Source organism: Oncorhynchus masou, chromosome 15 (genome assembly GCF_036934945.1).
Source record: "Oncorhynchus masou masou isolate Uvic2021 chromosome 15, UVic_Omas_1.1, whole genome shotgun sequence".
Taxonomy (NCBI): domain Eukaryota; kingdom Metazoa; phylum Chordata; class Actinopteri; order Salmoniformes; family Salmonidae; genus Oncorhynchus; species Oncorhynchus masou.
The window spans coordinates 54,901,443-55,045,621 of NC_088226.1; the positions used below are offsets into that span (position 1 = coordinate 54,901,443).

The following is a 144,179-nucleotide window of genomic DNA, read 5'->3' on the forward strand; positions in this document are numbered from 1 at the left end:
ACTGCACCTGAGGCGTTATGAATTACAAACAGCCTGTTCCATGTGAGACAGATGGACATATATCCACTATGTTAAAGGACATACAGGAGAAAGTTTCACATTATGAAATGCATTCTCACAACTATTGAAAGCTAATATGTTAAACATCTGAGATCTCTTGTTTGCCTTGAGTCATTGGTGTGGTCACAGGGATGGATGTGGACTTCTATTTAGAAACCAGTACATAGTAGTCAGGTTTATAGTGTTGGTTTATAGTGCTACTGTACCTCACAAGGGGCTGGAGCGGAACACACACACACACAGTCTCTCTGTCTCACAGGGACACATGAGGTTATAATCAGCAGCTACTGTACAGCAGCACAGGGAGAGAGGAAAAAGTCCCAGTGGGCCTACTTCTCACAGCTAGCCAATCTCTCCCACTGAGAGAGAGAGAGAGATGGATGTTGCCCGTTAACCTCAGACAGGAATATGGGCAGGACAATGTTCTTTCCACTATGATGTAAGGGCCCAATAAAACCCTCCCTCCCCTTGTGAGTGTGCACTCATTAGGGTACAGCATGTTCTAGCAGTCTGGCTCAGAGAGGTTTAAGGCCCACTTTGCAGTGTGTTGCACACCTCACACATACACACACATAGTTCCTGAAGGTTTATCACCTGGAACTGTGTGTATGACCAATGTATGTGGACGTGGGACTACTGGTTCTGTGTGTGTGTGTCACAGTGGAAGTGAGTGATAGAGCAGTGCCTGGAGAGGGGAGGTGACCAGTGATGATTGACAGGCTCTAGCTCTGCCCTTATTGGCTGGTCTCTTTCTGGGAGAGACACTCTTTGCCAGCATGATTTCATGAAGCTATTAATGTTAACTCAATCCAGCAGCTTCTAGCTTTCTGCCTCTCTCTCCATCTCTCTCCTATTAGCCAGCTAATACACCCGCCAGGCAGCTCTTAGTACCTGGCTTTAGCTTCACTGCAGTAGCTGCCGCTCCAACTGTCTCCCTATTTCTATATACAGCCTTGAGATGCTGATCCATATGCACTGGATTACTCAGGCAGACAACCTTCAGATCAGAGGAGCCACAGCTATTGATACACTATAATGGATTGAAATACATTCATTGAGCGCCTCCAAGTGCTTTACATGAGAATTCAGAGAACTCCAGGATGTAGCCATAGCATTCTACTGGGAATAGTGCCTGTCACATACTGCATCTACTTCACATGATAAGGGAGGGAGCAGTAACATCTGGTTGGTTACAGTACATGTAGGCCCAACTGTATGTATCACAGGTTGGTGGCACCTTAAATGGGGAGAACAGGCTCGTGGTATTGACTGGAGCGGAATCAGTGGAATGGTATCAAACATATGGTTTCCATGTGTTTGATGCCGTTGCATTTGCTTCGTTCTGGACGTGAGCCGTTCTCCCCTCAGCAGCCTCCACTGGTATGTAGGCTGTGAGAGGAGAGGAGGCTGTACGTGACTGACTACTTACTTGTGTCTAAGACACTCTCTCCTCTACCTTCTGACCCCATGGAGTGTTTTGTTCCCCCATCTGTGGCTGAAAGCCCTGGAAGAATTAAAGGATGGGACCTCAGACCCCCCCCCCCCATCCACCCCGACTTCCTCCGTCTCTCCCTCTCTGAGTGTGTTGGCCACAGTGAGGGCTCCTTCTGCTGGGCAACCTGCTCCAGAAATGTTTAATAAAACACACTTTTGGAAGCAGCAAACAGAGAGAAGACATATTGTTTCTGTAGCCATATTTTTCCATCAAGCTTGTGAGCAAATGTTGGGTGTGCATAATTCCTCTCCCCGGGTGCTCTACTGGGTTCCACAGCAGTGTTTCCAAACTCCAGTTCTCCAGTACCCCCAACAGCACACATTTTTGTTGTAGCCCGGGACATGCATACCTCATTCAACTCATTTAGGGCTTGATGATTTGTTGACAATTTGGGACCAATACATTTACTTGAGGACCATTACATTTTCAAATACGAGGATCTACCCTACTATTTTGAATGGCTCTAAAATTGTGGATCTATGCAGTTAGGGAATGTGTTGGATGACAGTTTAGAACAGCATAAACTTGGCAGTAGTCATCATAAAGCATGTAGTACTGGTGATTTAGAAATGTTTCCCTTCCAGACAAAATGGAACCGTGCATTTATCCCAAACAGAAGTGGAATATCAGCCGTTCATTGAGTTCTTCATTACACAAAGGTTGAAAAGGACAATGGACTGCATGTGAAGTACAATACCAACCAACATTTTGGACACAGCTACTCATTCAAGGGTTTTTCTTTATGTTTACTATTTTCTACATTGTAGAATAATAGTGAAGACATCAAAACTATGAAATAACACGTGGAATCATGTAGTAACCAGAAAAGGGTTAAACCAATCAAAATATATTTTAGATTCTTCAAAGTAGCCACCCTTTGCCTTGATGACAGCTTTGCACACTCTTGGCATTCTCTCAACCAGCTTCACATGGAATGCTTTTCAAACCATCTTGAAGGATTTCCCACATATGCTGAGGACTTGGCTGATTTTCCTTCACTCTATGGTCCAACTCATCCCAAACCATCTCAATTGGGTTGATGTTGGGTGATTGTGGAGGCCAGGTCATCTGATGGCCCACTCCATCACTCTCCTTATTGGTAAAATAGCCCTTACACAGCCTGCAGGTGTGATGGGTCATTGTCCTGTTGAAAAACAAATGATAGTCCCACTAAGCGCAAACCAGATGGGATGGCGTATCGCTGTAGAATGATGTGGTAGCCATGCTGGTTAAGTGTGCCTTGAATTCTAAATAAATTACTGACAGTGTCATCAGCAAAGCACCACCACACCTTCACCTCCATGCTTAACGGTTGGAACCACACATGCAGAGATCATCCGTTCACCAACTCTGCGTCTCACAAAGACTGAACCTAAATTATCATATTTGGACTCATCAGACCAAAGGTCTAGTGTCAATTGCGCGTGTTTCTTGGCCCAAGCAAGTCTCATCTTCTTATTGGTGTCCTTTAGTAGTGTTTTTGGTTGTTGCAGCAATTCGACCCTGAAGGCCTGGTTCACACAGTCTCCTCTGAAGAGTTGATGTTGAGATGTCTGTTACTTGAACTCTGTGAAGCATTTATTTGGGCTGCAATTTCTGAGGCTGGTAACTCTAATGAACTTATCCTCTGCATCAGAGGTAACTTGGGTTTTCCTTTCCTGTGGTGGTCCTTATGAGAGCCAGTTTCATCATAGTGCTTGATGGATTTTACGACTGCACTTGAAACTTTCCAAGTTCTTGACATTTTCCGCATTGACTGACCTTCATGTCTTAAGCAATGATGGACTGTCATTTCTCTTTCCTTATCCTGTTCTTGCCATAATATGGACTTGGTCTTTTACCAAATAGGGCTATCTTCTGTATACCACCCCTACCTTGTCACAACACAACTGATTGGCTCAAATGCATTTTAGAAGGAAAGAAATTCCACAAATTCACTTTTAACAAAGCCCACCGGTTAATTGAAATGCATTCCAGGTGACTACCTCATGAAGCTGGTTGAGAGAATGCAAAGAGTGTGCAAAGTTGTCATCAAGGCAACGGTAGCTACTTTAAAGAATCTCAAATATAACATATTTTGATTTGTTTTAACACTTTTTTGGTTACTACATGATTCCATACGTGTTATGTCATAGTTTTGATGTCTTCACTATTATTCTACAATGTAGAAAGTAGTAAAAATAAAGAAAAAAAACGTTGAATGAGTAGATGTGTCCAAACTTTTGACTGGTACTGTATGTAGCGACAATTGTAAAGCAAAGGCTTTGGGATAAAACGGAGAACATACAAAACATTTCAGAGTAGGAGGTATACAGACATCGCAAGGAAAAACTGTCTGCATTGTATGAAAGTGCAAGACACAATTGTATCAAAATGTAACTAAGGGCATATCACAAAACAACATACTGTAAGTCTGGTTCTGGAAATCTGAATTGAGGAACATTGACTACTATTGACTAATGTTGTCTTCAGACTACAAAATCAAGTCAAGCCAGGAAATAAATGAATACATGGTGTGGCTTACATTCTCAGGCCCATCTTTCGGATTATTACTTCAAAAAGCTTCATAATCATTACTGATTAAAGGAACGTTGATGGATTCCAACTGCCGCTACTTTATTGGGACACTAGGGGGAGCTAATTGGATTTATTGGACCCTGCTTCAACACAATGGACAGATAGACATGTCGACTTAGTGCTCCTGTCCAGACATCTCTCATCAGGAACATCCATCCAACTACAGGGTTAAGGGTAATGAACACTCATTAGACCATTTCAATCAAGAATGGAAACATCAACAGGTGCCGTCACTATTGGGTAAATAAACAGTGTCTGTCCTTCTGCCTGTCCGTCATCTGTCTGCAGCTGGGACTGATGTCACTCATGGTACTCTGAGAACCCTGCTGCTGCAGCTGCACCACCCAAGAAACAGTCAGTCAGAGAGTAGGGGAAAAAGAAAGGGGAAATACAGAGAGAATAAGGAAGTGGGGAAAGGAGGCATGCAGACAGGGGATAGTGAAAAGGAAGGATGTACTTACCATACGTGTAAGGAAAGGAGGAGAGTTACTTAAACAGCAGTGCGAAGGAGTACAATGTAGCCATGTCCAAGCAGTCAAACCACATGCTGTTAAAAATCATCTGACTTTACAACCACAAACAACCTATGTTAGTCACACTAGAATAGCATACCGTTTATACAATGCACATGCATAGACTTGAACTGACAAATGCAGCAGTTGTGTCTAGGCTATCAGTTCTACAGCGCAGTAAAGTGCTGGATTTGAGTAAGAACTGTTATGTGTTACTTACTGAAATTAAGTTATTCTTGGACATGTGCACATTTGTCACAGATTCCCTGCTCTGTACTCAGCCCATGTAATGTCCATGTATTCTCCCATAGAGAGAGCGAGAGAGAGGGGGAATTGGGAAAGCTGTACGAACGCTATAGGAAAGTTTGGGGGAGGAGGTAGACTCGAGAGGTAACCCCTCTCCCTCCGTCATACACTCCATCCCCTCCCCCTTCCTACCTTATTTTCTCACTCCCACCATCGCTAACGCTCACTCTCATATTCAGTCGCGGCGGAGCTCAGGTCGGAATAACGGTGCGGGCGAATGATGCTGGGAATGATGCCTGCGGTTGGAGCCGTGGGAGTCGGGCTGTTCTGCGCTCTACTTGTCGCCTTCATGCCCGGTGGCATGTCAGACATAGCGACTCTGGTGCAGGACCCGGTCCGACCCGAATCGTCCCTGCTGAAGCCAAAAATCATGATCGCCATTCTGGCTCGCAACGCGGCGCACAGCCTGCCGCACTACCTGGGCTGCATCGACAGGCTAGACTACCCGAAGGAGCGGATCGCTATATGGTGAGAAACGCAACTAACTTTCTAATAACTTTCTTTTGGCCAAATTATCTTCAATACAGCACCAAATGACGTATAGATCCGCGCACCCGCCACTATTCTGGATTTGCACTTTATTAGGCTACAAAAAGTAGCCCAACATAAAGCTGTTTTTGCTGTAGGGTAATATAATAAGAACCTCATGTTCACGTAGTGAACGTGACCTGTTGCTGTGTTTTACAACGCGCTCTCCATGCGTGTCTCCCGGGTTCCTAATTTCATGTTAGGATCAGATGAAAGGGTAGAGGATGTTAATGATGGTGCTATTTTTCTTTACGCACACACTGCGGAAATCAGGGGTCCTAAAACAGCTTCCGGGGATGGGGGCCCCTACATTTTCCATTGGCAGTTAAAGTTTAAGGATCGTGATTGCAGTAATAAGGCCTGGCCAGCAGGCAGCCTGGCCAGCAGGCAGCCTGCCTGGAGACGCGAGAGAGTACGTGAACACCAGACACTGAGCGGCTCTGACAGCGGCACAGAAGGTGGGAGCTCAGCTAGCACACCAAGGAATTCATGCGTAAGTGCAGTGGAGAGAATCACGGGAGAAATGGAGCGATCTGGATGACTAGTCTACAGGGACAAAACAAGTCAGTACAGAAGCATGTGGAGACTGCCCAGATACCTCTTCTGTTGCACATGACAACGACACTTTTTGAGAGACTTGATATTGTATTAATGCATTTTCTCTGTTTCTGCCAGAATTGCTGTCATGCCCTTGTGGGGTGCTTTTGTATTTTGTGTTCCACTCATCCTTTCAAACACTTGCTGTTGTTTGCAGCTTTATGTCTTTCTGCTTCTCAATGAGACCATGCACCTCCCAACACACACACACACACACACACACACACACACACACACACACACACACACACACACACACACACACACACACACACACACACACACACACACACACACACACACACACACACACACACACACGAGGTCTCAACCCACTAGGACCTCTTCCGCAAGAGTAAACGACCAAATGACTGAGCCAACATTTTTATGTGGAGCCCTTTAACTAACAAAGAAAGGGGCCTAGACCCATCAATCCCACTTGTGGCATCCAGCACACAGCCACACACTGGATAGAGACAGTAGAATCAGACACTATGGAGCCTGTGGTTCTGTTTGGAGCAGGGCTCTGCTCAGTTGAGCCTGAAATGTGGTCTTATGCATCTGCCCCAGATTGAATCCTATAGAGGCATTTTGATTTTCCACAGGAAAGTAAAGTTCGGATTCAGTACGTTTTACTGATAGTGTACTGTACCTGACTTATAAACATCCACAGTGAAGTTCATCTGACTTTACATCTTCCATGACCTCATAAAGCAGATTCTCCCATATTTGCCACTGTACACCCTCTTTTCTACCTCTCTCTTTATCTCTCTTCTCCCCTCCATAGCCTTCCTGAGAGTCAAAACAGTTTGTGTTTGACTGAGCACTAAGCAAAGTAATTTAGGGAGGGATGAAAAGTCCCAGTGTAGCCTGAGGGTTGAACCAGCTGTGGAACATAATGTCCACATAGCACAGCCAGATGTATAGAAGCAGCAGACCCTATAGCAGGGTTCCCCAACTGGCGGCTCGCAGGCTGAAATTGGTCAGAGATTGGTTTGATTTGGTCCCCCATGTCTTCTGAGCAAAACATTTCATTGTTGGACACAAAAGACTGTAAAAACACAAGGAAACCAGCTCCAAGTGATTTTAATTTTGGAAATCTGTTCCCAAGGATTCAAACGCACAGTAGAGAGACTCGTGATCATTTACAAATGTAAGCAAGGTTTGAAATTTTTATGTTTTAGTCAAATATTATATCTGTTTGAGCTCCTTGCGGTCAATTTGCAGTCTACAAATTATTTCAAATGATGTTAATGCCGCCTGACGATCTACTCAAGACAAATCGTCTCGCGGCTGAATCTAGTTGATGATCCCTGCTGTATAGGATCTGTCTGCTGCGGCACTCTGTCTGTCTGGAAACGTCCTCTGAGTCAGAACCAATAAGGTCTCAGTACAGCTCTGCAAGCTCTCAATACTGACTGCCAATAAGAAGTGTTTGGCAAAGAGACATTTATTGGGTGGCTGAGCAGCCTAAAGTAGACGTTCAGTGTTGATAATGACTTTACCATAAAGAAGAGTTTTGTAAGTATGACAATCTGCCAGAGCTAGACTAGAAAATGAGTCCAAATGTTTCTCCCAAGCTTGCCTCAAATCTCACTGTTTCTAGGTGGTGTATTTTACTCGGTTCTTATATAAGAGAGGAAAATCCATGCTCACTGTTGCTGTGATCATTTAATTGTTTTGTAAGTGCATGAGCCAACAGCCTCCTCCCATCCTTTTATGGCAGTATTGTAAATGTCATACAACACACAACAAATGTCAAATGTTGTCATTCTGTTTTACAAACTAGTGGAACCAGGTCCCTATGAGAATGTGTTTTCAAATGTTGAAATACAAATGCATTGTATAAACAGCTGTCGTTATACAACTTCTATAAAGAGAGAGGTAGTGAAAAACAACAGAAGTGGTAGAGTTACGGTTTGTGGCCAGCAGATTAAATTCTGCTGGCCACAGACCTGGTGCCAGTGGCTGATTAATGTGTGTGCGTGCTTGCATATGTGCGTGTGTTTGTTCTGGGGCTGAAGGGTAGAGCTTGGACACTGCTCATCTTTCAATTCCCCCCTGCTCTCCCCTGGGACAAGGAGGCTGTCACTGTTCAAGTGAGAAATAAAATGGGGGAAAAGTGTGTGTTAGTGTGTGTGTATATTTAGGGGCACATGCAGGTTTCTTCTCTGTGATGGCTGGAGGAAGAGCAGTCTGTGTGTATGATAGAGAAAGAGTGGTTGGGATAACGCACTCTCCCCATAGAAGGCTTCAGTAGTCTGAAAATCAAATGGAGGTATCTGAGTCTGACAGAGATGACTAAGAGAGAGGTGAGAGAGTCTCTCACTGTGCTGCGAAAGAATTCAGGGAATTAGGGGGGAAAGGGAGACGGGGGGCGGGGACGCAGGGTGGTCGGTAGGCTTGTGTTGAGAATTACCCTGTGGCACTGAGCAGGTTAGTGAGTGAAGCCACATTCCAGCCATGCTCAAACAGTGTACCCTCCTCTCTCTCCCCCCACCTCCTTCCCCTGCCCTCAGGACAACACTAAGCTGGCCGCAGGCCAACGATTGGGCAAGGGCCAGAACCCAGGCTCGTGATTGGTTGATTTTTTTTATTTATCCCATAATTTTACCAGGTAAGTTGACTGAGAACACATTCTCATTTACAGCAATGACCTGGGGAATAGTTACAGGCTAGAGGAGGGTGATGAATGAGCCAATTGTAAACTGGGGATTATTAGGTGACCGTGATGGTTTGAGGGCCAGATTGGGAATTTAGCCAGGACACCTTGAGTTAACACCCCTACTCTTACGATAAGTGCCATGGGATCTCCAATGACCTCAGAGAGTCAGGACACCCGTTTAACGTCCCATCCGAAAGACGGCAAAGAGAATGTGACTCAGCCCTGTGATTGGTCCCCAGAGGTCATGACTCAATGTTGTGACTGGAGTAGAAGGTTGAGCTCATCATTGGGGCAGTGTTCAGGAGTAACTCCGTAGCCTGGAGCTGAGTCTGTGGGCTATTTATGGGAAGTGCTTTTCCAGGTGGTGAAAGTGAACTGAAGAGAGATTATTTGTTGCTGTGTTTTGACTGTGACAACAGAATCTGTTCTCTGAACTTTGTTTGTGTGAAAAAACCGAATAGATTCCATTGTCGTTTCTATACTCTCCATATTACATCTTTGATGATGATAATGTGATGCACAAACTATGAAGTCTGAACCACCAACAGTGTCGTGTCTTTGGCTATGCCGGATTAAGTGATATGACATGCTATTCTATAAAATAATTTATCCGTAATTACTATTACCTGATTGAGCTAATCATGTCAATTTAATTAACTAGGGAGTCGGGCATCACAAAATAATATTTATAGAGCTGTTATCTTCCGAATAAACTCTTAAAGACCTAGTAATATTTTACATCAATAGCAGTCAATATCAATCGTCACCTTAATTCAGTCTCATCTGAAAGTTGTAAGTTCTTAGTTATCTGTACAAACCCTGGCTAACAATTTGAATCAGCAATACAAAATTGGGTTTAATTATTTATTTACTAAATACCTAACTCATCACACAGAATTACATATACACATAATTAAATCGTAACTTGATTACAAATGACTTCATAAAGGAAAACATCCCTAGCGGGCGGAACAGATATGACAGCTTGTTACACAAAAGAAGAGGGGCTGGGTTGAGTGAAGGAGCGGGAAGACTGAGGAACAAAGGCGAAGCTGTGCTATCGTAAATACAGTATCTTATGCATTCTAAATTACCTCCCATTTGGAAAAGGACAATGCTATATTTATTTACTCTGAGCTGCGCTTCAGTAGGTTGGTGGTAGATGGAAGGCCGTTTTGCCAAACCGAGTCCTTTGTCCTTTGAAGAATGTCTCTGGTGGTCAATTGGATACGTTGTCATAACGTCGTTGTGTGGTAGACGGAATACTCTGTCTGTTCCTTCCTAACCTGCGTTTGCAGCTGCAGTTGCTAACTCAACGGCTAGGAGGTATCCCTTCTGTAGTGAATAAGAGTTCAAAGTTCGTTCTGTAGTTATTATCTGAACTCATACAACAGAGAGAGTACCACCTCCTAACTCACACAACAGAGAGAGTACCACCTCCTAACTCACACAACAGAGAGAGTACCACCTCCTAACTCACACAACAGAGAGAGTACCACCTCCTAACTCATACAACAGAGAGAGTACCACCTCCTAACTCATACAACAGAGAGAGTACCACCTCCTAACTCACACAACAGAGAGAGTACCACCTCCTAACTCACACAACAGAGAGAGTACCACCTCCTAACTCGTACAACAGAGAGAGTACCACCTCCTAACTCACACAACAGAGAGAGTACCACCTCCTAACTCACACAACAGAGAGAGTACCACCTCCTTACTCATACAACAGAGAGAGTACCACCTCCTAACTCACACAACAGAACACACACTTATGATTCATTCAACACATACCATTTTCACATGAGGAGTGTTAATACTCAGCCAGTGGTTTCTTCATAAAACCTGAGAGGAGATGGGACTATCCCCAGACCTGTGTCTGCCAGCAGAGAGAACAGCTCCATGTCCCCTGCCAGGAGTTGTGGCTGTACTCAGAACAGCCCTGGCCATGTGTCAGTGAATCCCCAGAGGAGAACTGAAACATATTACACATAGATCCTCACATAGATGGACCTGTTGGCATGGAAGTGATTGTCTCTTGACCAGTAGTTCCAGAGGTGGTGTTGGATAAAATTGTGAATTCTTCTCCCTGCTGCCCATCTATTCCAGCACATACTAGCAGGCCAACAATGGATCTGGCTAATGCTGAAACAGAATGGCATCCAGACAGGCAAAGCATTCCATTTCTCTTCAGAAAGAAGAAAAGACTGAGAGAGAAAGAGAGGTGGGGAGGTGTGTTTCAGTTTACGTGTTTTAAGGGGTGTTTTGTGTGTGTGTGAGAGAGGGAGGTGGGGAAGCTGTGTAAACTGTTTTGAGGGATGTTACAAATTATTTATTCAGCAGTGGCCGGAAGGACTTCATGTTGTCACAGAGGAACTATACTTTTAGCCAAGTCAGTCTGTCTGTGTGTGTCATCACCCTGGCTTAACCACAGAGGCACTCTGTACTATCCCTGTTCACGTTCTCTTACTCTATATCCCTCCCTTTCTCCCGCTCTCTTTCCCTCCCTCGCCTTTCTCTGTCTTTCTCATTTTCCCTTACAAACTAAATGATTGTGATTGTATGTTTTTCTATCACTGCATTTATCTAGACATCACAGAGTAGGAAATATTTGTTTTGCTGTCTGTGTATTTCATGTGAGTGAAAATTATATGTGAATTTGAACGTGATTTGGAGGTAGCATAGTGGTTAAGAGCATTGCTGGTTAGAATCCCTGAGCCGCCGAGTTGAAAAATCTGTCAATGTGCCATTGAGCAAGGCTCTTAACCCTGGCACCTCCTGTAAGACACTCTGTATAAGAGCGTCTGCTAAATTACCAACATTTATATTTTTGTGAAGGATGTATGTGAGGTAGGACAGAGGGCAAAAACACATGGATTTTCTGACTGATTATATTTGGAAGTTGTGTGGCCTGATTGAGAGTGTGTATGGATAAGGTAGGTCATGGTGTGGGAGGATGAGGTAAGATGGGGTGTTATATAGGCTCTTGGGGGGAGGATCTACACCTGGCTCATTCTGCCCTGTGTTGACGGTGAATGTTCTGAGGAATACGGCTAGGAGTTCTCAATCACCCCCTCACCCCCCCTCCCCGACAGGCCAGCATGTAGACGTCCGCCTGGGGGGAGGGGAGTTACTGCAGAATGCACACACACATACAGTTGAAGTCGGAAGTTTACATACACCTTAGCCAAATACATTTAAATTCAGTTTTTCACCATTCCTGACATTTAATCCTAGTAAAAATGTCCTGTTTTAGGTCAGTAAGGATCATCACTTTATTTTAAGAATGTGAAATGTCAGAATAATAGTAGGGAGAATGATTTATTTCAGCTTTTATTTCTTTCGTCACATTCCCAGTGGGTCAGAAGTTTACATACACTCAATTAGTATTTGGTAGCATTGCCTTTAAATTTTTAACTTGGGTCAAATGTTTCGGGTAGCCTTCCACAAGCTTCCCACAATAAGTTGGTTGAATTTTGGCCCATTCCCCCTGACAGAGCTGGTGTAACTGAGTCAGGTTTGTAGGGCTCCTCCTCACAACATGATGCTGCCACCCCCACAACATGATGCTGCCATCCCCGTGCTTCACAGTTGGGATGGTATTCTTTGGCTTGCAAGCCTCCCCCTTTTTCCTCCAAACATAACAATGGTCGTTATGGCCAAACAGTTCTATTTTTGTTTCATCAGACAATAGGAAATTTCTCCAAGAATTATGATCTTTGTCCCCATGTGCAAACCTTAGTCTGGCTTTTTTTATGGTGATTTTAGAGCAGTTAATTTAACTAGGCAAGTCAGTTAAGAACAAATTCTTATTTTCAATGACGGCCTGGGAACAGTGGGTTACCTGCTTTGTCCAGGGGCAGAACAACAGACCTTGTCAGCTCGGGGATTCGATCTTGCAACCTTTTGGTTACTAGTCCAACACTCTAACCACAACACTCTAACTTGCCGCCCCAGGTCATGTTGATATAGGACTTGTTTTACTGTGAATATAGATACTTTTGTACCTGTTTCCTCCAGCATCTTCACAAGATCCTTTGCTGTTGTTCTGGGTTTGATTTGTACATTCATCTCTAGGAGACAGAACGCGTCTCCTTCCTGAGCGGTATGAGGGTTGCGTGGTCCCATGGTGTTAATATTTGCGTACTATTGCTTGTACATATGAACGTGTTACCTTCAGGTGTTTTGGAAATTGCTCCCAAGGATGAACCAGACTTGTGGAGGTTTATCATTTTTTTTCTGAGGTCTCGGCTGATTTAAAAAAAGCAAAGAGGCACTGAGTTTGACAGTAGGCCTTGAAATACATCCACAGGTACACCTCCAATTGACTCAAATGATGTCAATTAGCCTATCAGAAGCTTCTAAAGCCATGACACAATTTTCTGGAATTTTCCAAGCTGTTTAAAGGCACAGTCAACTTAGTGTATGTAAACTTCTGACCCACTGGAATTGTGATACAGTGAATTAAAAGTGAAATAATCTGTGTGTAAACAATTGTTGGAAAAATTACTTGTGTCATGCACAAGGTAGATGTCCTAACCAACTTTCCAAAACTATAGTTTGTTAACAAGAAATTTGTGGAGTGGTTGAAAAACAAGTTTTAATCCACCTTTAGTGTATGTAAACTTCCGACTTCAACTGTAGGTAAAGTGATTTAAGTCTGTTAACACTAGATACGGTAAAAGGGAATGTCCAATGCCGATACGATGGAAGGATTTTAGGCCTCGTAACTTTCACTTGAGTGTTTGTTCAGTGTTTTTGGGCCAGGTGTACCCCTTCTGACCCCTGACCCATCCCATTGATCTTGCTCAATGTCAGCTCATCACACCCTCTCCTCACTGATGAAAGGCATAGCCAGTCCAGGTGGGACTGATAGATCGAGGAGAGAGGGATAAAGAGAGAAAGAGATGGCAAGAGTGTGTAGGTGAAACCTAATAGCATGTGGTGTCCAGATGAGGATCATAAAGAGAGAAAGTAGAGCTGCAGCGCTCCAGGACTGAAAATAATAAGCCATAGAGTTACTGTAAACCTCAAAGAGGGCAGAGCGGAGGAACAAAGGGACGGATGAGGGAAAAGAGGGAGGGAGGAAGACTGGATAAGTGTTCAGTCTAACCCCCCAGAGCCTGGATTGTCAAACACCTTCAAAATGAGCTGACATTTTAACACGCTCTCTCACACATACAGAACACAAACACACATGAACAGAAGTGCTAAAACACACGTTCTGATGCTATGTACACTTATGTACAGATTTAAAAAATAAAATTATACAGTATCCCACAAGCACATTTTCCCATTCACACATCATTGGCATTGAATTTCAGGCTTGGCAGCAGTGCCTGTGAGTGTGGTTAGGGGGATGTGGGGGTGACCAGGGACTCAAGCTGCTGCTCTGTACCCTCCTTGGTTGATTCAGCCCTGGGGAGAGGAAATTGAGAAGCCTGGAAAGGATAGATCCTGCCGGAAACAGGAAATGCATGTGTGGAATAGGAGATGGAGAGAGGAGATGGAATGATGAAGAGTCACCTAAATAAATGAAAGAAGAGACACAAAGGTGAAAGATAGAACACCTGGCCTGTGTGCCAGCCTGTCCTCTGCCTGTACAGGCCCATAGAATCCACACACGTGCACACACACATCACACACCAACTGTTATCTTACATAAGGCAAAATGAGATGCTGCTTCCGTAATAGAAAATATCATAGTGTACTTCTAATACAGAGCTGTGTGTTATGGCTGAAAGGGGCTGATCTAGTGAAGAATGATGTACAGTCAGAAACCTTCAACTGCTAAAATGCTTGAATAGGCTCCTTCTGGAATTGTGGGCAGATTTGAAAACGTTAACATTTTAGTGGGGAATGTGGAAACCTAACCATATTGTCACCTGTTTGTTTTGTCTGTGTTCTAATGAGCATGGTGAGACATTTACTAAATAGGTTTTAGTTAGTATGAGATACAATCCATCTAACATATTTGTCTCTGTGACCTCACTGACTTGTATAAGGATGGCAAGGGAACAAAGGAATGAGATGCAAACGCATGCTCCTGCACACATACATGCACACACACGCATCCTCGTAGAACGTATAGAGATTCTTCTGTTTCTGAGCTATTTAAAAGATCCACCCTATTCAAATCCGAGCCCAGAGCTAAATTGAAAATGACAGGTACCAACACATTTATTTCCTCCAGCAATATGGAATTTCATGGTTGAAAAAGACATGTCAAAGAGAGTGTGCACATCCATTCATTACCTCCACTAAAGGTGTTTTACCCAGTGACAGAGACCAGTTGTCAGAAGAGGGACTCATCCTTTACAGCACATGTCAAACTCATTCCACAGAGGGCCGAGTGTCTGCGGGTTTTCGCTCCTCTCTTGTACTTGATTGATGAACTAAGGTCACTGATGAGCAAATAACTCCCCTCACCTGGTTGTCTAAGTCTTAAAGTTTAACACCCCTGCTTTACAGTTTATGTCCACAAACACACACACTCACTGTTTTAAACACACACACACACACACACACACACACACACACACACACACACACACACACACACACACACACACACACACACACACACACACACACACACACACACACACACACACACACACACACACACACACACACACACAGGGTTGTTATTAACCCCAGGATTACCCCTGTGGTCCTTCAGGCAGTAAGGCCAGCTGGACTGACTATGTCTGTCTGGAGATCTGTTAGTGTCTGGGTGTTAATACCAAGTCAACTGTCTGTCTGGAGATCTCTTAGTGTCTGGGTGTTAATACCAAGTCAACTGACTGTCTGGAGATCTCTTAGTGTCTGGGTGTTAATACCAAGTCAACTGTTTGTCTGGAGATCTGTTAGTGTCTGGGTGTTAATACCAAGCCAACTGTCTGTTAGTGTCTGGGTGTTAATACCAAGTCAACTGTCTGTCTGGAGATCTCTTAGTGTCTGGGTGTTAATACCAAGTCAACTGTCTGTCTGGAGATCTATTAGTGTCTGGGTGTTAATACCAAGTCAACTGTCTGTCTGGAGATCTGTTAGTGTCTGGGTGTTAATACCAAGTCAACTGTCTGTCTGGAGATCTGTTAGTGTCTGGGTGTTAATACCAAGTCAACTGTCTGTCTGGAGATCTGTTAGTGTCTGGGTGTTAATACCAAGTCAACTGTCTGTCTGGAGATCTGTTAGTGTCTGGGTGTTAATACCAAGTCAACTGTCTGTCTGGAGATCTGTTAGTGTCTGGGTGTTAATACCAAGTCAACTGTCTGTCTGGAGATCTGTTAGTGTCTGGGTGTTAATACCAAGTCAACTGTCTGTCTGGAGATCTGTTAGTGTCTGGGTGTTAATACCAAGTCAACTGTCTGTCTGGAGATCTGTTAGTGTCTGGGTGTTAATACCAAGTCAACTGTCTGTCTGGAGATCTGTTAGTGTCTGGGTGTTAATACCAAGTCAACTGTCTGTCTGGAGATCTGTTAGTGTCTGGGTGTTAATACCAAGTCAACTGTCTGTCTGGAGGTCTGTTAGTGTCTGGGTGTTAATACCAAGTCAACTGTCTGTCTGGAGGTCTGTTAGTGTCTGGGTGTTAATACCAAGTCAACTGTCTGTCTGGAGGTCTGTTAGTGTCTGGGTGTTAATACCAAGTCAACTGTCTGTCTGGAGATCTGTTAGTGTCTGGGTGTTAATACCAAGTCAACTGTCTGTCTGGAGGTCTGTTAGTGTCTGGGTGTTAATACCAAGTCAACTGTCTGTCTGGAGATCTGTTAGTGTCTGGGTGTTAATACCAAGTCAACTGTCTGTCTGGAGATCTGTTAGTGTCTGGGTGTTAATACCAAGCCAACTATCTGTTAGTGTCTGGGTGTTAATACCAAGTCAACTGTCTGTCTGGAGATCTGTTAGTGTCTGGGTGTTAATACCAAGTCAACTGTCTGTGCCGAAAGATCTCTCTCTGGACAGGGTTCCTGTGTGTTGTCAATATTGTTATCTCTGAGCTCAGTGTGTGTGATGAATTGTGTCTACAGTGTTATCTCATGGTGAACAGTTTTAGCAGCGGTTTTGTAAAATGGGTGTTTATACACTGCTATCTCTGGTTTGTCTGCACTCTAACGTAGGGTGAGAGTTTGTCTGGAGAGGTTACAGCCAGGAATATTACAGCAAGCAGTGGAAAACTCCAGTTTGTGTTTGTGTGTGCTTGCCATAAGTGACACAACATCCTCTCTACAGACACTGGCCTCTCTCTCTCTCTCTCTCTCTCTCTCTCTCTCTCTCTCTTTTCTCTCTCTATTGACCCTTTCCTCCATTAAGCACATATTAGATGCAGAGAGAGAGAGAGAGTACTGTAGTTATCATCTCAAGGCCTTAGGCTATTACTGTCACGCTACGACTCTGTAGAAGTGAGAGCGAGATAGCATAGGGTGAGTGTGTGACAGAGTTAGGGTAGGTGTGTGTGTGTGAGGACAGGGAACACGGTGTGCAGACAGTGGCAGCAGTGTGTGTGAGGACAGGATAGAGTTGTCCCAGCTGCGGTGCTGTACTGCTCTGGCCTATTTGTTGGTTGCTCCTTTTACTCTCCTGACTCACATAGGACACTGCGTGTCTGTGTGTGTTCATGTTTTGATCCTACACACACAGGATCAGCTGCAGCTATGTTTCCGTGTTGCTGTTGCCGTGTCGACACATTATCTTAATGCGTTATGTAGAAAGTTAGTGCTTAAATCTCTTGTTCCTGCATCGTCATGTGCGTTGTGTTGATATAGTGTCCCATGTCATATTGTGTCTCAGGGCAGCGACAGACCACAGTGTGGACAACAGCACAGCCATGCTGAGGGAGTGGCTGAAGCAGGCCCAGGACCAGTACCACTATGTGGAGTGGAGACCCATGGAGCAGCCCAAGTAAGTCTGACCACGCCCTCCAGTGTCTGACTCCGCGCCTGCCTCTGACCACCCCCCCAGTGTCTCACCTCATTAAGGCATGGTGAACATGAGGTACTGATCGTAAAGCTTTTTGTCCTGTCCTCAGGTCCTATACTGATGAGTGGGGGCCCAAGCACTGGCCTCCGTCCCGCTTCAACCATGTGATGAAGCTGAGGCAGGCTGCTCTGAAGGCAGCACGGGAACGCTGGGCAGATTATATACTGGTGAGACAGATAATATTATACCTGTGAGATTACGTGTGACTTTAGTTCATGGTATAATTGTCTGTGAATAATGATACCTGCTTTCTCTCCGTCTCCGGTTGTCTTAGATTGTATACTTGCAATACTACATGTTTGTTAAATTACTTTCTGTGAGATTATACATTATTCTGTTGTCTTTCTCTGTGTGTCTAGTTTGCAGACAGTGATAACCTGCTGACCAACCCCAGGATCCTGAACCTACTCATGGCTGAGAACCTGACTCTGGTGGCTCCCATGCTGGAGTCTCGCTCTCTCTACTCCAACTTCTGGTGTGGCATCACTCCCCAGGTAAATAACCTGCAACAGCCACGTAGCCCCACATAGACCTCACTCCTCTTTATGTGCCCACTCTCTCCATCAGCAAGCAAGCGAATGTTATGACCGTTTGGTCTCTGTTCTTCACAAAGTGATGCTCTAGAACTTTTGTATAATTTCAGCCAGTTGTTTTGAAAGTTGCTGCTCATGAGCTAAAACGGGTCCCCGTTTTTTGTGCACGATGTCATTTGTGTACTCCGTCATTCATATCGTGGGATATGTTACGTCCTGCAATTATTGTATTTTTTTTGCAATTCTTATGTTACGAATCTTATTTGTACAATATTTTACGAATTTGTTGTGCTTAAGATCCCGGACTGCATCTTTAAGACCAATTCTCCATCTATATTTCCCGTCCACCTCTCTCACCCGCTCTCCTTTCAACCCTGTCTCTCCATCTCTTTATCTCTATCTCCCAGGGTTACTATAAGCGTACTCCAGACTACCAGCCAATCAGGGAGTGGAAGCGTCTGGGTTGCTTCGCTGTACCCATGGTGCACTCTACCTTCCTGTTAGACCTGAGGCGTGACGCCAGTCGGGAGCTGGCCTTCTACCCCCCTCACCCTGACTACAGCTGGGCCTTCGATGACATCATGGTATTCTCTTTCTCCGCCCGACAGGCAGGTCAGAGTTTAACTCCCTCCCACCCCCCACCATGATCCTGTCCAGACACAACACCCTAGTTCATGTTGTTGTAAAAACATAGCCCTGAGTACAAGACACCCCACCCACATACCAACTGTGTATACAGTCATGTTCAGAAACAACCCCTAGTCCCAACCACACAGTGAAATCAAAGTCCTTATGGCTCCACCTAGCCTTCCATTCAGGCCCAGAGGGTCATTTATTTAGTCTTTATTTAACTAGAACATTAGGTTACATTAGAACATTAGGTTAACTGCCTTGTTCAGGGGCAGAACAACATATTTGTTTTCCTTGTCAGCTCGGGGATTTGATCCGGCAACCTTTCGGTTACTGGACCAACACTCTAACCACTAGGCTACCTGCCATCCCAAATGTAAGAATCTTATGCCATATTATTTTACACCTATCCGATTGCTTCAGATCTGCAAATACTAAAGGGAAAGGGGCTAGGGGAGAGCAAGGGTAGTTCTCTGTGTTTTAATAGTTCTGAGGGTACTTCTGTGTCTTGTGTTGAAGACATGTTTTACAATCGAACCCATAATGTGTTTAATGGAGAGAGACAAGGCAGGCTGGGTAATTGACACCAGATTTGTAACTTTCGGACTTCACTGATTGTGTGGGATTATTTGATGTGGCTTGATGTGGTAGGCCACAAACAGAACTAGTAAACACATAACTATTAAATACATAACACAAATTCACAAACACTTACATACACACAGCCATTTTTCTCAGCAATCTACACACAATACCTCATAATGACAAAGCAAAACAGGTTTTTAGATTTTTTTTTGCAATGTTATTAAAAATAAAAAACAGAAATACCTTATTTACATCGGTATTCAGACCCTTTGCTATGAGACTCAAAATTGAGCTCAGGTGCATCCTGTTTCCATTGATCATACTTGAGATGTTTTTACAACTTGATTGGAGTCCACCTGTGGTAAATTCAATTGATTGGACATGATTTGGAAAGGCACACACCTGTCTATACAAGGTCCCACAATTGACAGTGCATGTCATAGCAAAATCCAAGCCATGAGGTCGAAGGAATTGTCTGTAGAGCTCTGAGACAGGATTGTGTCAAGGCACAGATCTGGGGAAGGGTACCAAAAAATGTCTGCTGCATTGAAGGTCCACAAGAACACAGTGTCCTCCATCATTCTAAAATGGAAGAAGTTTGGAACTACCAAGACTCTTCCTAGACCTGGCCGTCCGACCAAACTGAGCAATCGGTGGAGAAGGGCCTTGGTCAGGGAGGTGACCAAGAACCCGAAGGTCACTCTGACAGAGCTCCATAGTTCCTCTGTGGAGAAGGGAGAATCTTCCAGAAGGACAATCATCTCTGCAGCACTCCACCAATCAGGCCTTTATGGTAGAGTGGCCAGACGGAAGCCAATCCTCAGTAAAAGGCACATGACAGCCTGTTTGGAGTTTGTCAAAAGGCACCTAAAGACTCTCAGACCATGAGAAACAAGGTTTTCTGGTCTGATGAAACCAAGATTGAACTATTTGACCTGAATGCCAGGCATCACGTCTGGAGGAAACCTGGCACCATCCATACAGTGAAGCATGGTGGTGGCATCATCATGCTGTGGGGATGTTTTACAGCGACAAGGACTGGGAGACTAGTCAGGATTGAGGCAAAGATGAATGTAGCAAAGTATAGAGAGATCCTTGATGAAAACCTGCTCCAGAGAGCTCAGGACCTCAGACTGGGGTGAAGGTTCACCTTCCAACAGGACAACGACCCTAAATACACAGCCAAGACAACGCAGGAGTGGCTTCTGGACAAGTTTCTGAATGTCCTTGAGTGACCCACTGCTGTGCAGTGACGCTCCCCATCCAACCTGACAGAGCTTGAGAAGATCTGCAGAGAAGAATGGGAGGAACTCCCCAAATACAGGTGTGCCAAGCTTGTAGCGTCATACCCAAGAAGACTCGAGACTGTTATCACTGCCAAAGGTGCTTCAACAAAGCACTTTACTGAGTAAAGGGATTGAATCCTTATGTAAATGGAATTGTTCAGTTTTTTATGTTTAATAAATTAGCAAAAATGTCTAAAAACCTGTTTTCACTTTGTCATTATGGAGTATTGTGTGTAGATTAATGAGGGAAAAAGTTAGAATAAGGTTGTAATGTAACAAAATGTGGAAAAAGTCAAGGGTTCTGAATACTTTCTGAAGGCACTGTACAATCGTGTTACAGGGTTTTTGGGTGTAGTAGTGTTTCTTTCCAGATATCCAGATGTGTCAGTGTGTTTTGGATTTACTCTGTGTGACTGTGTGTTGACAGATGTCCAGGTGTATGTGTGTATCAGTGTGTTTTAGATGTACTCTGTGTTACTGTGTGTTGACAGATGTCCAGATGTATGTGTGTAACAGAGAACACTATGGCTTCCTGCCGGTTCCTCTGAAGGCCTCACAGAATGTTGACGAGGAGAAGGAGAGCTTCACACACACTATTGCTGAGGCCATGAGTAAGCACATACATACATACATACATACATACATACATACATACATACATACATACATACATACACACACTACTTTCTAAATCAAAATAAATGCCTCTTTTACCTTGTCAGATTTCTACCTCTCCTTCAAAAGGATCCGTCATCTCTGTTTTCTCCCATTCCCATTCCCACTCTGACTCCTTTGTCTGTATTAACCCTGTATTATTCCAACTCTGACTCCTCTGTCTGCATTTACTCAGTATTAACCCTGTATTAACTCCAACTCTGACTCCTCTGTCTGTATTAACTCTGACTCCTCTGTATGTATTAACTCCAACTCTGACTCCTTTGTGTGTATTAACTCTAACTCTGACTCCTCTGTATGTATTAACTCCAACTCTGACTCCTTTGTCTGTATTAACTCTGACTCCTCTGTCTGTATTAACTCTGACTCCTCTGTCTGTATTAACCCCAACTCTGACTCCTCTGTCTGCATTTACTCAGTATTAACCCTGTATGAACTCCAACTCTGACTCCCCTGTCTGTATTAACTCTAACTCTGACTCCTCTGTCTGTATTAACCCTGTATTAATTCCAACTCTGACTCCTCTGTCTGTATTAACTCTGACTCCTCTGTCTGTATTAACCCTGTATTAATTCCAACTCTGACTCCTCTGTCTGTATTAACTCCAACTCTGACTCCTCTCTCTGCATTTACTCAGTATTAACCCTGTATTAACTCCAACTCTGACTCCTCTGTCTGTATTAACTCTGACTGTATGTATTAACTCCAACTCTGAATCCTCTGTCTGTATTAACTCCAACTCTGACTCCTCTGTCTGTATTAACTCTGACTCCTCTGTCTGTATTAACTCCAACCCTGACTCCTCTGTCTGCATTTACTCAGTATTAACCCTGTATTAACTCTAACTCTGACTCCTCTTAATGTGTTAACAGTTGACCACAACATAACGCCCTCAGAGTACTTGTACAATCCCCAGATGCCGCAGGACAAGATGGGCTTTGATGAGGTACAGTAAGACACTGGCCCAGACTGTTTATATTGTGAGTTTCTCCATCTTTCTTTGATGTGACATTCATTTCTTCCCCTCCCTTTCCTGCTCTTCCTTACATCTGTTTCCTTCCTCCACTACCCCATGTCTATCCCCCTACTTCCTACTCTGCCTTCCTACTGATTGCTCCCTCCCTCTCTCTGCCCCCCCCTCCCTCCGTCTCAGATCTTCCTGATCAATCTGAAACGTCGCCTGGACAGGAGACAGAGAATGTTGAGCACCATGACCTCTCTGGGTCTGCAGGCCACCCTTACTGACGCAGTGGATGGCAAGTAGGTCTCACCCATACACATACACAGGACTGCACAGCTGCATGGGACACTATGGTTTACATTAGTTCTCTGTTCATCGATCCCAATCCCTCACTTCCTCTCTCTCTCGCTCTCTCTCTCAGGGCTCTGAACACTTCTCAACTGCAGGCGTTGGGTATAGAGATGATTCCAGGTTATCAGGACCCATACTCTGGCCGTGTTCTAACCAGAGGAGAGATAGGCTGCTTCCTCAGCCACCACTCCACCTGGGTACAGGTGCGCTCAACTAACCTCACTAAATCAAATCAAATATTATTACTCACATACACAGTTTATAGCAGGTATAAAAGGTGTGCCAGCTCCCTCAACATTGTAGTACTATAATCATTATCCATAATAGACATATAAAAATTAACAAATAGTAGTAGCCTGATATGTACACAAGAGGATCTGCAGTGTAGATAATGAATGTGTCCAGAATGACTATCTACAAATAGAATGTGGGTAGTGTGTTGGTCGCGCAGTTGAACAAATGATATATAATAGAACAGTTGCATTATTTGTGTGTGTGTGTGGGAGTCTGTGTTCTTGTGTGTTTGTTTATGGTTGTTGTGTGTGTGCTTGTGTGTAAGGGTTGGATGTGTGGAGAGTCAGAGAAATGTTTTCTCTAAGGTGCAGGCCTATGCAGGAAGACAGCTACACTACCATTCAAAAGTTTTGGGTCACTTAGAAACTTCCTTGTTTCTAAGTGACCACGTGGAATAGCCTTCATTTCTCAGAACAAGAATACACTGACAAGTTGCAGAAGAAAGATCTTTGTTTCTTGACATTTTGAACCTGTAATCCAACCCACAAATGCTGATGCTCCAGATACTCAACTAGTCTAAAGAAGGCCAGTTTTACTTGGATTAGCTAACACAACGTGCCATTGGAACACAGGAGTGATGGTTGCTGATAATGGGCCTCTGTACGCCTATGTAGATAGATATTCCATAAAAATCTGCCGTTTCCAGCTACAATAGTCATTTACAACATTAACAATGTCTACACTGTATTTCTGATCATTTTGATGTTATTTCAATGGACAAAAAAAGTACTTTCTTTCAAAAACAAGGACGTTTCTGAATGACCTCAAACTTTTGAACTGTAGTATAGGTTTAGCTGTTCAGCAGTCTGATGGCCTGGTGGTACAATCTGTCTCGGAGCCTGTTGGACCGAGACCCAATGCTCTGATACTGCTTGCCAGATGATAACAGAGTGAACAGTCCATGGCTCAGGACTGGAGCCCATGACGATCTTATGAGCCTTCCTCAAACACTGCCTGGTGTAGATGTCCTGGAGGGCTGGGAGCCTGCCCCCAGTGATGTATTGGGCCGTCCGCACCACCCTCTGTAGAGCCTTGCGGTTGAAGGCAGTGCAGTTATCAATCCAGGCAGTGATGCAGCCGGTGAAGATGCTCTCGATGGTGCAGCTGTAGAACTTGAGAATTGAGGGCCCATGAGGCGCTGTTGCGCCCTCTTCACCACAGTATCGCTATGATTGGTCCATGTCAGGTCCTCTGTGAAGAGGCACTTGAAGCGTTTGACCCTATCCATTGCAGCCTGTCGATGCCAATAGTTGTTGTGTGCTATTGCATATTTGTGACTCCAGGCCTATTCTCTGTGCTGTTGTCAGTTGCTGGAGCGTGGTCTTTCCAAGGTGCTGGTGTTGGAGGATGATGTGAGGTTTGAGCCCAGATTTAAGAGGCGAATGATGACCATCATGGAGGAAGTAGAGAAGGCCCAGCTGGACTGGGATCTCATGTAAGAACGATGTCTACAAGTAGCATTGTTATGATGTGTTATTATTAATTGTGAGCTTATGTATAATGAACTGACTCACCCTCCCTCCCTCCCTCTGTCTCTCTCTCCCTCCCTCTGTTCTCATACAGCTATGTGGGGCGTAAGCGTATGCAAGTGCGTCAGCCGGAGCGTTCAGTGGAAGGGGTTAATAACCTGGTGGAGGCGGACTACTCGTATTGGACGCTGGGCTATGCTCTGTCAGCGCAGGGTGCCAGGAAGCTGCTGGCTGCTCAGGCCTTCAGCAAGATGCTACCTGTCGATGAGTTCCTCCCTGTCATGTTCAACAAACACCCCAAGTAAGGGACTGGCTGTCTGCACTGTGGCTGACACAGACAGGGCGACACACGGAGAGGAGAGAAAAATGTGCAGTTTTATTTTGCCTTAGGGTGGAGGCAAATGTTTGCCATTTTTAATATGATCAATGGGCCCCACCCCGGTCGGTAAATCAAACACACTTTCTACAAGTTTAGATAGTCTAGCAGCCAGCTAACTGACCAATCTTTTATTTTATTTTTTAAGTTAATTAAGTGACTGCTAACGCATAACCAAATTTAGAAATTGCACCATGTGTATTCTATTATTCTAACTCTCAACAGTAAGTTGAGACCTCGACTGAGTTTTTAATTTCTATGTTTGTATTTTTGGTCCATGGGTCCATACCTGATATAGGCTCTGTGGTATGGTGAGTGGTGTTCCTTATTGGTGTTTCAGAGTTACTTGTTTTAAAGATATTTTTTTTATTTAACCTTTATTTAACCAGGTAGGCCAGTTGAGAACAAGTTCTCATTTACAACTGCGACCTGTCCAAGATAAAGCAAAGCAGTGCAACACAAACAACAACACAGAGTTACACATAAACAAACGTACAGTCAATAACACAATAGAAAAATCTATGTACAGTGTGTGCAAATGTAGAAGATTAGAGAGGTAAGGCAATAAATAGACCATAGAGTTGAAATAATTACAACTTAGCATTAACACTGGAGTTATAGATGTGCAGATGATGATGTGCAAGTAGAGATATTGGGGGCAAAAGAGCAAGAAAATAAATAACAATATGGGGATGAGGTAGTTGGGTGTTGTATTTACAGATTGGCTATGTATAGGTACAATGATCGGTAAGCTGCTCTAACAGCTGATGCTTAAAGTTAGCGAGGGAGTTCTAGGTCTCCATTTTCAGTGATTTTTGCAATTCGTTCCAGTCATTGGCAGCAGAATACTGGAAGGAAAGGCGGCCAAAGAAAGTTTTGGCTTTGGGGATGACCAGTGAAATATACCTGCTGGAGTGCGTGCTACGGGTAGGTGTTGCTATGGTGACCAGTGAGCTGAGATAAGGCAGGGCTTTACCTAGCAAAGACTTATAGATGACCTGAAGCCAGTGGGTTTGGCGACGAATATAAACGAGAGCATACAGGTCGCAGTGGTGGGTAGTTTATGGGGCTTTGGTGACAAAAAGGATGGCACGGTGATAGACTACATCCAGTTTGCTGAGTAGAGTGTTGGAGGGTATTTTGAAAATTACATCACCGAAGGATCAGTAAGATAGTCAGTTTTACGAGGGCATGTTTGACAGCATGAGTGAAGGAGGCTTTGTTGCGAAATATGAAGCCGATTCTAGATTTAATTTTGTATTGGAGATGCTTAATGTGAGAGTTTACAGTCTAACCAGACACCTAGGTATTTGTAGTTGTCCACATATTCTAAGTCAGAACCGTCCAGAGTAGTGTTGCTAGTCGGGCGGGCGGATGCGGGCAACAATCGGTTGAAGAGCATGTATTTAGTTTTAAAAGTAGTTGGAGGCCACGGAAGCATTTAAAAGCAGTTGGAGACCACGGAAGGAGTGTTGTAGGACATTGAAGCTTGTTTGGAGGTTTGTTAACACAGTGTCCAAAGAAGGGCCAGATGTATACAGAATGATGTCGTCTGTGTAAAGGTGGATCTGAGAATTACCAGCAGCAAGAGCGACATCATTGATATATACAGAGAAAAGAGTCGGCCCGAGAATTGAACCCTGTGGCACCCCCATAGAGACTACCAGAGGTCCGGACAACAGGCCCTCCGATTTGACACACAACTCTATCTGAGAAGTAGTTGGTGAACCAGGCGAGGCAGTCATTTGAGAAACCAAGGCTATTGAGTCTGCCGATAAGAATGCAGTGATTGACAGAGGCGAAAGCCTTGGCCAGGTCGATGAAGACGGCTGCACAGTACTCTCTTTTATCGATGGCGGTTATGATATCGTTTAGGACCTAGAACGTGGCTGAGGTGCATCCATGACCAGTTCGGAAACCAGATTGCATAGTGGAGAGGGTACGGTGGGATTCGAAATGGTTGGTGATCTGTTTGTTAACTTTGCTTTCAAAGATTTTAGAAAGGCAGGGCAGGATAGATATAGGTCTATAACAGTTTGGGTCTAGAGTGTCTCCCCCTTTGTCTCCCCCTTTCTAATCTTTGGGGGATCTCAGACGATACGAAAGAGAGGTTGAACAGGCTAGTAATAGGGGTTGCAACAATTTTAGCGGATAATTTTAGAAAGAGAGGGTCCAGATTGTCTAGCCCAGCTCATTTGTAGAGATCCATATTTTGCAGCTCTTTCAGAACATCAGCTGTTTGGATTTGGGTGAAGGAGAAGCGGATGGGGCTTGGGCAAGTTGCTGCAGGGAGTGCAGAGCGGTTGGGCAGAGTAGGGGTAGCCACGTGGAGAACATGGCCAGCCGCAGAAAAATGCTTTTTGAAATGATTGATTATCATAGATTTATCGGTGGTGACAGTGTTCCCTAGCCTCAGTGCAGTGGGCAACTGAGAGGAGGTGATCTTATTCTCCATATACTTTACAGTGTCCCAAAACTTTTTGGAATTAGTACTACAGGATGCAAATTTCTGTTTGAAAAAACTAGCCTTAGCTTTCCTAACTGACTGCGTATATTGGTTCCTGACTTCCCTGAAAAGTTGCATATCGCGGGGGCTATTCGATGCTAATGTAGAACGCAACAGGATGTTTTTGTGCTGGTCAAGGGCAGTCACGTCTGGGGTGAACCAAGGGCTATATCTATTCTTAGTTCTACATTTTTGAATGGGGCATGCTTATTTAAGATGGTGAGCGAAGCACTTTTAAAGAGCAACCAGGCATCCTCTCCCTCACGCATTCTCTTCAACCCATTTCCCTCACTCCATCTCACTCTCTGGCACTCTTCTTTTCTCTCCCTCTCTTTTTCTCTTCACCTCTGTCTCCCCCTCTCTCTCTCCTGTACAGAGTGAGTCCCTGATACACAGGCCAGGGATTGTTCCCAGGGATAAATGGGTACTCTCTGTCTCTGCACCCTGCCCTCTGCCTCTCCTTGCTCCCCTGCCCATTTTCTCCCCCTCCCTCCCTTGCTTGCTTTCCCTCCCTTTCTCTCTCATCTCTCTCCCCTACCCCACTCTGCCCCCCCCACTCTCCCCTACCCCTCTTTGCCCTTTCCCCTCTGTCCTCCCTTCTCTCTTTCCCTCGCTCTGCCTCTCGGAGGAATGTGGGTCCGGAATGTCTCTTCCTGCTGCTGGTGAGAGGGACAGGATTCCCATTGATCCAGAGCTCAGTATGAGGGTGGGGTGTAGATGTGTGTGTATGGCTATATAAATACGCAGGAGTGAGTGTGTGTATTCGTGTGTGCGCATGCGTGCTTCTGTGTATTAGTTTGTATGCTTCAAAGTGCGTGTGTGCATGTCTGTGTGTGTGAGTATAAATCACTACAAAAATACAGGCGAAAGAGAGAGAGAAAGAGAGAGAGAGAGAGAGAGAGAGAGAGAGAGAGAGAGAGAGAGAGAGAGAGAGAGAGAGAGAGAGAGAGAGAGAGAGAGAGAGAGAGAGAGAGAGAGAGAGAGAGAGAGAGAGAGAGAGAGAAAAGGTTAGGGATGCCCTGCAGTCTCTCCTCTGCCAACTCTGAGAGGATCAAACCCTCAGACTAAGTCCTGCCTCTCAGGGTTCAATTCCCTGGGAAGTAATAAAGGCATCAGGTTACTCTCTTTGCGCGGGCACTGTCTAAACGGCTGCAGGGGGGCTGACCTTTACCAGCTGACCTCTGGCTGACGGGGCCTGACTGATTGAAGCTGATGTGTCTCGCTCCTCTTCCCTCTCTGCACCTCTCTACAACTCTCTGGCTCCGCCATAGTGGCAGGGTAGAGTGCTCTCTGATTGTGTGTTTCTGACCTCTCTTTGATGCAATTTCTTGCCATGCTTAACTTTGACCAGGTGGTGTGATTCTGCAGGGCTGAATTACCATACATGACCCTCTCCTTTCTGTACATCTCTATCATTTTGAATGGTGCATAAAATGCACTTTGATGACAGTTTACTATGTCCTCCTCTCTCTCTCCCTTAGTGTGTGATTCTCTTTGATGACATGTCATATAACCCTCTTCCCGCTCTCTCCATCAGTTCTGACTTCATGTCTCACTTTGAGTCTCGGGACCTGAAGGCCTTCTCCGTGGAACCCCTCCTCCTCTACCCCACCCACTACACGGGCGAGCCGGGCTACGTCAGCGACACAGAGACCTCCACCATCTGGGACGACGAGGCCACCGCCACCGACTGGGACCGCCAGCACCAGCATGCCAGGAAGACAGAACAGCAAGGCCGCATCCACACAGTGGCCCAGAACAGTGTGACGGGTGACTCACCTCCACCCGCTGCCCGCTCCACACGAGACGAACTCTGAGGAAGAAGAGATAGACTTGTTTACACACAGACATACACATAGATTTACACACACACACACACACCTGGACGGACACACACTGCACAGGCATGTGCACTGCACACACACACTCACACTCAAAGACCCAACCAACTGGATACACACTAAACTGCTCCGCTCAGTGCTCTTTCTCATTGGCTATCTGCTGGCTAATAGCATAACAGCAGGCTGAGATGCGAATCCCATTGGCTGCCTGGTGAGGGGCGGAGTGGTCTGTGCACTGAGGAATAGGAAGTGGGCTTCAGGCCCAGGACCCCAGCTTAATTTATTCCCCATCCACTCTACATGACACATACACACACACCTTGGAGAGATGCAGAGAGGGACTGGGGGGGGGGGGGACTGAAAAACCACACCATGCTGGGACTATATGAGAGAGACTGGGACAAACCGGGACTCTGCAACATGTGGAAGACAGATATTGCTGTTGGCAGTGCAGAGATACAATTCACAAATAAATCTTTTTTTATTGTTAAAAAGGATTAATATTGTAATTTAAAAATAACAGATGTGGTTTATGGTCAGGAATAAAGTTATCCTACAGCTGTCTGAAAACGTGTTATGTGTGTGTATGTGTGTGCATGCAGGCTGGAGACTGACATACTGTACCCAGGAGTACTGTCAATTCCAATGATGTCACTGTCACTCACAGACACACCACATGCATGTGTATGTCTGCAGAATGTGTATGTGGTGCAAAGCACACACACACACACACACACACACACACACACAGAGAGAGTCATAATCATTTGCAATCAGATTCTTTCCAAGAAGCAGGACAGGACAGGCATGATGGAGGACAGTGTTCCTCTTTGGCCTTATCGTAGTAGTTAGCAGGCTGGCCCTGTTACACATGGATCAGACTACACTCGTCTGCCTTTACACTTTGCTGAGCCTGGCCTTTCATCTAACTGGAGAGGTGGTGGGATAAAGTTCTCAGCTAATAAAACGTCTTGACCAAATGTGTGTTTTTTTTTCACTCTGCAGTTTGTTTGTGAGTAGGCCACAAGCACCTCAGTTATGGCTACAGTGTTTGAATAGACTATATAGACTAGCCTGTTTATTGCTGTTATTTTAATTGTATCACTAATCTAAACTTCTACACTTTTCCCACGACCTCAACCTCCCTCTGTGTAGCACAGACACATCTCCGGTCAATGTTAACATTTCAGTCTATAACACAGTTCATGTACTGTATGTCACATTGGGGCGGCAGGGTAGCCTAGTGGTTAGAGCGTTGGACTAGTAACCGGAAGGTTGCAAGTTCAAACCCCCGAGCTGACAAGGTACAAATCTGTCGTTCTGCCCCTGAACAGGCAGTTAACCCACTGTTCCCAGGCCGTCATTGAAAATAAGAATGTGTTCTTAACTGACTTGCCTGGTTAAATAAAGGTAAAATTAAAAAAAAAAAAATTTTTTAATTTAGCGTCACCTGGTCAGAAATAAATCCTTGTCATAGCCAAGTCAGGTACTGTATGTATGAACAGGTAGAAAAGATACTGAGGCATTCAGCTCACTATTCAGTACAGTACATCATCCCAGGGTGTGCACCATGCTCTGGTTATAGGAACGTATAGGAAATTCCTCTCTGGGTTTTACGGTTCCTGTCTGAAGAGCTATCAGTCAAGAAGGCTCAGGCCTGCAGCGGAAACAGAGCGAGAGAGAGAGAAGACGAGAAACTGTCCAGAACAGAGGATTATACAAGACACATGATTTTCATAAAGAGATGTTATTGAGAGAGAGTGGCGGTTATGATGTTTTGTGTATTTTTGTCACATCGGAATCCTTTTTTTAAAACAGCATAAATTGAAAGAAAGCATTAACATTCGCTTCTGAGCCCTGAAGACCATGTTGCTGGACGGGAGGAGGAGGACGAGGCCACAGTAGCCTACAGTACAGGACAGCATTACTGCCCAGTCTGACCATTCACAAACAGCAGCTAGCTATTATGAGGGCCCAGTGCGGTGTTTGTTTGCCTTAATGGTCTAACTAACTGCAAAAATACCTGTGAACATGTTATTCTGTCTGTGTTGACAGTGTCTGTCTCATTCATCAGAAGCAGAAAGAGAGGTCATGCAAAAAGAGAGGACTTCTGGTCATGAACAGTGGTTGAATTGGGAACTCAGAGGTGCAGGAGCCCTATTGGGGGGAGGGTTAGGATTAGGGTTTAGCCATGCTCACTGTCATCTGCCATGTCTCTCCACACTTTCATCATTTCCAATGTCCACACCCTGGCTAAACCCTAAACCCTAGCCATAACTCTAACCCAAGCTTCATGTCCACACCCTGGCTAAACCCTAAACCCTAGCCATAACTCTAACCCAAGCTTCATGTCCACACCCTGGCTAAACCCTAAACCCTAGCCATAACTCTAACCCTAGCTTCATGTCCACACCCTGGCTAAACCCTAAACCCTAGCCATAACTCTAACCCTAGCTTCATGTCCACACCCTGGCTCAACCTTAACACTGGCCATAACCCGAACACTTAACCGAGCTTCATGTCCACACCCTGGCTCAACCCCAACACTGGCCATAACCCGAACACTTAACCGAGCTTCATGTCCACACCCTGGCTCAACCCCAACACTGGCCATAACCCGAACACTTAACCTAGCTTCATGTCCACACCCTGGCTCAAACCTAACACTGGCCATAACCCGAACATTTAACCTAGCTTCATGTCCACACCCTGGCTCAACCCCAACACTGGCCATAACCCGAACATTTAACCTAGCTTCATGTCCACACCCTGGCTCAACCCCAACACTGGCCATAGTGCTGGTTTATTGTACCCTTTTCCTACTTTTCATGCCAAGGTGCAGGGGCCTGGCTCCAAGTAGCTCGGGCTCAATTTAACCACCGGTCATGAGTAATACTGCAAGTTATCATTGATTAGAGTTATTGCCTGAATGAGAAGGACAACTAGCCAGGGGATACTGACGGTACTGAAAGTCTGACTAAGGTCTAAATTCCATCAGATCAAGCATTAACCGGCGATAGCCGACACCCACATAGCTGATGTTTTGGCAGTGTTGGAGGTGTAATTGCATTGGAGCTGTCAAATCAGTGTGCAGCTGCTCTTCTGATCATTGTCACGAAGCCACACCTGCCCCTCTCACATTAGAAGTTCAGAACAAGAGAGAGAGAGTGTTGGCTGTATAGAAATAATGATGCTCAAATAAAAAATCATTCAACTCCATAATGAGGATTTCTAAGAGCCTAATCAAGGTATAGATTACATCTCACATTCCCGTGTGAAATTTTGTAAACAAGGCTGCATGGGATTTTTCTCACAGCCATATTCGCTTCAGGTATAGGGGAGAATGGGGTAAATTGAGCCAAAGGGGTAATCTGAGCCCCCCTTGTTTCTACGAAACCATACACACAATGTATCATTTGACCAAATATTTAGGAAGAGGTCACCATTTCCTGAAGTCTGTGAAGTAAGAAACCACATGGATAAAGTCCCAAAAATTGATTTCCACCAAGTCAAATGAATGTATTTTGTTAGAGGTTTTATGATGCTTGTATCTAAACCAAAGTATATTATTTTAAGATTGTTTTATTAATCGTTCGGTCTCTATAACCTATATGTGGTCCTAAACCTAGCATGAAAGTGCATTATTGTAGCTGTGTGGTCTAACATAGTCAAAATGATTGCCTTGGGGTAAGTTGAGCCAATTGCAATGGGTTAAGTTAAGCTAATTGAAGCACTGGGAAATGAGGTAACAACAAGGTCTGGTCTATGTTAAGAGTGTTTTAAAAAACATACAAAGTGTTTGTTAGGTGTTAAGCTTGTGCTAAAACATGCTTAAAATGAGTTTTAAAAGGAAGTGGTACAAAATGTGTCAACTTACGTCTCCCCTGATGCTAGGGCCCCTTGTGGATTTGACAGCTCTAATGCAGTTCCACCTATGACAAAACAAAACAACCTTTATGTGGTAGTCGGCTAACTCGGATCTGATCAAATCTAGCTCTAAATCAACAACGGCTTGGGTCACTTACCCTGAGTTCTCTGTGCATTCAACGACCATATAGTACAAGGTTGCATTCTGTTTATAAAAATACTTTGGTTCACTCTCAAGCTGTGGTTATAAAGTACTGGCAGGCAAAACACATTAAGATACTCACCCAAATAGGCATTTGCAGGCCTACAGAGCCGTGCACAAAGCTTTGAGGGGATATTTATTTTCTTTAACGACACAATCACTGATCATACATTGTAAGAAAGCTAGTGCCAGTGACTTCTAGGCCTACTAACAAGAGATTATTAAAATCAGGGGAAGTGTGGCTATCAGCTGATCAAGGAACCCACCAGGTACAACCCTAAATCTGTAAACAAGGGCACCCTCATAGACGTCATCCTGACCAACTGGCCCTCTAAATACACCTCCGCTGTCTTCAACCAGGATCTCAGTGATCACTGCCTCATTGCCTGTATCCGCTATGGATACGCAGTCAAACGACCACCCCTCATCACTGTCAATCGCTCCCTAAAACACTTCTGTGAGCAGGCCTTTCTAATCGACCTGGCCCGGGTATCCTGGAAGGACATTGACCTCATCCCGTCAGTTGAGGATGCCTGGTCATTCTTTAAAAGTAACTTCCTCACCATTTTAGATAATCATGCTCCGTTCAAAAAATGCAGAACTCAGAACAGATATAGCCCTTGGTTCACCCCAGACCTGACAGCCCTCGACCAGCACAAAAACATCCTGTGGCGGACTGCAATAGCATCGAATAGTCCCCGCAATATGCAACTGTTCAGGGAAGTCAGGAACCAATACACGCAGTCAGTCAGGAAAGCTAAGGCCAGCTTCTTCAGGCAGAAATTTGCATCCTGTAGCTCCAACTCCAAAACGTTCTGGGCCACTGTGAAGTCCATGGAGAACAAGAGCACCACCTCCCAGCTGCCCACTGCACTGAGGCTAGGTAACACGGTCACCACCGATAAATCCATGATTATCGAAAACTTCAACTCAATGGCTGGCCATGCCTTCCGCCTGGCTACTCCAACCTCGGCCAACAGCTCCGCCCCCCCCGCAGCTACTCGCCCAAGCCTCTCCAGGTTCTCCTTTACCCAAATCCAGATAGCAGATGTTCTGAAAGAGCTGCAAAACCTGGACCCGTACAAATCAGCTGGGCTTGACAATCTGGACCCTCTATTTCTGAAACTATCCGCCGCCATTGTCGCAACCCCTATTACCAGCCTGTTCAACCTCTCTTTTTTTTTTTTTTTACTCATGTAGCAAATAAGCCATAACATTTTTTGGTTGACCAAATTCGACACTCATTGATCTCTTCCATACAAAAACTCCTCACTTGGTGAGCTCTCATTGACCTCCATACAAAAACCCCTCGTTTGGTGAGCTCTCAATGCCACCTGCTGGAGAAGACAGATTTCTGACCGTTATCCCTCCCACTTAGCCTCTTCCTCTCTAGGAGAGGCCCGGCTTTGATGAATTCATGTCCACACCCTGGCTCAACCCCAACACTGGCCATAACCCGAAAACTCAACCTAGCATCATGTCCACACCCTGGCTCAACCCCAACACTGGCCATAACCCGAAAACTCAACCTAGCATCATGTCCACACCCTGGCTCAACCCCAACACTGGCCATAACCCGAAAACTCAACCTAGCATCATGTCCACACCCTGGCTCAACCCCAACACTGGCCATAACCCGAAAACTCAACCTAGCATCATGTCCACACCCTGGCTCAACCCCAACACTGGCCATAACCCGAACACTTAACCTAGCTTCATGTCCACACCCTGGCTCAACCCCAACACTGGCCATAACCCGAACATTTAACCTAGCTTCATGTCCACACCCTGGCTCAACCCCAACACTGGCCATAACCCGAACACTTAACCTAGCTTCATGTCCACACCCTGGCTCAAACCTAACACTGGCCATAACCCGAACATTTAACCTAGCTTCATGTCCACACCCTGGCTCAACCCCAACACTGGCCATAGTGCTGGTTTATTGTACCCTTTTCCTACTTTTCATGCCAAGGTGCAGGGGCCTGGCTCCAAGTAGCTCGGGCTCAATTTAACCACCGGTCATGAGTAATACTGCAAGTTATCATTGATTAGAGTTATTGCCTGAATGAGAAGGACAACTAGCCAGGGGATACTGACGGTACTGAAAGTCTGACTAAGGTCTAAATTCCATCAGATCAAGCATTAACCGGCGATAGCCGACACCCACATAGCTGATGTTTTGGCAGTGTTGGAGGTGTAATTGCATTGGAGCTGTCAAAACAGTGTGCAGCTGCTCTTCTGATCATTGTCACGAAGCCACACCTGACCCTCTCACATTAGAAGTTCAGAACAAGAGAGAGAGAGTGTTGGCTGTATAGAAATAATGATGCTCAAATAAAAAATCATTCAACTCCATAATGAGGATTTCTAAGAGCCTAATCAAGGTATAGATTAGAATTCAGCTCAGACATCGATTCGCCCAAGATCAATACAAGAAAATTATAATGATGCAACGCTTACCTTGTACCTACGCTTGTCCTCTAGTTGAGTGCCTTTCTTTGTTTGCTGAAATCCATACTTTTTCCATAAACATGATCAAATACAACCTGCTTTCTTGTTGAGATTCAAATGGCACACTCACATTTGCTCTGAGTTGCCATCAAAGAGCAACAGCAATCAGGGGCAGACTGGGACAAAAAATATCCTCTGGCATTTTAGCCACACCAGCCCAGCTCACCATGCACGTGACACACAACATAGGCAGTACACTGTACCAGTGACCAGTGAAAAACATAGCCCTCCACCTTTTTTAACCAGCTCATGTAAAAACACAGATACAACTCACCACTATAACGGTGCCTCTGTTACCTCCATGTTGTGCAGTCTGACTCTGTATCTTCTCTGCTGTCACTCAGTCTGTCACTCCTAAGTGTAAATTGCTATTACATATAAAGCCAACATATTAAGGAATTGGCAGTATATCCGCGTCTCTATGTTTTCTTCCTACCTTCACTCACCACTGAGCTGTCTCTGCTAAGGCAAGCATCCTTTCCCACGGCACTGGTACAAGAAGACCATGACACGCCCCCCCCCCCACCCAAAGGGTTAATTACTATTACATATATAGAGCCAAAATATTCAAACTGTCAAATATTCAAACTCTCACTCTGTTCTCCTGACCTCCACTCCACCTGACTACTGCAGCAGCAGCAGCTGAGCTGTCTGTGGTGCTAAGCCTAGCATCACTGGGACCAGAAGAACAGGGGGCCACACTGTCTGTGGTGCTAAGCCTAGCATCACTGGGACCAGAAGAACAGGGGGCCACACTGTCTGTGGTGCTAAGCCTTGCATCACTGGGACCAGAAGACCAGGGGGCCACACTGTCTGTGGTGCTAAGCCTAGCATCACTGGGACCAGAAGAACAGGGGGCCACACTGTCTGTGGTGCTAAGCCTTGCATCACTGGGACCAGAAGACCAGGGGGCCACACTGTCTGTGGTGCTAAGCCTAGCATCACTGGGACCAGAAGAACAGGGGGCCACACTGTCTGTGGTGCTAAGCCTTGCATCACTGGGACCAGAAGACCAGGGGGCCACACTGTCTGTGCTGGGCCCAGCTATCTCCAAGAGTAACACTTTATTTAAGGATCCGTAATAAACAGGCATTTATAAGGCATTTACAAACCGTTTGCTCATTATTTATTAATCATTACTCCTACATTTGTAAATGTTATTAAGCTGGTTATTCACACATCTACATATATTTCCTTAAGCAACCTGGTTTGTGTGCTTATTCTTTATCAGTTACTGAAGGAATGTCTACCAATGGCATGTCCATCTTTTTGTGCAAAGTTTCGCTGGTCACTCAAAACATTTATAAAGTATTAATAACATGTAAATAGCACTCACTTTAGGGAATGCAAAAAGAGTTTACTAATGAGTAGTAAATTATTTGTTAATGTGGGGGGTAATGATTACTAAATGGTGAACACACAATTTATAAATGCCTTATAAATGGTTTATTACAGACCCTTAAAATAAAGTGTTACACATCCTAGTTGTGAATGAATAAACACATATGTTAGACAAAGAAGAAAATCCCTGAATAAATGTTGTATATACACTGAACAAAAATATAAATGCAACATACAACAATGTTAAAGATTTTACTGAGTTACAGTTCATATAAGGAAATCAATCAATTGAAAGAAGCCCTGATCTATGGACTTCACATGACTGGACAGAAATACTCCTCAGCCCCCCCCCCCCCCCCCCTTCAGACGATCCCACAGGTGAAGAAGCCCTGATCTATGGATTTCACATGACTGGACAGAAATACTCCTCAGCCCCCCCCCCTCAGACGATCCCACAGGTGAAGAAGCCCTGATCTATGGATTTCACATGACTGGACAGAAATACTCCTCAGCATTTCCCCTCCCCCATCCCCCCTCAGACGATCCCACAGATGAAGAAGCCCTGATCTATGGATTTCACATGACTGGACAGAAATACTCCTCAGCATTTCCCCTCCCCATCCCCCTCAGACGATCCCACAGATGAAGAAGCCCTGATCTATGGATTTCACATGACTGGACAGAAATACTCCTCAGCCCCCCCCCCTCTCAGACGATCCCACAGGTGAAGAAGCCCTGATCTATGGATTTCACATGACTGGACAGAAATACTCCTCAGCCCCCCCTCAGACGATCCCACAGGTGAAGAAGCCCTGATCTATGGATTTCACATGACTGGACAGAAATACTCCTCAGCCCCCCCCCCTCAGACGATCCCACAGGTGAAGAAGCCCTGATCTATGGATTTCACATGACTGGACAGAAATACTCCTCAGCCCCCTCCCCCTCAGACGATCCCACAGGTGAAGAAGCCCTGATCTATGGATTTCACATGACTGGACAGAAATACTCCTCAGCATCCCCCCCCCTCCTCAGTCGATCCCACAGGTGAAGAAGCCCTGACCTATGGATTTCACATGACTGGACAGAAATACTCCTCAGCCCCCCCCCCCCCCCCCAGCCCCCTCAGACGATCCCACAGGTGAAGAAGCCCTGATCTATGGATTTCACATGACTGGACAGAAATACTCCTCAGCCCCCCCCTCTCAGACGATCCCACAGGTGAAGAAGCCCTGATCTATGGATTTCACATGACTGGACAGAAATACTCCTCAGCCCCCCCCCCCCCCTCAGACGATCCCACAGGTGAAGAAGCCCTGATCTATGGATTTCACATGACTGGACAGAAATACTCCTCAGCCCCCCCTCAGACGATCCCACAGGTGAAGAAGCCCTGATCTATGGATTTCACATGACTGGACAGAAATACTCCTCAGCCCCCCCCCCCCTCAGACGATCCCACAGGTGAAGAAGCCCTGATCTATGGATTTCACATGACTGGACAGAAATACTCCTCAGCCCCCCCCTCAGACGATCCCACAGGTGAAGAAGCCCTGATCTATGGATTTCACATGACTGGACAGAAATACTCCTCAGCCCCCCTCCCCCCTCAGACGATCCCACAGGTGAAGAAGCCCTGATCTATGGATTTCACATGACTGGACAGAAATACTCCTCAGCCCCCTCCCCCCTCAGACGATCCCACAGGTGAAGAAGCCCTGATCTATGGATTTCACATGACTGGACAGAAATACTCCTCAGCATCCCCCCCCCTCAGACGATCCCACAGGTGAAGAAGCCCTGACCTATGGATTTCACATGACTGGACAGAAATACTCCAGCCAGCCCCCCCCCCCCAGCCCCCTCAGACGATCCCACAGGTGAAGAAGCCCTGATCTATGGATTTCACATGACTGGACAGAAATACTCCTCAGCCCCCCCTCAGACGATCCCACAGGTGAAGAAGCCCTGATCTATGGATTTCACATGACTGGACAGAAATACTCCTCAGCCCCCCCCCCCCTCAGACGATCCCACAGGTGAAGAAGCCCTGATCTATGGATTTCACATGACTGGACAGAAATACTCCTCAGCCCCCCCTCAGACGATCCCACAGGTGAAGAAGCCCTGATCTATGGATTTCACATGACTGGACAGAAATACTCCTCAGCCCCCTCCCCCTCAGACGATCCCACAGGTGAAGAAGCCCTGATCTATGGATTTCACATGACTGGACAGAAATACTCCTCAGCATCCCCCCCCCTCCTCAGACGATCCCACAGGTGAAGAAGCCCTGACCTATGGATTTCACATGACTGGACAGAAATACTCCTCAGCCCCCCCCCCAGCCCCCTCAGACGATCCCACAGGTGAAGAAGCCCTGATCTATGGATTTCACATGACTGGACAGAAATACTCCTCAGCCCCCCCCCAGCCCCCTCAGACGATCCCACAGGTGAAGAAGCCCTGATCTATGGATTTCACATGACTGGACAGAAATACTCCTCAGCCCCCCCCCCAGCCCCCTCAGACGATCCCACAGGTGAAGAAGCCCTGATCTATGGATTTCACATGACTGGACAGAAATACTCCTCAGCCCCCCCCCCCCCCCCCCAGCCGATCCCACAGGTGAAGAAGCCCTGACCTATGGTTTTCACATGACTGGACAGAAATACTCCTCAGCCCCCCCCCCGTACCGCCAAATTCTCTAAAACGATATTGGAGGTGGCTTATTGTAGACAAATGAACAGTCAATTCTCTGGTGGACATTCATGCAGTCAGCATTCCAATTGCACATTCCTGCAAAACTTGAGATATCTGTGGCATTGTGTTGTGTGACAAAACTGCACATTTTAGAATGTCCTTTATTGTCCCCAGCACAAGGTGCTGTGTAATGATCCTGCTGTTTAATCAGTTTCTTGAAATGTGGTGGATGGATTATCTTGGCAAAAGAGAAAATACACATTGAATAATTATTATGCATTAATTCAGTGTTTTGTTGAAAAATATGATGACTTGCATTTAATAAAAAGCAGCCCGAAATGCCAGATGGTCTGGTCCATTTGTAGACCAGCGGGCCTGTCTAACTTGAGTTTTTTGCTCAAACTGATCATTATCTGGCTAATAATGGAGGCCTCAAGGAAAAGAATGGGCTGGTGTGTTAGAAATGCCAGGGTCGATTTTTGCACATTGGTGCAATGTGTGAGACATTGAGGAAGGTTGACATTGTTGGTTTATTGCACAAGTGATAGATTTTGTATTAGTTTGTCCTGTGCCATTTAAAAACTAGACATGAATTGTGAAGACAGTGAAAAGATTTTGGGATCTCCAGGATTTAAAACATTACAGGAAATATTGCATGATGTCTCCCTCTTTCATGCTCCTGAGGCTATGTAAAGATCTGAGTATACATTTGAATCCGACTGAAAGAGTACATTTTTGTGGAAAATTAGGAGTATGCTTTCCCCCTTCCCAGATTATTTATGATAAAATTGCAGTATTCACCCCATCCAGTAGGTGCCGGCATGCACATCTAACGTATGTTTCAGGGACCAACATAATCCCATAGAAGAGGAAATAGAAGATTCAACATCATGGCCGTTGCCGGGGTTATTGATGAGCATGGAAGATTTCAGCCTATGTTGGCTTTGCAGGATTATAGTAATTCTTCATTTGGAGGAACTGATACAGACATCAACATCTCATGCGGGGAAGGCAGCTACAACACGATGTCCGATTCCACCAATCCAACCCCAAATTCAACACCGACGCCTGTATCCATACTCGCGCGCATATCGCTCATACCAGGTGGTGAGCGACACGGATTATCGCACTCTCCAATTGTTAAAAATAAACGACATGTTTGTACGTTTGATGGCTGTGTCAGGGCCTACGGAAAATTGTCTCACCTGAAGTCGCATATAAGGACACATACAGGTATGTGCGAAGTTTAGCAGTACGTTTTCCTGCTGACCACACCGGCCTGGATGCGTGCGCGAGCTTCGCTAAATAAATGTACACATACATGTTATTCAATCATTTCATCCTAACTGTTCGTACGAGTCAAGGATCGTCTGTGTAGCCAAGCGCTAAAGTAGAACTTGGTTCTATTTTAAACGCTTGATGTGCTGCAAGTCCTGTCTCTCCCATCTCATTGTTTTTTTAGAAACATATACTCATGGGGTGATTGGAAGGTGAAGGTCCACACTTAGGGTTGCCAACTTTCTCACTACCAAGTAAGGGACAAACGGTGGCGTGCCAGTGCACGGTGCCACGGCGGTATGGATTTGGTGTTGTGTGAATGAATATATAGTGTATACTCAATTGGAAAGTAAAATCATTTTTATATTCCATTTAGTCTATAACTTTACTCAAACTGTATCATTATGTAAACGTGTGACTAAATGATCAAAGAAATCACAATTTGGACCTAACAGCAATTTCTTATTTTTTATTCAAATGGAAAGGAGGGTCCTGAGTCACACAGGTCTTTCATTGATATGTTTTTGCTGCTCTTGACTGATTCAAGCAGTCCTTTGTCATTTTGTATAGCCAGAGAGAACCCTTACATGACTAGTCACAGTTCACAGATATTTGAAGTTAATTTTTGATCAGCTCTGTGCTGCATCTGTTTCTTGAGTCTGATCATTTAGTGGTCATCAGAGAGAAAATCCTCTCTACAAAGACATCTGAGCCTGGCACACTGAGGACAAATGAGACAATCCTGAACATGCTGCTTTTGGAAAACTGCCACCTACTTCTCACTGGTGGATTTTGTGGCATCCTGTCTATTTCCTCCCGGCACAACACTCTTCATAGAGTTGGTCCATACTGACTGTCTGTCATTTGGAGGGCCACCACCACCTGCTCCAGGTCAGTGAAGGACAGCTCCTCATAGAGTTGGTCCATACTGACTGTCTGTCATTTGGAGGGCCACCACCACCTGCTCCAGGTCAGTGAAGGACAGCTCCTCATAGAGTTGGTCCATACTGACTGTCTGTCATTTGGAGGGCCACCACCACCTGCTCCAGGTCAGTGAAGGAGAGCTCCTCATAGAGTTGGTCCATACTGACTGTCTGTCATTTGGAGGGCCACCACCACCTGCTCCAGGTCAGTGAAGGAGAGCTCCTCATAGAGTTGGTCCATACTGACTGTCTGTCATTTGGAGGGCCACCACCACCTGCTCCAGGTCAGTGAAGGACAGCTCCTCATAGAGTTGGTCCATACTGACTGTCTGTCATTTGGAGGGCCACCACCACCTGCTCCAGGTCAGTGAAGGAGAGCTCCTCATAGAGTTGGTCCATACTGACTGTCTGTCATTTGGAGGGCCACCACCACCTGCTCCAGGTCAGTGAAGGAGAGCTCCTCATAGAGTTGGTCCATACTGACTGTCTGTCATTTGGAGGGCCACCACCACCTGCTCCAGGTCAGTGAAGGAGAGCTCTTCATAGAGTTGGTCCATACTGACTGTCTGTCATTTGGAGGGCCACCACCACCTGCTCCAAGTCAGTGAAGGACAGCTCCTCAGAGTTGGTCCATACTGACTGTCTGTCATTTGGAGGGCCACCACCACCTGCTCCAGGTCAGTGAAGGAGAGCTCCTCATAGAGTTGGTCCATACTGACTGTCTGTCATTTGGAGGGCCACCACCACCTGCTCCAGGTCAGTGAAGGAGAGCTCTTCATAGAGTTGGTCCATACTGACTGTCTGTCATTTGGAGGGCCACCACCACCTGCTCCAGGTCAGTGAAGGAGAGCTCCTCATAGAGTTGGTCCATACTGACTGTCTGTCATTTGGAGGGCCACCACCACCTGCTCCAGGTCAGTGAAGGAGAGCTCCTCATAGAGTTGGTCCATACTGACTGTCTGTCATTTGGAGGGCCACCACCACCTGCTCCAGGTCAGTGAAGGAGAGCTCTTCATAGAGTTGGTCCATACTGACTGTCTGTCATTTGGAGGGCCACCACCACCTGCTCCAAGTCAGTGAAGGACAGCTCCTCAGAGTTGGTCCATACTGACTGTCTGTCATTTGGAGGGCCACCACCACCTGCTCCAGGTCAGTGAAGGACAGCTCCTCATAGAGTTGGTCCATACTGACTGTCTGTCATTTGGAGGGCCACCACCACCTGCTCCAGGTCAGTGAAGGAGAGCTCCTCAGTGGCCAATTGGTTTCAGTTTCACCATTACATTTTCCGGTGAGAAGTCATACCACTCGTCAATGTATGTAATGACATTGTCATAGAACTTCAAAGTCCTGTTACTGCTTGGTCCTTTGTGCTGACAATCGTTTGTTCATCAGCTGCTTGTTCTGGTATCGAAAAAAGCTGTCCTGTTTCCGCTGAAGCATCTTCATTTTGGACTTCCTCGTAAACATCTGTGATGCAGAGTGTTGTTTCCTCCAGGTTTTTTACGAGTTGGTCAAAGACACACCCCACGTTATGTAAAAAGCACAGAAATCTCAGCAGCTTCTGTTTTTTTCTTCGTACTTAAAAATACTCTTCAGTGCCACAGGACAGGTCTCCAAGGGACATGAAGTAAGAGCTGGCCAGCTTTGCAGGAGACAATCGACAGCTGGATGAAGAGGGCCATCGTGTGCAAACATGTGGCAGAATTTCACGCCACTCAATGTCAACAAAGGCAAAAAATGCACGCAGTTCCTCTCTTCGGGAAGCAGATACTGAGAACTGGCAGTAGATCTTTAAAACAATTGTCTCAATATCCACTGACAGCTGATTGCAGGCATTATGAGCTATGTGAGTTGGGCAATTAGCTTTCAGAATGCGATTATTGGCACTGCTCAATAACTGGTAAACGGAGTGGTGTTTTTCAAAGTTGACATTATCTGCTGCATAGACTGGGATGTGTAATCTCCAGTTCATGCTTTTCCAGACATGTTTCTAAACGCACACTGGAAACATGTGTTTCTAAACGCACACTGGAAACATGTTTCTAAACGCACACTGGAAACATGTTTCTATTCCCTTGTTTGAGGCATCACTGGCAACTGAGAAATACACGGGCTCACCTTCGGTCGGTGACAGATCTTCCAAAATATCTGGTATATCCCGCATTAATTGGAATCATCTCAGCTTTCGTTCTTCCCAAGTGCATCATCTTCACAACATTTGAGTCGTGAAACAAAGCATCGTTGCGCTTAACAAGACAGTCGGTACTGTTGTAGCTGAGTCCATGTTTAACAGTATGATACACATACAAGGCCGTGATTTTTGTCATTTTCCGCAGTAGACGTCACGAAGAATGTGCCAATACTGCTAGCACGTTTAGCTAGCATGGCCTTGTGCATTTATGTGGATGCATGCTGAGTTAGGTCATTCCCCTCCATGACCAATTTGAGAATTCCCGATGGTATGAAGTACAGAAAGCTTTCGTCGAGTCACCACTTAACCCACATCTTTTTTTTTGCTTCCCATTGTTTGTTGTAACTCCAGTCTTCTTTTTTTCAGGTTTATCCATATGTCCTTGATGCCAAGGACCAAACAACAACAAATTACTTTGTAGGAATTGCCGTATTTACACTATACTGTGATTGGATGAATATACAGGACAAGGGAAGTCCTGTATGGGACAAACCAATTTAGCCCAATATAAGGGATTCCCGGCTAATACGGGACCGTTGGCAACCTTATCCACACTCCAGTCCAGTTGGTTGCCGATGGCCTTATAAAATCCACAGAAAACTAGAGATTACTAAAAACTGACTAAGCTTCCCCTTTTATCTGTTGATTAATTGTCAAAGTAGAGAACACAATTTTGTTTGACTCGAAGTTGGGCAAAATTCTATAAAGATCCAGCAAAAAAGAGGAAATTGTACAAGCTAGATAAATGTCCATGAATGCTTCATGTATTTTGACCTGTCCCCAAATTAATAGAGTTGGTTCAGAGTTAGTTCGCTATTTAAACCTGCGTGTCCTGATCACGTGGATGGACAGAATCAACATGCGCCTGGTGTAGTCAGCATGGTGGCCTCCATTGGTCATCTATTAGCCGACAGTCCAATGTAATGGATGACCGAGCAATCGAGGCTATGCTTACCATGTGTGTGCATCGCATACAGAGAAGCAAGTATGTTGGTTGTGAATACTAACTTTCTTCATCCCATCCCAGGTGAGAAGCCCTACAACTGCTCCTGGCCCGACTGTGACAAGAAGTTCTCGCGTTCTGATGAACAAATCCGCCACCTGCGGACTCACACCGGCGAGAAACAGTTCCAGTGCCCACTGTGTGCCATGCGCTTCATGCGAAGCGACCACCTGCTTAAGCATGCCCGCCGCCACCCTGGCTTCGAACCGTCCATGATCAGCCACAAGGGTAACCCAATAATGAACTAAAGGAGCCTAACAGTACTCCTTATAGTCCAAGGACATTACATGCTGTTTAAAGGCAAATTGGCTCTGGAAGCCAAAACAGCCAAATACTCAATCTAACGTGAATTGATTCTCAATTGCCGTACGGTTCTAGAAACATAAATCCCTTTATTTTCATTTCACATCAAAATCATTTCAAATACTCACTGTTTTAACTGATTTTAACAGTTGTAGCCGAGAGTGTTGTTTTTTTCAGTGACAACACGTTTGTGGTGTCCTTCCGTTTACACACAGGTAGGTGTTCGGAGACAGATTGCTAATTGGCAAAGGTAGTCCACTCGGTCTTCTGTCTTTTCTGTAAACAAGCACTAACATAAGGCTGTGTGGGAACCCTAACCCTATAAAGGTGCGTATCAATTGAACCATTTGTTTTTAGAAAATTATTGCTGATATGAAAAATAGGGTCATTATGCTTCTGAAACTGTACCGCAAGCGATGTGTTAATGTTTAGACCAAGCTTCGGCGCTCTTTCCCTCGTACAGAAGACGCCTTTTGTCCAATGACTCTTGTGTAATGTAATTGGACTGTGAGTCATGATCAAGGGCTACCATAAAGGGGGAGGTAGGGCCTGGGGTGTATTTAATAGAAAAATGTTTGGTATGTTGGTAAGTTTACTCCAAACAGAAAAAGTTTTGAAATTAAAACGAGTTTCTGTTGGACAAATTCAGGTAGGCCCCTCCCTATTTCGTTCTGTTTGGTTCCTAGAGTAAACGGTAACCGTTGTAAAACATTTTGCAACAGACCAAACGTTTTGCAATTGAATCCGACTAATGGATAGACCCCTAGTCAGACCAATGGATCTCCACTGGAAGCAGAGGTGCGGGATAGCAGAGGAAGAGGTTCTGTACCCATACCCTGGTCCCAGATCTGTCTTAAGACAACTCCTGGGACTATTGTCATGATACCCTACATTCATGTTTGGCTTGACAAGGACCACACGTGGCACAGCAGAGTTGGCTAAATCACACATACAGATGGGATCAGGCTACTGTAGCCTACTTCACTCAGCCTGTCTCAGATAACTCATCTTGTATTATTGATGATCAATACCCACTGGTTAGGTTTCGTTAATGCTAAGATAATAGGTCATGTTTGTATGTTTTATAGCTTTTGGTATAGTGGAGATAATAGTAAGATTACTGTGGATAGCAATTGTTTATGGAACAGTTGTTATATTTGGTCAACTTACTGCTGGTACTATAGATATGTTAAACCTTTGTGTTAAACTGAGCTCTGAGATCAATAATGGCACTAAGTGTTTTTATCATTTATTTTATCCCTTTGGTGCAATTTTCACAACACTTTGTACCAAACTCAAAACAGATCATCAAAAAGGCAGTTTCACAAGTCTCAGCACATTATTCGATTGACTAAGTACAACGCAATCATACAGTCTGTTTTTCAAACGTAATCAGTGTTTCATCTAGAAATACATGTTCATATGAAGTAATTGCCTTTCACAATGCAATGCTCACATTACTTTTGATAGGATTGTCTTCACATTTGTTTAAATACATTTCATTGACTTAATCAGACTGCTCTTAATTGATAATCACTTAACTATTTGGTAAACTTATATGGTTTTGAGAATAATGAATGTATGTTATACTGTAATGAAATATTATGAATGACTTTACTTCAGTAAGATACAATACATCTGATATTAATATCAGATTTATTTTATGTGATGTATCCCCTACACAGTAAACATGTATACAAAATTAAGTTGCTGGAGTCTTTGTGTGGTGTTTCAAACTGCTTTCGAATAGCATGTTACAGAAGCGAATTATGTCGATGAGAACCTATGGCCAAATGCTCAAGACAGACTTGATTCAAACTAGTGCCTGCTAAATGTCATGTTTCTTTCATTTGATAATTATATCTGAAACATTGATTTCTAAAATAAATGTATTGATCGTGAAAGATGTCTTCAATGATCACACACGGGATAGAACGATTCATTTAACATTGATAGTGCGAGTACTGCCAAATGTGAATTGTAATTTACTGTTCTGTAGAAGATTATTCAAAAGGGCAATTTGTACATTTACAGTGTACAGAATATTAGGAACACCTCTTTATGACTGGCTGGCCAAGTGAAAGCTATGAACCCTTATTGATTTCACTTGTTAAATCCACTTCAATCTGAATCCGTGTAGGGGAGGAGACATGTTAAAGAAGGGTTTTTAAGCCTTGAGACATGAACAGTGTGTGTGTGTGCCATTCAGGGGGTGCATGGGTAAGACCAGATTTAAGTGCCTTTGAATGTGGTATGGTAGCAGCACCGGTTTGAGTGCATCAAGAACTACAACGCTGCTGGGTTTCACACAACAGTTTCCCGTGTGTATCAAGCAACCCAGTATCAGATTGTGAAACACACAAATTGCTTATTGGAAATGTGGAAAAGTCTTTTTGTATACAGTGAATTACAATCACAGAGACAGTCGGTTAATTAAGACAGAAACGATAGCAGGGTGGTTGGTTGGGGAGAATGGGTGGGCGTTAACAAAGGTTGTGTGTTCGAATCGCATCATGATGAACTTCACAGGGTGGTGAAAGTGCAAGGTGATGAGCTTGATGTGACTTTCCAATAAATATTGAGGGTCTTATTCTGGTGACATGATCATCAATGCTGGGCTGCCATTTGACAAAACTACATCTCACTCTTTTGTCCATAATAATCTCATGTAGGCTATACTGCACCCTGCTGGCTATACTGCACCCTGCTGGCTAGAGTGCACATGCCAATACCCGAGTGGGCACATTTTTGGTGAGCACCATCAGTGGACTTGAATGTGATGGAAACCCATTTAATTTGTATTTTTTAAATGTTATTCGGTACATGGGAATTTAACCACAAAAAGTATTTATGTGCACTACATCACGCACAGCCTTTTATACGAAACAAGTCAATTTGATGGAATCAGATCTGGTGGGAAAATGCGCATTTTGTTTTTATGCAGATTTTTAGAATATTCACATGGAAACGTAGCTACTGTATCACTGATTTATGGTAAAGAAATGACCAAGTAGATGGTAATAACTCATTTATGATACTTGTTTGTACCAGAATAATAACTGGAAGTATTGTTCAACTCCGTAAATCTTATGTTGTTAAAGGGTCAAACAAATAAACGACATCATAGTAATGATCATTTATTTAGGTAGAGAATTTTGGCAGTGAAGACACACAAATTGAGTTCATGAGAGAAAATTCACAAGTGTTGCATGAGAATCGACCACAGTACATCTTGCCCAGCATTTAGTACTGAATGACCAATAACAGTCCAGTACACTGCTCAGTGAGATGGCCAGAATGTCAGTATTAGAGAATGAGCGTTATAGTAATAACCAGTGTGATGGAGAGAATAGATGAAACGTAGGAGTGTATATGGTAGGGACCGGTTTCACTGTGGGTTAGACAGGTGGGGTGGAGGTGTTAATGCTGGTTAGGCAGTGTGGGAGAGCCGGTATCTGTGGGATTCCGTTAAAAGGGGGGTGGGTGTCAGTGTGTAGAGGCCTCGGCACAGGAGGAACTGAATTAGTGTCAGTGTGGGTTAGTGTGAAAATGTAATTCATATCGTCTGTGACAAACTATTGGGGGTGAGTGTTTGGGTGAGGCTCGGTGCACAGGGAGCTGACTGTTCAGAATGTTGTAGATAGAAAAGTAATGTAAGAACGGGCATGCCTATTCTGAATGACAGTCTGTTCTGCACAGTACATTTCCAACTGAACATCCTGTAAGAGGTTCGGCACACATTACAGTTCCAGCAAATGGAGTACGAAGCAATACGTGAATGTCGTATTTTGTCACAAAATGATGTCTCTGTGTAGTATGTAGGCCTGTCTACACAGATGTTCTCCACTGAAAGTTTGAAACGGAACGTATTATTTCTTGCGCCACACTGGTTGAAATGGAACCAGAAACAGATTTTGTACCTATTTCTCTTTTGGCACTAAGTTCACAAAATAATTAACTTGACATCTATCAATTTAAACTGCTCTAAGAAATAAGCACCAGTGCTGCTATAAATCCGTGAAAACAAAAGTTATGAAAGTGGTGAAATGCTGTTTAGAAACTGCACATTCTCTAAGCTCTATGGAAGAATTTGTGACTAGAATTGTAAGAAATGTACTTTAAAATAGCAACATTCTCTCCGCTGCCAAGAAGGCTCTAGAATGTTCTTGCTCAGGGCCCCAGGCCAAAAGCGCCCACAGCCATGTCCACCGCCTAATGCCCCTTTTAAAATAGATTTAGAAAAAAAAGTAATACCCCCTTCTTCGATCTTGTCTCATCGCTGCAACTCCACAACTCTGCTGCAACTCCACTCATCGCCGCCTCTCCTCTCCACAGGCTCGGGAGAGGCGAAGGTGGAGTCATGAGTCCTCCGAAACATGACCCGCCTAACCTCTCTTTTACACCAGCCAGCTTAACCCGGAAGCCAGCCACACCAATGTGTCTCATGAAACACGGTTCAAATGGCGACGGGGTCAGCCTGCAGGCACGCCACAAGGAGCCCCTAGGGTGTGATGAGCCATGTAATGATGAGCCGAGATTGCTCTACTCTGTGTCATGGAGGCTCGCCGCACTGCCAACGCTGACTCTCTCAGTTCTCATCTTTCTAGATCAATTCGCTGCCTGAGACACCGTGAACCATCAGATCGTCCTCTCCACCATCTCAAGGCTACGCATCTCAGACTTTGCGCACTCTTGGATTGCATCCTACTTGGCAGGTCGCGGAGAGAATCTGTGTCTGCACAACTTGCTCTCACTACTGGTGTCCCCCAGGGCTCGGTTCTAGGCCCTCTCTTTTCCTTTTACACCAAGTCACTCAGCTCTGTCATATCCTCACATGGTCTCTCCTATCATTGCTATGCGGATGACACAACCATTTTTCTACTTCCCCCTTCTGACACTCATGTGGTGACACGCATCTCTGCGTGCCTGGCAGATATCTCAGCATGTATGTCAGACCACCACCTCAAGCTCAACAAGACAGAGCTGCTCCTCCTCCCAGAGAAGGCCTGCCTGCTCCAAGACCTCTCTATAACAGTTGACAACTTCACGGTGTCCCCCTCCCAAAGTGCAAAGAACCTTGGCGTGACCCTGGACAACACTCTGTCGTTCTCTGCAAACATCAAAACAGTGACTTGCGTGTGCAGGTTCAGGCTCTACAACATCCGTAGAGTACGACCCTACCTCAACCAGGAAGTGATGCAGGTCCTAATCCAGGCACTGGTCATGTCCCGTCAGAACTACTGCATCTTGCTGTTAGCTGGAATCTCTGCTTGTGCCATCAAACCCTGCAACTTATCCAGAATCCTGCAGCCTGCCTGGTGTTCCACCTTCCCATGTCTGCACGCTCCACTGGCTGCCAGTCAAAGCTCGCATCCACTACAAGACCATGACACTTGCCTACGGAGCAGCAAGAGGAACTACCCCTTCCTACCTTCAGGCTCTGCTCAAAACCTACACCCCAATCCAAGTACTCTGTTCTGCCACCTCTGGTCTCTTGGCTCTCCCACCCCTACAGGAGGGCAGCTCCTGCCCATTCCAGTCCAAGCTCTTCTCTGTCCCGTCACCACAATGTTTGAACCAGCTTCCTCCTGAAGCTAGGACAGCAGAATCCCTGCCCATCTTCCAAAAACATCTAAAACCCTACCTCTTCAAAGAGTATCTTAAATAATCCCCCTCAATATATTACCTTTTTTAAACTAAAATGTACTTACTATGATTGAGATATGTGGTTGTCCCACCTAGCTATCTTAAGATGAATGCAATAACTGTACATTTCTCTGGATAAGAGCGTCTGCTAAATGACTAAAGTGTAAATGTCACTCATTCCACCACTTCCCACCTCCGGACATCAACTAGCCTCTAACAAGTGCATCTCTATTAGGACTGCTAATCAATGCGTCAGGCAGCGCAATCCGGGCTTCACATAGAGCCCCATCCTATGTGTCACTACACCCTAAAAGGTGAGATAGGACAGCTAAACAATATCAAAAGGACAAAAACATTGTTAAAACCAAGTAGTAACCTATCAGAATGCCTCTATACTGGCATTCATCACACAGTTAACAATGAGAGGTGCAGTCCCGCGTGGTACACACAGTGCACACTATGAAATAATGGAAACAAAGAAGACATCACACAGCTCCTGTCAATCAATCACACAGATTAACACTGACACAGGGGCCGATCATTCATCACCGTTAATAAAGGCAACAGGACATCTCCGTCTCGCTCTCTGTCCAGGCTCCCATCTCCCTCTAATAGGAAACATACAGGCTCCATAGGAAAGAAGAGTCGATAAAAAAGCTGAATACTGATGGGGGCTGGAGTCACTCTTCCTACCTGTGCAAAACCTCTTCATGTGGAGAGGGGGGCTGTCTCGCTCTGCCACAGACATCTATAGGGCACCACTGTCCCACTACACATCCATCATAGTCCATAGGGGTTTGGGGGAAGTGCCAGAAAGGGAAGGCCACAGGCTGCTACTGGAAGGGATGCTGGGAGAGGGAGCACTAAGAGATGGGGGTCTGATTAGGGAAGGGGGATGTGGGAATAGAGAATTCAGAGTCTAAACTCATCGACTTCAGTTTGTTCCCCCATGTTTGGTCCTTTTCAGTCTCCCACCACCACTCCCAGCCCATCCAGTCGGGTGTCCGAAAATGTATGCACTCACTACTGTAAGTCACTCTGGATAACAATGTCTGCTAAATGACAAAAAAAATCAAATGTGTCCCTCCAGGCATAGTGCCCTTGTCCTGGGGGTCACAGGGTGACCTTGCTGAGGCGCAGCGACAGGCTGGAGCGCTGCTGGGCGCGGGGAAATGTGGAGGCGTAGTGACTCCTCAGTTGGACCGACCGCCCAGCAGTGCCTCGCACACGCAGTAGGAAGTCAAAGTTGGCTGAGGTGTTCATGGCGTAAAACACATTGGCGGTGTCTGGAATCACCAGCTCTGGAAAAGGAAGGATTTTTCCCACAATATCACAAGTCAGTAATTACAAATGAGAGTATGAAAGATATTTGATATTTGAGTGACAGGGAGAATATTTGTACCTCTTTCGTCAGAGATGACCTGCACCAGCTCGTATCCCTCCCCAGGCTCACTCTCCAGGTTGTGTTTGGCCACGGCTCTAGAGATCACTGCTGGAGTCTTATCCTGACTCGTCAACTGGGGAGGGAACAACACCATGTACCAATCAAAAACCACTAAAAGGGTTCCATACATTTATTCAAAATGTCTTGGCCATCTCAATCAAAGTACTAATCTCCTGCTGAGACGTACCATGATGCTCTTGTACAGGTTGCCATTGCCCTGCTCCAGGCTGACTCTGATGATGCAGGCGTCCTGAGCCTGGGTGTTGTAGGCAGGGGGCAGGGGAGAGGAGGGGGACATGGGCGTCAGGGATTCCAAGCGATGGTGCATGCAGGGTGGGCCAGGGAGGAAGGGTGAGGCCGGGGTCACAGGAATACTGGCTGAGGACAAGGTAATGTCCATGGAGTGGAGAGAAATGCAATAGCAAGACTCTGACACCTGGACACAAACAGATACATTAGTTAGCACACAATGCTGACATAATTATAACAACTACTTTATACCTAGAATTATTTACACATGATGGGGAAACAAAATGTGACAATACAGTACAAAGTAAATGTAAAACATGGAGTGTGTAAATCCCTCACCAACTTAGCTAGTAAAACATACTTGAAGTAATATAACAATAGGGGAGTGGGTGTTAGTGCTTTACCTTGTTCTGCTGTGCATCTGAAGTGTGTATAGGTGTCATGCCTAGGCCCTCGCTGTCTGAAGGGCTGGAGTCACTGGACGACACACTGACTGAGTCCACGCTCTCCCCTGAGCTGCCAGTAGGGGGAGACCGAGGTGTTTCCCTCACTGGGGAACAGTCTGCTGAGTCTGCACCTTGGAACAGTCTGGTGACAGAGGGGAAATGGTCAGGTTTAAAAAAAGAACAAATGGGTCAGATAGATCTAACATCACACTGATATAACTGTTTCCTGTTAAAACATAACAAATATTATGTCAAAGGCGAAGGTTCCAAATCTGATAGTCCTAGGAATTCTACAACAATACCAAGTCTATATTTCAGGGTAGATATCTTGTAAATCTAAATGTAAAGTACAGTATCCTTCATGTTTTAATTCCTCCAGTGTGTACTTACAGGCTGAGTCTCTTAACCAGGCTCTTGCGAAGTTTGGGTAAGGTTGGACTGCTGTCTCCGACTCCTTCAATGTCACAAGACATAGCATGGCTACAGGAGATGAACAGAGAATCATTATGACATCACTGCTACCAGCCTATTTAGCCTCAGCATAATGAATCAAACAATCAGAATGAAAGAGAGCAAAGCATAGAGAAAGAGCAAAACACCAGTCTCAACGTCAACAGTGAGGAGGCGACTCCGGGATGGTGGCCTTCTAGGCAAAGTTCCTCTGTCCAGTGTCTATGTTATTTTGCCCATCTTAATCTTTTCTTTTTAGCAGCCAGTCTAAGATAATACTTTTTCTTTGAGACTCTGCCTAGAAGGCCAGCATCTGGGAGTCACCTCTTCACTGTTAACGTTGAGACGGGACTGGTGCACTTCACAAAATAGATTGCATCATGAGGCTGGAAAATTATGTGGATATATTGAAGTAACATCTCAAGACATCAGTCAGGAAGTTAAAGCTTGGTCGCAAATGGGTCTTCCAAATGGACAATGACCCCAAGCATAGTTCCAAAGTTGTGGCAAAATGGCTTAAGGATAACAAAGCCAAGGTATTAGAGTGGCCATCACAAAGCCCTGATCGCAATCCCAAAGAAAAATTGTGGGTAGAACTGAAAAAGCGTGTGCGAGCAAGGAGGCCTACAAACCTAACTCAGTTACACCAGCTCTGTCAGGAGGAATGGGCCAAAATTCACCCAACGTATTGTGGGAAGCTTGTGGAAGGCTACCCGAAACGTTTGACCCAAATTTAAAAAAATGTATAGGCAATGTTACCACATACTAATTGAGTGTATGTAAACTTCTGACCCACTGGGAATGTGATGCAAGAAATAAAAGCTTAAATAAATAATTCTCTACTATTATTCTGACATTTCACATTCTTAAAATAAAGTGGTGATCCTAACTGGCCTAAGACAGGGAATTTTTACTAGGATTAAATGTCAGGAATTGTGAAACACACACACACACACGTGCCTTCAGAACGTATTCATACCCCTTGAGTAATTCCACACTGCTGTGTTACAGCCTGATTTTTTTTAAATACCCCAAAAGATGTTTTGTTTTATTTTAGCAAATTTATTTAAAATGAAATGCAGAAATATCTATTTCACATAAGTATTCACACCCCTGAGTCAATTATTTGTAGAAGCACCTTTGGCTGTGATTACAGCAGTCTTTCTGGGTAAGTCTCTAAGAGCTTTCCACACCTGGATTGTGCAATATTAGACTATTATTAGTTTCGAAGTTCTCCAAGCTCTGTCAAATTGGTTGTTGAACATTGCTAGACAACCATTTCCAAGGATTTTCAGGTAGATGTCATTTTTTTTAAACTAACGAGGCCACTCAGAAACATCCAGTGTAGATTTGGCCTTTTGTTTCAGGTTATTGTTATTGGATTTGGAGTATTTTGCAGTATTATTTTAGTGCCTTTTTGATCTTTGCGGTTGTATCTGTGTTTGACATTCACAGTTTGACTGAGGGACCTTACAGATAATTGTATTTTTGGTGGTACAGAGATGAGGTAGTCATTCAAAAATCATGTTAAACTCTACTATTGAACACAGAGTGAGTCCATGCAACTTATGTGACTTGTTAAGCAAATCTTTACTGCTGAACTTATTTGGGCTATCCATAACAAAGGGGTAGAATACTTATTGACTCAAGACACTAAAAGTTTTCATTTTTAATTCATTTCTAAAAACATAATTCTACATTGACATTACAGGGTATTGTGTGTAGGCCAGTGACCAATTTTTTGTGTGCAATTTAATCCATTTTAAATTCAGGCTGTAACAACAAAATGTAGAAAAAGTCAAGGGTTATTAACACTTTCTGAAGGCACTGTGTACATATAGCGTGAATGATTGATGATGTTGTTTGTACCTCTCCTCCTCGCTGTGTTGGGGCTGGTTCTTGAACCAGCGCAGGAAGGCATCATCAGCACTAAGACAGTAGCTGTTACACGCAGACTGCAGCAGCTTGATCTGAGCTATCACCTCAAACTCCTGAATAAGAGAGTCAGAGAGATCAAGGTCAGTCATATCAATAAAGCTGACTACTAACAATGACTTGTCTCTTTACCTAACTAGTGGTTTAGAACAGGTTAAAGATGAGACTCACCTTTCGCCTCTTCTCAAAGTTGATTAGCCCCCCCTGCAGACAACACAAACGCGACAGTGTGACAAACTGAACGCAGATACACCACAAAAGTATGTGGACACCCATTCAAATTTGTGGATTCCGCTAGTTCAGCCACACCCGTTGCTGACAAGTGTATAAAATCGAGAACACCGCCATGCAATCTCCATAGACAAACATTGACAAATTGAATGGCCCGTACTGAAGAGCTCAGTGACTTTCAACGGTCATAGGATGCCACCTTAACAACAAGTCAGTTTGTAAAATGTCTGCCCTGCTAGAGCTGCCCTGGTCAACTGTAGGTGCTGTTATTGTGAAGTGGAAACATCTAGGAGAAACAACGGCTCAACCGCAATGTGGAAGGCCACACAAGCTCACAGAACATGACTGCCGAGTGCTGAAGCGCATAGAGTGTAAAAATCGTCTGTTCTCGATTGCAACACTCAATAACGAGTTACAAACTGCTTCTGGAAGCAACGTCAGCACAAGAACTGATAATTGTGTAGTTTAGAGTGTGTAGACTTAGAGTGATTATCTTAATTTACCGAGGTTAGCTAGCCAGCTATTTGTCGTCCTTAACGTAGGAGATACTGCTAGCTAGCTAGCCAACAGCTAGCCAACGTCTACCGAATAGAACTTCATCAACCCGGTCAACATTCCGCTTCGCTCCACAGGTAGTATCACATTTTCATTTCACTTCATTACAGTACAACGGTTTGATTTGTTTGATCGTAGCTAGCTAGCTACATAGCCGTCTTTGTATCAAAGACAATTGTGTAGTCTAGAGCGATTTTCTAGGTTAGCTAGCCAGCTATTGTCGTTCTTTTAACGTAACGTAACGTAATCAACACTGCTAGCTAGCCCCTGAATAGCAGCACTGTAGAAACTATTACACTCAACGGAACGACTTGATTAGTGTAGTGTCAACAACGCAGCCACTGCCAGCTAGCCTACAAAGTCAACAACGCAGCCACTGCCAGCAAGCCTACTCCAGCAGTACTGTATCATTTCAATCATTTTAGTCAATAAGATTCTTGCTACGTAAGCTTAACTTTCTGAACATTCGAGACATGTAGTCCACTTGTCATTCCAATCTCCTTTGCATTAGCGTAGCCTCTTCTGTAGCCTGTCAACTATGTGTCTATCTATCCCTGTTCTCTCCTCTCTGCACAGACCATACAAACGCTCCACACCGCGTGGCCGCGGCCACCCTAATCTGGTGTTCCCAGCGCGCACGACCCACGTGGAGTTCCAGGTCTCCGGTAGCCTCTGGAACTGCCGATCTGCGGCCAACAAGGCAGAGTTCATCTCAGCCTATGCCTCCCTCCAGTCCCTCGACTTCTTGGCACTGACGGAAACATGGATCACCACAGATAACACTGCTACTCCTACTGCTCTCTCTTCGTCCGCCCACGTGTTCTCGCACACCCCGAGAGCTTCTGGTCAGCGGGGTGGTGGCACCGGGATCCTCATCTCTCCCAAGTGGTCATTCTCTCTTTCTCCCCTTACCCATCTGTCTATCGCCTCATTTGAATTCCATGCTGTCACAGTTACCAGCCCTTTCAAGCTTAACATCCTTATCATTTATCGCCCTCCAGGTTCCCTCGGAGAGTTCATCAATGAGCTTGATGCCTTGATAAGCTCCTTTCCTGAGGACGGCTCACCTCTCACAGTCCTGGGCGACTTTAACCTCCCCACGTCTACCTTTGACTCATTCCGCTCTGCCTCCTTCTTTCCACTCCTCTCCTCTTTTGACCTCACCCTCTCACCTTCCCCCCTACTCACAAGGCAAGCAATACGCTCGACCTCATCTTTACTAGATGCTGTTCTTCCACTAACCTCATTGCAACTCCCCTCCAAGTCTCTGACCACTACCTTGTATCCTTTTCACTCTCGCTCTCATCCAACACTTCCCACACTGCCCCTACTCGGATGGTATCGCGCCGTCCCAACCTTCGCTCTCTCTCCCCCGCTACTCTCTCCTCTTCCATCCTATCATCTCTTCCCTCTGCTCAAACCTTCTCCAACCTATCTCCTGATTCTGCCTCCTCAACCCTCCTCTCTTCCCTTTCTGCATCCTTTGACTCTCTATGTCCCCTATCCTCCAGGCCGGCTCGGTCCTCCCCTCCCGCTCCGTGGCTCGACGACTCATTGCGAGCTCACAGAACAGGGCTCCGGGCAGCCGAGCGGAAATGGAGGAAAACTCGCCTCCCTGCGGACCTGGCATCCTTTCACTCCCTCCTCTCTACATTTTCCTCCTCTGTCTCTGCTGCTAAAGCCACTTTCTACCACTCTAAATTCCAAGCATCTGCCTCTAACCCTAGGAAGCTCTTTGCCACCTTCTCCTCCCTCCTGAATCCTCCTCCCCCTCCCCCTCCTCCCTCTCTGCAGATGACTTCGTCAACCATTTTGAAAAGAAGGTCGACGACATCCGATCCTCGTTTGCTAAGTCAAACGACACCGCTGGTTCTGCTCACACTGCCCTACCCTGTGCTCTGACCTCTTTCTCCCCTCTCTCTCCAGATGAAATCTCGCTTCTTGTGACGGCCGGCCGCCCAACAACCTGCCCGCTTGACCCTATCCCCTCCTCTCTTCTCCAGACCATTTCCGGAGACCTTCTCCCTTACCTCACCTCGCTCATCAACTCATCCCTGACCGCTGGCTACGTCCCTTCCGTCTTCAAGAGAGCGAGAGTTGCACCCCTTCTGAAAAAACCTACACTCGATCCCTCCGATGTCAACAACTACAGACCAGTATCCCTTCTTTCTTTTCTCTCCAAAACTCTTGAACGTGCCGTCCTTGGCCAGCTCTCCCGCTATCTCTCTCAGAATGACCTTCTTGATCCAAATCAGTCAGGTTTCGAGACTAGTCATTCAACTGAGACTGCTCTTCTCTGTATCACGGAGGCGCTCCGCACTGCTAAAGCTAACTCTCTCCCTCTGCTCTCATCCTTCTAGACCTATCGGCTGCCTTCGATACTGTGAACCATCAGATCCTCCTCTCCACCCTCTCCGAGTTGGGCATCTCCGGCGCGGCCCACGCTTGGATTGCGTCCTACCTGACAGGTCGCTCCTACCAGGTGGCGTGGCGAGAATCTGTCTCCTCAACACGCGCTCTCACCACTGGTGTCCCCCAGGGCTCTGTTCTAGGCCCTCTCCTATTCTCGCTATACACCAAGTCACTTGGCTCTGTCATAACCTCACATGGTCTCTCCTATCATTGCTATGCAGACAACACACAATTAATCTTCTCCTTTCCCCCTTCTGATGACCAGGTGGCGAATCGCATCTCTGCATGTCTGGCAGACATATCAGTGTGGATGACGGATCACCACCTCAAGCTGAACCTCGGCAAGACGGAGCTGCTCTTCCTCCCGGGGAAGGACTGCCCGTTCCACGATCTCGCCATCACGGTTGACAACTCCATTGTGTCCTCCTCCCAGAGCGCTAAGAACCTTGGCGTGATCCTGGACAACACCCTGTCGTTCTCAACTAACATCAAGGCGGTGGCCCGTTCCTGTAGGTTCATGCTCTACAACATCCGCAGAGTACGACCCTGCCTCACACAGGAAGCGGCGCAGGTCCTAATCCAGGCACTTGTCATCTCCCGTCTGGATTACTGCAACTCGCTGTTGGCTGGGCTCCCTGCCTGTGCCATTAAACCCCTACAACTCATCCAGAACGCCGCAGCCCGTCTGGTGTTCAACCTTCCCAAGTTCTCTCACGTCACCCCGCTCCTCCGCTCTCTCCACTGGCTTCCAGTTGAAGCTCGCATCCGCTACAAGACCATGGTGCTTGCCTACGGAGCTGTGAGGGGAACGGCACCGCAGTACCTCCAGGCTCTGATCAGGCCCTACACCCAAACAAGGGCACTGCGTTCATCCACCTCTGGCCTGCTCGCCTCCCTACCACTGAGGAAGTACAGTTCCCGCTCAGCCCAGTCAAAACTGTTCGCTGCTCTGGCCCCCAATGGTGGAACAAACTCCCTCACGACGCCAGGACAGCGGAGTCAATCACCACCTTCCGGAGACACCTGAAACCCCACCTCTTTAAGGAATACCTAGGATAGGATAAAGTAATCCTTCTCACCCCCCCTTAAATGATTTAGATGCACTATTGTAAAGTGGCTGTTCCACTGGATGTCATAAGGTGAATTCACCAATTTGTAAGTCGCTCTGGATAAGAGCGTCTGCCAAATGACTTAAATGTAATGTAAATGTTCGTCGGTTGCTTTATGAAATGGGTTTCCATGGCCAAGCAGCCTCAACATAAGCCGAAGATAACTATGTGCAATGCCAAGCGTCTGCTGGAGTCATGTAAAGCTCGTCGCCATTGGACTCTGGCGCAGCAGAAACACGTTCTCTGGAGTGAGGAATCACACTTCAGCATCTGGCAGTCGACGGACGAATCTGGGTTTGGCCGATGCCAGGAGAACGCTACCTGCCCCAATGCATAGTGCCAACTGGAAACTTTGGTGGAGGAAGAATATTGGTCTGAGGCTGTTTTTCATGGTTCGAGCTAGGCCCCTTAGATCCAGTGAAGGAAAATCTTAACGCTACTGCATACAAAGACATTCTAGATGATTATGTGCTTCCAACTTGGTGGCAACAGGTTGGTGAAAGCCCTTTCCTGTTTCAGCATGACAATGCCCCCGTGCACAAAGTGAGGTCCATAAATAAATTGTTTGTTGAGATCGGTGTGGAAGAACTTGACTGGCCTGCACAGAGCCCTGACCTCAACCCCATCTAACACCTTTGGCCTGAATTGGAACGCTGACTACGAGCCAGGCCTAATCGCCCAACATCAGTGCCCGACCTCACTAATGCTCATGGTTGAATGGAAGCAAGTCCCAGTAGCAATGTTCCAACATCTAGTGGAAAGCCTTCCCCGAAGAGTGGAGGCTGTTATAGAAGCAAAGGGGCGAACAACTCCATATTAATAGCCATGATTTTGGAATGAGATGTTCAATGAGCCATGTAGTGTACCACAGTGTGCAGGCTAAACAAACAGTGTTGGTGTACTACTCTAAAAACTGCCAAACAAATACTAAATGCTAATGGAAACTCATGCTCTAGTTGCAAACAGAAGTACCAACACACCAGGGAAGGGCATTTGACATATTTTGACTGTTCGAGTACTGAGTTTCTATTTTTATTAAAAATCTATTTTTAAAACACAAGGGCAAGGTCCGCACTGGAAAAATGTGTGCATTTATGCATATGCGAACAGTGTACAACAATGCCTAATTTATCATAACCATTAGAGATAACTAATCCAAATTGCCTCATATATAGTGCATTCGGAAAGTATTCAGACCCTTTCACTTTTTCCACATTTTGTTCATCAATTCTCAAATCTATTGTCTGTTTTTTCCTCGTCAATACACACACACACACAATAATGTCAAAGCAAAAATAGATATTTAGAAATATTTGGAAAAAAATTCAAATGACTGAAATCTTACATTTACATAAGAATTCAGACCCTTTACTCATGACTTTGTTGCAGCATCTTTGGCAGCGATTACAGCCTCTAGTCTTCTTGGGTATGACGCTATAAGCTTGGCACACCTGAATTTTGAGAGTTTCTCCCATTCTTCTCTGCAGATCCTCTCAAGCTCAACCTCAAGGACATTCAGACTTGTCCCGATGCTACTCTTGCGTTGTCTTAGCTGTGCTATTACGGTCGTTGTCCTGTTGGAAGGTGAACCTTCGCCCCCAGTCGGAGGTCCTCAGCGCTCTGGAGCAGGTTTTCATCAAGGATCTCTGTACATTGCTCCATTTATCTTTCCCTCGATCCTGACTAGTCTCCCAGTCCCTGCCGCTGAAAAACATCCCCACAGCATGCTTCACCGTAGGGATGGTGTCAGGTTTCCTCCAGACATGGCGCTTGGTATTCAGGCCAAAGTGTTCAATCTTGGCTTCATCAGACCAGGAAATCTTGTTTCTCATGGTCTGAGAGTCCTTTAGGTGCCTTTTGGCAAACTCCAAGCGGGCTGTCATGTGCCTTTTACTGAGGAGTGGCATCCGTCTGGCCACTACCACAAAGGCCTGATTGGTGGAGTGCTGCAGAGATGTTTGTCCGTCTGGAAGGTTCTCCCTTCTCCACAGAGTAACTTCGGATCTCTGTCAGAGTGACCATCGGGTTCTCCCTGACCAAGACCCTTCTCCCCCGATTGGTCAGTTTGGCCAGATGGCTTGCTCTAGGAAGAGTCTTGGTGGTTCCAAACTTCTTCCATTTAAGAATGATGAGGCTAATGTGTTCTTGGGGACCTTCAATGCTGTAGACATGTTTTGGTACCCTTACCCAGATCTGTGCATCGACACAATCCTGTGTCGGAGATCTACAGACAATTATTTCGACCTCATGGCTTAGTTTTTGCTCTGATAACTGTGGGACCTTATATAGACAGATGAGTGCCTTTCCAAATCATGTCCAATCAATTGAATTTACCACAGATGGACTACAATGAAGTTGTAAACATCTCAAGGATGATCAATGGAAATAGGATACACCGGAGCTCAATTTCAAGTCTCATAGCAAAGTTAACACATTTTTAGTTTTAATATATTTCTAAAAACCTGTTTTCGCTTTGTCATTATGGGGTACTGTGTGTAGATTATTATTTTTTTTAATTTTACCCCTTTTCCTCCCCAATTTCCTGATGTCCAATTGTTTTTAGTATCTTGTCTCATCGCTACAACTCCCGTACGGGCTCGGGAGAGACGAAGGTTCCGATACACAACCCAACCAAGCCGCACTGCTTCTTAACACAGCGCACATCCAACCCGGAAGCCAGCCGCACCACTGTGTCGGAGGAAACACTGTGCACCTGGCAACCTTGGTTAGCGCACACTGTGACCGGCCCGGCCCACCACAGGAGTCGCTAGTGCGCGATGAGACAAGGACATCCCTACCGGCCAAGCCCTCCCTAACCCAGACAACGCTAGGCCAATTGTGCGTCGCCCCACGGACCTCCCGGTCGCGGCCATTTACGACAGAGCCTGGGCGCAAACCCAGAGTCTCTGATGGCACAGCTGGCGCTGCAGTACAGCGCCCTTAACCACTGCACCACCCGGGAGGCCCGCTGTGTGTAGATTTATGAGGGGAAATTCTATTATATTTTAGAATAAGAAGGTTTTAACTTAACAAAATGTGGAAAAAGTCAAGGGGCCTGAAAACTTTCCGAATGCACTGTATAGTGCAAAGTGATCTGAAACAGTTCTTCTCAAAGAGGGATCATTCGAAACAGGGCTTATTTTGGGGCATTGAAAGGAAAACAATGTAAGGGTTACAAACCAAAATCTGTCTAATTTTCTTCTATATAAGGGAAGCAGGTAGCCTAGTGGTTAGAGAGGGGGAGGCAGGTAGCCTAGTGGTTAGAGAGGAGGAGGCAGGTAGCCTAGTGGTTAGAGAGGGGGAGGCAGGTAGCCTAGTGGTTAGAGAGGGGGAGGCAGGTAGCCTAGTGGTTAGAGGGGGAGGCAGGTAGCCTAGTGGTTAGAGAGGGAGGCAGGTAGCCTAGTGGTTAGAGAGGGGGAAGCAGGTAGCCTAGTGGTTAGAGAGGGGGAAGCAGGTAGCCTAGTGGTTAGAGAGGGGAGGCAGGTAGCCTAGTGGTTAGAGAGGGGAGGCAGGTAGCCTAGTGGTTAGAGAGGGGGAGGCAGGTAGCCTAGTGGTTAGAGAGGGGGTGGCAGGTAGCCTAGTGGTTAGAGAGGGGGAGGCAGGTAGCCTAGTGGTTAGAGAGGGGGAGGCAGGTAGCCTAGTGGTTAGAGAGGGGGAAGCAGGTAGCCTAGTGGTTAGAGAGGGGGAGGCAGGTAGCCTAGTGGTTAGAGAGGGGGAGGCAGGTAGCCTAGTGGTTAGAGAGGGGGTGGCAGGTAGCCTAGTGGTTAGAGAGGGGGAGGCAGGTAGCCTAGTGGTTAGAGAGGGGGAGGCAGGTAGCCTAGTGGTTAGAGGGGGTGGCAGGTAGCCTAGTGGTTAGAGAGGGGGTGGCAGGTAGCCTAGTGGTTACAGAGGGGGTGGCAGGTAGCCTAGTGGTTACAGAGGGGGTGGCAGGTAGCCTAGTGGTTAGAGAGGGGGTGGCAGGTAGCCTAGTGGTTACAGAGGGGGTGGCAGGTAGCCTAGTGGTTAGAGAGGGGGAGGCAGGTAGCCTAGTGGTTAGAGAGGGGAGGCAGGTAGCCTAGTGGTTAGAGAGGGGAGGCAGGTAGCCTAGTGGTTAGAGAGGGGGAGGCAGGTAGCCTAGTGGTTAGAGAGGGGGAGGCAGGTAGCCTAGTGGTTACAGAGGGGGTGGCAGGTAGCCTATTGGTTACAGAGGGGGTGGCAGGTAGCCTATTGGTTACAGAGGGGGTGGCAGGTAGCCTATTGGTTACAGAGGGGGTGGCAGGTAGCCTATTGGTTACAGAGGGGGTGGCAGGTAGCCTAGTGGTTAGAGAGGGGGTGGCAGGTAGCCTAGTGGTTAGAGAGGGGGTGGCAGGTAGCCTAGTGGTTAGAGAGGGGGTGGCAGGTAGCCTAGTGGTTAGAGAGGGGGTGGCAGGTAGCCTAGTGGTTAGAGAGGGGGAGGCAGGTAGCCTAGTGGTTAGAGAGTGAGTGGCAGGTAGCCTATTGGTTTGAGAGAGGGTGGCAGGTAGCCTATTAGTTAGAGAGGGAGTGGCAGGTAGCCTATTGGTTAGAGAGGGAGTGGCAGGTAGCCTATTGGTTAGAGAGGGAGTGGCAGGTAGCCTAGTGGTTAGAGCTTTGGGCCAGTAACCGAAAGGTTTCTAGATCAAATCCCCAAGCTGACAAGGTATAAAATTGGTCGTTCTGCCCCTGAAAAAGGCAGTATACCCACTGTTACTAGGCCGTCATTGTAAATAAGAATTTGTTCTTAACCGACTTGCCTAGTTAAAAAGGTCAAATAAAAATAGGCCGATAGACATATCATTTAGTTTATTCTGACTGTTCTTTGGAATTTTCTAAACGGATGAACAATTCCAAATTGAACTCTGCATGGTGATGAATTACAGCCACAACATCCACTTCCTGAGTCGGCCTAGTTTGAATGATTCTGATGAAAATACGCTCTGTCTTTATCAAACAAATGTTTTTTTTTAGTATTTTCAGTGTGGAACCTATCTATGTTTAAGGAGGTTATGGCCTAGGCTAACCAATTCTAAAATGGCACTAGCAGTTCTCAAAGTAGAGGAAAATAGACGTGACACAATTATTCCAAAACAGCAGCTTATTGTTGTCCATTTTGAATTTGTGATAAAACTGTCATCATTTGGCAGGGATTGTAGCTTGTGTATCCCCACCATCCCACTGTTATTATAGGCATTTATTTCTGTAGGCCTAACAGGAGATTGTGTGGAAACTCAGCATGTGTGTGTATAGGGAGCGGTCTGAATGCAATTGAGGGAGTGAGACACTGAGGGGAATGGGAATTTAGGGAGAATAACTGTGTGATGCTTGCCTTGGTTTCTTTTTTGTTGTGCCCCACAAATGCACATGTACACATGGACACAAATCAAATTAAGACAAAATAGCATTTGTTTTTCTGGGACAGGCCAAAGCACATTCCACCAAATAGTTTTACAATATTTGAAGAAGAAAAAAAAAATCTCTAGTTAAAGATCGGGTTTTGAGTGCCAATCCCTACAACACACAGGAGAATTCTACATTCAAACAGAAGGAGTGAGTAGGATGATAGTAAGGTTCACCTCTACTAGGTCTGACCGGGCCGTATCTAACATGGTCAGGTCTGTCAGGAAGGTGCCCAGGTAAGGTATCGTCCCCTGCATGGCACCCTGGGAGGAGAGACAGAGCAATGGTTCAAAATCATACCGATACAGCAGCAGGCACAGCCAAGCTTATCTCACTTTGACTCCCCTCCTGAAACGGAAACAAGCTGGGCCTCAAACTGCCAGTGGCGCCATCTCTCACCATTTCCTTCTGCAGCTGGAGTCGTTTGTGAGTGCGTTTCTGGTGCTCCTTAGCACAGCCTTCCAGATTGGCAAATTTAGAGGTGCCCTCCTATAGGGGAAAAAGTAGATTGATTGTAGTAGTGATTTGACATTCACACAATCACTACGCCAAAAACCAAACCCTCTCATATGATGGTATTAACAGAGCAGAATCTCACCCTCATCAGCAGCTCTCGGCTAGTCAGGTAGTTGTTGTGATCTGAGAAGATGTCTGATAGCTCTTCAAACGTAGACATGCTGTCTCTGGGAGAATTACATAGAGAAAGGTTAGAACTGTGTGACTAGGGCTGTGGCATGAAATTTTGGTCCGCTGGTTATTGTCATGCAAAAGAGCTCCGGTCTCCAGGCCTCCATGCATACAAACCGCAAATGCATTCCTTTGAAACATCTACGTTTAAAAAAGTTGAATAAATAAATGTTATATAATCAATCCATTTATTTTACGCAGGTCTAAAGAAACATTATGACATGAATAGTTGATTTTTTTCAGAGGAACAGAATATGAGTTGGCCTACTGTATGTAATCTGGCTATGCACCATGATATAGGCTGTAGGCTTGTTCATTTAGCAGATACGATATGCTTATAAGTCCCGTGACATTATTTTATTATTATATTTCATTATTTTATCTATTATATGATTTTGTAGTAAGAAGAAGAATATTGAACGTAGCTGAATAAGAACAGAAAGGATGTTTGTACCACTCCGGCATGAATGCGCGTATGAAGTGACTATGTTGAGCATAAAAGTGATGATTTGAAACAGGTCGTATATGCTAGATTTAGAGATATTTGGCAACTTTAGTTCTTAATGATACAATCCTCAGAATGTCTTAAAAATCTAAACTTACATGGGCTGCATGAGGTGACTATAGGCTATTGATGATTTGAGAAAAAAGCAAAAAAAGCTTGTGCTCTGTTTTGTCTCAGGCTGGACATGCATTTTTCAAATCAAATTTTACATTTGTCACATGTGCCAAATACAACAGAATACAACAACACCTTACCGTGAAATGATTACTCACAAGCCCTTAACCAATAACGCAGTTCAAGAAATAGAGGTAAAGAAAATATTGATTAAACAAAATAAAAAAAATACAATTTAAAAAAGGAACAAGAAAATGACATAACAAAAAAGAAGCTATATACAGGGGGACCGATTCAATGTGCGGGGATACAGGTTAGTTAAGGTCATTTATAAAGTGACTATGCATAGATAATAAACAGCAATCACTTATCAAGTGATCATATTTTCTCTATTCTAACTTTAATCTTGTCTTTACTAATATGCTAAATTAGTTTTGATTTAGAATGGCCTATTATCAAATGGGCAGGAACAGGGACAGGGACAGGGACAGGGGCAGGAACATGGACAGGGGCAGGGACAGGAACAGGGACAGGGGCAGGGACAGGGACAAAAAGACATGTCATCCATATGCACTGAAATAATGAACGGAGGCCGTTTTCCCGCTGGTCTGTTTTTCAGGCTCCTCCGGTTATTCCACTCCAGGCATCAACCACTGTTTGAGGAGCATGCAGCCTCTTGCTGCGCGACAGGTGATAATTCTGCCCAAACTCTCCAACCCTGTTCCTGCATTTACCCAGTGCTTCATTTGGGAAACCTAGTGAAATCTGTTTCGAAACATCAATAGTCAAATGTTTTCACAACGAAACACATTTCATTAAACTGTTGACAGTCCCTATCTCTTCGCACTGGAGAAAGGAAGGAAGGAGAGGAGATGGAAACTCCCGATGGTGAGATATTCTGTCGCTAAAGGTAAATGTGTCAGCCTATTCATTATGAATGTATAAAATATGCACAATTACAAGGCAATGAATCAACAGCATCGCCTATGCCTATATGCCTGCAGCACACCACCCTGAATCCCACTTCCTCTGAAGCTAAGCAGGGTTGGTTCTGATCAGTCACTTTTTCCTCTGGTCTAAAAAAATTCTATATAATATCCCAGGGCAGTGAATGGGGACATTACCCTGTGTAGGGTGTGGGTTTCCAGGTGGGATGTTAAATGGGTGGCCTGACTCGGTGGTCACTAAAGATTCCATGACACTTATTGTAAAGGTAGGGGTGTTAACCCCAGTGTCCTGGCTAAATTCCATGGCCACCTAATCATCCCCAGCTTTGAATTGGTTCATTAATCCCCTGTAACAATTCTTTGCTGTAAATTAGATTACTGTGACTCAACGGTCACATGGAATTTTAATGCGGTCATGACTCATGACTGCCAGTAATAAAGTCACCGCAACATAATGACTAATCATTATGCACCCAGGTTGTGAAAGAAAGACTCACTTGGGCACCCAGGACCAGGCCCTCTTCAGTCTGTAGAGTGGGTTGGACTGCAGTGCAGACACAATGGCACGCAGCGAGGAGAAGTTCTTAAGCACGCGACACTCCTGAGCAATGTCTATCCAGCGCTTGATGACCTGTGCCCTGAGGAGCGGGCGGATCTGTTGTCGGTGCAGTATGGTGCTGACCACACACGCTGCCACAGCGTTGAACTGGGTGATGGTAGCACGGATGGTGGGAGCACTGTGCTTGTTCTGTTTCTTATCCCTCTGGGACCAGATGGAGCCCAGGCAGTGGTGAGGAATCACCTTCTTGAACAACAACTGGAAACAGACAAACAATGAGATGTTTAGTATTAAAACACATAACTTATATTTATCCTGCATTGTTTCAATCCAACCTGGCAACCCATACTCCCACACAGACTCTCTCCCTCAGCCTTTCTCTTACCGCATCCATATAGGTCAGCTGGTCGGCCACCAAGTCTGCATCAAATGACAGGAAGCCTTCCTGGACATCAATCTCTACTCCCTCATCCTCAGCCAAGCAGAATGAGCTGTTGCCGTGGAAACCACCAGAAAAACCTATCAGGAGTAGGAGTAATGATCAGATAAATGATGGACGGCCAAACAGAGATAAAGGTATTTAGAGAAGGAAAGGAAGGAAAGGAAGAGATGCACAAAGATAAAGACTAAACAATTGAGAGAGGATAGCAGAGGTGGGACCAAGTCATTGTTTTACAAGTCACAAGTAAGTCAAGTCTGAGCACTCAAGTCAAGACAGGCAGGGCCGAGTCAAGTATCAAGTCAAGACCAACAAGTATCAAGTCCTAAACAAGTCATAATGTGCTCTTCACCAAATGTAATACCATTTCATATTTTTAACAATACTAGTAGTTAGGATATTACATTTATGCCAATCATGAATGCTTTAAAAAATATATTATTTATTACTTTCCAAATAAATATTATATTTCCATTGGAATACAAGGGTAGCCATAAGAAAGACCCCCCCCCCCCAATAGTGATCGACTATCGAGGATCGCTATGGGGCGCATTTGGGCGATGTAGGCTTGTACACTATCGCCCAACCTTAACACACAAACTGTGTGTGGTTACAGTAGGCTAACATATGTCAATGGCTTTAGGAACAGCAGTAACCAGTTGTAGCGCAATCTTGGGTGCAATGATCACGTTCCCGCACTGACTGACTGTGTGGAGGCTCATTGATTTAATGTTACGTTAGCCTACATGCAAACACTGGCAAAGTTATGAATGATATAGCTGTCGGCTATATTAGCCACAACTTACCGTTCTTTGCACAGCTTCAAATGTCGAACACAGTTGGAAGTTGTTGCGCCTCCGTCTGCCCTTTTCTTCCCGCATGTTTTGCAAGTTGCAATCCATTTTGTTGTTGATACAGCGGAGTCTATATCCGAAAATAATAACTTTGGGTATCATCTTTCCAAAGGCTCCGTCTGAATTCACCCGCCAACGTTCCTCTGCACTGCCACATGCAACCGTTTCTCAACTGGCGCAACTTGATTGGCTGCTGTCCGATTCAAACTGTAATTCGTTAAATGTAGAGTTGATGCACTGCACACTTTTTTAATAGCATGATTTTTTATATTTGGGGTTTGGGGAGGGTATCAAGTCAGATCGAGTCAAAAGGCTCAAGTCCAAGTTAAGTCACGAGTCATTGGTGTTACATTTACATTTACATTTAAGTCATTTAGCAGACGCTCTTATCCAGAGCGACTTACAAATTGGTGAATTCACCTTCTGACATCCAGTGGAACAGCCACTTTACAATAGTGCATCTAAATCATTAAGGGGGGGGGTGAGAAGGATTACTTATCCTATCCTAGGTATTCCTTGAAGAGGTGGGGTTTCAGGTGTCTCCGGAAGGTGGTGATTGACTCCGCTGTCCTGGCGTCGTGAGGGAGTTTGTTCCACCATTGGGGGGCCAGAGCAGCGAACAGTTTTGACTGGGCTGAGCGGGAACTGTACTTCCTCAGTGGTAGGGAGGCGAGCAGGCCAGAGGTGGATGAACGCAGTGCCCTTGCTTGGGTGTAGGGCCTGATCAGAGCCTGGAGGTACTGCGGTGCCGTTCCCCTCACAGCTCCGTAGGCAAGCACCATGGTCTTGTAGCGGATGCGAGCTTCAATTGGAAGCCAGTGGAGAGAGCGGAGGAGCGGGGTGACGTGAGAGAACTTGGGAAGGTTGAACACCAGACGGGCTGCGGCGTTCTGGATGAGTTGTAGGGGTTTAATGGCACAGGCAGGGAGCCCAGCCAACAGCGAGTTGCAGTAATCCAGACGGGAGATGACAAGTGCCTGGATTAGGACCTGCGCCGCTTCCTGTGTGAGGCAGGGTCGTACTCTGCGGATGTTGTAGAGCATGAACCTACAGGAACGGGCCACCGCCATGATGTTGGTGTTAAAGTCAAAGTCGAGTTGCAAGTCATCATATTTGTGACTCGAGTCTGACTCAAGTCCAAGTCATGTGACTCGAGTCCACACCTCTGGAGGATAGAGTACTAATTAACTAGATATCTTACTGTTCACCCACCCTCTGAGTCTACATCCAGACTGGCCTCAGCCTTCAGCTGCTCCAGTAGACTCTGGGCTTTACGCATGGGCTCCGATCCAGGCAGGGCCCTCTGTAGGTAGGCCATCACCCTGTGGAGGCAGGGGTAGGATGGAGGCTCCTGGAAGTCCTCTGGACACTGGTCCAGCCAGACTCGCAGGATGGAGACCAGGGCACTGAGGGGGATGATGGGGGCAGAGTGTCAGGGAGGGTTGCTGGGAGCAAGCTGCTGCTGCTGACAGAGAGCATGGCAGACTGGGGAGCTACAAAGGAAGAATAACTGCGCTTGAATCCATATGGAAAGACAGACAAGACTAAGTAAAAAGCAAGAAGGAGACGTTGAGAAATCTTACGTTCGAACGGCTCCTTTGGTTTCAGAGGTTCTACATTGCTCAGTCTTTCCTTCACTATCCTCTGGAATTCCATACCTGAGAGAAAGACAAAACAAAAAAAGAATTCAGCACCACTATCTACCATCAGTCTAAAAGCAGTGAGACCAGTAACAATCTCATCAGCCTCTTCATATAGAGCAGAAGTGTTCTTCAACCATGGTTCAGGAGAGCCACAGTCTATACACACTTTGTCCCAGCTCAACACTTACACATACGTGACTTCATCAAAATCATGTTGATTATTGAACCAGGTGTTATAGCACTATGACTGGGACAAAAGCCTGCACACACTAGGTCCCACCAGGACCAGCTGTTGTCAGCTCCTGCTATACACTCTAGCCACCATGGGCCCCCAGCCCAGAACCAGACCTACTTGTCTAGCAGCAACTGCAGCACGGTGTGCGTGCTGGCAAAGGTGCGGTATGTGGACAGGAAGATGTTGGTGTAGGTGAGGTCATTGTCCCCAAATGCAGTCAGCAGGGTCTCCACCAGACGCTCCAGCGTTCCCGCCCGGATACTCCGGATCTTACAGGTTTCCAACTGGCTCACAGTGTGACCGGGAGGCAGCCGGTCCCCCTCCGCCTGCGATGCGACAAGATGGAAAGAACCAGGGATATTAGAATGATGGGGAGAGGGAGATGGAGGGACAGATGGAGAGGCTTTGAGACAAAGGGCACTCTATATTGAATTCCAAAGAAGTGTCCGAGTATGGTGTCTGTTGGGAAGAATGAGGGGAGTGAAGAGAGTGAAAGAGAAAAGGAAGGGAGAACTTGGTGCTGCTTGCATGCTACAACAGGAAACTCACCAATCTGTGCCCCTCCTCCACCCCGTCCACTGGCTCAATGAGGGAAGCAAAGAGGACAGCATTTAGTCAAACTCACTAGCTCTTTACTCTGTCAGCACTGCTCTCTGGCAAACATCTAGCCACTGGAAATGTACTGACTGCCGAGTAGCAAAAATATACATTCACACTATTTGCATTTGTATAACATTTCTTCTGATGGTACCCTATGGGCAAGGCCACAACAAACAAAGCACCAGTGTGGCTCACCGTTTACATTATCTTGCTTTCCCACTAAATAAATGAGGGGATTTACAATCAACAACCACAGAAAGACAACATCTTGCTTACTCATATGACTCATTTCAGAAAACTAGGTGTATGTCTTGTCACTACTTCACAGGAGAGGCATTTGAACGTAAACATTCATATTTTTAATCAAAATTGCTTTTCTGGGAAAAATGCTCTCTGGAACATGCAAGCTTTAATAACACACTTGTATGCCATCTGTAAATACAAATACAATGGTTAAATGATGAACCTAGTTGGTTTAGCCTTGAAATAAGACAGGAATCTTCCCACTAGCCATGATTGGCTGAGATAATGGATGGGCTGGACATGCCGAGAGGAGTTCAGATTGGTCTGCCATGTAGCAGGCTTCTGTCTTTAACATGAGCTGCTCATTATGTGTAGGTAATCCTTTATTTTTTCCTCCCCAATTTCATGGTATCCAATTGGTAGTTATAGTCTTGTTTCATTGCTGCAACTCTCGTACAGACTCGGGAGAGGCGAAGGCCAGAGAGCCGTGCGTCCTCCAAAACACACCCTAACCAAACCACGCTGCTTCTTGACAATGCCCGCTTAACCCAGAAGCCAGCCACACCAATGTGTCGGAGGAAACACCGTACACCTGGCGACCGTGTCAGCGTAAATGCACCCGGGCCCGCACAGGAGTCGCTAGAGCGCGATGGAACAAGGACATCCCTGCCGGCCATACCCTCCCCTCACCTGGATGACGCTGGGTAAATTGTGCGCCGCCCCATGGGTCACCCGGTCGCGGCCGGCTGCGACAGAGACGGGACTCGAAACAGGATATCTAGTGGCACAGCTAGCACTGTGATGCAGTGCCTTAGACCACTGCGTCACTCAAGAGACAGGTAATAGTTTCTATCGAGTCTTTTGTGAAAGATATTACAAAGAACTGTAAAAGTGTTGCTTATGCACTCCACTTTCTGGAGGACGATCGTGCCATGCCGACTCTCTTGGACTCTGAAAATGAATCAGACGATGAGGAAATCCAGATTTAGGTAAAAACATTTTAATTGAACCAGACATTGTAGAGTCTTCTGATGACAGTGATGGGGAAGAAACAGTGATCAACAGTGTTGTTGTCCCGGAACAAGATGAACGGAAGTTTTGAAATCAGTGGAATGCCCGGTGGAAGCGGAGTATAATAGCTAGCTGGCTACAGTGGGGAGAACAAGTATTTGATACACTGCCCGATTTTGCAGGTTTTCCTACTTACAAAGCATGTAAAGGTCTGTAATTGTTATCATAGGTACACTTCAACTGTGAGAGACGGAATCTAAAACAAAATCCAGAAAATTACATTGTATGATTTTTAAGTAATTAATTTGCATTTTATTGCATGACATAAGTATTTGATCACCTACCAACCAGTAAGAATTCCAGCTCTCACAGACCTGTTAGTTTTTCTTTAAGAAGCCCTCCTGTTCTCCACTCATTACCTGTATTAACTGCACCTGTTTGAACTCGTGACCTGTATAAAAAGACACCTGTCCACACACTCAATCAAACAGACTCCAACCTCTCCACAATGGCCAAGACCAGAGAGCTGTGTAAGGACATCAGGGATAAAATTGTAGACCTGCACAAGGCTGAGATGGGCTAACGGACAATAGGCAAGCAGCTTGGTGGAAGAATGTCATGCAGCCTGTCGTTTTTGTGTTTATAACAAGTTTGATGTTGGACGACAATAGAATGTTCATGATGTCACTGCAACAACTGTCCACAGACATGTGGATAAACGGAGTATAAACCAGCCTTAATCTTGAAATCTTTTGTTTGTTTAGTACACTACCGTACTGACTTTGTTAAACACGTGGCCTCACATGTGAATCCTTAAAGAAATGGGTGGGGCTCAGGCTTAAGAGGGTGTGAACGATGGTGAATGGGTGTAGACAAAAAAGAGCTCTCCAGAAGGTGTACCAAAACATTCAATAGCCATTTTCTCAGAAGTGGGGTTACAAGTTTATCAACTTTCAAAGCAGAATTACTTTCCCATTGTTCCTCATCTGTAGTGTATGATATACACTTTTCTAGCTCTGAGTCTATACTTTTATCCAATGTAAAAAAAAAAAAATGTTGCTACATAAGACTGAATCGAGCTGGTAGGTCACATGTACAGAACACCCACTTACTCCCACTCACGGCCTGGATAATGCTCCAGTACTCAGTACTGTCATGTGTTAATGTAGCATAGTTGTACTCCTCTATATGCCTTGCTTTTACAGGATGCAACATGCAGGGAAAGAAGAATTATGATGGCAGTTGGAACCGGCAAATCAGGAAATCCCATTTAGCTAAACAGTTGAGTAGGCTACTCATGAAACAGTTGTTTTTTGTATGGCCTGCGCAGGATGAGACACCCTGTGATTGCAAATTGGTATTACTGTATATCTTACAATGAAGCTGACAAGCTCTATCCACAAAACTATTGTCATACACTTTGCACAATGAATTAGCCTATAGACCTACAGTTGAAGTCGGAGGTTTACATGCACTTAAGTTTTAATGACTTCAACCTGTTTTTCAACCACTCCACAAATTTCTTGTTAACAAACTATAGTTTTGGCAAGTCGGTTAGGACATCTACTTTGTGCATGACACAAGTAATTCTTCCAATAATTGTTTACAGACAGATTATTTCTCTGTATCACAATTCCAGTAGGTCAGACGTTTACATACACACTAAGTTGACTGTGCCTTTAAACAGCTTGGAAAATTGCAGAAAATTGTGTCATGGCTTTAGAAGCTTCTGATAGGCTAATTGACATAATTTTAGTCAATTGGAGGTGTACCTGTGGATGTATTTCAAGGCCTACCTTCAAACTCAGTGCCTCTTTGCCTGACATCATGGGAAAATCAAAAGAAATCAGCCAAGACCTCAGAAAAACATTGTAGACCACCACAAGTCCGGTTCATCCTTGGAAGCAATTTCCAAAACGCCTGAAGGTACCACGTTAATCTGTACAAACAATAGTACGCAAGTATAAACACCATGTAACCACGCAGCCGTCATACAGCTCAGGAAGGAGACACGTTCTGTCTCCTAGAGATGAACGTACTTTGGTGCGAAAAGTGCAAATCAATCCCAGAACAACAACAAAGGACCTTGTGAAGATGCTGGAGGAAACAGGCACAAAAGCATCTATATCCACAGTAAAACGAGTCCTATATCAACATAACCTGAACGGCTGCTCAGCAAGGAAGAAGCCACTGCTCCAAAACCACCATAAAAAAAACAGACTACAGTTTGCAACTGCAAATTGGGACTAAGATCGTACTTTTTGGAGAAATGTCCTCTGGTCTGATGAAACAAAAATAGAACTGTTTAGCCATAATGACCATCATTATGTTTGGAGGATAAAGGGGAGGCTTGCAAGCCGAAGAACACCAACCCAATAGTGAAGCACGGGGATGGCAGCATCGTGCTGTGTGGGTGCTTTGCTGCAGGAGGGACTGGTGCACTTAACAAAATACATATCATCATGAGGAAAGAAAATGATATGGATATATTGAAGCAACATCAAGACATCAGTCAGGAAATTAAAACTTGGTCTAAAATGAGTCTTCCAGATGGACAATGACCCCAAGCATACTTCCAAAGTTGTGGCAAAATGGCTTAAGAACAACAAAGTCAAGGAATCGGAGTGGCCATCACAAAGCCTTGACCTCAAACCTAGAGAACATTTGTGGGCAAAACTGAAAAAGCATGTGCGAGCAAGGAGGCCTACAAACCTGACTCAATTACACCAGCTCTGTCAGGAGAAATGGGCCAAAATTCACCCAACATATTGTGGGAAGATGGTGGAAGGCTACCTGAAACATTTGACCCAAGTTAAACAATTTAAAGGCAATGCTACCAAATACTAATTGAGTGTATGTACACTTCTGACCTACTGGGAATGTGATGAAAGAAATAAAAGCTGAAATAAAATCTCTTTACTATTATTCTGACATTTCACATTCTTAAAATAAAGTGGTGATCCTAAATGTCAGGAATTGTGAAAAACTGAGTTTAAATGTATTTGGCTAAGGTGTATGTAAAGTTCCGACTTCAACTGTATATAACTCTGCAAATTAATACAATCTGTCCAAGATTAAATCTATCTATGGACATAATGCATTCAGCAGGGTTATTGTGTGAGCCTGACAAGGTCTCTCACAAGTTCGATTGCTTTCAACCAGTGTGTTGTAGTGAAAGAGCAGAGTGGTCCACTCACCCCCAGCCATCTTGCTCCCTTGTTGGCGGCCTGCTGGATCTGGCACCTCTTCAGTGTCACATTGTATATGGCCCCCTCCTCCACTTCCTCCCCCCGGTCCTGCACCAAGCTCTGTGGGAGAGCCATAATGAGCTGTTAACACAAAGACAAACCATCCTCTAGATTAGAACACAGGACCACAAATCAAAGTTTATTTGTCACGTACACAAATGCTATTGCAGGTGCTGCAAAATGCTTGTGTTTATAGCTACAACAGAGCAGTAATACCTAGAAAAACAATACACATATAATACAAAAAGAAGAAAAAAAATAAAGCTATATAAGTGTAAATACCAGTCAAAGGTTTGGACACACCTACTCATTCAAGTTTTTTTTTTAAATTTTAGAACTATTTTCTACATTGTAGAATAATAGTGAAGAAAAAAAACGATGAAATAACACATATGGAATTACGTAGTAAGCAAAAAAGGGTTAAACAAATCAAAATATTTTTTATATTTGAGATTCTTCAAAGAAGCCACCCTTTGCCTTGATGACAGCTTTGCACACTCTTGGCATTCTCTCAACCAGCATCATGAGCTAGACACCTGGAATGCATTTCAATTAACAGGTGCGCCTTATTAAAAGTTAATTTGTGGAATTTCTTTCCTTGTTATTGCGTTTGAGCCAATCAGTTGTGTTGTGACAAGGTAGAGTTGGTATACAAAAGATAGGGCTTTAAGTCCATATTATGACAAGAACAGCTCAAATAAGCAAAGAGAAACGACAGTCCATCATTAGTTTAAGACATGAAGGTCAGTCAATCCGGAAAATGTAATGAACTTTGAAAGATCTTGAAGTGCAGTCGCAAAATCCATCAAGCGCTATGAAACTGGCTCTCATGAGGACTTCCACAAGAAAGGAAGACCCAGAGTTAGCGCTGCTGCAGAGGATAAGTTCATTAGCCTTAAATGCACGTCAGATTGCAGCCCAAATAAATGCTTCACAGAGTTCCAGTAACAAACACATGTCAACATCAACTTTTCAGAGGAAACTGTGAAATCAGGCCTTCATGTTCAAATTGCTGTAAAGCAACCACTACTAAAGGACACCAATAATAAGAAGAGACTTGCTTGGTCCAAGAAACTCAAGCAATGGACATTAAATTGGTGGAAATCTGTTCTTTGGTCTGATGAGTCCAAATGTGCGGAGGGAGTTAACCACTGGATTGGTCGAAACTTAAAAATGTGTATTTTTCCATATATAGACATCTTATGTGTTGAAATCAACTATATGCACTTAGCTTGTCTGATGCTTTAAGCGCACTGTTTGATGAAATAATTAGGACACACAAATTACTAGAGGAAATCCAAACGCAATTGATTTGATTGTACTCAGACTTGCCGCATTGTGTTAAAAAATATGACAGCAAGTGACTGTGTGACGAGCACCCGTTGTCTAGCTCCCCTCCATGCTGCAGCAACCACTACAGAACTTCAGTGTTTATCACGATGTCCATGTTGCTGAAGCTGCAACATAATTACAGTCATTTCTGACTGAAAAGTTCTGTTACCAAAATCCCTCATTTGTTTAGGGAAAACATTCCCTTCCCCTTGCTCTCTTTGTAACACATCTATGCATCGCATGCACGTGACCAATAAGGCCTGACCTATAGCTTATCATAATCACACAAATAAAAATGGTGATAAAGTCCAAACACATGTGACAGCAAAATGGATGCAGAGGACATCACAAATCAACTTGAAACGGGGGAATGTTTACTGGTTGCTCATGAAGTTGAAAATCAAGAAAAATATGGTAAAGACCAAATGCTGTGAAACTGGTGCTGTTTGATTACAATATCATTTTGGTGATCGTTTGGAACAATGTAAACACTAAATAAATGAGAAGTGTACCAGAGTCTGTAATGTTTTTTGTTGTTGTAAAGCCTTCATGACAGCAAACATTAAAAACAGCAGCATTCTTTCGTGAATGCAATTTCCCGAAATGGAACGGTTTATTTATTGTTTACGCTAATTATTCAAGGGTCGCTTAATTTTATTTTAAAACAGAAATGCTTGATTGCATTTCAAATCATGAATGACTCAGATGGTATGTGATGACATGAATGAATGATTGATACAGCAGCCTATATAAGTATTGAAATATAGACATAAATGAGTTACTGTGTTAAGACTAAACAGGATGCACTCATTGGCCTACAGCTTGATGGTGGTTATACAAGGCTGCTAGACGAAGCCTACTAATGATAATGAAATGACTTATAATAAGAGATCAAGTTCGAGTTATTATTATAAATATAATTTGACAATTTGGAAGCTGTAAACACAAAATAAATAATAAATAAATAATAAATAATACCAGACCGGCTGTTCTAACAACAAAGCATTTATTACATCAAAGCAAAGATTAATAACAGCCGAATTTGTGAAATTGCTTATCCGACATGTGGTTGTGTGAGGCTTGGTGCTTACGGAATCAGTAGGTTATTAAACAAACACTCAAACAGGCAGAAGCAAGATCTGTCTTATTTCTGTAGATATATTGATAGTTTATAAAACCAGGCACATTTAACAGTTAGGCTATTGATTAAAGACCTAATTAAGTTGGGGTTTCCTCCTCACTTTTCTTAGACAATTAAGACAAGGTCTGTTCCCATCTCCTCATTCTGCTGCTGCCTCCGCGGCATTGTTCTCAACCCCAATATGCTGTTTAACTTTGTTATTATGCACATAGCAACATGGTCGTCCCTTCCGTCTTCAAGAGAGCGAGAGTTGCACCCCTTCTGAAGAAACCTACACTCGATCCCTCCGATGTCAACAACTACAGACCAGTATCCCTTCTTTCTTTTCTCTCCAAAACTCTTGAACGTGCCGTCCTTGGCCAGCTCTCCCTCTATCTCTCTCAGAATGACCTTCTTGATCCAAATCAGTCAGGTTTCAAGACTAGTCATTCAACTGAGACTGCTCTTCTCTGCATCACGGAGGCGCTCCGCACTGCTAAAGCTAACTCTCTCTCCTCTGCTCTCATCCTTCTAGACCTATCGGCTGCCTTCGATACTGTGAACCATCAGATCCTCCTCTCCACCCTCTCCGAGTTGGGCATCTCCGCGCGGCCCACGCTTGGATTGCGTCCTACCTGACAGGTCGCTCCTACCAGGTGGCGTGGCGAGAATCTGTCTCCTCGCCACGCGCTCTCACCACTGGTGTCCCCCAGGGCTCTGTTCTAGGCCCTCTCCTATTCTCGCTATACACCAAGTCACTTGGCTCTGTCATAACCTCACATGGTCTCTCCTATCATTGCTATGCAGACGACACACAATTAATCTTCTCCTTTCCCCTTCTGATGACCAGGTGGCGAATCGCATCTCTGCATGTCTGGCAGACATATCAGTGTGGATGACGGATCACCACCTCAAGCTGAACATCGGCAAGACGGAGCTGCTCTTCCTCCCGGGGAAGGACTGCCCGTTCCATGATCTCGCCATCACGGTTGACAACTCCATTGTGTCCTCCTCCCAGAGCGCTAAGAACCTTGGCGTGATCCTGGACAACACCCTGTCGTTCTCAACCAACATCATGGCGGTGGCCCGTTCCTGTAGGTTCATGCTCTACAACATCCGCAGAGTACGACCCTGCCTCACACAGGAAGCGGCGCAGGTCCTAATCCAGGCACTTGTCATCTCCGTCTGGATTACTGCAACTCGCTGTTGGCTGGGCTCCCTGCCTGTGCCATTAAACCCCTACAACTCATCCAGAACGCCGCAGCCCGTCTGGTGTTCAACCTTCCCAAGTTCTCTCACGTCACCCCGCTCCTCCGCTCTCTCCACTGGCTTCCAGTTGAAGCTCGCATCCGCTACAAGACCATGGTGCTTGCCTACGGAGCTGTGAGGGGAACGGCACCGCAGTACCTCCAGGCTCTGATCAGGCCCTACACCCAAGCAAGGGCACTGCGTTCATCCACCTCTGGCCTGCTCGCCTCCCTACCATTGAGGAAGTACAGTTCCCGCTCAGCCCAGTCAAAACTGTTCGCTGCTCTGGCCCCCCAATGGTGGAACAAAGTCAAAACTGTTCGCTGCTCTGGCCCCCCAATGGTGGAACAAACTCCCTCACGACGCCAGGACAGCGGAGTCAATCACCACCTTCCGGAGACACCTGAAACCCCACCTCTTCAAGGAATACCTAGGATAGGATAAGTAATCCTTCTCACCCCCCCCCCCTTAATGACTTAGATGCACTATTGTAAAGTGGCTGTTCCACTGGATGTCAGAAGGTGAATTCACCAATTTGTAAGTCGCTCTGGATAAGAGCGTCTGCTAAATGACTTAAATGTAAATGTAATGGTCTAGGAAAAAACACCAATTCAACAGTGCAGTGATGTTTCAGAAACGCAGACAGCGACCGCTATCCGACTAGTGAGAAAGCGCATTTGTTCTAAAATAAGATCATTTTGATTAGTGTTGCACCATCATTTCAGTAATATAACCATAGACAATTTCAGTAGCACCTCTTAGTGGTGATGGACTGTGCCTTGGACACCTGCTAGTCAAACATCTCATTCCAAAATCATGGGCATTAATGTGGAGTTGGTCCCCCTTTGCTGCCACAACAGCCTCCACTCTTCTGGGAGGGCTTTCCACTTGCTTCCATTCAGCCACAAGAGCATTAGTAAGGTCGGGTATTGATGTTGGGCGATCAGGCCTGGCTCGCAGTCGGCGTTCCAATTCATCCCAAAGGTGTTCAATAGGGTGTGTTGATAGTGGAAGGTGACTAGGGGAAGGTGACTAGGCATCAGGATATATGATAAACTGAGTTGCAGCAATGTAAATGGTGATTGTATGTGAGTGTGTTTGCGTAGTCAGTACAAATGTGTGCATGTTATGTGTGTGTTGGAGTGTCAGTGTGCGTGTAGAGTCCTGTGAGTGTGCATAGAGACAGTACACAAATAAAATGGTCAACTCAGTCTGTGCAGCCATTCCTTAAGCTATTTAGCAGTATTATGGCTTGGGGATATAAGCTGTTCAGGAGCCTGTTGGTGTCAGACTTGATACACCGGTGGTGCTTGCCGTGCAGAAGCAGAGAGAACAGTCTATGGCTTGGCTGGCTAGAATTTATAATGATTTTCATGGCCTTCCTACCACACTGCCTGATATAGAGGTCCTGGATGGCAGGGAGCTCAGCCCCAGTGATGTACTGGGCTGTCCGCACCACCCTCTGTAGCGCCATGCGATCGATGGCGGTGCAGTTGCCATACCAAGCAGTGATGCTGCCAGTCAAGTTGCTCTCAATGGTGCGGCTGTAAAATCTTTAACTTCCTGAGGGAGAAGAGGAGCTGTAGCGCATTTCTCACGACTGTGCACGTGAGTGGACCATTTTAAGTCCTTAGTGATTTGGACAACGAGGAAGTTAAAGCTCTCAACCCGTACCCCTCACTGTGCAGTCTCTACTCTCTGGCTCTGAATCCGTATTGGCGACACATCAGTTATGCAGAGCACACAGGCACAGAACAGCAGTTTACCCTCTCAAATTCAAAAATATGCCCAGTCAGGGACGAAGGCAGGCAACAGAGCCACATCCAGTGTGACGGCGACCAGGGCTCATTTTAAACCCATAAAGAGGAGCTGTTTAGATGACAGCACACTCCAGCCAAGTTCACACTCACTTTCCACCAGCATCACAACAGCAGGACAAAGTCCATTCTCTCCCCAAACAAAGTGGTGGCAGCTAGAGTTAAAGGTCACGGCTTGCTGTTAACAGGCTCAATGGCCAGCTCTGAAGGCCAATGGCACTTAGCCCGGGGCGGTTGCAGGTGGCTGTTTGGGTTCTATCAAAAACAAAGCACACAGTGCCAGGCAGGGAACCCACCCCAAACAATCAGCCAGACACTGATAAACAGTGTGTGATGGCAATGGGCTCTGGTGGAAAGAGAAATGGAGAGAGAGAGAGAGCAAGAAGGCCACAGAGGAGTAATTGAGTGCAGGAGATAAAAATGGCCCAGCATGTATGCATTTCCCATTAATTTCCCATACAGTGCTGCCTCTCTGTGAGTTAAATACTTAAGTCTGAGTTATGTAGTCTAGTCCACCCCAAAACAATATCAGGAGGTCCTTCTGCTCACTGGCCCAGCCTGCTGAGTCCACAGTATTTGCACAGAGACTGATTTTTTGTGTCAGGCAGAAATGTTTTTCAGACAGAGGTTTAAAAGTCTAGCTGCTTTGTAGACCAAGTTGGGGCACATGGTGTACCAAAGGCCCTGGGCTGAGTTGTAAAAAGAGAGATTAAACAAGTTATGTACAGTTACGTACAGGGTACATTTTAGCCTCTAAAAAGGACCCATCTAAAAAGGCCTATAATACAATTGCAAATCTGAGAAAGATACAGTTGTGAATTTAGTTACTACAAGGTGTAGTAAATGACCCCAAGATATAAACTCACATTTCAGACTTGCTGGACAGGCTCCAGTTTGGAAGGAAGTTGCATTCCAGCGGAGGTGGGATGCAGACTACAGAAGAGACTATTAAACTCGGGAAAATATAGGAGCAGTATGTATTCAACCCCCTACTGACATCACACACACTGGTTTAATTAACTATATGTGAAAAGAATACGCTCAAGGTAACAACAACGGTGTCAAGTCTTTGGACTTATGTTGGTGTTGGCTTTGTGCTCAGATTGCTCCAGACGCAACTAGGACCGGTAGAGAGATCGCCTCAGGGACGACTAGGACCGGTAGAGAGATCGCCTCAGGGACGACTAGGACCGGTAGAGAGATCGCCTCACTCTCGGCTCAGAGACAAGTGTTTTGTCTTCAGCGAAAAACGAACTGTCATATTAGGCCAAAGTAACATTTCCAGAGCGCGTCTTTACGCAAAACGTTTACGCGCAAGAGATTCATTATGACTATTTAAAGTTCACCACGATGGCGTCGAGGGTGAGAAAATAATTACAACTAAATGTTCAAATATATCCCTATCGCTATCCCCTCCTCCTTTCCTTTATGCACTACTTGCCCATGCCTAATACCCTCTCCCTTCCCAGCCTCTCTAAAAGCTGACTCTCAACCCGCAAAATCAACAAAAGTCTGCAGCACGGAAAACGGAGTAACTTTTTACCATTTTATCTTTCCAGGCGAATCTCATTGTCAGCGCTTCTCTCATCAAATGATGCTAACAGTCCATCCAGGCAAGAAATGTTTCCAGTTCCCAGCAACATACGGCGCGGTTCTGCTCTGTAAAATAGGCTCTCCTCCACCACACACACACACACACACACAATCAGTCACAGCTCTGTTTGTGTTGCCCCCCGCTTTCGAATCCTCCTCCTCCTCCTGTCTTTCAAAACATCCTCTTCCTTCGTCCCGCTGTTGATTAGCTGAGCTCCGCCTACTGCACACGCGGTCCTCCCCATAACCCCTCCTCATTCCCCTTTCCCCTTAAAATGTTTCATTTGACATACAATCTGACAAAATACAGAAAAATCATAAAATAATAATTTACCGACTACTGAGATTTTCATGGAAATTGCGCATAAATGCTTGTGATTAAATGCCCAACGAAGTAAAAAAAAAATGTGTTTGCCTGTGTTTTATATATATTTACACACTGAGTTTGGAATAATACTGTGAAATTGTTAAAATGATGATAATGCCCTTTTAGTGTAAAGCTGTTTGAAACGATCAACCTCAAATTTCAGCCTGTTTTTATGGAAGGGAGTTTTGGCCTGCCTGGTGACATCCCCAGGAGGTTAATTAGTTGTTATTTAACCTTTCCTTAACTAAGCAAATAAGAAAGGCAGTTCAAAACCAATAACAGCTAGCTTTCAGTTTTTTCCCTACCCCAGACAGTCCTAGCAAAATTCTTGCTTTAGAAATGTATCTTCGTTAAGAAGCTATTTTTGTTTATTTGACCATTTTCATTGAAAACAAATCACAGTACGGTTATTAATTGTTACCCAGAAATGATTTGATATTGAGATGAAAATGTCTGCATTGGACCTTTAAGCCAGATTGTCCGAGTTAGACTAGAGTGAGAAAATGCAAGGAAGGCTGGCCATGCAGTCACTACTGTGTATTGTTTATGTGAATAGTGTATGTGTGGGAGAATAGTGAACAACTGTTCCACTGTGTATGTGTTTGCACACGTAGTCAACCACTTGTGTGAGTCAGTGGAGAGATTGAAAGTAGGTGGTCAAATATTTGGAGAGTTTTATGAAGCTATTAGGATGATCGATAGTAGTATGTCTCTTGTAATAACTTCAGCCACACAATGCACTGAGTGAGCCATGTACTGTACTAATAGGACTAGGCTGCTAGAGGACAATGGGAGCCCTGTGAGGGGTTTCTCTCTGTGGGAGAGTAGGCTGGTCATGCCGTGGCCCATGTCCTCTGACTCTCATACACTGGCCCATGCAACACACGTCACACAGCATCACACACAACGTCACACAAAGTGTCAGTCGGTACCAGCCATGACGTTACTGGTCCCCAAACAGCCTAGTTCAGGGTGGCTGCAGGTGGGGCCAGGGCCCAAAGGCTGCCTGTCTGGAGGGTCAGGGGTCCAGGGAAGCCCTGTGTACCCTGTCTGGAGGCCAGTTCCCAGGCTGGCCTGACACACCATCCTCAGGTCTGGGAAGCATCGACAGGCAGTGGGAAAGGTTGTGACCTCTGGCTCTCCCCTGGAGACAGTTGTGACCCCTGGCCCTCCCCTGGGGACAGTTGTGTTGCTCTCAGAGGGGAATGATGTGATCCTTCTGCTCACAACACTCCTTCTGTCAAAGTGACAGACACGGCTCAGATCAACTGGACCAATGAGGACACATCTTCCATTTCACAAGGAGTTCAAATCGAAACAAATCAAATGTTATTTGTCACATACACATGGTTAGCAGATGTTAATGCGAGTGTAGCGAAATGCTTGTGCTTCTAGTTCTGACAGTGCAGTAATATCTAACAAGTAATCCAACAACAACTACCTAATACACACAAATCTAGAGGGATGGAATAAGAATATGTATATATAAATATATGGATGAGCGATGACCGAGCGGCATAGGCAAGATGCAATAGATGGTATAAAATACAGTATGATATGAGTAATGTAACATATGTAAGCATTATTAAAGTGACTAGTGATCCATTTAGTAAAGTGGCCAATGATTTTAAGCCTGTATGTAGGCAGCAGCCTCTCTGTGTTAGTAATGGCTGTTTAACAGTCTGATGGCCTTGAGGTAGAAGCTGTTTTTCAGACTCTCGGTCCCAGCTTTGATGCACCTGTACTGACCTCACCTTCTGGATGGTAGCGGGGTGAACAGGCAGTGGCTCGGGTGGTTGTTGTCCTTGATGATCTTTTTGGCCTTCATGTGACAACGGGTGCTGTAGGTGTTGTGGATGGCAGGTAGTTTGCCCCCGGTGACAGACACGGCTCAGATTAACTGGACCGATGAGGACACATCTTCCATTTCACAAGGAGTTGGTTTGGGATGCAGAGAGAGAGGGCTAAGATCTATGGTGCAATGGATGCAGTTTGCTGCTGGGAATTTCTATGATAACGGAGTGACACTGAGACTAAACATTTTTCACTTTAAAATGTATGTCAAGAGAATGTTAACAGAAAAACAGCACAAACCTGTTCTGTTCTTCAAGTAAATGTGTTTTTGTAAAATTGTCTGTGGAAATTGTTAAAAGTATTCCTTGTGCACAGAGTTTTATGGTTTGTTTAAATTTGAAATCATTGGTTTTAGTTTGACATACATTTTAAAGTGAAAAATCAGTCTCAGTGTCACTCTGTTACAGTGGAATTTCCCAGCTGCACTGTTCAGATTAAATAAGACACTGTTTGTACTGTGTCAGCTGCATTGGGATGATAAATAATTTTGATTGACAGTACTAAGATCCTACTGCTGCGCCAACAGATATTATAGTCCAGAGCAAGTCTGTGGAAAAGGACGTTTGTTTATCTGAGGTTCCGGAGGAGGGGTACTGTTCTTCCTGAGATCTGATGCGTTAAATACACAGCACAGACTGGGGTACTGGACAGAGAGGTCAGCTCTCCCCCTGGCTTGACCCCTGGATACCCGGCCTCCAGCCTTCCCTCTTGGGGACCCACATCACTCTCCCCCATCCTCCCCTCTGTCTCTCTGCCACAGAACCAGGACAGGGATCAGCAGCGTGGAGTGGAGCAGGACAAAAACAGGAGAAGTGCAGTGCTGTTATTGCTCCACTGTGGGGGAAAAGGCACATTCCAGGAAATCTCCCACTTCCTGTATGCAGCCTCTGGACTCCACAGCACCTGCTGTTCTCATACCTGACTGGCTGATCTAGCTGGGCTAGAGACATACAACTCAGGGAGGAAAGGCCAGGACTGGACAAGAGATGAAAGGAACGGAAAGGACAGGATAGGATATGATAGGAAATGAAAGGAGAAGAAAGAATCGGATAGGAAAGGAAATCAGAGGGAGAGGAACCATCAAACTCTACATCAAGGGGACAGGACTGCAGCAGCACACTCGCAGAGAAAATAGAACTTACTATCTATAGACATCTCAGAGCAAAGAGGGTTTTACACATCCAACATCCCCAAACTGAAGAAAATACATTTAAAACAGATATTTAAAGATTTTTTTCTAGGATACACGTGGAATATTTAAAACTATTCCTTTTTTAATATTTATTTGAAAATAAACATTGAACATCTAATAGTCAAATCATCGTGTAAAAGCAGATGAACTGGTTTTACTCTTTTTGCAATTTTTCTGGTGTTTTGTGGTGAAAAACTGAGCAGGTTGAGCTTAACACGTCATCCTTGTTACCCACAGATAGACAGACTAGAAATGTTGCACACAACAAGCTTCCATTCCCCCTGTCACAAGGAGATGAATTTCCCAGATGTGTATATATATCACTGCCAAAGTTTTGGCTTGGTGGCCAAAAAAAGGATCTTCAATATCTAAAGAGTAATTTAAGAAGCTGAATTAGGAACCACTTTGGCCACCCTGTAGACTAGATGTCACTGCCATGCATTTTTTGAAAATTGTCAGGCATTACATGCATTTGAGCAAAGATTGAGTTTTATTACCGTATGGGGCCAGACCGTGTGGGATGGTTTGAAGCTGCTCTGCTCAAGTGAAGAGGATCAAGAGGTCACTGTTAGAGAAAGTCTACTGTACTGTTGGAGAATAGGCCATTTAGTGGGTGTTATCAGAGCTCTCTCGCTCTGTCTCTGTGTGTATGCATCATAGAGAGTTCACAGCACGGTCAGGAGCTCATAGAGAAGCCCTCTAAGAAGAGAAGAAGCCCAAAACAATGAATCATGAGACAATTTCTCAGTGCAACTTAGGAATAATAATTCTATTTTGGACTGGATGGAAAGAATAGCCTTCCTTAAGCTTGACATGAGTTTAACAGTATAACTTTAGACCGTCCCCTCGCCCGTACCCGGGCGCGAACCAGGGACCCTCTGCACACATCAACAACGGTCACTCACGAAGCATCGTTACCCATCGCTCCATAAAAACCGCAGCTCTTGCAGAGCAAGGGGAACTACTACTTCAATGTCTCAGAGCAAGTGACGTCACCGATTGAAACGCAATTTAGTGCGCACCGCTAACTAAGCTAGCCATTTACATCCGTTACATGAGAAAACAAAGAAGATTCATCCTCACTATTAAAGCATTGGCACCAGTTAGAGCCAGAGAGCCACCGGGCTGGGGTCGCATTGTCTCACAGTAACCCAGTGGCAACTCTGTCATTGCATCATTGCATAGGAAGCAGTACTAGGAAGTACCTCTCCGCATCCAATGTTTGTTTGTTTGTCTCTGTCTGTCTGTCTGTCTGTCTGTCTGTTAGTCTGTCAGTCTGTCTGAGAGACACAGGGAGTGATCACTTCCCGATGTCTTTACTCCCACTACTACTGTCATTAATGTGACTACGTTGGGTCCGGAACACTTTGTGCCTGTGTGTAGGTGGGCAGGGTGTCATGCTGTATCTGTCTGTGTGTGAATTATGTTGTCTGCGCATGCAGATTAGTGTGTGTGCATGTTTGTTTGTGTTTTTACCACACTGTCCAGTGTCCAGTAGGGGGCAGTGTGTATGTAAAATGGTGAATTTCTCCAGTCAGCACTGGGTTTTCCAATGTAATGTGCAGGTGCAATAATGCCAGAGGAGTTGCTTGTTTGTATGACTTTGGGTTATAATCGGTCATAGCTTCATAAAACCTAAGAGCTGAGAAATCAAAGAGCACAAAGTCAGTGCCTACAAACAAGGCAGAATCTCTGTGACTGTTCAATCATGTAGATTACATGATTACATGATCCCCCCTCTCCCTCCATGTTTCTCCCCTGTTCCACCCCTTTCCCTCCATGTTTCTCCCCTGTTCCACCCCTCTCCCTCCATGTTTCTCCCCTGTTCCACCCCTCTCCCTCCATGTTTCTCCCCTGTTCCACCCCTCTCCCTCCATGTTTCTCCCCTGTTCCACCCCTCTCCCTCCATGTTTCTCCCCTGTTCCACCCCTCTCCCTCCATGTTTCTCCCCTGTTCCACCGCTCTCCCTCCATGTTTCTCCCCTGTTCCACCCCTCTCCCCTTTCTTCCTCATGTGTTACTCCCCGCTCCACTTTTTTTTGCATTCCCCCTTTCTCCCCCACCTGTTCCTTTCCTCGCTCTTCTTCCTGTACTCTACCCTTACTGCTACATGCTCTTCCATCTCTCTTTTCTCCCCTCTATCCCCATGGATTGTGTTTCTCCTCACTCTTATCTTCTCCCCTTCCTCCTGTGTTTCTCTCCTCTCTCTTGCCTTGCCCCCTCTCTCTGCCGCTTCCTCTCCTCTCTCCTGTCTCAGCAGCCCGTCTCAGCCTGGTCTCTGATCTACTGTTCCCAGAGCCCTATGTGAGGCTCTACCAGTGGCCTCCTGGCCTCAGCAGCACAGTGATTCATATAGCCGGCCAGGCTCCAGAGGATAACATCACCCCTGTCAGTAAACCCCACTAAGTCACTCAGAGCTCCTCCCCTCTGGCCGACCCCCGGGCTGGGGTCGCATTGTCTCACAGTAATCTTGCGGAGCACACAGGCAACGATACACCATGGGTTATACAAACTGATCCTAGAACTGCCTATAAGTGTAGGATGACAAGGCTCTTACATGCTGAGGTCAGTTTTACATTTCCTCTAACATAGCTTCTCCTAGATCTGTGCCGAAAGGGAACTGATATCCAAAGCTTTCAGAGAGGTAATATTAAAGGCTGATCCAGAGTGTTCCACGGTGTTCATCTGGGGGTCAATAGTCTTGAGCTGCCCTCGGCACCAAAACAAGGAAAAAAATCCTCAATTCTGGGCTGTGTTTTAATGATGACTCATACAACTATGTCTAATGTCTTATAGACATTACGGTGATTTGGGGTATCCCCATAGACCTCCATCCTCACCCCAGCCCCCCTGCCTATAAGCTCTAATTAAGAAGCGTGGGTCTACCTGTCTGGCCTCCTATTACTCTCACGATTACTGTACCACCCTAATACTGCATAGATACACACGCACAGATCCATATAACCACTGATCGCTCCAAATGTGACTCCAGTCTACATTAAATAGTGCCAGACCGTAATACCTTCAAATAGACACACTAAATATGCAAACACTTTATGGCTGGAGGGTTCTGACTGCAAGTGGGTGAGATGCTGACATGCCAGATTGCACTAGTGCTGACCATGCATATGAATAACTGTCCTGTACACCCCCCTGCACTGCCCACCTGGACATCAGCCCCGTCACTCCCCTCCCTGTTTGATTTAAAGAAGGTTGGCGTAGTAGTCACCATTATTCCGTACTTTTAGGTCAAGAAATAAAAAGTGAGCTAGAAAGGAAACATTTTAACCTCACAAGAAAGTGCAAGAATGTAAGACAAAATGGGAAGGAGGAGTGCTTGGTCAGCTTTTCTGTTTTTCCTTGGAAAACACATGAAGAGAGTAAATCTACAACGATGATCTGCTATTGCTTCAGATAGTTCAACGACCTACTATCGAAAGGCCCGGTGGGTTTGTTACCAGTCATTGGGCTGTGCTGAACATTGCCTCTATTCTAGGTTATTGACCTGTGTGCTTTATAACCAAACGGCTCTGATATCACAGGCAGTAGCGGTGTGTGGGTAAAATCACTGTGGAAGCCAAAAAAAGCCATATAATAACCTAGCCTATTGCATTGTTTGCTCTATGACCTGTCCATATGCCTTGCGATCGTGATATAATGGCCTAAAGGCCAAGAGATTAAGTAGACACAGTGCAGAATAAATTCCACCACACCTTCCTTTCTTTACAAAACCAGAGAGCAACCTCTGTCAGGTGAGTCCACAAAGCATATTGTATGTAACAGACAGTTACATGACCTACAATATGGTCAAGCCAGTTAATGATTCCCACCTTTAAGACAATTGAACAACTATTGATTTAGAACCACGGAGAGTTACCACAAGTCGCAAAAAAACAAACAGGAGCTGCCTCCACTATTCCATTTAAAATTAAACATCTTCAAATCACTTCTGCTTAGTCTAATAAAGTGACAACTAAAATATACCAAAAACAATTTAGTCCAATCAACGTAAGCTAAATATGATGTGGCTGTCCATGGTTCTGATTTCTGTGTGCGCGCGTTTGTGCATGAAGAAAAAACATGTTGACGCACCCTACTTGTAGAGAAACACCAATGCCATTCTCCTCTCTTTCGTGTTGATGAAACGGTCTATCACTCTGTCATACAGTACACACTTTTATTTTTTGTTGTCCAAGGCTACCTGGCTAAAATGCTTGTTCGCTAGCCTAACTTCCATTCATGGTTAACGTTAGCTAGTTAAAATTAGCCTTGTACATCTAGCTACATATTGAACTTCAAACCTCTCAGGCCAGGCGCACAAAAATGTATGAATTAATGGTTGGATCAGAATCGCCATTATAATCATTGGCCAGTACGGAAAATTAAGTAAAACTTCAAGTCCAAATCTCTATCTCCATCCATGGCTCATTTAGGAAAGGGACCATTTTAGCTAGCTAACTAGCCAGCCACCAGAGGACAACACAACGTGGTGCAACAATTCAAGTTTCTTCTGTCAATGATGTACGCTCTCAATGTGATAGGTGTGATGCCAAATCCAAACTGGCTTCCCTTTTTTTGGTGCACCAGCACCATTCACAGTTGAGCTCGCTCAGTTTAGCTCAAGGCTGATTGGCTATTATTTTATACTTTTTTTAATCAAGGGATGCTCGCTGGTCATGAATACAAGCCACTGAGAGTGGGAGAACAGATCACAGTATCATCTTCCAGGAGCCAAGAAGCAGCTCTATCTGTCTTGATGTGATGTGATTGGTCAAAAGACCAAGTAGTGTGAAAAATATCAGAATTGATCTCCCTGTGTAAACGCAGCCTTAGACCCTCATGACATGGAACAGGGACACCTCAGCCTTACAACTCTCTGTCTGACCTGCACGTTGAACCTGTCGCCACCCTCATGACATGGAACAGGGACACCTCAGCCTTACAACTCTCTGTCTGACCTGCACGTTGAACCTGTCGCCACCCTCATGACCTGGAACAGGGACACCTCAGCCTTACAACTCTCTGTCTGACCTGCACGTTGAACCTGTCGCCACCCTCATGACATGGAACAGGGACACCTCAGCCTTACAACTCTCTGTCTGACCTGCACGTTGAACCTGTCGCCACCCTCATGACCTGGAACAGGGACACCTCAGCCTTACAACTCTCTGTCTGACCTGCACGTTGAACCTGTCGCCACCCTCATGACCTGGAACAGGGACACCTCAGCCTTACAACTCTCTGTCTGACCTGCACGTTGAACCTGTCGCCACCCTCATGACATGGAACAGGGACACCTCAGCCTTACAACTCTCTGTCTGACCTGCACGTTGAACCTGTCGCCACCCTCATGACATGGAACAGGGACACCTCAGCCTTACAACTCTCTGTCTGACCTGCACGTTGAACCTGTCGCCACCCTCATGACATGGAACAGGGACACCTCAGCCTTACAACTCTCTGTCTGACCTGCACGTTGAACCTGTCGCCACCCTCATGACATGGAACAGGGACACCTCAGCCTTACAACTCTCTGTCTGACCTGCACGTTGAACCTGTCGCCACCCTCATGACATGGAACAGGGACACCTCAGCCTTACAACTCTCTGTCTGACCTGCACGTTGAACCTGTCGCCACCCTCATGACATGGAACAGGGACACCTCAGCCTTACAACTCTCTGTCTGACCTGCACGTTGAACCTGTCGCCACCCTCATGACATGGAACAGGGACACCTCAGCCTTACAACTCTCTGTCTGACCTGCACGTTGAACCTGTCGCCACCCTCATGACATGGAACAGGGACACCTCAGCCTTACAACTCTCTGTCTGACCTGCACGTTGAACCTGTCGCCACCCTCATGACATGGAACAGGGACACCTCAGCCTTACAACTCTCTGTCTGACCTGCACGTTGAACCTGTCGCCACCCTCATGACCTGGAACAGGGACACCTCAGCCTTACAACTCTCTGTCTGACCTGCGCGTTGAACCTGTCGCCACCCTCATGACCTGGAACAGGGACACCTCAGCCTTACAACTCTCTGTCTGACCTGCACGTTGAACCTGTCGCCACCCTCATGACATGGAACAGGGACACCTCAGCCTTACAACTCTCTGTCTGACCTGCACGTTGAACCTGTCGCCACCCTCATGACATGGAACAGGGACACCTCAGCCTTACAACTCTCTGTCTGACCTGCACGTTGAACCTGTCGCCACCCTCATGACCTGGAACAGGGACACCTCAGCCTTACAACTCTCTGTCTGACCTGCACGTTGAACCTGTCGCCCATCACCCATAGCCCATAGGGCTACATAACAGGGCCATTCAAACACAGATCCTAAGGGCTTATTGTCACTGAATAGAGTTATCGGGAATACATTTCTATTTATATAATATGTCCATACACTTTTATGTATGATTACCCCGCTAATACAAATATAAAATTACAGTAGGTCTACCTTACAACAAACCATGCATCATTTCTTTCAGTATCATGCAAATCATTAGGGTACATGTGGTAAAAGCGCATTTCTACTGAAAACGTAGGTATAATGTTAATTCACTGGGGAGTTGAGATGTTGAGCTGTTTTATATGGAACACATTCCCACAACTTAAAAATAAAATACTCATACAGTTCCTTCAATAACCTTTGATTTATTCTACATTTTGTTGTTACACCCTGATTGAAAATTTGATAAAATCGATTTTTTTTCTCCCCATCTACGCACAATACCGCATAATGATGAAGTGAAAATGTGTTTAGAAATTTTAGCAAATTAATTGAAAATGAAATACAGAAATATCTAATTTACATAAATATTCAATACATGTTAGAATCACCTTTGGCAGAGATTACAGCTCAGTCTTTCTGTGTAAGTCTCTAAGATCTTTTGACACCCGGATTGTAAAACATTTGCACATTATTCTTTAAAGAATTCTTAATGCTCTGTCAAGTTGATTGTTGATCATGGCTAGACCGCCATTTTGAAGTCTTACCATAGATTTTTATGCCGATTTAAGTCAGAACTGTAACTAGGTCACTCAGGAACATTCAATGTCTTCTTGGTAAGCAACTCCAGTGTATATTTGGCCTTGTGTTTTAGGTTATTGTCCTGCTGAAAGGTGAATTTGTCTTCCAGTGTCTGTTGGAAAGCAGACTGAACCAGGTTTTCCTCTAGGATTTTGCCTGGGCTTAGCTCTATTCTGTTTCTTTTTATCCTAAAAAAACTTCATACTCCTTGTCGATGACAAGCATACCCATAACATGATGCAGCCACCACCATGCTTGAAAATATGAAGAGTGGTATTCAGTGATGTGGATTTGTTGGATTTGTCCCAAATGTAACACTTTGTATTCAGGACATAAAGTTAATTTACTTTGGTGGCCTTATTGCAAACAGGATGCATGTTTTGGAATATTCTGTACAAGCTTCTTTCTTTTCATTGTCAAAAGTGTTGAAAAGAGGAACAAAGTAATGTTTTTATCTTCCAGAGGGGCAGTAGTTTTTCCAGGAGTTTGTTTTTAAAGCATCTGACCTGATTTAAAAAAAATCTGGTCCCATCATAGCCCATATCAAACAATTTTTTAACAGCTTATTTACCTGGTTAGATTAGCCTACCAGATCAGGAAAATCTCTGGGCCCCAGGAAGACTATTTCCTCCCCATCACTCTGGGGAGGTGAAAATCACCACACAATGTTGCAAATAGGAAAACAAATACATTATATTCGTATGAGCTACCATATCAAAATGTTGACTTACAAAACACCAGGCGACTCTGGGATGCTGGCCTTCTAGGCAGAGTTCCTCTGTCCAGTTTCTGTGTTCTTTTGCCCATCTTAATCTTTTCTTTTTATTAGCCAGTCTGAGATACAGCTTTTTCTTTGCAACTCTGCCTAGAAGGCCAGCATCCCGGAGTTGCCTCTTCACTGTTAACATTGAGACGGGTGTTTTGCAGGTTAATAACGCTGCCACGTGAAAACTGAGTTCAAACACTGCTTTATTTTATGACTCGCCTAGTTTCATAACTGATCTTTAAGAAGGGGAGAGGAGGGTGAGAGAGAGAGAGATAATAGGGCACATTACAACAACGCTTCACACGCCAAGGGAGCAGTACTAGTGGACATAAATGCATAACAGGCATACATGTTATGTAACTGTAGTCTATTAAAATGTTCAACTGGAGCATTTTTTTCTCCTGTAACCAATAACAGGAGGAGGAGCAGTCATAAACAAAAATGCAATAATACCTGTACCTGTGTAATTCCAATAGAGAATATAGGTTAAGAGAGTGTGCCATCTCTGATAAACAATAACACAAACAGGATTCAGAGGGCCTCTAACACAAACAGACTCATTGTTTGGTGTGTCAGTGCCAAAACTAGCTTACAATATGCCACAAAAACACACAGTGCCGATGCAAAGTTTGGTAATAGAATCACAGTTTATGCCGTTTGTGCCGTCATTCTGTGAACAAACTTTACATTTGCACTGTTCTTCAAGTAAATGTGTTTTTGTAAAAATGTAAGTCATCCTTGTGCATAGAGTTGTATGGTTTGTTTAACTTTGCAATTATTGATTTTTGTTTGACATACATTTTAAAGTGAAAAATATGAGTCTCAATATCACTCTGTTATTGTGGAATTGCCCTTTAATACTGAGCCACATACCTACTAATGGTTGTATTGGTCAAACATATACAGACCATCCAAAGACCTACATTTTCCAACACCATATCAACAATGTTTAGGTAAATTCCATATTAAAAAGATTCAGGGATAAAATAGGTATAGACATCCATGCTTGCATCTCTCATGCAAACCTTAAAAGTGACATGGATAATAAACTGTTATTTGTCTACCTCACTGTAATAAGCACACACTAATAGCACATCACATGTACACACAACCACGGGTCATGTTCCAGCTTCATGGCTGATAAACTGTGAAGCAGTGATGCAGGTTGCCTGAATGCATGGATGGCCACTCAGCAGGTCAGGAGTGGTCAGAGAAAGCAACAGTGTGTTTAACAGCGGTCACAGCTAACTACATGTGACTGTGCAGCAGAATTGCTGGTGGGAGCAAGAGATGAGGCTTCGATTTCGCGCTCAACAAACCCCTTCCTTATCCTCCCATTTCCTTAAATCACCACAACCACACAGACTAACATTTGAGGTATAAACAGAGCTCAGCAGAACTACAGGTCACATTTCCCTGTGAAGGTGGATCTCTCTCTCTCTGCTTTCCGTCTCTCCTTGACCTTCATTACTGTACACAATCACATTGGACTGTTAATCTTAGTATACTTTGGACATTGAATGGTCTGTCACTGTCTTCTTTTCTGTCAATTTCGTGAATCCCTTTGTACAGGGTCTCTCACATTTCAGCCCAACAATGAAACGACCAAAACATACACTCCCCTCTGTATGTATTTGTTTGGGGTCATTCCACCTCAAAAATCCCAAGAAAGAGGATTACGACACCCATCATAACAGATTTTTCTGAAATAGAATATGATGTTAGAAACAGATAAGATTAGCATTCCTGCAACATTATTTTGTGGAAATACTGTATACTTTGATCTGAGAAATTAAGCTAATTGATTGCACCCAAATGGTCAATTTTTATTTGTAGGATTCATATAATATTCAATAAATATAGCACCTAACATTCAATTTGGACAAAGCTTTTTCCAGCAATGAGTTAGATATTAAAAATCTAAAGAAATGGTCTTAAACTACCTACAGACCCCCCCACCCACTCTCAGCACACACACACATTCCACATCACACCCCACGCTCATCCCACCTCAACAACAAGTATATAGTATCAGTTCTCCATGTTTGACAAGTAGTATGGAGCTGCAGCTCTGAGTATTGTTTTGGTCATGTTTTTCCCCCCTGTTCAGAGAAATGTGTAATTTGTTGTTGGATTTATGTCCCATCCTACATTCTGATATTACCAGGTTCAGACCACCAGATGGTGCTTTTCCTGCTACTAGGTACTTTCTTTTAAAAATCCCCCCACTGTTAAATGGATAGTTGTAACAAATCAAAAATGGTACCTACAGTTGAAGTTGGAAGTTTACCTACACCTTAGCCAACTACATTTAAACTCAGTTTGTCACAATTCCTGACATTTAATCCTAGTAAAAATTCCCTGTTTTAGGTCAGTTAAGATCACTACTATTTTAAGAATGTGAAATGTCAGAATAATAGTAGAGAGAATGAGTTATTTCTGCTTTTATTTTTTCCATTACATTCCCAGTGGGTCAGAATTTAGTATTTGGTAGCATTGCCTTTAAATTGTTTAACTTGGGTCAAACGTTTCAGGTCGCCTTCCACAAGCTTCCTACAATAAGTTGGGTGAATTTTGGCCCATTCCTCCTGACAGAGCTGGTGTAACTGGCACGCACACGCCTTTTCAGTTCTGCCCACAAATGTTCTATAGGATTGAGGTCAGGGCTTTGTGATGACCACTCCATCACAACTTTGTTGTCCTTAAGCCATTTTGCCACAACTTTGGAAGTATGCTTGGGGTCATTGTTCACTTGGAAGACCCATTTGCGACCAAGCTTTAACTTCCTGACTGATGTCTTGAGATGTTGCTTCAATATATCCACATAATTTCCCATCCCCATGAAGCCATCTATTTTGTGAAGTGCACCAGTCCCTCCTGCAGCTTTGCACCCCCACAACATGATGCTGCCACTCCCGTGCTTCACAGTTGGGATGGTGTTCTTTGGCTTGCAAGCCTACCCCTTTTTCCTCCAAACATAACAATGGTCATTATGGCCAAACAGTTCTATTTTTGTTTCATCAGACCAGAGGACATGTCTCCAAAAAGTACGATCTTCGTCCCCATGTGCAGCTGCAAACCGTAGTCTGGCTTTTTTATCATGGCGGTTTTGGAGCAGTGGTTTCTTCCTTGCTGAGCGGCCTTTCAGGTTATTTTGAAAAAGGACTCGTTTTACTGTGGATATGGTTACTTTTGTACCGGTTTCCTCCAGCGTCTTCACTCGGTCCATTGCTGTTGTTCTGGGATTGATCACCAAAGTACGTTCATCTGTAGGAGACCGAACACGTCTCCTTCCTGAGCGGTATGACAGCTGCGTGGACCCATGGTGTTTATACTTGCGGGCTATTGTTTGTACAGATGAATGTGGTACCTTCAGGCGTTTGGAAATTGCTCCCAAGGATGAACCAGACTTGCGGAGGTCTACATTTTTTTCTGAGGTCTTGGCTGATTTCTTTTGATTTTCCCATGATATCAAGCAAAGAGGCACTGAGTTTGAAAGTTCTTCAAGTCCAAATCATCTTAAAGTATCTAAAAATGTATTGTGTAAAACTGTATGTTACTTATAGATGATTTGGATATGAAGCGCGAAAATGCTAACATAAAATACCAGTCAAAAGTTTGGACACACCTACTCATTCAAGGTTTTGGAATCATGTAGTTAGCAAAAAAGTGTTAAACAAAATCACAATATATTTTATATTTGAGATTCTTCAAAGTAGCCAGCCTTTGCCTTGATAACAAATTTGCACACTCTTGGCATTCTCTCAACCAGCTTCATTAGGTAGTCACCTGGAATACATTTCAATGAACAGGTGTGCCTTGTTAAAAGCTGATTTGTGGAATTTCTTTCCTTCTTAATGTGCTTGAGCGTATCAGTTGTGTTGTGATAAGGTAGGGATGGTATACAGAAGAAAGCCCTATTTGGTAAAAAACCAAGTCCATATTATGGCAAGAACAGCTCAAATAAGCAAAGAGAAAGGACAGTCCATCATTACTTTAAGACATGAAGGTCAGTCAATCCGGGAACATTTCAAGAAATTTTAAAGTTTCTTCAAGTGCAGTTACAAAAACCATCAAGCGCTATGATGAAACTAGCTCTCATGAGGACCGCCACAGGAAAGGAAGACCCGAAGTTACCTCTGCTGCAGAGGATAAGTTCATTAGAGTTACCAGCCTCAGAAATTACAGCCTAAATAAATACTTCAGAGTTCAAGTAACAGACACATCTTAACATCAACTGTTCAGAGTAGACTACGTGAATCAGGCCTTCGTGTTGTGAGAAGGGAGAGAGAGAGAGACACAGCTGCATGTGAGCTCTCACAGTTTTCAACATGTTTTTTTCAAAAGGATAGATTCGGAGTTAGATAAACTTGTATTTTTCGGCAGGGACATATGCAGGATGCTACCATCCACAGCATGGCCTTCGCTCCAGATCAATACTCCAAACCTACGACCTAATTTTGGACAAAATTACCTGGATGGATTACTGCTACCAAGGACTCCTTTTTCCAAGCTATACGGAGGGTGCTCTAGCAAACATGCAGCAGAGACCTGAAGAAACCATCCAACCTGGAACTGAGTGGGTAGTGTTTGGTCTGATGCTATTTTGAAAGCCAAGAAGAAGAAAAAAGAAAAGATAAAATACATTACAATGATATATTTTACTTTATGTGGGCTAAATGTATTTACTTCTATTTTTCTATTTTTTCCTTTTTATATTATGATTTTTCTATTTTCTATTTTTGATTAACTTTTTTGAATTATATATATATATTTGACCTTTGTTTAACTAGTTAAGGCTGCCAGGCTTGCTAGGACAAACCAGATACAACTTCAATTAGCACAGAGGTGTGAAGTGAGAGGTGTCGAGGCCTTTGGGCCCAACAGTAGTCTCTCACAGCCTGCCCCACCAAAATCCAGAGGCCTTTCAAGCCCCCTTCCGCTGTTCAGAGACAACCCACTGGCATTTTCTACAAGACATCTGCCTCCAGAAATAAAATCTTCTCCCAAGTGGGTGTGACACCTACTCTTGTTTTATGTTGCATTACTGCTTGGAGTCCACCTGGCGATCTGTTCACCGTCTGCCCTGGCCTGTCTCCCCCTGTCTGGTACAGGTACCACCACCACTTTCCCCCCTCTCTCCCGAGCTTTGGCTCACCTCCAGCACACACGCACTGTTGGGTCAAGTGACTCTGAACTTACAATGGCTATCCGCAAGTCGTTATATATTAAACATTTTTATTGTGCATTTTGCCATTTGCCTCATGAGTCCTGCATGCTTTGTTGACTGTGTACTTTCTTGTTTACCCAACCGTGGGACAGACAACTCTTTGTTTCCACACTCAGCACTCTCTATTGGTTACACAGACTTTTGGCCTCCCATTCTGTTCTAACCACCTCTTGCCGGTTTTGTATTCATGTTACCTGATGAAATTGTTGTACAATATGATCTTGTTGCCATCTAATGCATATTCAAATGTCATTAATATGCTCTGATATCCGCTTCGCTGATTTCTGCTCTCGTAAAAGCCTGGGTTTTCTGCACGTTAACACTAGAAGCTTATTACCTAAAATGGATCAATTTACAAGTGTGGGTTCACAGCTCCAATCAACGCTTGAACCTTCGTTTTGATATTTTCAGTGGTATTGTTAACAAATACACCCCATAAAGAAAATGGGAATTAAAAACAGGTTCAGACCCTGGTTCGACCGTGATCTTGCATTGGTACTCCACCTCAAGAATTGCATTTGCCGAATGCTCAGGCAAATGAGAAAGAAGTGCACTCAGGGCATCCAGAAGGCCAAAGTTAGTTACTTTAAGGAGCAGTACTCTCTCTGTGGGTCTAACCCCAAGAAGTTCTGGAAAACAGTTAAAGCCCTGGAGAATAAACCCTCACAGCTGCCCATGTCCCTTAATGTTGAGCATGTAGTTGTTACTGTAAAAAAGCACATGGCTGAGCTCATTAATCACCACTTCATTAAGTCAGGATTCCTATTTGACTCAGCCATGCCACCTTGCCCATCCAACATTTCCTCATCTCCCACCCCTTCTAATGTGACTATCCCCGATGCTCCTCCCTCTTTTTCCCCTGCCCCGCTACAAAGTTTTCCCCTGCAGGCAGTCACTGAGGCTGAGGTGCTTAAACTTGACCCCAAAAAACCATCTGTGTCAAATGGTTCAGACCCTTTCTTCTTTAATTAAGGTTGCTGCCCCTGTCATCGCCAAGCCCGTCTCTCTTCTCTGGGATTGCTTGGATGGCAGCAACAGTAAGTCCTTTATTTAAAGGGGAGATCAAGCTGATCCTAACTGTTATAGGCCTATTTCTATTTTGCCCTGTTTATCAAAAGTGTTGGACTTTTAAATAATCAACTAACTGGCTTTCTTGATGACTATAATATTCTCTCTGGTATGCAATCTGGTATCAGCTCAGGCTATGGATGTGTCCCTTCAACCTTAAAGTCCTCAATGATGTCAACATTGCCCTTGATTCTATGGCTGCGACAGAGCCTGGGCTCAAAACCAGAATCTCTGGTGGCACAGCTAGCACTGCGATGCAGTGCCTTAGACCACTGGGCCACCCGGGAGGCGCTACCATGTTGTTGTCATGTTGTGTTGCTACTATGCTGTGTTGTTATGCGTTGCTGCCGTGCTATGTTGTTGTCTAGGTGTCTGTGTTATGTTGTCTCTTGTTGTTATGAGTGTTTTGTCTCTATATTTTTAATCCCAGCCCCTTTCCTCGCAGGAGGCCTTTTGCCTTTTGGTAGGCCGTCATTGTAAATAAGAATGTGTTCTTAACTGACTTGCCTAGTTAAATAAAGGTTAAATACATTCAAATAAAACAATTGCCTCAAAGAAACCCCTGCTAAAGGACACCAATAATAAGAAGAGGCTTGCTTGGGCCACGAAACACGAGCAATGGACATTAGACTGGTGGAAATCTGTCGTTTGTTCTGATGAAATCAAATTTGAGATTTTTGGTTCCAACCGCCGTGTCTTTGTGAGAGGTAGAGTAGGTAGGTGGAATGGTCTGTGGGTGCCTTGCTGGTGACACTGTCTGTGATTTATTTAGAATTCAAGGCACACTTAACCAGCACGGCTACCACAGCATTGTGCAGCGAAACACCAACCAAATCATGTTTGCGCTTAGTGGGACTGTTTGTTTTTCAAAAGGACAATGACCCAACACACCTCCAGGCTGTTTAATGGCTATTTGACCGAGAAAGAGAGTGATGGATTATTATTATTATATATTTAAAAAATGTATTTAACTTTTATTTTAGCAAGTCAGTGAAAAACAAATTCTTATTTACAATGGAGGTCTACCGGGGATCACTGGGTTAAACTGCCTTGTTAATGGGCAGAATGACAGATTTTTACCTTGTCAACTCTGGGATTCGGTCCAGCAACCTTTCGGTTACTGGCCCAAAGCTCTAACCACTACGATACCTGCCTCCCCGAATGTGGAGATGACCTGGCCTCAACAATCACCCAACCTCAACCCAATTGAAATGGTTTGGGATGAGTTGGACCGCAGAGTGAAAAGCAACCAACAAGTGATCAGCATATGTGGGAACTCCTTCATGACTGTTGGAAAAGCATTCCAGGTGAAGCTGGTTGAGAGAATGCCAAGAGTGTGCAAAGGTGTCAGGGCAAAGGGTGACTACTTTGAAGATTCTAAAATAGGAAATATATTGTGATTTGTTTAACACTTTTTTGGTTACTACATGATTCCATATTTGTTATTTCGTAGTTTTAATGTCTTCACTATTATTCTACAATGTAGAAAATAGTAAAAATAAAGAAAGACCCTTGAATGAGTTGGTGTGTCCAAACTTTTGACTGGTAATGTAGGTACTACAGAGTTGCATTGGATTTGTTACATAAATACTAAAAAGTAAGCTTTTGAAACAATAGAGGGCCTTTAGCTGAATTTCCTTTTGCAAGGGTGGGGACTTTGTTTTTGAAGGAACTCTGCGAGGGTGGCCACTTCATTTTTGACGGAACTCTCAATTCCTAAAAAGTATGATCACAGAAAGAAATCACGCAGCTGACCAAACTATGCACAATTTTATGAAATAATGTTGAATATTGCATTATGTCATTTTGGAATCACTTTTATTGTAAGTAAGAATAGAATATGTTTCTGAATATATCTACATTAATGTGAATCATCATGAGAAAGTTACAAAGGGACAAAGATCATAGCCATCATAGCCAAGGGATCCAACCTTTCCCTTTCCCTATTTAAACGGCCATATCTTTTTGTGCCAAGGGCCAAGTCTTAACGCTATGTATTTTTTAAAGGTATTTGTAAGTGCTTTAATGCAATACTAACAAGTAATTGTTGAAATATATCTTTCATGCAGAAAATCTTTAATTAGTGCTTTGTAATGAAGTCACAGACAGTTACAGTATATGCAAACCTGCATAACATGCAGGTTCTTTAGTGATAATCCATTTATGTAATATATAATCTGGGGAAGTACTTAGTTGACTTTATCAACAGCAATTATTGTATCATTTGATGTAATATTTCCTCATGAAAATGCAGATAATCCAAAGAGATGGTTACATAGTAATGGAGTTACAAATGTGCAAACAGCATATTGCAATAAAATTCTCTCTGGATCGGTATTTCTAGGACAATTTCCTGATTGCAAAGTTGAATGTGTCATGGAGCACTATGGGAGTCCTAAAACTCAGTGATGTATTGGGATTGCCCCCAAACATAATGCTTTTTATTTAGAACATATAGTTCATTTCTTTGCCAAATTTTTTACAGTTTTACCTTATTGCAAACAGGATACATGTTTTGGAATATTTTTATTCTGCACAGACTTCCTTCTTTTCACTCTGTCATTTAGGTTAATATTGTGAAGTAACTACAATGTTGTTGATCGATCTTCAGTTTTCTCCTATCACAGCCATTGAACTCTAACTGTTTTAAAGTCACCATTGAAAAGTGTTTTATCTTCCTCTCAGGCAACTGAGTTAGGAAGGACACCTGTATCTTTGTAGTGACTGGGTGTATTGATACACCATCCAAAGTTACTATGCTCAAAGGGATATTCAATGTCTGATTTTTTTACCCATCTACTGATATGTGCCCTTCTTTGCTAGGCATTGGTAAACCTCCCTGGTCTTTGTGGTTGAATCTTTGTTTAAAATTTACTGCTCGACAGAGGGACCTTAGAGATACTTGTATATGTGGGGTACAGAGATGAGGTAGTCATTCAAAAATAATGTTAAACACTATTTTGCACACATTATTGTGTCGATTCAACTTATTATGCGATTTGTTGAGCACATTTTTACTCTTGAACTTATTTAGGACGGCTCCTATAGCTTTCTTAGACTCAACAACGCTGAAGCAATTATCTGCAGACTAAAAGAATCACTAAAAACAGAGATCACCCCAAAATATATACAGTATTAGATACCGTTAAAACATTTGTGCTGTGAAAAGCACCAGGAATGGATGGCTTTCCCATAGAAATCTATTCAACATTTTGGGACAAAGTTGTTCCCCTATTTACAGAAATAAAACAGCATTTTCAGTTATATTAAAACCAGGTAAATCTGGAATCTCCCCTACTGATTATAGACCAGTGGAGGCTCCTCAGAGGAGGAAGGGGAGGACCATCCTCCTTAGTGAATTTCATAAAAATAACATAGTGACACATTTAAAAAGTTATCCTTTTTAGATAAAACTATACAAAATATATTCACGTCACCAAATAATTGATAAAAATACACAGTTTTGCAATGATGGTCTACAGTAGCCTCAACAGCACTCTGTAGGGTAGCGCCAGTGTGTAGCCAGAGGACAGCTAGCTTCATTGACTTCAATACAAAACCTAGGAGGCTCTTGGTTCTCACCTCCATCCATAGACTTACACATTATGACAACTTCCGGAGGACGTCCTCCAACCTATCAGAGCTCTTGCAGCATGAACTGACATGTTGTCCACCTAATCAAATGAATCTAGTATTGAAAGCTGTCAGGATTTGGCCAGGGTTGTTCCGGTTTTTGGTCACTAGATGCCCCCATTGTGCTTTTTGACCTTTTGCTTTCCCTTGATCCCCATTATTATTTGCACCTGTGCCTCGTTTCCCCTGATTGTATTTAAACCCTTAGTTTCCCTCAGTTCTTTGCTCTGTGTTTGTATGTTAGCACCCAGCCCTAGTATTCTGTGTACTCTTGTGGATCCCGGTGGACACTCTTGTGGAATTCTGTTTTTTGTTCTTGTTTATTTATTTTTGAGTATCTTTTGAGGCTTTTTATGCTTTACCTACCACCTTGTGGATTTACCTTTTTGTCTTGGAGGATTACCTTGTGGATTACCTTGTTCTTGTGGAATTCCTTTTGAGGTTGTGGAGTTACATGTTTTCCTGAAGGACTTCACTTTTTACTTTATTAAATACACCGTCTCAAGTACTGCTGTGTCTGCCTCATCTTCTGGGTTCTGTTGACTATTCGTGGCTCAGTTGGTTAAGTGACTGTTTCTCACTCCGGAGACCCGGGTTCGTAACCGGGTCCTGACAGAAAGCATAAACTAGTACTGAAAAGCTCAAATATAAAATATATTTGAGATTCTTCATAGTAGCCACCTTTGATGACTGCTTTGCACACTCTTGGCATTCTCTCAACCAGCTTCACCTGGAATGCTTTTCCAACAGTCTTGAAGGAGTTCCCACATATGTTGAGGACTTGTTGGCTGCTTTTCCTTCACTCTGCAGTCCAACTCATCCCATACCATCTCAATTGGATTGAGGTCGGGTGATTGTGGAGGCCAGGTCATCTGATGCAGCACCATTACTCTCCTTCTTGGTCAAATAACCCTTACACAGCCTGGTGATGTATTTTGTGCCCTGTGGCAGTCCTCATGAGAGACAGTTTCATCATGGCACTTGATGGTTATTGTTTGAAGATATCCAGGACTTTGTTCTTGCCAGATAGACCTATGGTGGCTGAACCTTATCCACTGGCTCCTACAGCTCTCTACTCGTGTCCGTTATTTTCTCCTGGATCAGCCCCTAAGTTTTTTAAATCTGATGATTCTGTTATTGTTTTGGGCTTCTCTTCTGCCTTCTTGCTCTTCTCTATGCGCTCCCGACCATGCTGTGAACTCTATGACACACACACACACACACACACACACACACACACACACACACACACACAGCTCTGATAACACCCACTAAACAACCTAACCTAACATCCCTATAGTGCTGTACTGAGTGTTTCCTTTCGTATCTTCTCTGTGAGTGAGCTGCTGCTGTTCTGTCCCCTTGATGTAGGGTTTTATGATTCCTCTCCGTTCCTCTCCTGTCCTTTCATCTCTTGTCCTGTCCCATCCTCCCTGAGTTTTATGTCTCTAGCCCAGCCAGTCAGGTATGAGAACAGCAGGTGCTGTGGAGTCCAGAGGCTGCATACAGGAAGTGGGAGATTTCCTGGAATGTGCCTTTTCCCCCACAGTGGAGCAATAACAGCACTGCACTTCTCCTGTTTTTGTCCTGCTCCACTCCACGCTGCTGATCCCTGTCCTGGTTCTGTGGCAGAGAGACAGAGGGGAGGATGGGGGAGAGTGATGTGGGTCCCCAAGAGGGAAGGCTGGAGGCCGGGTGTCCAGGGGTCAAGCCAGGGGGAGAGCTGACCTCTCTGTCCAGTACCCCAGTCTGTGCTGTGTATTTAATGTATCAGATCTCAGGAAGAACAGTACCCCTCCTCCGGCACCTCAGATAAACAAACGTCCTTTTCCACAGACTTGCTCTGGACTATAATATTTGTAGGATCTTAGTACCGTCAATCAACCAGATAGGTGGCTTTCTCATCCCCAAGCAGCAGACGCAGTACAAACAGTCTCTTACTTACTCTGAACACTGCAGCGCCAAACTTCATCGATTGGGGCATTGAACAGCCCTCGCTCTCTCTGCATCCCAAACCAACTCTTGTGAAATGGAAGACGTATTCTCATTGGTCCAGTTGATCTGAGCCGTGCCTGTCACTTTGACAGAAGAAGTGTTGTGAGCAGAAGGATGACATTATTCCCCTCTGAGAGCAACACAACTGTCCACAGGGGATAGCCAGGGGTCACAACTGTCTCCAGGGGAGAGCCAGGGGTCACAACCTTTCCCACTGCCTGTCGATTCTTCCCAAACCCATGGAGACTGATGAGAATGGTGGGTCAGGCCAGCCTGGGAACTGGCCTCCAGACAGGGTACACGGGGCTCCCCTGGACCCCCGGCCCCTCTTGCAGCCACCCTGGACTGAGCTGTTTGGGGGCCAGTGACACCGTGGCTGGCCTGTACGTGTGTGGGTACCGACTGACACTGTGTGTGACGTTGTGTGTGATGCTGTGTGACGTGTGTTGCATGGGCCAGTGTATGAGAGTCAGAGGACATGGGCCACGGCATGACCAGCCTACTCTCCCACAGAGAGAAACCCCTCACAGGGCTCCCATTGTCCTCTAGCAGCCTAGTCCTATTAGTACAGTACATGGCTCACTCAGTGCATTGTGTGGCTGAAGTTATTACAAGAGACATACTACTATCGATCATCCTAATAGCTTCATAGAACTCTCCAATATTTGACCACCTTCTGATTTCAATCTCTCCACTGACTCACACAAGTGGTTGACTACATGTGCAAACACAAACACAGTGTAACAGTTGTTCACTATTCTCCCACACATACACTATTCACAAACAATACACAGTAGTGACTGCATCACCAGTCTTCCTTGCATTCACTCACTCTGCTAGGACAATCTGGCTTAAGATTTACACACAAGCATTCAAGCGTAATTTTCACAGAATGCTCGATGGCGCTAAACTATTATGTTAAATTTCTCTAAATATATGTCACGTTTACTCCTGCTCCTCCTCTCCGGCGCTCGACATCGCCAGTTGTCTCATTACATACACTTGTCACCATCTTTACGCACACCTGCACCTCATGACACTCACCTTGACTCCATCACCTTCCTGATTACCTCCCTATATCTGTCACTCCCCTTGGTTCTTTCCTCAGGTGTTATTGACTCTGTTTCATGTCTGTATGCTTTTTGTACTATTTATTATTACATTTGCACTCCCTGTACTTGCTTCCCAGCGTACACGTTATAATATATGTCAGATTGTATCTTTCATTTTCTCCCTGAAAAAAGAAAGTGGAAAGAGGAGGCGTTATGGGGAGGACCACGAATGCAGTGCACTGGGCAGAGCTCAGCCATTCAACAGCAACACATGAAGAGGCAGAAGGGAGCTAAAAGGAGGAAGATTTGAGACTGAGGATAGGTAATGGCAATGCGAGAGAGATGGGGCTGTTTGGGAAGGAGTTCAGCCCCTCTGTGGTTTTTCCTGCTATCCCACATTGGTTCCTCCCTCAGCTAATGACAGACTTAGGGTTGCTTGAGGGGAAGGAGTAGATCAAGTATATTTTGTAAGTGAACAATTAACACAGTACAAGGCTTGCTTGAATATATGGCTCTAAGGACCCTAAAACAGGGACGGCAGTTGCAGCTTTTAGTGTTCCTGAGTTTCAGGTGGCAGTGACAAAAAGAGCAATGGAGTTGCTGGCCATACTCTTGACTGTTGAGTGGATGGAGGAGGTGAGGCCAGACATGGTAGTCATCTGCTCTGACTCCTGTGCAGCACTGATGAGCTTAAATTAATTTGTGTCTAAAAGCAGACAAGATGTATTGTATGAGATTGTGCAGTTCTTGTATAGGGTGGGACAGATGGGTGGGAGTAGAGATGAATAAGGAGGTGGATGTTCTCACCGAGCAGGCTCTCAAACATCCTAATGTTGAAATGGAGTCAAGCAGAAGCCAAAGGGTTGATAAACAGTGGTTAAAAACAAATGGCAAGAGGTGTGGAACAGGGTGGGAACGCCTGTATAATATCCAGGAAAAGGTGGGGGCGGGGAGGTCCTCGGTTTAAGAGAGAAGGTAGGAAAGTGTAATCACATGGCTGTGACTGGGCCACACAACGCTCAACAGTACATGGAAATTGGTAGGTGGAGACAATGGAACACATTCTATTTCAGTGCCAGCAATATGGGAGGGAAAGGGAGAGATTGTTATTACACTGGAGAAAAAAAAACGATAAAACACAACATGTAAAGTGCTGGTCCCGTGTTTCATGAGCTGAAATAAAACCCAGAAATGTTCCATATGCACAAAAAGCTTATTTCTCATTCTATGCACAATTATTTTTTTTACATCCTTGTTAGTGAGCATTTATTCTTACCAAGATAATCCATCCACCTGACAGGTGTGGCATATCAAGAAGCTGATTAAACAACATGATCATTAAACAGGTGCACCTTGTGCTTGGGACAAAAGTTTTATCAGACAACAACGCCACAAATGTCTCAAGTTGGGGGAGCGTGTAATTGGAATGCTGACTGCAGGAATGTCCACCAGATCTGTTGCCAGAGAATTGAAAGTTAATTTCTTTACCATAAGCTGCCTCCAAACGTCATTTTAGAGAATTTGCCAGTACGTCAAACCGGCCTCACAACCACAGACCACGTGTAACCACGCCAGGACTTCCACATCTGGCTTCTTCACCTGTGATATCATCGGAGACCAGCCACCTGGACAGTTGATGAAACTGGGTTTGAACAGCCAAAGAATTTGTGCACAAACTGTCAGAAACAGTCTCAGGGAATCTCATCTGTGTAATCTTTGTCCTCACCGGGTCTTGACCTGACTCCAGTTCGGCATCGTAACCGACTTCAGTGGGCAAATGCTCACCTTCGATGGCCACTGACCCGTGAAGAACACACTTCTCCAGCATATGAATCCCGGTTTCAACTGTACCGGGCAGATGGCAGACATCATGTAAGGTTTGGTTATGTCAACATTGTGAAGAGTGCCCATGGTGGTGGTCAGGTTATGGTAAGGGCAGGCATAAGCTATGGACAACGAACACAATTGCATTTTATCAATGGCAATTTAAATGCACAAAGATGCCGTGACGAGATCCTGAGGCCTATTTTCGTGGCATTCATCCACCGCCATTACGTCACGTTTCAGAATGATAAATTCACTTGCTCATGTCGCAAGGATCAGTACACAATTCCTAGAAGTTGAACATTTCCCAGTTCTTCCATGGCCTGCATACTCACCAGACATGTCACCCATTGAGCACGTTTGGGATGTTCTGGATCGATGTGTTTGACAGCGTATTCCACCAATATCCAGAAACTTCGCACAGCCATTGAAGAGGAATGGACAACAGTCCACAGGCCACAATCAACAGCCTGATCAACTTTGCAAAGGAAATTTGTTGCACTGCATGAGATAAATGGTGGTCACACCAGATACGGACTGGTTTCTGATCCACGCCCCCACCTTTTTTTAAGGTATCTGTGACCAACAGATGCATATCTGTATTCACAGTCATGTGAAATCCATAGACTAGGGCCTAATGAATTTATTTCAATCGACTGATTTCCTGACTGTCTCTGTCAAATTTTGGAAATTGTTGCATGTTGTGTTTATTTTTGCTCAGTGTACATTTAAAGAATAATGGTGTTGAAGAGAAAAGCTTAAGTGAGATGCTGAATAAATCTTCAGGTGACCCAGTATTTAATTGTGTAGGGTGAATTCGGAAATAGTGGGACACATTTTGCGTTTCCGTCTTCTGTAACCTCTTTCAACATCTTTCCAACATATTAGCCCAACACATGATACATTTCTGAAATCCTCAAGATGTTTCCTAACTGGAAAAAAATCATGCCTCATATTCACAGGAGACATGACACACCCATTTGTGTATATTGAGTCAAAACCACATTTTCAGTTCGCAATTGGTAGACTGGGACACCATTATTATTGTACCCCAATGACAATTACATTTTGTGTGATTAGGAAACATCTGAGGATTTCAGAAATGTATTATGTGTTGGATAGATGTCTGAAGAGGGTTTACAGACAACAGAAATGCAAAAAGTGTCCCACTTTTTCAGAATTCACTCAAATTACAGTACTACAGTACCATAAGAACCAGAGCCCTGCCTAACCTCAGTACAGGGGGTCCCTAATATAAACTGGATCCCTTTCCTCCATAGGAAAATCCTATAAATAAGAGTGTCCCACTTTAGCTACTCCTGCTGTCCTACTTTAGCTTGCTTTGGTTGGTATAGCAGGACAATAACAAAAAATGACTTCATTACAAAACTGAAAAATATTTGGCAACTTTATGTATTTTAATGCAGTACATACTGTATTATGGACATTTACGTCACCATTTGGCACAGTGCATTATTTATGACAGTTCCATAAACTTAACATCAAAACAGAAGCAAAAACAAATGTCACTATTCTTACCGTGTGCTTCAGGAGAGGTTATATGGCCATGCCTGCTGCCCAAATTGATGATGAATGTCACACAGCTGAGAGTCGAGTGGAGACTAATGGATTCAGTTCAGTCAGTCGTCAAAAGCCCTTCCCAGCTAGCTACTAGTTTATGCTGGCTATACAGAAACTTTGAGATGTCCCTAACCTTAAACCCTACCCAAATGGTACCTTAACCTTTTTTGTTTCAACTTCTATAGAGCCCCACAGTGGAGGTGTCATAATACCCATAAAACCTAGAGGTCAAACAGAAATGGTTCCAATTGTTTTTCCACCAGGGTAAGCCTACATGAAACACAGCCCTTATTTTAATTGTTTCTAAAATTCCCTATGGGAAAAACGAATGGGGGAAAAAAACGACAAACCATTTCCGTTTGACTGCTAGGTTTTATGGATATTATGACACCAGCACTGTGGGGCTCTATAGATGTTGAAATGTAAAATGGTTAAGGTACCTGTAAGGGTTAAGGTTAGGGATGTCCCAAAGATTCCCTATAGACCTAACTGGCACAACTCCGGTATAAAGTGTTTTTTTATCACAGTTGCTGGGATGTCACTTGTCCTACTTATAAATCGGTATACTCATAACAACCTAAGCATTACAAAACTTATATTTGCCGCCTGCTGGAGAAGACATTGTTGGCAGAGATATCCCTCCCGCTCCCCTTCCTCTCTGCCTTCCTTGACAATGGTCCACACTCCAGTACAGTTGGTGGCAGTAATGCGCCTTAACGTTGGTTGCCAACCGCCATATAAAATCCACAGAAGGAGAACAAGAAGATTTGAAACCAAGCGGGGACAATGCAGACAGATTTGTGACAGATTGTGTGTGTAGTGGAGGATAAAATATTTTACAGAGCAGGACCATGTGGCTGGGGACTTGAACTATTTCTGCCCAGGGTAGATTTACCGTATTCTGATGCAGTCCTCGGACCATAAAGCGCTGGTCATGAGATTCACCTGAAAAATTAAGATGGTAAAAAAACAACGTTTTTTCTGTGCTGCAGACTATTTTGCGTTTTAAGAGTCATCTTTAGAGGCTGGAGGTTGATGGGCTATGAGGCTGGGAATGGACTATGAGGGAATGTAACAGATAATTATAACATTGAGTTAAAATATTTTATTATATTGACAAGCTAGTCGAGTTACTGTTCTAAAAATTGAAATAAATAAATAATCAAAAGATGGAAGGGAGGCGAGATCAATTGGGGCCATTCTAGCCAATTAGTGACCACATACTCGTGTGAACTGGCACATCTCTGATAGTTGGTTGCCAAAACGTATCGGTGCATTCGTAAAACCTAACCATTATAAACATTCTATTCGATTAAATAAGCCTCACGTGGGTAGCAAATTAGTAAAATTGTTGATCAAATTCGACACTCGTTAAAATACACCCTCTAGACCAGGGAGGGGCAACTTTAGCAGTGGGGACCACAGTGGCCTGCAGTGGTTCGTGGGTCTGTACCCACATTCGCCCCAAAATGCGATCAAAACATTTACTGGCCCCCCTCGTGGCAGTGAAGAGAACAACTGGAAGTTCGTTTTTTTTCCTGCAATTCGGCGCGTTTTGCCATGGGGCGTAGAGAAATTAGCAGTTTTCCAGTTCATTTCCGACAATTCTAAACATTTTGCCATAGGATAGAGGAAAATGTTTTCGGTTTTCAATATAACTGATTATCAATAGGGCCCACCCTGGTCGGTTTTTCGACTATACTCACTACACGTTTAGATAGCTGGCCGCTAGACGAATTTACCAATCTAGAAATGTTTTGCTGACATGGGCTAATTGAGTGACTGCTGTTGCGCAACCAAAATTTGAAAGTACACCTTGTGTATTCTATTCTAATTCTCAACAGTAAATTGAGACCAACTGAGTTCGCAAAAAGGTTTTGTTTATTTGCCTTGCTGTGTTATTGTCTTGCAGCTAAATAGTCTATGGATGAGAAAATAAACCAGACTTTTTTTCCCGACATGTAGAGTGTTTGCATAGAACATTGAGGCAACAATTGCCTGCTGCGGTGCATTTCCATTGAACTGTAACTGTATATTAACAACAACTGGATGTAATGACGTCACAGCTAAAAATATATGATTTGCAAAGACCTGGAATGTCGAATAAAAATGTAGGTGGTTGAAGTCTTTCCATTACCCATTTAGGCTAATTGTGCATTTAATAAATTGGCAACAGCCATTATCCCCTCCAACCTATTGGTTTCATGTCTCAGGTAGGCTGGCAGGCATGGCTAGAATGCAAGAATTTACTCATATTTGCCATATTCTAATAATTCTTGTGCCAATGTGTCACTACAATCTGTGCAATGGTGAAACTTGTACTTCTGTAGCTCTGAAATAATTGGATGATGAAAGTTTCATCCAGTCAACCACAAGCAAGGCGAAGCAATTTGTGCTCAGAACATTAGAACATTAGAGCATTATCCAGGTCCTGAGTGGGAGTTATGTATATGAGTAAGTGAAAGCAAGACTCTAACCAGGTTTCTGTCCAAACTTTTTTGTTGTTGTATGCGAGTAAAGTAAACGTTGGTTAAAAAATGTCACGACTGGCCTGATGGAAACAACACATTTGTGAACTTTCCAAGAGTCAAGCGATGACTCTGTGTGGTCCTCCCACTACGACTCAGGAAACCATGCAGTTTATTACGCTACAGATGACATAAATGATGAACTTCATAGGGTGGTGAAAGTGCAAGGTGATGAGCTTGTTGCTCCTTTCCAATAAATATTGAGGGTCTTATTCTGGTGACATGATGATCAATGCTCGGCTGCCGTTTGACAAAAAAAAAATGTCCATAATAATCACATGTAGGCTATACCCATTATCTGCAAGCTGTTGGCTAGCGTGTACCTGTCATGACCCGAGTGGGCACATGACCCAACATTGTTTTTGACAAAACCATCAGTAGAGTTGAAAATGCGATGGAAACCCATTTAGCTTGTTATTTTTATGTGCACTACGTCATCGTGCTTTTAATTCTTTACATCTTGTCCCGTTGCAGGTGGAGGGTTGTGAAAGAAAGGAAACCAGCTGTAAAGATCCGGGAAGGAACACTGGAGCGGCTGGTGCAGACCCAACTGATGGCATTCAGGGACGATAAGCTTGCCTACACCAGCATCTTCCTGTCCACATACCGCACATTCGCCAGCACGCACACCGTGCTGCAGCTGCTAGACAAGTACATCTGGTTCTGGGCTGGGGGCCCATGGTGGCTAGAGTGTATAGCAGGAGCTGACAACAGCTGGTCCTGGTGGGAGGCTTGTGTGTGCAGGCTTTTGTCCCAGTCATAGTGCTATAACACCTGGTTCAATAATCAACATGATTTTGATGAAGTCACGTATGTGTAAGTGTTGAGCTGGGACAAAGTGTGTATAGACTGTGGCTCTCCAGAACCATGGTTGAAGAACACTACTGCTCTATATGAAGAGGCTGAGGAGACTTACTGGTGGGATTGGAACAATGCAGGATAAGTATACGTTGTTTTAATACTAATAGTCCAATTTAGTCTGTTTCCAGTTGTTCAAGAAGGTGATTCCTCACCACTGCCTGGGCTCCATCTGGTCCCAGAGGGATAAGAAACAGAACAAGCATAGTGGTGCCACCATCACCCAGTTCAACGCTGTGGCAGCGTGTGTGGTCAGCACCATACTGCACCGACAACAGATCCGCCCGCTCCTCAGGGCACAGGTCATCAAGTGCTGGATAGACATTGCTCAGCAGTGTCGCGTGCTTAAGAACTTCTCCTCGCTGCGTGCCATTGTGTCTGCACTGCAGTCCAACCCACTCTACAGACTGAAGAGGGCCTGGTCCTGGGTGCCCAAGTGAGTCTCTTTCACAACCTGAATGCATATGAACTGATTAGTCACAACTCATGTGGAGGAGTTCCTATGCATTCCCAATTAGTTCTAATCTTTTCTCTATGTAATTCCCCAGAGACAGCATGTCTTCGTTTGGGGAGCTATCAGACGTCTTACATCACAAACTCTACCTGACCAGCGAAGAGCTGCTGATGAGGGTGAGACTCTGCTCTTTTAATACCATCATATGAGAGGGTTTGGTTTTTGGTGTAGTGATTGAATGTAGTATTGATTTGATAGTTACACATCTACTTTTTCTACTATAGGAGGGCACCTCTAAGTTTGCCAATCAGGTAGGCTGTGCTAAGGAGCACCAGAAACACACTCACAAACAATTCCAGAGGAAATTAGAAATGGTGAGAGATGGAGCAAGCTACAAGCCACTGGCAGTTTGTGTTCAAGGCCCTGTTTGTGTTTACGTTTTAAGGAGGGGAGTCAAAGTGAGATAAGCTTGGCTGTGCCTGCTGATGTATCGGTATGATATTGAACCATTGCTCTGTCTCTCCTCCCAGGGTGCCATGCAGGCGACAATACCTTACCTGGGCACCTTCCTGACAGACCTGACCATGTTAGATACGGCCCGGTCAGACCTAGTAGAGGTGAACCTTACTATCATCCTACTCACTCATTCTGTTTGGTTGTAGAATTCTCCTGTGTGTTGTGACTGCTGTTTGCATATAGAGCATGAGTATTTGAGGAATGTGTTTGACAGTTTTTAGTCTACTACCACTGTTTGTCTAGCCAGCACAGTGTGGTATCATTGTTCAGTCTTTCACACTCCTCTTTGTGTTCTCTGCAGGGGGGGCTAATCAACTTTGAGAAGATGCGAAGGGTGAGTGTCATTTTTAACCCGTTCTAACACACTAATTAGGTAAAGGGGGAAAGGTCATTGTTAATATTCAGCTTTTTACATTAAGAATTTGTTCTTAACTGACTTGCCTAGTTAAATAAAAAAATTGACTGTGACCTTGATCTCTCTCTGACTCTGCGGGAGTTTGAGGTGATAGCTCAGATCAAGCTGCTGCAGTCTGCGTGTAACAGCTACTGTCTTATTGCTAACGCTGCCTTCATACGCTGGTTCAAGTGCCAGCCTCAATACAGAGAAGAGGAGAGGTACAAGCGTCAGTAATCATTCACACTCTCTCTACATCAGCTCTTACTCCCTCTATCCTCTCTGCTCCATCTCTTTCTGATTGTTTGACTCCTACTCGGGATAAGTGGACTGGTAGTAGTGATATCATGATTATTCTTTGTCTTCTGCAGCCATGCCATGTCTTGTGACATTGAAGGAGTGGGAGACAGAAGTAAGACTTTGTGCAAACTTTGCAAGGGCATTGTCAAGAGACTTAGCCAGTAAGTACACACTGGAGGACTTAACATGATGTGTACTGTACGTAACATTGGGATTTAAAATATATCTAACCTGAAATAATAGACATGATCAAATTCTGCTGACTACAATCAGATTTGGAACCGTAGCCTTATTGGTCTCTATTTCCGTCTGACGCTGAGGAGGCTTAAGTGTCAAACTCTTGTTAGTTTGCCATTTTGTGACGTTAACTGGAGCACTGGCATTTTCCAGCTCTAATGGCAGGTCTGTCAATGTATCTGTCTAAAATCAGCTCACTTGCGCGGAGTTGGGAGGGGTGGCAATATTTAAGTTGTGTCCTAAAAACAACCCCAAAGGGACAATTTCATGCAGCGCTAATGGGACGTTTTTAAGACTCACAAAAACCAGGTTGTGGGTAACACAGTTGATAATGGCATTGATTTTGAGACTGGAAGTGTAGCCTATCCAGCCATGAAGCACGGTGCCCATGGAAGGAGAGATGTGAATTTTATGCCAGTGAATCTCGTGTATTTAGAAATGTCGAAAAATAATTAGTTCCCCCATTTTGTGTTTGTTTTTGTTTAATTGCATAAAAAACAAAGCCTACCCTGCTCCCAATCAAGGCTAGTTTAACAGAATCGCAAAGGTGTGTCTTTCTAACTTGGACATTTAGTCAAAAGTAGCCTATGAATAAATGGGTTTTAAATGGTCTACATAGTGCTTCGAAATATGTTGGAGGTTTTTGCCCTCGTGCCTTTTCATTATTCACATACCTGCATTTCGCTTGTTTAAGTAGGCTATCCATCCCTATTTTCAAAGAGCACCCCCGATTACCAAAGACACGCAATTCCAATCTCTTCAATCTTCCTGCAATGCCATATCAACATCAGATTTTTAAAAATCTGCTTCGCACATGGGCAATGATACAATTGACAGGAGCCTAGTATATTGTATAGATAGATGTGCGACTGGTACACGTAAAGACATTTAGGCCTACAGTACGTGTGCACAGTGCCATGGAACGCGCAACGGGATTTTATGATATCGTGCTTCTGACCCGATCTTATTTAGAAATATTGTCATGGGTTTATGGCTCGACTGAAATGCAATTTCATCGGCTATTTCTGGAAAAGTGCAAATATGATCTGTAAAATGGTTCCATTATGTTTTACAAAACATTACATTTGAAAGCAGTATAATGGTGAGTGGATGTTCACCCTTTCTCTCTATATTGGAGCTTTACCCAGGTAGCACATAATGTTGTGAGAACAGATGTTTCTTAGAGCTTGGTGAGAGTGGTTGTCCTATGATTATTTTGCATACCACCTTCCCACAACCTTCTGGAAATCAAATCAAATTTATTTGTCACATACACATGGTAAGCAGATGTTAATGCAAGTGTAGCGAAATGCTTGTGCTTCTAGTTCCGACAATGCAGTAATAACCAACAAGTAATCTAACCTAACAACCTAACGATGAGACGATTCCAAAACTACTACCTTATACACACAAGTGTAAAGGGATAAAGAATATGTACATAAAGATATATGAATGAGTGATGGTACAGAACGGCATAGGCAAGATGCAGTAGATGGTATCGAGTACAGTTTATACATATGAGATGAGTAATGTAGGGTATGTAAACAAAGTGGCATAGTTTAAAGTGGCTAGTGATACATGTATTACATAAAGATGCAGTAGATGATAGAGTACAGTATATACATATGAGATGAGTAATGTATGTAAACATTATATTAAATAGCATTGTTTAAAGTGACTAGTGATATATATTTTACATCCAATTCCATCAATTCCCATTATTAAAGTGGCCGGAGTTGAGTCAGTGTGTTGGCAGCAGCCACTCAATGTTAGTGGTGGCTGTTTAACAGTCTGATGGCCTTGAGAAAGAAGCTGTTTTTCAGTCTCTTGGTTCCAGCTTTGATGCACCTGTACTGACCTCGCCTTCTGGATGATAGCGGGGTGAACAGGCAGTGGCTCGGGTGGTTGTCCTTGATGATCTTTATGGCCTTCCTGTGACATCGGGTGGTGTAGGTGTCATGGAGGGCACCTACACCATGATTGTTGCTTGCTTTGGAACATTCTCAGTAGAGGGGAGTTGCAGCGATGAGACAAGATTGCAATTGGATATCACAAATTTGGGGAGAAAAAAAAGGAGGTAAAATAAACACATTCCGTTCTCAGCATCAACAAAACTCTTAAGTGTCTTCAGGCATATTGGCTGCGCCCCCTAATTGGCCACACCTGATCTTACTGAGTGCTTGGTTCCTTTGAAACGGGTCTGTTTGTATATGGTTGGAACCAAAATTTGAAAACAATCTTTTCTTTCTAAACAGAACAATTTAAAAAAAAAATGACTAACGTTCTTTTCTGTTCCTTTTTTAACCTCTGACATGTAAATATTTTTTTTACATTTAGTTTGACATTCAATTACTTAACCAATCACTGCAGATAGAGCAGCTTGCTATGGCTGATTTTTCTCATCTGTATCGGGAAGTTAAGAGTAAATTGTATTTTGCCGTAACGGCATGGTTTAATCATAGTGCTGCCAGTCACAGTGTAGGGCGTGAGATGCAACATAAATTTTGAGAGCGGATGGAGGAAGCCTGCCGCTAGGCATCTTTTTATGACATGCATTATCTTCATCCCACAGAATTATAACTTTGAAATGTCTTTGAACTTCAGTTTGTTTAAAGTTGGACCAGAGCTAGCTAGCTAACAACCTTGTTTGCAGAGCAGCACTAGAATTTAAAAACATCTTTACCTTTTTTGTAGTTAATTCAATGGGAATCTGCATCCTTTAACTATCATTGGAAAAGTTAATCAAATCAAACTGATTTATATAGCCCTTCTTACATCAGCTGATATATCAAAGTGCTGTACAGAAACCAAGCCTAAAACCCCAAACAGCAAGCAACGCAGGTGTACGGTGACTAGGAAAAACTCCCTAGAAAGGCCGAAACCTAGAGAGGAACCAGTCCTCTTCTGGCTCTGCCGGGTGGAGATTATAACAGAACATGGCCAAGATGTTCAAATGTTCGTAAATGACCAGCATGGTCAAATAATAATATTCACAGTAGTTGTCGAGGGTGCAACAAGTCAGCACCTCAGGAGTAAATGTCAGTTGGCTTTTCATAGCCGATGATTCAGAGTATCTCTACCGCTCCTGCTGTCTCTATAGAGTTGAAAACAGCACTTCTGGTGAACAGGTCAGGGTTCCATAGCCGCAGGCAGAACAGTTGAAAATGGAGCAGCAGCACGGCCAGGTGGACTGGGGAAAGCAAGGATTCATCATGCCAGGTAGTCCCGAGGCCTGGTCTTGGGGCTCAGGTCCTCCGAGAGAGAGAAAGAAAGAGAGAATTAGAGAGAGCATGCTTAAATTCACACGACACCGGATAAGACAGGAGAAATGTGGCCCCATCCGATGATACCCCTGGACAGGGCCAAACAGAAAGGATATAACCCCACCCACTTTACCAAAGCACAGCCCCCACACCACTAGAGGGATATCTTCAACCCCCAACCTACCATCCCGAGACAAGGTCAAGTATAGCCCACAAAGATCTCCGCCACGGCACAACCCAAGGGGGGGCGCCAATCCAGACAGGAAGACAACGTCAGCGACTCAACCCACTCAAGTGATGCACCCCTCCTAGGGACGGCATGGAAGAGCACCAGTAAGCCAGTGACTCAGCCCCCCTGTAATAGGGTGAGAGGCAGAGAATCCCAGTGGAGAGAGGGGAACCGGCCAGGCAGAGACAGCAAGGGCGGTTCGTTGCTCCAGAGCCTTTCCGTTCACCTTAACACCCCTGGGCCAGACTACACTCAATCATTTGACCCACTGAGGAGATGTCTTCAGTAAAGACTTAAAGATTGAGACCGAGTCTGCGTCTCTCATATGGGTAGGCAGACCATTCCATAAAAATTGAGCTCAATAGGAGAAAGCCCTGCCTCCAGCTGTTTGCTTAGAAATTCTAGTGACAATTAGGAGGCCTGCGTCTTGTGACCGTAGCGTACGTGTAGGTATGTACGGCAGGACCAAATCAGAAAGATAGGTAGGAGCAAGCCCATGTAATGCTTTGTAGGTTAGCAGTAAAACCTTAATCTGCCCTTGCCTTAAAAGGAAGCCAGTGTAGGGAGGCTAGCACTGGAGTAATATGAACATATTTCTTGGTTCTAGTCAGGATTCTAGCAGCCGTATTTAGCACTAACTGAAGTTTATTTAGTGCTTTATCCGGGTAGCTGGAAAGTAGAGCATTGCAGTAGTCTAACCTAGAAGTAACAAAAGCATGGATTAATTTTTATCCATCATTTTTGGACAGAAAGTTTCTGATTTTTGCAATGTTAGGGATGGAAAAAAGCTGTCCTTGAAACAGTCTTGATATGTTTGTCAAAAGAGAGATCAGGGTCCAGAGTAACAGAGGTCCTTCAGTTTTATTTGAGTCATCTGTACAACCATCAAGATTAATTGTCAGATTCAACAGAAGATCTTTGTTTCTTGGGACCTAGAACAAGCATCTCTGTTTTGTCCGAGTTTAAAAGTAGAAAGTTTGCAGCCATCCACTTCTTTATGTCTGAAACACAGGCTTCTAGCGAGGGCAATTTTGGGGCTTCACCATGTTTTTGAAATGTACAGCTGTGTGTCATCCGCATAGCAGTGAAAGTTAACATTATGTTTTCGAATGACATCCCCAAAAGGTAAAATATATAGTGAAAATAGTGGTCCTAAAAGGAGGAACACCGAAATTGACAGTTGATTTGTCAGAGGACAAACCATTCACAGAGACAAACTGATATCTTTCCGACAGATAAGATCTAAACCAGGCCAGAACTAGTCCGTGTAGACCAATTTGGGTTTCCTATCTCTCCAAAAGAATGTGGTGATCGATGGTATCAAAAGCAGCACTAAGGTCTAGGAGCACGAGGACCGATGCAGAGCCTTGGTCTGATGCCATTTAAAAGGTCATTTACCACCTTCACAAGTGCAGTGTCAGTGCTATGATGGGATCTAAAACCAGACTGAAGCATTTCGTATACATTGTTTGTCTTCAGGAAGGCAGTGAGTTGCTGCGCAACAGCTTTTTCTAAAAATTGAGAGGGATGTAAGATTCGATATAGGCCGATTGTTAGTTTTTTATATTTTCTGTGTCAAGGTTTGGCTTTTTCAAGAGGCTTTATTACTGACACTTTTAGTGAGTTTGGTTCACATCCGGTGGATAGAGAGCCGTTTATTATGTTCAACATAGGAGGGCCAAGCACAGGAAGCAGCTCTTTCAGTAGTTTAGTTGGAATAGGGTCCAGTATTCAGCTTGACGGTTTAGAGGCCATGATTATTTTCATCATTGTGTCGAGATATAGTATTTTAACACTTGAGCGTCTCTCTTGATCCTAGGTCCTGGCAGAGTTATGCAGACTCAGGACAACTGAGCTTTGGAGGAATACGCAGATTTAAAGAGGAATCCGTAATTTGCTTTCTAATAATTATCTTTTCCTCAAAGAAGTTCATGAATTTTTTTACTGCTGAAGTGAAAGCCATCCTCACTTGGGGAATGCTGCTTTTTAGTTAGCTTTGCGACAGTATCAAAAATTTCGGATTGTTCTTATTTCCCTCAATTAAATTGGAAAAATAGGATGATCGAGCAGCAGTGAGGGCTCTTCGATACTACACCATACTGTCTTTCCAAGCTAGTCGGAAGACTTCCAGTTTGGTGTGGCGCCATTTCCGTTCCAATTTTCTGGAAGCTTGCTTCAGAGCTCGGGTGTTTTCTGTATACCAGGGAGCTAGTTTCTTATGACAAATGTTTTTAGGGGTGCAACTGCATCTAGGGTATTGCGCAAGGTTAAATTGAGTTCCTCAGGTGGTTAACTGATTTTTGTCCTCTGACATCCTTGGGTGGCAGATGGAGCCTGGAAGGGCATCAAGGAATCTTTGTTGTCTGACAATTTATAGCATGACATTTGATGCTCCTTGGTTGGGGTCTGAGCAGAATATTTGTTGCGATTTGCAAAAGTAATAAAATGGTGGTCCAATAGTCCAGGATTATGAGGAAAAACATTAAGATCCACAACATTTATTCCATGGGACAAAACTAGATCCCGAGTATGACTGTGGCAGTGAGAAGGTCCAGAGACATGTTGGACAAAACCCACTGAGTCGATGATGGCGCTGAAAGCCTTTTGGAATGGGTCTATGGACTTTTCCATGTGAATATTAAATAAAGTCACCAAAAATGTGAATATCTGCTATGACTACAAGGTCCGATAGCTATTCAGGGAACTCGGTGAGGAACGCTGTATATGGCCCAGGAGGCCTGTAAACAGTAGCTATAAAAAGTGATTGGGTAGGCTGCATAGATTTCATGACCAGAAGCTCAAAAGACGAAAACATCTTTATTTTTTAATTTTTGTATTTTTTGTAAATTGAAATTTGCTATCGTAAATGTTAGCAACACCTCCTCCTTTGCGGGATGCACAGGGGATATGGTCACTGGTGTGACCAGGTGAGGCCTCATTTAACACAGTAAATTCATAAGGCTTAAACCATGTTTCAGTCAGGCCAATCACATCATGATTATGATTAGTTCATTGACTAGTTCATTGACTATAACTGCCTTTGAAGTGAGGGATCTAACATTAAGTAGCCCTATTTTGAGATGTGAGGTATCACGAGCTCTTTCAATAATGGCAGGAATGGAGGAGGTCTTTATTCTGGTGAGATTGCTAAGGCGAACACCGCCATGTTTAGTCTTACCCTACCTAGGTCGAGGCACAGACACGGTCTCAATGGGAATAGCTGAGCTGACTACACTGACTGTGCTAGTGGCAGACTCCACTAAGATGGCAGGCTGACTAACAGCCATGTCCAGACTGCAATTTACAGTAGGCCTAGCCCCTATATCAGTGTGAATGCTATAGCCTATGTTTAACAATGCAATTAGAACAATGTGGACAGCAAACATTTTCAACATATTTAGCAAATATGGGGTGAACTATTTAATGGACTAACAACTCAATACATAGGAGACTGGAAATACACAACTTGAAGCACATATTTAACCATGGAGCACATTGATAGGCCAGTAAGGGGCCAAGCTTTGACACACCCTTAACTTGTTTATTCATCAAAACCCAGTCCTTTTGTGTCATTATTCAGGTTGTGAAAATAGCAAAAATATTTCGTAGACACCCTGAACCTATAACTCTACCGCCAGCACTAATATTTACCATTGCTTTAGATTAGTTCAAATAGAGCCCAATATGTATTATCAGTGTGTTTTATATTAGATTTATCTGACCCATATAGATGGTCCTTTTTTTAAAAACCTGAACATTTTCCCTCTGTCACCAGGCAGTCGCACACAAGACGGTTGCTCTCCCTAACGCCCATGTCCCCCTCCTCTCCCCTGCCCCCAGCCTACAACACCCAGGCTCAGGACGCCTGCATCATCAGAGTCAGCCTGGAGCAGGGCAACGGCAACCTGTACAAGAGCATCATGGTACGTCTCAGCAGGAGATTAGTACTTTGATTCAGATGGCCAAGACATTTTGAATAAATGTATGGAACCCTTTTAGTGGTTTTTGATTGGTACATGGTGTTGTTCCCTCCCCAGTTGACGAGTCAGGATAAGACTCCAGCAGTGATCTCTAGAGCCGTGGCCAAACACAACCTGGAGAGTGAGCCTGGGGAGGGATACGAGCTGGTGCAGGTCATCTCTGACGAAAGAGGTACAAATATTCTCCCTGTCACTCAAATATCACACACTCAGTCTTTCATACTCTCATTTGTAATTACCGACTTGTGATAATATTGTCATAAAAAATCCATTATTTTCCAGAACTGGTGATTCCTGACAACGCTAATATGTTTTACGCCATGAACACCTCTGCAAACTTTGACTTCCTGCTGCGTTTACGAGGCACGGCGGGGTGGCCTGTCCAGCTGAGGAATCGCTATGCCTCCACACTCCCCTGTGCCCAGCAGCGTGCCAGCCTACGCCTCAGCAAGGTCACCTGTTGTAGTTCCCTATTGTAGTGCACTAGCAGCACAAAGGTTTCTCTTCTCCCCTTTTTCTCTCTTCTCCCCTTTTTCTCTCTTCTCCCCTTTTTCTCTCTTCTCCCCTTTTTCTCTCTTCTCCCCTTTTCTCTCTCGCTCTCTCCCTTTTCTCTCTTCTCCCTTTTCTCTCTCGCCCTCTCCCTTTTCTCTCTCGCCCTCTCCCTTTTCTCTCTCGCCCTTTCTCAATACTCTGATACATCTGCCTAAAAATGTAAATATAGGGTGCCTTTGTCTCAACCTCTTTCACCATTCTCATTGTTCTAATATCCCTGGTTCTTTCCATCTTGTCTCGTCACAGGCAGCGGGGGACAGGCTGCCACCCGGCCACACGGTGAGTCAGCTAGAAAACTGGAAGATCCGTGCTGGAACTCTGGAGCGGCTGGTAGAGACCCTGCTGACGGGGTTCCGGGGCAATGACCTCACCTACACCAGCATCTTCCTGTCCACATACCGCACCTTCGCCAGCACGCACACCGTGCTGCAGTTACTGCTAGACAAGTACGTCTGGTTCTGGGCTGGGGGCCCATGGTGGCTAGAGTGTATAGCAGGAGCTGACAACAGCTGGTCCTGGTGGGACCTAGTGTGTGCAGGCTTTTGTCCCAGTCATAGTGCTATAACACCAGGTTCAATAATCAACATGATTTTGATGAAGTCACGTATGTGTAAGTGTTGAGCTGAGACAATGTGTGTATAGACTGTGGCTCTCCAGAACCATGGTTGAAGAACACTACTGCTCTATATGAAGAGGCTGAGGAGACTGTTACTGGTCTCACTGCTTTTAGACTGATGGTAGATAGTGGTGCTGAATTCTTTTGTTGTGGTCTTTCTCTCAGGTATGGAATTCCAGAGGATAGTGAAGGACAGACTGAGCAATGTAGAACCCCTGAAACCAAAGGAGCTGTTCGAATGTAAGATTTCTCAACATCTCTTGCTTTACTTGGTCTGTCTTCGCTTGATTTCCATATTGATTCAAGTGAAGTTGAGTTGTTACTGTGTAGCTTTCCTGTCTGCTTTGCCCTCTGTCAGCAGCAGCTTACTCCCAGCAGCCCTCCCTGACTCTTGCTGCCCCTCATCCCCCTTAGTGCCCTTGCCTCCATCTTGAGAGCCTGGATGAGCCAGTATCGAGAGGACTTCCAGGAGCCTCCATCCTACCCCTGCCTCCACAGGGTGATGGCCTACCTACAGAGGGCCCTGCCTGGATCGGAGCCCATGCGTAAAGCCCAGAGTCTACTGGAGCAGCTGAAGGCTGAGGCCAGTCTGGATGTAGACTCAGAGGGTGGGTGGAACAGTAAGATATCTAGTTAATTAGTACTCTATCCTCTCAATTCTTTAGTTTTTATCTCTCTCTTTCTCTCTAAAAATACCTTTTATTAGATGGCGCCGGAGGAGATGGCCGCCGTTTTACGGTCTCCTAACCAATTGTGCTATTATGTGGCGGTTTTTCGCGATATTTGTAAATAATTTTGTACACAATGTTTCTGCAACCGTATCTTACGGCAGAAAAGAGCTTCTGGATGTCAGGACAGCGATCACTCACCCGGATTAGACTAAGATTTCTTCAACAACAACAACAACCGCAGCAACAGGACTCACACGATATTCTCCAAACAACCCACAGGGCAAACATCCCAATTATTCGCAAGAGGAAGCGACGCAGAGGACGAAGAGCCAGATGCCTGGTCCGGACCCGCAGAAGACAACTAGGAAAGCTGCCGTTACCATCCATATTACTCGCCAACGTGCAATCATTGGACAATAAACTGGACGAAGTAAGATCACGAATATCCTACCAACGGGACATAAAAAACTGTAATATCCTATGCTTCACGGAATCGTGGCTGAATGACGACATGGATATTCAGCTAGTGGGATACACGCTGCACCGGCAGGATAGAACAGCACACAACCTAAGACGAGGGGGATGCGGTCTGTGCATATTTGTAAACAGCTGGTGCACGAAATCTAAGGAAGTCAATAGATTTTGCACACCTGAAGTTGAGTATATTGTGATAAACTGCAGGCCACACTACTTGCCTAGAGAGTTCTCAGCTATACTTTTCGTGGCTGTTTATTTACCACCACAGACAGATGCTGGCACTAAGACTGCACTCAGTCAGCTGTATAAGGAAATAAGCAAACAGGAAACCACTCACCCAGAGGCGGCGCTCCAAGTGGCCGGAGACTTTAATGCAGGGGAACTTAAATCAGTTCTACCAAATCTCTATCAACATGTTAAATGTGCAACCAGAGGAAAACAATTCTAGATCACCTGTACTCCACACACAGAGACGCGTACAAAATTCTCCCTCGCCCTCCATTTGGTAAATCCGACTACAACACTATCCTCCTGATTCCTGCTTACAAGCAAAAATTAAAGCAGGAAGCAAAGCACCAGTGACTGTCTTTAAAAAAAATGGTCAGATGAAGCAGATGCTAAACTACAGGACTGCTTTGCTATCACAGACTGGAACATGTTCCGGGATTCTTCCTATGACATTGAGGAATACCTCACATCAGTCACTGGCTTTATCAATAAGTGCATTGAGGACGTCGTCCCCACAGTGACTGTACGTACAGACCCCAACCAGAAGCCATGGATTACAGGCAACATTCACACCGAGCTAAAGGGTAGAGCTGCCGCTTTCAAGGTGCGTGACTCTAACCCGGAAGCTTACAAGAAATCCCGCTATGCCCTGGGACGAACCATAAAACAGGCAAATACAGGGCTAAGATTGAATCATACTGCTCCGACGCTCGTCGGATGTAGCAGGGCTTGCAAACTATTACAGACTACAAAGGGAAGCACAGCCGCGAGCTGCCCAGTGACACGAGCCTACCAGATGAGCTAAACCACTTCTATGCTCGCTTCGAGGCAAGTAACACTGAAGCATGCATGAGAGCATCAGCTGTTCCGGACGACCGTGTGATCACGCTCTCCGTAGCCGACGTGAGTAAGACCTTTTAAATAGGTCGACATACACAAGTCTGCGGGACCAGACGGATTACCAGGACATGTGCTCCGGGCATGTGCTGACCAACTGGTAGGTGTCGTCACTGACATTTTCAACATGTCCCTGATTAAGTCTGTAATACCAACATGCTTCAAGCAGACCACCATAGTCCCTGTGCCCAAGAACACAAAGGCAACCTGTCTAAATGACTACAGACCCGTAGCACTCACGTCCGTAGCCATGAAGTGCTTTGAAATACTGGTAATGGCTCACATCAACACCATTATCCCAGAAACACTAGACCCACTCCAATTTGCATACCGCCCAAACAGATCCACAGATGACGCAATCTTTATTGCACTCCACACTGCCCTTTCCCACCTGGACAAAAGGAACACCTATGTGAGAATGCTGTTCATTGACTATAGCTCAGTGTTCAACACCATGGTACCCTCAAAGCTCATCACCAAGCTAAGGATCCTGGGACTAAACACCTCCCTCCTGGGACTAAACTGGATCTTGGACTTGCCTGACAGGCCGCCCCCAGGTGGTGAAGGTAGGTAGCAACACATCTGCCACGCTGATCCTTAACACTGGAGCTCCCCAGGGATGCATGTCTCAGTCCCCTCCTGTACTCCCTGTTCACGCATGGCCAGGCACGACTCCAACACCATTAAGTTTGCTGGCGACACAACAGTGGCCTGATCACTGACAACGACGAGACAGCCTATAGGGAGGATGTCAGAGACCTGGCCGGGTTCTGCCAGAATAACAACCTATCCCTCAATGTAACCAAGACTAAGGAGATGATTGTGGACTAGAGGAAAAGGAGCACCGAGCACGTCCCCATTCTCCTCGACGGGGCTGCAGTGGAGCAGGTTGAGAGCTTCAAATTCCTTGGTGTCCATATCAACAACAAACTAGTTTGGTCCAAACACACCAAGACAGTCGTGAAGAGGGCATGACAAAGCCTATTCCCCCTCAGGAAACTAATAAGATTTGGCATGGGTCCTGAGATCCTCAAAAGGTTCTACAGCTGCAACATCGAGAGCATCCTGACCGGTTGCATCACGACCTGGTACGGCAATTGCTTGGCCTCCGACCGCAAGGCACTTCAGAGGGTAGTGTGTACGGCCCAGTACATCACTGGGGCAAAGCTGCCTGCCACCCAGGACCTTTACACCAGGCGGTGTCAGAGGAAGGCCCTAAAAATTGTCAAAGACCCCAGCCACCCCAGTCATAGACTGTTCTCTCTACTACTGCATGGCAAGCGGTACCGGAGTGCCAAGTCTAGGACAAAAAGGCTTCTCAACAGTTTTTACCCCCAAGCCAAAAGACTCCTAACCAAATGGTTACACGGACTATTTGCATTGTGTGCCAACCTCTCTTTTACGCTGCTGCTACTCTCTGTTTATCTTATATGCTTAGTCACTTTAACTATACATTCATGTACATATTACCTAAATTGGCCCGACCAACCAGTGCTCCCGCACAGTGGCTAACCGGGCTATCTGCATTGTGTCCCACCACCTGCCAACCCCTCCTTTTTACGCTTCTGCTACTCTCTGTTCATCACATATGTACAGTCACTTTAACAATACCTACATGTACATACTACCTCAATAAGCCTGACTAACAGGTGTCTTTATATAACCTTGCTACTGTTTTTTTTCAAATGTCTTTCTACTGTTGTTTTTATTTTTTTTACTTACCTACACACTCACGCACCTTTTTCTGGCACCATTGGTTAGAGCCTGTAAGTAAGCATTTCACTGTAAGGTTTGTACCTGTTGTATTTGGCGCATGTGACAAATAAACTTTGATTTGATCTCCATGTTTGGCCTTCCATCATTAATTTGATCATTACTCCTGGTAGGTTTCTCCAGCGGCTTTGACAGCATACGCGCCTTCGGCCTGTGTGAGGATGAGGAAGTGGAGATTGAGGTCCAGGAGGACTTCATGTCATTTGATACAGATTTGGTGGCAGAGCAACTGACCTATATGGATGTGGTAAGAGAGGCTGAGGGAGGGGGTCTGGGTGGGAGTATGGATTCCCAGGTGGGATTTGAACAATGCACGATAAATATACGTTTAAGTGTTTTAATACTATGCCTGTGTCTCGACAGGAAGTCCAATTCTCTTATTTTCACCGTTTGGTCTTTTGACCAATCAGATCAGCTCTGAAAAGATCTGATGTGAAAATCTAATGTGATTTGTCAAACGACCAATTAGTGGACGAAAGATCAGAGTTGGGCTGCCTGTATGAACGCAACCTAATAGTCTAAAGCCCTATTCACACTGCAGGCCTTAATGCTAAAATCATTTTTTTTTCAAATCCGTTTTGGACTACGTACTGTCCAAACAGTAAGTTACAAGTGACCAAATCGGATTTGTTTGTTTTCAGACAGCAGCCATTTCCTGACATGGCTACGCTAGTTGTCATAGTAATGATGGGTGTGCGCAGTGGTGTAGGCTGATTGGTGGTGGTGCTCGTGCATCCTATTACTCAGAGGTTATGTAGAAAGCTAAGGTGACAACAATGCCTGACATGGAATCTTCCCAGTTGCTTTGAATGTTCAAAATGATAGCTTTTAAAAAAGTGTTCTTACACTAAGTTGATTCAACTTTCAAAACAAATTATTTTTGGCTAGCCACAGCAATCAACTAGCTAGCTAGGTAGCTGTTTAGCCTTCTAGAACATTCATTTGTTTGTAAACAATTAACAGGCTAGTTAGCTACCACATGTTCTTGTCAAGCTGTTAGAGTAGCTAGCAAGCAACAAAGTATGCCAAATAAGTCTAAAAACAACTTGAGGGCAAATATATAAGATTTGACCGTTCAGACACAAGCCACATGGACAAGGAATCAGATTTCTACCGGACTTCAAACCACCTACGAATTTAAGCCAATGTGGACACGGCTTAATTAGTTTTTCTGTTTCCAGTTGTTGTTCAAGAAGGTGATTCCTCACCACTGCCTGGGCTCCATCTGGTCCCAGAGGGATAAGAAACAGAACAAGCACAGTGCTCCCACCATCCGTGCTACCATCACCCAGTTCAACGCTGTGGCAGCGTGTGTGGTCAGCACCATACTGCACCGACGCCAGATCCACCCGCTTCTCAGGGCACAGGTCATCAAGCGCTGGATAGACATTGCTCAGCAGTGTCGCGTGCTTAAGAACTTCTCCTCGCTGCGTGCCATTGTGTCTGCACTGCAGTCCAACCCACTCTACAGACTGAAGAGGGCCTGGTCCTGGGTGCCCAAGTGAGTCTCTTTCACAACCTGAATGCATATTAACTGATTAGTCGCAACTTATGTGGAGAAGTTCCAATGCATTCCCAATTAGTTCTAATCTTTTCTCTATGTAAATCCCCCAGAGACAGCATGTCTACGTTTGAGGAGCTATCAGACGTCTTCTCACATCACAACAACTACCTGACGAGCCGAGAGCTGCTGATGGTGGATGAGAGACTGCTCTGTTAATTAATACAATTATATGAGAAGGTTTGGCTATTGGTGTAGTGGTTGATTGATTTATGATTTAATTGATTGTGTAAATATCAAATCACTACTGCGATCCACTTTTTCCACTACAGGAGGGCACCTCAAAGTTTGCCAATCAGGTAGGCTGTGCTAAGGAGCACCAGAAACACACTCACAAATGATTCCGGAGGAAAAATGAAATGGTGAGAGATGGAGCAAGCTACAAGCCACTGGCAGTTTGTGTTCAAGGCCCTGTTTGTTTACATTTTAAGGAGGGAAGTCAAAGTGAGAAGCTTGGCAGTGGCTGCAGATGTATTGGTATGGTTTATCCTATGCTTTTACTTTTCCCAGGGTGCACTGCAGGGTACAATACCTTACCTGGGCACCTTCCTGACAGACCTGACCATGCTAGATACAAGGAGTGCGAATTACGGGGGAGCCACAGGGATGATCTATTCCCCTGAATAGGCAAACTGGGGAGCGGGGGGTCTCTAAATATTTATAATTAGACCAAGACAAGAGCATAACGCATCAATCTCACTGGCGAAAGCATCCTTGCGAGCCAAATGGCACCTGTCATAGTATTTTGGGCAAGACAGCACTGGATATATGGGCTACACAGACTGATGTGCTGGTTTGCTCATGCTGAGATTCAGCCACTTGTGTATTGAAGGAAATGTATGAAACATTTCATGTATTTAAAAAAAAAAAAAAAAAACATTTTGGGGGGAAACTTGACATCCACTAGTAGTAGGCCTAATAGCAATCAATAAATGTCATTATGGTGTTTGGAACAGATTTCCATTCATCAAATGGATGCTGGAATTATTTTTGAGTAGATGAATGTGCACAGCTACAGGTAGCTGATTTAAGTGAATTCTTCTTTTTAAATCTTTTTTTTACAACAACCAGGTTTCCATCCAACCTTTTCATGTGAGTAATGTACATGCCAGATACATGTCACGACAGGCCTGATGGAAACACCTAATTTGTTGGCAAACTTTCCAATTTGACAAAAACAAAACACTCTCGACAAGGTGGACCTTGTCGGTAATATTAATTATGAGAATTTATGATAGAAATTCCGTTATGTGCAAATATATACATATATAATAACCATCAAATTGAAGTAAACGTGGAGTTACGCGATGATATGGTGTGGTCTTCCCACTCGGTAAAGCATGCAGTTTATTAGGCTATAGATTAAATGAGTTATGATGAACTTCACAGTGTGGTGATGCTTTATTGGAAAGGTTTGTTACCTCTTTCCAATAAATATCAAGGGTTTTATTCTGGTGACATGATGATTGATGCTAGCTAATCAGATGACCACATCATTACTATTTGTGTTCTTGTCACATTTAAAATGTAATACATTTTTACTGTTAAATGACATGTCTTTACAATTGGAACCATAAAAAAAAATTAAAGTGCGTGCACCCAATAGAGGCTCCCCTGACTGTGACTGCTGTAGAGACTTCTCCTGTATGTGTTGTGACTAACTGCTTTTTGCATCTAGAGCATGTGTTTCATTAGTATTTTTGGGCAGTTTTTATAGTTCTTCACCTCTGTTTGTCTCACCAGCACAGCGTGTTATCAGTGTTTAGTCTTTCACACTGTCATTTTTGTTCCCTGCAAGGTGAGCTCTTCAACTTTGAGAATAGGTGACAGGTTAGTCATTTACAACCTGTTCTTAACTTACTAATTAGTTAGTCATTAATGATCTTAGTGTCTGCTCGATTGACCTGACTAACACTGATCTCCCCCTATGAGGTATACTGTAATTAACATGTATTTAAAATAAGTCTACCCTGAAATAGACATTGTGTTGTAGTCAGAGGAATTCAATCAGATTTGTAAACTTGGTCTTTGACAGGTTTTGACAAATCAGTTTTTTAAATGATTATATTAGATGTATCTGACCCATACAGATGGTCCTTTTTTTTACCTGACCATTTCCCCTCTGTCACCAGACTGTTCCAGGGAGTTGACTCCTCAGCAGCCAGTTCCCCGTTGAGTGAAACACAGCCTGGCCCGCCCTGCTTGTACAGCCGCTTGGTCTTCCTGTTGGCCATGTCCCTTGCCTACAACACCCAGGCCTCCTGCATCATCCTAGTAAGCCTGTGGTATGCCATGAACACCTCAGCCAACTTTGACTTCCTGCTGCACAGCTGTACAGTGCTCCAGCCCCCCCCCCCCCAGATGTGCTGGGAGACTGACAAGGACCAAACATGGGGAATGAGTTCAAGTCAATTAGGTAGACTCTGAATTACCTATTCCCTTGTCCCCAATCGGACCCCCACCGCTGTGCCCCCCTCCCCCACATCAGTAGCAGACTGTGGCCTTCCTGTCCACTGTGTACCACGTGGGGCTGCACCTCATTGTGAGCTGTGTGATAGGTTACTACTTGGTTTTAACAAGTTATTCCCTTTTAATATTGTCTAGCTGTCCTATCTCACCTCTATGGTGTAGTGACACAAATAGGATGGGTCTCTATGTGAGGCCCGGATTGTGCTGCCTGACGCATTGATGAGCAGTCCTAATAGAAATGCATTTCTTAGTGTTTGGGTGACTTCGGGAGGTGGAAAGTAGATGGAATGAGTGACCTAATCTTAAACTCTTTTCACCTCAGAACAAAATGGAGTATCATTTAGTTTCTCTTTGATAATTTTTTTTTTTTCAGGGCAGAAAACCATTTCACACACAATGAACAAATCATTAGGAACACCTCTTTCCATGACACTGACCAGGTGAATCCAGGTGAAGGCTATGATCCCTTATTGATGTCACCTGTTAAAGCCACTTCAATCAGTGTCGATGAAGGGGAGGACACAGGTTAAAGATATATTTAAGCCTTGCAATAATTGAGAGATGGATTATGTGTTTGCCACTCCGAGGGTGAATGGGCAAGACACAAAAAGATTTAAGTGCCTTTTGGGCTATGGTAGTAGGTGCCAGGCACACCGATTTTGAGTGTCAAAAACATCCCTGTGGTACACATTCAACACCTTATAGACTCCATGCCCCAACAAATTAAGGCTGGTCTGAGGGCAAAATAGGGTGCAACACAATATTAGGAAAGTGTTCCTAATGTTGTGTATGTCAATCAAACTTGTAGAGGGTGACTGAGGACAATGTTTTTAAATTGTATGTTAATTCCGATTCTGTTCAGCCTGTCGGTGGCTGAATGTGGCCGTGGGTCAGCATTTTAGAGCCCTTTTCTTGGTGTCACTTTTTTTTATTTTAAAGTTAATTTCTTACAATTGTAGCTACACATTTTTCCATGGAGCTTTGAGAAAATGTTGCAGTTTGAAAGTTTATAAACGGCGTTTGTACATTCATCACTTTTGTTTTCAAGGATTTATACCAGAACTGGTGCTCGTTAAAAAAAATTGTTGTTGCAATTTATAAGTTGATGATAATTTTGTGAAGAGAAACAACTTTGTGCCGAAAGAGGAACTATGTTTCTGGTTTTATTTTAACCAAGTGAGTTTGGTGTGATGCAGCCTCATTATCTACATGAGTGCCTCCCACCAGAGGGTAAGGAATAGTACGTTTCATTTCAAACTTTGAGCAGTGAAAATCTGCGTAACAGGCAAAAAAGAAACCGCCCATTTTGACATACGACATTCACATATTGCATTGTACTCCATTTGCAGGAACTGTAATATGTGCCGAACCTCTTACAGGATGTTCAGTTGGAAATGTACTGTGCAGAACAGACTGTCATTCAGAATAGGCATGCCCGTTCTTACATTACTTTTCTATCTACAACATTCTGAACAGTCAGCTCCCTGTGCACCGAGCCTCACCCAAACACTCACCCCCAATAGTTTGTCACAGACGATATGAATTACATTTTCACACTAGCCCACACTGACACTAATTCAGTTCCTCCTGTGCCGAGGCCTCTACACACTGACACCCACCCCCCTTTTAACGGAATCCCACAGATACCGGCTCTCCCACACTGCCTAACCAGCATTAACACCTCCACCCCACCTGTCTAACCCACAATGAAACCGGTCCCTACTGTGGTCCCTACCATATACACTCCTACGTTTCATCTATTCTCTCCATCACACTGGTTATTACTATAACGCTCATTCTCTAATACTGACATTCTGGCCATCTCACTGAGCAGTGTACTGGACTGTTATTGGTCAGTCAGTACTAAATGCTGGGCAAGATGTACTGTGGTCGATTCTCCCTGTGTTGCTTCTCATGCAACACTTGTGAATTTTCTCTAATGAACTCAGTTTCTGTGTGTCTTCACTGCCAAAATTCTCTACCTAAATAAATGATCATTACTATGATGTTGTTTATTTGTTCGACCCTTTAACAACTTATAAGATTTACGGAGTTGAATGATACTTCCAATTATTGTGGTACAAACAAGTAGTGTAACAAATGGGTTATTACAGTGTAATTACCATTTATTATCTACTTGGTCATTTCTTTACCATAAAATAAAGTGCTACAATGAGAAGTCCTGTAAAGCACCATAGAATTTGTAGACTTTGAGTTAGACATTTCTACTGACTTCAATGCAGTCATGACCTCTCGAAGCTACTGCTCAAGTGCAATTTCATTTGAATGCAGTATCAAACACTTTTTTTATTTTAAGGATTTTACTTGAAATCTTTTACAAAAGCATTTTAGGCAAATAATTTTAACCTTGAGAAAATAAACATTTATATATTTTTTTTATTTCACCTTTATTTAACCAGATAGTCCAGTTGAGAACAAGTTCTCATTTACAACTGCGACCTAGCCAAGATACAGCAAAGCAGTGCGACAAAAACAACGGAGTTACACATGGGATAAACGTACAGTCAATAACACAATAGAAAAATCTAAATACAGTGTGTGCAAATGCAGTAAGATTAGGGAGGTAAGGCAATAGTAGCCTAGTGGTTAGAGTGTTGGACTAGTAACCGGGAGGTTGCAAGTTCAAACCCCCGAGCTGACAAGGTACAAATCTGTCGTTCTGCCCCTGAACAGGCAGTTAACCCACTGTTCCTAGGCCGTCATTGAAAATAAGAATTTGTTCTTAACTGACTTGCCTGGTTAAATAAAGGTTAAATAAAAAATAAAATAAATATATAAGCCATAGTGGTGAAATAATTACAATTTAGCGTCAACACTGGAGTGGTAGATGTGCAAGTAGATACTGGGTAGCAAAAAGATAAATAATATTGAGATGAGGTAGGTGGGTGTTGTATTTACAGATTGGCTGTGTACAGGTACATTGATCAGTAAGATGCTCTAACAGCTGATGCTTAAAGTTTGCGAGGGAGATATAGGTCTCCATCTTCAGTGATTTATTTTTTCCAATTCCGTGCATTGGCAGCAGAGAACTGGAAGGAAAAGCAGCCGAAGGAAGTGTTGGCTTTGGGGCTAACCAGTGAAATATACCTGCTGGAGCGCATGCTATGGTAACCAGTGAGCTGAGATAAGGTGGGGCTTTACCTAGCAAAGACTTGTAGATGACCTGGAGCCAGTGGGTTTGGCGACAAATGTGTAGCGAGGGCCAGCCAACGAGAGCATACAGGTCACAGTGGTGGGTAGTTTATGGGGCTTTGGTGACAAAAAGGATGGCACGGTGATAGACTACATCCAGTTTGCTGAGTAGAGTGTTGGAGGCTATTTTGTAAATGACATCGCCAAAGTCAAGGATCGGTATGATAGTCAGTTTTATGAGGTTATGTTTGGCAGCATGAGTGAATGAGGCTTTGTTGCGAAATAGGAAGCCGATTCTAGATTTTATTTTGTATTGGAGATGCTTAATGTGAGTCTGGAATGAGAGTTTACGTTCTAACCAGACACCTAGGTATTTGTAGTTGTCCGCATATTCTAAGTCAGAACCGTCTGTAACAGTATAAACAGTATATTTACGTCCGTCTCCTCGCCCTGACCTGGGCGCAAACCCAGGGACGCTCTGCACACAAGCAAGTGATGTCACCGATTGAAATGCTAGTAGTGCGCACCACCGCTAACTAGCTAGCCATTTCACATCCGTTACACGTCCAGAGTAGTGATGCTCGTCGGGCAGGCGGGTGCGGGCAGCGATCGGTTGAAGAGCATGCATTTGGTTTTATTTGCGTTTTAAGAGCAGGTGGATGCCACAGAAGGAGTGTTGTATGGCATTGAAGCTCGTCTGGAGGTTCGTTAACACTGTTCAACGAAGGGACAGAAGTATACAGAATGGTGACGTTCATGTAGAGGTGGATCAGAGAATCGCCAGCAGCAAGAGCGGCATCATTGATATATACAGAGAAAAGAGTCGGCCCAAGAATTGAACCCTGTGACACACCCATAGAGACTGCCAGAGGTCCAGACAACAGGCCCTCAGAGTTCAGGGCGTCAAATCGATCAGAGAAGTAGTTGGTGAACCAGGCAAGGCAGTCATTTGAGAAACCAAGGCTATTGAGTCTGCAGATAAGAATGCGGTGATTGACAGAGTCGAAAGCCTTGGCCAGGTAAATGAAGACTGCTGCGATGGTGGTTATGGCATCGTTTAGGACCTTGAGCGTGGCTGCACCCATGACGAGCTCTGAAACCAGATTGCATAGTGAAGGTACGGTGGGATTTAAAATGGTCGGTGATTTGTTTAACTTGGCTTTTGCAGATTTTAGAAAGGCAGGGCAGGATGGATATTGGTCTATAACAGTTTGGGATAGTGTCTCTCCCTTTTTGAAGAGGGGGATGACCGTGGCAGCTTTCCAATCTTTGGGGATCTCAGACTATACGAAAGCGGTTGAACAGGCTAGTAATATGGGTTGCAACAATTTCGGCGGATCATTTTAGAAAGTGAGGGTCTAGATTGTCTAGCCCAGCTGATTTGTAGGGATCCAGATTTTGCAGCTCTTTCAGAACATCAGCTGTGTATTTGGGTGAAGGAGAAGTGGGGGGGTGGCATGCAGAGCTGTTGGCCGGGGTAGGAGTAGCCAAGTAGAGAGCATGGCCATCTGTAGAAAAATGCTTATTGAAATTCTTGATTATCGTAGATTTTTCATGGTGACTGTGTTTCCTAGCCTCAGTGCAGTGGGCAGCTGGGAGGAGGTGCTCTTATTCTCCATGGACTTTAGTGTCCCAAAACTTTTTGGAATTAGTGCTACAGGATGCAAATTTCTGTTTGAAAAAGCTAGCCTTAGCTTTCCTAACTGACTGTTTTGGTTCCTGACTTCCCTGAAAAGTTGCATATCGCGGGGGCTATTCGTTGCTAATGCAGAATGCCACAGGATATTTTTGTGCTGGTTAAGGGCAGTCAAGTCTGGGATGAATCAAGTATTATATCTATTTTTAGTTCTACATTATTTGTATAGGTCATGCTTATTTAAGATTGCGAGGAAAGCACTTTTTAAAGATCAACCAGACATCCTCTACTGATGGGATGAGGTTAATATCCTTCCAGGATACCCGGGCCAGGTCGACTAGAAAGGCCTGCTCGCTGAAGTGTTTTAGGGAGCATTAGACAGTGATGAGGGGCGGTTGTTTGACTGTGGACCCATTATGGACGCAGGCAATGAGGCAGTGATCGCTGAGATCCTGGTTGAATACAGCAGAGGTGTATGGATGAGTTGGTCAGGATGATATCTAAGGTGCCCATGGTTATTGTTTTAGGGTTGTACCTGGTAGGTTCCTGGATCATTTGTGTGCGATTGAGGGCATCTAGCTTAGATTGTAGGATGGCCGGGGTGTTAAGCATATCCCAGTTTGGGGCACCTAACGGTACAAACTCTGAAGATAGATGGGGGGCAATCAATTCACATATGGTGTCCAGGGCACAGAATTTTTGGTGGCCTTCCTAAGCCAGGATTCAGACACGGCTAGGACATCAGGGTTGGCGGAGTGTCCGAAAGCAGTGAATAAAACAAAGTGAGGAGACTCCTGTTAACGTGCATGAAACCAAGGCTTTTCCGGTTACAGAAGTTAACAAATGAGAGTGCATAGGGAATAGGAGTGGTGCTGCAGGGCCGGGGTTAACCTATATCACCAGAGGAGGAGTCGGATATGGCTAAAGACTGTAAGAACTGGTCGTCTAGTGCGTTCGGAACAGAGTAAAAGGAGCAGAATTCTTTGGCGTGGTAGAATAGATTCAAGGCATAATGTACAGACAAGGGTATGGTAGGATGTTAGTAAAGTGGAGGTAAACTTAGCCATTGAGTGACGGGAAAGAGAGAGTCTCTGGAGGCACCAGTTAAGCCAGATGAGGTCACTGCATGTGTGGGGGGTGGGACAAAAGAGCTATCTAAGGCATATTGTGCAGGGCTTGGGACTCTATAGTGAAATAAGACAATAACTAACCAAAACAGCAATAGACGAGGCATATTGACATTAGAGAGAGGCGTGTTTAGCCGAGTGATCATAGGGTCCAATGAGTAGCAATAGGTGAGTCAGGGAGCCATTCAGCAGTCACTACTACGTTAGGCGAGCTTGAGACACAGCGATTCAGACAGCTAGCGGGCCGGGGATAGCAGATGGTCCTTCGGCGACGTCGCAAATTGAAGAGCCTGTTGAAACCACCTTGGACGATTACGTCGGCAGACCAGTCGTGATGGATAGGCGGGGCTCTGTGTTGGCAGTAAAGGGTCCAGGCCAATTGTCAAATAGGTATTGTAGCCCAAGAATTAGTTGGTGCACCTCTTCGGCTAGCCAGGAGATAACTGGTGCTTGCTTTGGGACCAAGCCGTTAGCCAGGAGTAGCCACTTGGATTGCAGATCGCTATCAGCGATGATCCGGTGTAAAGGTTCAGAGCTTGCGGTAGGAATCCGGAGATGTGGTAGAGAAAAAGCAGTTCGATATGCTCTGGGTTGATATCGCGCTGTGCAGACTGGCAGGTATTGACCGAGTTAACAGTGAAGACCGCTAGCAGTGGCAAACTGACTAGTAGCTAGTTAGCTGGCTAGCTGATGATGGGGGTTCCGGTTCTAAAGTATAAAAACAGCAGATCCATACCACATTAGGTGAGGCGGGTTGCAGGAGAGTATATTCAGTCCGTAGATAGAAAGTGAGATTAAAATGTATACAAAACAAGGAATTATATTTACATTTACATTACATTTTAATCCAGAGCGACTTACAAATTGGTGAATTCACCTTATGACATCCAGTGGAACAGCCACTTTACAATAGTGCATCTAAATCATTTAAGGGGGGGGGTGAGAATGATTACTTTATCCTATCCTAGGTATTCCTTAAAGAGGTAGGGTTTCAGGTGTCTCCGGAAGGTGGTGATTGACTCCGCTCTCCTGGAGTCGTGAGGGAGTTTGTTCCACCATTGGGGGGCCAGAGCAGCAAACAGTTTTGACTGGGCTGAGCGGGAACTGTACTTCCTCAGTGGTAGGGAGGCGAGCAGGCCAGAGGTGGATGAACGCAGTGCCCTTGTTTGGGTGTAGGGCCTGATCAGAGCCTGGAGGTACTGCGGTGCCGTTCCCCTCACAGCTCCGTAGGCAAGCACCATGGTCTTGTAGCGGATGCGAGCTTCAACTGGAAGCCAGTGGAGAGAGCGGAGGAGCGGGGTGACGTGGGAGAACTTGGGAAGGTTGAACACCAGACGGGCTGCGGCGTTCTGGATGAGTTGTAGGGGTTTAATGGCACAGGCAGGGAGCCCAGCCAACAGCGAGTTGCAGTAATCCAGACGGGAGATGACAAGTGCCTGGATTAGGACCTGCGCCGCTTCCTGTGTGAGGCAGGGTCGTACTCTGCGGATGTTGTAGAGCATGAACCTACAGGAACGGGCCACCGCCTTGATGTTGGTTGAGAACGACAGGGTGTTGTCCAGGATCACGCCAAGGTTCTTAGCGCTCTGGGAGGAGGACACAATGGAGTTGTCAACCGTGATGGCGAGATCATGGAACGGGCAGTCCTTCCCCGGGAGGAAGAGCAGTTCCGTCTTGCTGAGGTTCAGCTTGAGGTGGTGATCCGTCATCCACACTGATATGTCTGCCAGACATGCAGAGATGCGATTCGCCACCTGGTCATCAGAAGGGGGAAAGGAGAAGATTAATTGTGTGTCGTCTGCATAGCAATGATAGGAGAGACCATGTGAGGTTATGACAGAGCCAAGTGACTTTGTGTATAGCGAGAATAGGAGAGAGCCTAGAACAGAGCCCTGGGGGACACCAGTGGTGAGAGCGCGTGGCGAGGAGACAGATTCTCGCCACGCCACCTGGTAGGAGCGACCTGTCAGGTAGGACGCAATCCAAGCGTGGGCCGCGCCGGAGATGCCCAACTCGGAGAGGGTGGAGAGGAGGATCTGATGGTTCACAGTATCGAAGGCAGCCGATAGGTCTAGAAGGATGAGAGCAGAGGAGAGAGGGTTAGCTTTAGCAGCTTTTACACTGGACAAGACAAAACACACGTCTGACTACTACGTCAGCTTGGATTTTTACATCCCAGACCCAAGACGATAATGAGTATACATAGAAATCTATATAATATACAGTATTTTTGTTCAAGACAAGCTAATAAGACACCTGAGTGAACATGCATGCCCTGCTAACTTGCTCAACGTCCCGCAGAGAGGAGGGCCAGGCTGCTGGGGGAGCTACTCCTGATGGGGGACCCCCTTTTCTCCCCTCCCCTTCCTTTTAACATTTAACAAGTGTCTTAATTTGGTCAAGGGCTCCTTGTTCTCCCATCCCCCCTCTCGGTTCCACTCCCATCTGGCCCGGACACTTTTTTTCTTCTTCTCCCCCCAGCACAATAGTTCCGGCAGTCTCCCCTTTATCCTCCGTCCTCTCTGTGGTCACACACACCCCCACCCACGTCTCTCAGCTTCGTCCTTCAGCTCCAGCTCAATCATCATGGCTCTCCAACTCGATCCCACTGTTCCCCATAAATTAAATCACATCTCTCATAGGACCCACACACAGAGATGACGAGTGTTGGGCACACATCTGGAATTATAGTCGTACGTGAAGGATGTTAACCTGACTTGGAATGTAAACATGCAGTGATAAAACGTTTATCAATGCAGGGGCCCCCATGTTGAGGATCAGCATGGCAGATGTATAGCACAATTGGTTGAGAGCCCGTAGAACGGGAGCCATCTCCTCCAAAATCACTGATGTCATCATGATTCACCCCCCCCCCCCCCCCCGGAGTTCCCAGTTGTCTTGAAAGCACCATAAATCCAGAGGATGCCAGACTTTGATGACAAAGTTTGACCAAATTTGCCCACGAAGGACCGCCGCGCCACTTTCCTGTTCAAGTGAGTACAGCACAACGAGACCAAAACTATCTGCTGAATAAATTATGTATTATGCTAGCGAGATAGTATTACTTTCTTAGCTACAGTATAAATAAGTGTATGTTGTATAGTAAGCTGTTAGTAGCCCATGTGACTCACCCTAATAATTTGGTATATTTTCACCTCTTAATTCCACCTACTGTTCTGACTTGGTGCACATGTAGTCTATAACCTGTTCTTGAGAAATATAATCATTGAATATTGTAAGAGCTTTCATTGTCTGCTTATTTGCCCCCTTTTATTTATCCTACGGTTCTGACTTGGTGTACAGGGAGAACACTGTAAGAACGGCCCATGTACTGAATTCTGCCGCTATACATTTCAAAAGTGCTCAACAAATAGTTATATTGACTACGTACGTCCTAGCTTGCTCATTGTCAATCGAAATGACAGATTGCCTCTTATCCGCTTGTCGTCCCCTTATGCCATAGTTTGTGCATCTCAATTGTCAGTAGAAACCACATTTGTTTGCAAGTCAGCCATACAAAAAAACAAATGATTTACACGGGACAAGCCAGCTATATTTTATTAAGTCAGTAATTGAGGCTGAAATGTTTCACTACCAGAGAAGGCTCCGCTGATAGCCAGGTGTAGCAGTGGTATAGTGCAATTCAGGTATTGTTTATTGTTTTGTGTTGTGCAGTGGCTTTGCTGGCATGCATTCCACTTTTTTTTCCCACCAAGATTTACATGCAAAAATCGCCAGGATTTGGGGCACCACGAGAACGATTGTTTAGAGTTACCATCTCCCGAATTAAACTCTTAAGGTCTTTACCTATCACATCCATAAAATAGTCAACGTATTAATCATAACCTCGTCTCATATCATCATTCTGAATAGTCGTAACCTCCTGCATTTGCAAAAATCCCAGCCTTCTTAAATCTCATCCATATCTTAACAAAAATATGTTCATATTTCATATACAACATTAAGGATGGAGACTTCATGCATGTAGTGTATATACTTTTCAAGTTACAGTATTTCCTTTTAACACTTAATGACATTTAGTTTTCTATAGCTCACCACTGACCATTCCCAACATTCTTATGTTAGAAATATTGTTCCAGTATTCACTTGAGTGCGTTTGAGTTTTGGCGGTGAAAGTATGTTAACAAAGTACATTCCTTTGGTTAATACTGGAGGGGGAGAGAGTCATCTCCTTTAATTTATAACTGGGCGTGAGCTGTCAACCTGGCAGCCGCTCCCTCCTTCCATCTTCTGTCGGTGAGAGAATGTCTGGTTACTGTCATCCATTGCCAAGCTGATCTGACCCATTCGGCTCCTCACTGGACAGTCATGACAGTAATATTCTACTGTACTGTAATTTACATTTGCACTATCAAAATTGATCTATCAAATTTTAAATAACATGTCCATTGTTCCTATCCCATGTGTGATGATTGAATACCTCTTTCATTGATTTCTAAAATAAATGTATTGTTCAGATGTAATTACAACATTTTGTGGCATTACAACCTGTACTTAATTTTTTGGGTGGGGAATTTCATGTAACATACACAAAATAATTCAAATTGGTGAAGTGAAATGAAAAAAATAACTTGTTTCAAAAAATAAAAACAGAGAAGCATATGTATTCACCCCCTTTGCCTAAATAAGATCTGGTGCAACCAATTACCTTCAGAAGTCACATAATTAGATTGCACACAGGTGGACTTTAAGTGTCACAGGATCTGTGTGTGTGTGTATAAAATCTCTGTACTGAAAGGCCCCAGAGTCTGCAACACCATTAAGCAAGGGGCACCACCAAGCAAGCGGCACCATGAAGACCAAGGAGCTCGCCAAAGTGGGGGAGAAGTACAGATCAGGGTTGGGGTTATTAAAAATATCAGAAAATTTGAACATCCCACAGAGCACCATCAAATCCATTATTAAAAAATGGAAAGAATATGGCACCACAACAAACCTGCCAAGAGCGGGCTGCCCATCAAAACTCATGGACCAGGCAAGGAGGGCATTAATCAAGGAGGCCAAAGATAACCCCGAAGGAGCT

General features: G+C 44.5%; 3 protein-coding genes and 1 pseudogene across 4 annotated transcripts; 3 read left to right on the forward strand and 1 right to left on the reverse strand.

Moving 5' to 3' along the window:
- Positions 1–5,118: 5,118 nt before the first annotated feature.
- On the forward strand, positions 5,119–30,206 carry LOC135556474 (procollagen galactosyltransferase 2-like). The gene is made up of 12 exons (XM_064989708.1): positions 5,119–5,418; positions 17,531–17,641; positions 17,769–17,886; positions 18,079–18,213; positions 18,660–18,864; positions 21,245–21,364; positions 22,301–22,374; positions 22,582–22,688; positions 22,811–22,943; positions 24,342–24,469; positions 24,598–24,804; positions 28,923–30,206. The coding sequence occupies exons 1-12, from the start codon at positions 5,168–5,170 to the stop codon at positions 29,200–29,202; spliced, it is 1,869 nt and encodes a 622-aa protein (XP_064845780.1). The 5' UTR covers positions 5,119–5,167; the 3' UTR covers positions 29,203–30,206.
- A 10,520-nt stretch (positions 30,207–40,726) lies between these two features.
- On the forward strand, positions 40,727–47,257 carry LOC135556476 (Krueppel-like factor 9). The gene is made up of 2 exons (XM_064989712.1): positions 40,727–41,086; positions 45,273–47,257. The coding sequence occupies exons 1-2, from the start codon at positions 40,744–40,746 to the stop codon at positions 45,494–45,496; spliced, it is 567 nt and encodes a 188-aa protein (XP_064845784.1). The 5' UTR covers positions 40,727–40,743; the 3' UTR covers positions 45,497–47,257.
- Positions 46,789–83,777, reverse strand: LOC135556475 (ral guanine nucleotide dissociation stimulator-like 1). Of its 2 annotated transcripts, none has more exons than XM_064989711.1 (17): positions 83,568–83,777; positions 76,457–76,567; positions 71,523–71,731; positions 71,111–71,185; positions 70,740–70,933; positions 68,620–68,753; positions 68,173–68,492; positions 66,021–66,105; positions 65,822–65,911; positions 65,599–65,685; positions 55,893–55,925; positions 55,656–55,777; positions 53,727–53,816; positions 53,295–53,478; positions 52,829–53,077; positions 52,600–52,714; positions 46,789–52,498 (listed from the first exon to the last, which is right to left on the reverse strand). In XM_064989711.1, the coding sequence occupies exons 1-17, from the start codon at positions 83,610–83,612 to the stop codon at positions 52,311–52,313; spliced, it is 2,331 nt and encodes a 776-aa protein (XP_064845783.1). In that variant the 5' UTR covers positions 83,613–83,777; the 3' UTR covers positions 46,789–52,310. The 2 variants fall into 2 exon arrangements, with proteins under 2 accessions (XP_064845783.1, XP_064845782.1); XM_064989710.1 differs by having other exon boundaries at positions 76,457–76,588.
- Positions 83,778–114,535: 30,758 nt separating this feature from the next.
- Positions 114,536–131,377, forward strand: LOC135556883 (ral guanine nucleotide dissociation stimulator-like 1; annotated as a pseudogene).
- The last annotated feature ends 12,802 nt before the right edge of the window (positions 131,378–144,179 follow it).

Coding starts and splice junctions, on each gene's coding strand:
- LOC135556474 (XM_064989708.1), top strand. CDS start 5,168: ATGATGCTGGGAATGATGCCTGCGGTTGGAGCCGTGGGAGTCGGGCTG. Junction 5,419..17,530: donor AAGGAGCGGATCGCTATATG/GTGAGAAACGCA, acceptor ATTGTGTCTCAG/GGCAGCGACAGACCACAGTG. Junction 22,689..22,810: donor ACTGACGCAGTGGATGGCAA/GTAGGTCTCACC, acceptor TCTCTCTCTCAG/GGCTCTGAACACTTCTCAAC.
- LOC135556476 (XM_064989712.1), top strand. CDS start 40,744: ATGGCCGTTGCCGGGGTTATTGATGAGCATGGAAGATTTCAGCCTATG. Junction 41,087..45,272: donor GCATATAAGGACACATACAG/GTATGTGCGAAG, acceptor ATCCCATCCCAG/GTGAGAAGCCCTACAACTGC.
- LOC135556475 (XM_064989710.1), bottom strand. CDS start 83,612: ATGAGAGAAGCGCTGACAATGAGATTCGCCTGGAAAGATAAAATG. Junction 66,106..68,172: donor GCCTGGTCCTGGGTGCCCAA/GTGAGTCTTTCT, acceptor TAATTCTCCCAG/AGACAGCATGTCTACGTTTG. Junction 52,499..52,599: donor GGTCATCTCTGACGAAAGAG/GTACAAATATTC, acceptor TTCCTTTTCCAG/AGCTGGTGATTCCAGACACC.